Source organism: Gobio gobio (genome assembly GCF_949357685.1).
Source record: "Gobio gobio genome assembly, chromosome: 17".
Taxonomy (NCBI): domain Eukaryota; kingdom Metazoa; phylum Chordata; class Actinopteri; order Cypriniformes; family Gobionidae; genus Gobio; species Gobio gobio.
The window spans coordinates 39,662,538-39,784,433 of record NC_137110.1 but is presented as its reverse complement, the minus strand read 5'-3'; the positions used below and the strand labels follow the sequence as shown (position 1 = coordinate 39,784,433).

General features: G+C 37.4%; 7 protein-coding genes across 9 annotated transcripts in view; 2 read left to right on the top strand and 5 right to left on the bottom strand.

Annotated features, from left to right (window-relative positions):
• Positions 1-652: 652 nt before the first annotated feature.
• ercc3 (excision repair cross-complementation group 3) lies at positions 653-21,841 on the bottom strand. The gene is made up of 15 exons (XM_079841046.1): positions 21,662-21,841; positions 20,838-21,037; positions 20,503-20,739; positions 20,347-20,396; positions 19,222-19,357; positions 18,083-18,250; positions 17,677-17,881; positions 12,852-13,166; positions 12,093-12,277; positions 10,728-10,930; positions 7,442-7,538; positions 5,669-5,786; positions 3,828-3,946; positions 3,543-3,692; positions 653-1,406 (listed from the first exon to the last, which is right to left on the bottom strand). The coding sequence occupies exons 1-15, from the start codon at positions 21,687-21,689 to the stop codon at positions 1,269-1,271; spliced, it is 2,349 nt and encodes a 782-aa protein (XP_079697172.1). The 5' UTR covers positions 21,690-21,841; the 3' UTR covers positions 653-1,268.
• A 104-nt stretch (positions 21,842-21,945) lies between these two features.
• On the bottom strand, positions 21,946-29,817 carry wdr12 (WD repeat domain 12). Its single transcript, XM_079840620.1, has 13 exons — positions 29,669-29,817; positions 29,411-29,505; positions 29,098-29,192; positions 27,807-27,913; positions 27,600-27,715; positions 27,296-27,450; positions 26,105-26,150; positions 25,872-25,954; positions 25,650-25,790; positions 25,181-25,286; positions 24,973-25,105; positions 24,815-24,887; positions 21,946-22,727 (listed from the first exon to the last, which is right to left on the bottom strand). Exons 1-13 carry the CDS (start codon positions 29,707-29,709, stop codon positions 22,650-22,652), a joined length of 1,269 nt encoding a protein of 422 aa, XP_079696746.1. The 5' UTR covers positions 29,710-29,817; the 3' UTR covers positions 21,946-22,649.
• A 2,209-nt stretch (positions 29,818-32,026) lies between these two features.
• Positions 32,027-35,358, top strand: tcf23 (transcription factor 23; the record flags this gene model as incomplete). The annotated part of the gene is made up of 4 exons (XM_079840036.1): positions 32,027-32,052; positions 32,342-32,684; positions 33,486-33,770; positions 33,926-35,358. The coding sequence occupies 4 exons, from the start codon at positions 32,027-32,029 to the stop codon at positions 34,031-34,033; spliced, it is 762 nt and encodes a 253-aa protein (XP_079696162.1). The 3' UTR covers positions 34,034-35,358.
• Positions 35,359-39,926: 4,568 nt separating this feature from the next.
• On the bottom strand, positions 39,927-50,528 carry nop58 (NOP58 ribonucleoprotein homolog (yeast)). The gene is made up of 15 exons (XM_079839993.1): positions 50,382-50,528; positions 49,717-49,793; positions 48,766-48,818; positions 48,382-48,506; positions 47,572-47,708; positions 47,294-47,358; positions 47,037-47,171; positions 45,351-45,496; positions 45,062-45,188; positions 42,967-43,265; positions 42,662-42,723; positions 41,683-41,834; positions 41,514-41,593; positions 41,237-41,323; positions 39,927-41,159 (listed from the first exon to the last, which is right to left on the bottom strand). Exons 1-15 carry the CDS (start codon positions 50,424-50,426, stop codon positions 41,106-41,108), a joined length of 1,644 nt encoding a protein of 547 aa, XP_079696119.1. The 5' UTR covers positions 50,427-50,528; the 3' UTR covers positions 39,927-41,105.
• A 452-nt stretch (positions 50,529-50,980) lies between these two features.
• On the top strand, positions 50,981-60,017 carry sumo1 (small ubiquitin like modifier 1). Its single transcript, XM_079841050.1, has 5 exons — positions 50,981-51,125; positions 52,465-52,536; positions 52,716-52,793; positions 57,393-57,464; positions 58,669-60,017. Exons 1-5 carry the CDS (start codon positions 51,114-51,116, stop codon positions 58,735-58,737), a joined length of 303 nt encoding a protein of 100 aa, XP_079697176.1. The 5' UTR covers positions 50,981-51,113; the 3' UTR covers positions 58,738-60,017.
• Positions 60,018-70,906: 10,889 nt separating this feature from the next.
• On the bottom strand, positions 70,907-74,693 carry fzd7b (frizzled class receptor 7b). The gene is made up of 2 exons (XM_079841251.1): positions 74,362-74,693; positions 70,907-73,384 (listed from the first exon to the last, which is right to left on the bottom strand). The coding sequence occupies exon 2, from the start codon at positions 73,373-73,375 to the stop codon at positions 71,705-71,707; it is 1,671 nt and encodes a 556-aa protein (XP_079697377.1). The 5' UTR covers positions 73,376-73,384; positions 74,362-74,693; the 3' UTR covers positions 70,907-71,704.
• A 16,800-nt stretch (positions 74,694-91,493) lies between these two features.
• The window catches only part of cdk15 (cyclin-dependent kinase 15), a 47,916-nt gene continuing 17,513 nt past the window's right edge, over positions 91,494-121,896 (bottom strand). The window contains exons 1-13 of one of the 3 annotated variants that reach the window (XM_079840279.1): positions 108,408-108,660; positions 103,832-103,969; positions 102,638-102,732; positions 101,645-101,724; positions 99,792-99,886; positions 99,647-99,709; positions 99,441-99,564; positions 99,239-99,359; positions 99,037-99,130; positions 98,863-98,926; positions 93,386-93,434; positions 93,067-93,209; positions 91,494-92,857 (exon numbers count right to left, since the gene is read on the bottom strand). In XM_079840279.1, coding sequence (XP_079696405.1) covers positions 92,745-92,857; positions 93,067-93,209; positions 93,386-93,434; positions 98,863-98,926; positions 99,037-99,130; positions 99,239-99,359; positions 99,441-99,564; positions 99,647-99,709; positions 99,792-99,886; positions 101,645-101,724; positions 102,638-102,732; positions 103,832-103,969; positions 108,408-108,611 — 1,383 coding nt within the window. In that variant the 5' untranslated portion in view covers positions 108,612-108,660 and the 3' untranslated portion in view covers positions 91,494-92,744. Of the gene's footprint in view, positions 92,858-93,066; positions 93,210-93,385; positions 93,435-98,862; positions 98,927-99,036; positions 99,131-99,238; positions 99,360-99,440; positions 99,565-99,646; positions 99,710-99,791; positions 99,887-101,644; positions 101,725-102,637; positions 102,733-103,831; positions 103,970-108,407; positions 108,661-109,795; positions 109,828-121,896 lie in introns of those variants that run through there. The other 2 variants (XM_079840281.1, XM_079840280.1) reach the window with 2 other exon arrangements.

Here is a 121,896-nt window from a genome sequence, read left to right as displayed (position 1 = left end):
TTGAGTCTTAGTGAAATTAATTTAGTTAAAGTAAAAAAAAAAAATCAATTTAATTGTATTTAAGTGTTGAAAAGTAAAAAGTAAACACAAGGCTTCGTGAGACCTTGAAAACAGTACATGACTTGTATGGTATGGCAAGCCGTTTTAACTTAAAATGTTCCTAGCATAACTCATCATGATTGCATTTTTAATTGCTATCTAATTGAATTACTAATAAAAAAAATTAAATAAAAGATATCATTTTTATATAAAAGATATGTATAAATGCAGAGCTGTGCAATTCTGCAAATTGAATTAGAGCTCTAATTGGAATTATTAAAATGCAATTACGACAAGTAACACTGGGAACATTTTAAGCTAAAACGACTTGCCATATGTATGATGCTTTCATACTGATATGCTATGATTTTTGTAGCTTGAAAGCCCGTTCCTCATCCACTTTCATGATGTTCAGGAAAAGCATGAACATTCTGCAGGACTTCTCCTTTTGTGATCTACTAAACCAAGTCATAAATGTTTGTAATTACAGAAAAAATTTACATTTTACTGCCTCAGTATTTTTCATTGGCTGTTTAAATTAAAGGAAAGTTAAATATATAAAGATAGATGACACTTATAAATATACTATTTTTAAATAATTGAGGAAATTGTTGAGGACATGTTTACTTAAGTCTTTATGATATTGTAATGGGAAAAAAAACACATTCTTTTTTTATTGATGCATAAGAAACATTTTCATATGGACAAAAACCTGCAAAATATTTGGAATAATTGACTCCGGACCATTGATTTAAAGAAATATGCACAACACCATCAATGATTCCTGTCTCATTGTATACATTAAAGTTAATTAATGCATTGTGAACAATAAAAAAATTATATAGATTAATACATGCTGTAAATATCGTTCATTGAAGTTACCTAATGCAATAATGTAACTGCATAAAATCTTATTAGTGCTATCAAAGTGTTTTATTGATAAAAGTACATTTCAACAACAGGTTGTCTTTTGGCTTTTACATACTGTACAAAATTAAATTTCTCAAAACAAATTCAAACAAATCATTGTAGAAACATTCTGTTTGTAATACTATAGACATCAGATTCTTGAATCTTTCTGAAACTACAGCAGTTTTTTTTTCTCTCTCTCTCAGTCTTTAAATGGCTCTGCCTGAGACAAACAGCCATAACGTGTCTTTTATGAATATGTTGACGATCCTGCCACTGGAAGTCCTGTGGTCAACTCTTCAGTCAGTCCGTGAATATGTTCACTTGCGGAAGCGTTTAAACAGAGGATGGACATTCTTGCAGGCCAAACCCTTGCTACCGCGGGACGTCTGGTATTCCATGTAGACTGTATCGTCTGCACCAGACATGGAGCTCATAGTTCCCATACGGCGAGAATACTACAAAAAACAGGTCAACAATTAAAATAATCTTCACTGGTATATGTTAAGCATCTTAACGCATTTACAGATTAACACAATCCTTATGATGCTTGAATGTACGTCAATGTTATAAACCTTTAATTTACTCAAAGGAACACTCCACTTTTTTCTATTACACTCGACTATTTTCAGGCGCTGCGCAATATTATTGCGCCTGCTGGACCCATGGGTACGGCAGCAAAGTTCCTTGATTATTCCGCAGGAATGAGAGTTCCTGGAGCCGGAGATCAGCTGAATGGATTCGAAAACGGTAAAACTCAACTGTTTAACTCTTGGAAAGAGTTGGAAAATGAGCCTATTTTCAAAAAAAAGTGGAGTGTTCCTTTAAGTAATTTTGAAGCTTGTAACTTTATCTCTTCGGTAGGAAAAAAAGGCGAAATGTCAAAGAAAATTGTTTTCTATGCAAAATATATAGAGCTGCACGATTAATCATTAAAAGAGAGTGATCTTTTCAAACACCCACCCAAACTCATTCTTAAATGGCAATTATTCGGCTGTCTATTAAACCTTTGACAAAACCACACCGGAACATTCAAAATCTGCGCTGGCGCTGCTGCTGAGCCAGAGAGAGCCGTTGTCATGTATAGGTTTGAAACAGCTTCACAAACGTTTTGTTACCAAATATTCATATTAAAATCACAGAACAACTGGGATAAAAGTTTATAGTTATAACTGATGTCAACGGACGCGATCAAAATAGAGAAAATCACCTTTTGAAAGCAACATGGCGCTTCAAATAATGATTGTATCAATTACATCATTATGTCACTAGGTAGCTGCAAGTGACTGTTAAAAATGTATTTGTCATTGAATCATTAATTCAAGAGGTTCGTTCAAAAAGCGCAGATTCATCCAGTAATGAAACAATTGAAGTGTTTATGAGTGAGTCATTGAATCATTCATCCAAACGGATTTTTAAAAATAATTAATTCAGATTCATTAACCATTTTAAATAAACTGCAACAATTAACATTTGTCAGAACCTCTAGTAATTTTTTTTGGTTTTGTTTCATTGTCTGTTCAGAATCGTGAGACAATCGTGATCTCTGTTTGAAACCAAAAAAAAAAACGCCATGATTTTCAATTTATCCAGAATCGTGCAGCTATAAAAATATACAAAAGTGAAAAATTAAATTAAAAAAAGCACCATAAAAGAAATCCATACAACTCTTAGACTTCTGAAGCCATACGATAGTTTTGTGTAAGGAACAGCATGAAATTGAAATGGCCAGGCATTGAAAAATGTTGCCCTCTATTGTAGTTCTCAATTCACATTTGAGCTTAATATAGTATACTTGATACTATGATCTTTAATACTTTATACTATGATCTTTAATAGTATACTCAAACTTGCGAGACACTGCAATTAAAACTAAATAGTTTAACTATTGAAATTTCTATTGAAACAGTTAAAAATAAATCATAAAAACAAAAAAGAATAAAAATATTAAATAAAAAACGTGAATATTACAAATCTTCTCTTGAAATGTGTATTAAAGTTGTTAAAATGACTAATAAAATCAGTCTCAATAAAATAAAAATTAAAAGCACAAAATAGAGTGATGCAGGAATTACATCAAAACCTAGAAGACTAAATCGCCACTGGTTCCCTCAAGATTTTCCCTGTGGTTTTATAACAAGGTTTTTCAATTTATGAGTAAAATAAGGTCTGTGGTAAACATAACTTAACAATACTTGAATGTTTTGTTCTACAATGTAAACTGCACAAACTAGCTGCAAGATTTTCAGTTAACAGTGAATAACTGGTCTGATTTGGTCTGTTCCTCATGTATGGCTTCAGAAAACAGAATATAGAGCACAAGAAGACTGTCCAGTTCAATATAGATTTTTATGGGGGGGCTGTGTCATTCTTGGAGTTTGACAGTCTCAACCACCATTCACTTTCATTGCATTGAAAAAGCAACAGGAATACGTTTAATTTATGTTTCACAGAAGCAAGACTGAAGACCAGTGTTTGCCGTTTCTGTGGTTAATGATCAAGATCAGCAGAGCCAAGAATACAAGCTTTTCCTGGATCAAAACAGCGACACACACCGAGCAAACAAATGAGGGAGCAGAAAGGGGGAAAAATACCTGCAGCTTCCCTCCCACTTCTCCAATCACCACTTCCTCTTCTGCGTCAAGATCTGATGCTGCCAGAACCTTCTGCAAGAGCTGCTGCTGTTCATCACGAGAGGAAAACATCAAGTCTTCCTCCTCCATCCCAGCCAACTTTGTGATCACCTAAAAAGAGATGAAAAGAATGATGTGTGAGCGACCAAAACCCAATTTGCACCCAATTTAACATCCAGTTTGGCTAGCATTTCCAATCAGAATAATCAAATTGAGGTCTTTGCAGTTCACGTATAGCCTTGAAACCTTGAAACTGTATCCCTGGTCCACCAGGAAGCGCTGTCTCTTGGTGGAATAAGCCATTTCCTGTGTGTCCTGAGAGACGAGTGAGTAGAAGTAAGCGTTGTATTCCTCTGCAACCATACCTGGTAAAAAAAAAAAAGTTAGTAGTATTTATTTACAGTTTTTGTTTGAAATTGTGTGGTATGATTAGTTAAATGGTTAAAGGAATAATTCATCCAGAAATATTTCTCTGCAAATTGTAAAAGATCTTTGAACATCTAACAATTTAAAATTCGACAGTCTAAATCAGTGTTTCCCGACCTTATTTGCCATTGCACCATTATATAAAAATATAACAAAATTGCACAAACATGCATTGCTTCATATGGCATAGTAAAACTAGATATTATATTAAAAGTAGTACTCACATTTAATGTTAAACTCGAGCTTAAGTCAGGTAGGAACACAATAAGGTTATATATGTAGATATATGATGATGTTGATGATAAAACAAAATGTACATATCGTCACTGTCAGGTGGAAACCTCGTTTTTAATTAAACTGTCTTCGAAGTTGGCATTGTGGCATTATATAGCTATGCACCCTTGCACGTGTCATTATAATATTAGCATTTTATGAAAATCAAGATCAAATGGAGTTATAAAGGTTTTTGACAAGCGAATGACAGGTATATTTAGTCTGTCACTGGAACAGCCGCATCTGAGGCAATGCGTTCAGCATTATGTTTTCATCAAATTGCGGGATATAAAGTTTATTGTCGCTTTATGGGCGCTCAGTTTTCTTTTTGTTGAAATGTCACAATCAAAATCTCATGATACAAAAGATGAAGCGCTATGGACATGATATTTAAAGCTACACTGTGTAACTTTTTTAGTTTATTCTTAGCTAAAAACTCTTAATTCTTTCAAAAATATGTGCTCATTAATGTATATTTACTTCTTTCAAGTAATAAAGTATTCTCGTAAGTTTATAATATGCCATTGAAAATACATACGGGTGAGGGGTTCGAATGCGGGTCGCCATGTTGCCCCTCCATCTTGAAAGTACATTAGCCAAAGAGAGACATACCCGTAAATTCACGCTTCGCCTTTCGCGTTTTAACACTCGATGGCACCGTGTCGAATGTGGACGAGGTCGAACTGGAAGCCATGTTAATCTTGGACTAAATCGGCCACCGTAGGAGTTAAAACGAAATCGGAATTGAGAGGAACAAAAACTAATATTCATTGGATGGTCATTTATCTTTTCACCGCTAGATGGGGGAAAATATCACACAGTGTAGCTTTAAAACAGTAGCTATATTTGCTTCAACTAGATGGCAAAGACTAAGAATAATTTCCCTGTTCTTCAAACCCTTTATGGACATAGTGTTTCTTGAGTTAAAAAAAAAACACTTTACTTACTCAAACATTAGCTCCTTATTTACCCTTGCATTGGAAACAAGCAGAGATCTCCAAACTGTGTGCGGCACATTCTAAATGGAGGCGGGCTGAAGTTATGAGGTTTGACTGACAGTTTGAGGAGCCAATGGAGTTACGAGGTTTAGTCACAACCTCTTTTAAATGCTTTTTATTGGTAAAATATGTGTACAACCCACATACAGACATAAAGGATGACCAATAGCATTCATTTTATAAAACTAAAATATACAGATACAAGGTTTCGGCCAACATTGCGACGATGTATTCTTTTTTGTAGCATTTATTTTTACTTATTTCTTGGAATTTGATCATTTTTCCTGGCACACCTGACAACACTAGTGGTTGAGAAACACTGGTCTAAAAGGTCTATCTAGATATTCCATAATGATGCTCGAAGTGTAGATGCTTCCCATGGCACGCTACCTTTCTTGGCTCGCAGCACTCTGCCCAGTCTCTGAGCTTCCTGACGACGAGAACCGCCATGAGAGGAGATCTGGATGAGCACGTTGGCCTCCGGCAGGTCAAATGAAGTATCTCCTACCTGACAGAAGAAAAAAACAAGAGAAGACAGAATAAGGGTCCATTCACACAGAACGTGATTTTCCATTCCATTGCACTACTTTTGCATAGTTTTTCAAGGTAAACACACTAGAACGACATGTTTGACAGTTGCACCTCACATTTCTCGCATATGACATGATGTTCTAAAAACACAAAGTGGTCCAACTTTTAAAAAAAACTCTCTAAACCTAGACTCCAGACATTTTTTCCCGTTCCACTGACCTGCATCTCAGGTTTAACCGCAAAATCGTGTTCTGTGTGAATGGCCACTGAGAATTAAAAGACATTTTGATGCTCCCAGTAATCAACAATCAAACCTGCTAAAAAGATATGTAAAAGTCAAAATAGCTAAATCTTGAACATGAAACCAGATAAAGGGAACAAATATGAGAAAACATACTTGATCTAGCTACACAAGTTTGCATTTCCAAATGTAAAATAATTTTCAAAGACTTTCAGTTATTTTTAATAAATACACTAGTAAAATCTTTATTTCCTGGAGCTAAAACTAAAAAGCAATTTTTAATCACTGAATGTAGTTTAAATGATGTATTAATAAATGTTATTTTGTGATATGAACAAATCAACACACAGTTTCTTGATCATTTTGTTGGTGTTGTCTACACGATGGAATGCTTTATCATAATTAAACAAAGCATAAGTCAAAGCATAAACATAAGTCAAAGGCATCTAATGGGGATTAAAAGATGCATAGAACTACAATAGGGTCTATTATACCATCTTTTTACACCCTGCCTACAGCCCTTTCCTATGCAGACACTCTTATCTTATTTGAATAGCCTGACTTATGAGGGCAATCATATCAGCACAATGGCATCCCTTTTACAACTAAATCATTTCCAATCATTTGCATTAAGGTAGAGAAATAAAAGATAATAAGGTCAGAACACCATCCCAGCATTCCCAAAATCAGTGTCTCAAATAACCCACATGCATGTTTCTGACAATGCTTTTATTAATGCCCATAATTTTGTTGGATGTTTGGTCTCTTTGTATTTGCTCAAAATGAGTAATGCATTTTCCATATAAATTAAATCTGAAGTGTGTAATTTCAGATAGATTAGCATCCCCAAAAATAATGACAGGTTATTTATTGCTTGATTAACTTTACCATGACTTGTGGGCACAAGGGTTTAATCTTGACAACATTTGGCAATGGAATAAAAGTTTAAAAGACATTTAGATGTATGATGTTTTAGACGTAAGTGGAGAGAGTTTGTTTAGTTGGCTGATTTTGTAAATGAAGCAGATTATGATAAAGAGCTTGTGCAGGTACTGAGAGACACAAGAATGTTATTAGCGTTTCTAAAGCACCTAAACTGTAGAAATGTGTTTTTCTTGTACAATGGGTGGAATGTCAAGTTTCGAGAGGAATTAAAGGGTCACATCAGTGTACCGGTCACCTCTGCTGAACTCTGCATTTACAGCAACTGTGTAAAAGGGCTGTTGATATTTCAATAGATGCTATTCAAATTTAATAGAAATATTGATTTTCATTGGTTGCAGACTTTTTTTTGCTTATGTAAAAGTGGCTTAAGAACAACACCCCAAAAATTAAACGAAAAATACCAATCCACAGTTTCACAGGAAAGTGGACAGAGAAAAGCAGTTTACCTTGGAGATAAAGATGGTATTGATTTTGGGATTGTGTTTAAAGTTTTGAAGGATCTGCATACGTTCTCCTTGAGATGTGGGTCCATAAATATATGGTCTGAAAAGAGAGAGTGTAAGAGAATGAAAAAAAAAAAATTATACATACATACCATCTTTTTGTGCATTGAAGGACACTTTGGCCCTTCATACACTCTTAAAAAATAAAGGTTCTTTGTTGACATCGATGGTTCCATGAAGAACCTTTAAAATTCAGGGATCCTTTCCATAGCGGCATTAGTGCAATATAGTTTTTTGGATTTTAAAAATGTTCTTCACACTAAGAATTTTCTTTTCTTTTAAGAACTGTTCACTGAAAGGTTCTTTGGGGAACCAAAAATGGTTCTTCTATGGCATCGCTTTGAAAACCCCCTTTTGGAATCTTTGTTGTTAAGAGTGTACAAAGGAGTTAATATGCTTACAAATTTGCTCAAATTTGATTAGTGACCTATGCAATGCAAATTTAAAGCATTTTTATAGCAGAATCACATTGTATATGTATTTATATACTATATAAACTATAAAATTATAAAACAAAAGTTAGCAAGTTTCATCTCACAAACGCTCAGGCTCCGGCAGAGTGCCCAAACAACCTCTCGATAGAGTAAGAGATTTAGAGTGTAGCCTTTCAATTTCTTTGAAAGATCACTTTGCACAATTCGCAAGGAAAAGCCCATTCATTTGGCAAAGTTAAAGGTGATTAACAGGAAAGTAAAGCTGATTAAAGGTTGCGCCAGGAACAGTCCAATGTAAATTATGTTGCTTTCTAGAGCACAGACACAAACACAAAGGTTTGGTCTTAATCTTTTTTTCAGGTTTGCATCATGACCAACATACATTTGAATTCATTTCGAAATCTGGTTAAGACATTTTTTGGATCATTTGATTTGGAGCTCTTTTGTAAAAGCTGTCCCTTACAAGGCTTTTAGTACATTTTTAGTAAGTTAATGACTTTGTTTATATTATTCAATTAATATTCGACCAAAGGAAAGAAAATTAATAGATACAATTCATTCAGCAGTACTGCTTAAACTTTTCAAGATGGAAATAGCATGACCTCTAAGGTTGTTAGGTGATGGTTAGTCTCAGCCTCAGATGCCACGCCCACAGACATTTGTCTGAACGTCTGATGCATATGGCACACTTATCTGGAAGCACTTCAGGAGTTTCAAAGTCGTCATCTCATTGGTTGAATTCGACAGGATGTCCGCGAGACGTGTGTGTTGCGTTTATTAACGGCCCGCTGTTAGCTGCATTAACAGTTGATATTCAGCAGATTTTTAATCTGGCAATTTTATGGAAATGTACTAAGCGCTATGTGTGAAAACCAATAATGAGTAGTTATTTTGTGCATAAATGAATTGAAGTGCATGTAGTTAATATTTTTGTCTTGATTTTCAAATACATTTTTGCATTGAATCTAGCCCTGGGTGATATGGACAAAAAAACTCTGTATTTTTGGTTGAATGGCAATATACGGTATATATCTTGGTTTTGTCTACTTTTTTCTGTTAATAAAAAATGTAAAAATTGTTGCTATTTCACATCCTGCCCAATGTTGTCCTACAAACAATATTTTCATATTGAAGGCTATGAATGTAACCATTATAGGTTTTACTATATATTATATGTACAAAATGGTTTGTTTCTAAGGCAGGTTTATAAAAGCTACTTAATTGTCCTAATTAAAATAAGGCCCAATCCTGGCTTAATCTAAACCCTGTATATGAAACCAGGCCTTAATGTCCAACAACAGTTTTAGCAAAATGTTTAGTCAGAATTATTGCGCTTCTATTCTATTGCGCTCCATCCATTTGGAGCGCATGTGCACGACAGTGCTCGTTTACTGAAATCTGTGAGGTTTAGCGGAGACTCACTCACAAAAGGCTCGTCCACATATACAGATGGAGAATATACCTGTGAGAAGTAAGTTATGCACTGATGAAAACACCACATCTCAATCACATTAAATAGAACATGTATCTTTAAGAGCATCTGGCGGCGCAAGCCGCTTTAAACTATATCTCATGAGATATTTTGAAGCCCTTAATATAAAGCATGTCTCATGTTTAAGACAAATTGGATTATGCACTTTCCCCACATAAGCTCACTCTGTGTCCTCCGCTTTTGTTTTTTTAAGATGTGCTCTTAATATCAAAACAGTACTGCCTCATCCTATATGATTTATAAAAGATATATCAATAAATTAATCCCTAAATAAATCAAAGTTTGAAATGTTATGATTCATGGAGCAGGTTGGTTAAGCTCATGGCTTAGAACGAGGGATGCATGATATTTCACCCACCATATCGATATCGGCCGATATATGTTCATTTTTAATGTTATCGCTATCTGCCCTTTAATATTAAAGCCAATAAGTAATAGATTATTTCCTTCAGCTGAGACAGATGCACACTGTTTGCCATGATGGATTTGAATTGCTTGAAACTATGATTGGAATCACTTCAAAAAAGGAAAGTACACTTAAAGGGATAGTTCGCCCAAAAACGAAAATTCTGTCATTATTTACTCACCCTCAAGTTGTTCCAAACCTGTAAGAGTTTCTTTGTTCTGCTGAACACAAAAGAAGATATTTTGAAGAATGTTTGTAACAAAGCAGATAGAGCAACCATTGACTACCATAGTATTTTTGTTCTCTACTATGGTAGTCAATGGTTGCTCTATCTGCTTGGTTCTTCAAAATATCTTATTTTGTGTTCAGCAGAACAAAGAAACTCGTACAGTTTTGGAACAACTTGAGGGTGAGTAAATGATGACAGAATTTTCATTTTTGGGTGAACTATCCCTTTAAGTGCAACATGTCCAGCTTAAGTCTGTCATATAGGCTACATAGAATTATAGTGAGAACATTATAATTGTGTGCTTGGCACATAGCTTTTAATTGTGAGACCTTTGATTTTGTAATCAGGCAATCAAAAATTATATAAAAATTTGGATTTAGATTTATCGGCTGATATATCGTTATCATCTTTCAAATATGAAAATTATCGGTTACCGGTATTGGCCAAAATTTTCTATGATCTGTGCATCCCAACTTAGAACTCAAAATATTTCATGCCTATAAAGCAGATTAATGGGGAAAATATGTTAGAAATATAAAAGGCCACTGAAAAAGTAGAGCTCTACAACAAACTTTGTAAAAAATATTAATTGGCAAGCACAATGTAAATGCAAAAGCACTGGTGTATGCATGAGTGTGTGACCGTGTATAAATAAAATGAGCCATTACTTGTTCAGACGGATGGCGTATTCTTTCAGAGCGAATACATTGTCGGCAAAGACGATGATCTTGTCGTTTCTCCGCTCGTGGAAGCGGATAAGGAACTGACATGCACGGAACTTGTTGGGATTCATGGTGTAGAAAAGAATTCTCTTCTTCGTCTTTATGGCCACATATTCACGATAAAACTCAGGAGACATGGGACACCATACCTAGAGACACAGGGACTGTGAACACTCAAGGGAAATGTAGGTTTAAAGCACACACACCCACTCAAAAACTTGAGGATAATAAACACAGCTTTTTACATTTCCTATACAACACCCAAAAAGTTCATAAAGACATCACACAAGTAATCAAGTGTCTTCAGAAAGGACACAAATGGCACATATATAGAGCACATGTAAAAAATAATGGAAGCTCAAATTATGGATAAGAACAAACCTCATTGGTTGGTTCATGCAAATTTGAGCTGCTGTTTACTCTATTTAATGTGCTCTATGTATGTGAATAAAAAATGAAATTAAACCTGAAAAAAAGTTACGGACAGCAGCTATAATTAAACATTTTAAAACTATATACATAGAATTGTATTTACTATATTATACATTAAACACAATCAATATATCTTTTATTATACAAAAAGGAAAAAAAAGTAATATTAGAATCAAGTTTCTCAACACTCTTTCTGCTGTTAAGATCTATAAGAGGGTAGGGATTATTCATACTCTTATTCACATAGCATGAAACTGCATAGTGATACTTCACTAGAACAAAAAAGCATAACTAGAAACATTTACAAGGGCCTTTTTATAATGAAAAGGCTATACATTTTTTAACAAAAACCTATTTTAAATGAATAAATTGATAAAAAATTTCCATGAAAATACCTTTATAAAATTCTATGAAATTGTTAGGTTTTCCAAGTCTGTAAGAACTGTATATTTTTAGGCTATATATCTAACAAACAAAACATGCTAAAAGGTTTACCAAAAATGCGAAAAATTGCTTGTTTTGCATTGGAAGTTTTAATATTTATAGAACCTCTTTGTGAAGTCTGTGTTCAGCGGACAGAGAACAGCGCATGGGTCAGTACATGGTGTTTTCTGCTCATGTGACTAAAGTGTGTGCTGGGCTTTGTTTAGTAAGATCAAAAATTAGAGGCAATATTTAATAACAGTACTGTGTTTTCTTTGTGCACCGGGCTCCAAAGCCTCTAAACACTGTGTTTCACAAGCCCATACATCCTGTTGACCCCCTGACACGGTTCAATCTTACAATTCACATTATGAAAAATGCACATGAAAAGATAATTTGTTGTATTTTTTGTATTATAGTGGTTTCATTAAGAAATTTATATTTTCAGAAGCTTACCTCAGCACACTGGACTTTAGCAATATAACCATTGTTCTGTAGTTCCATCCAGTTTGCCTCAAAGAGCTTCGGCCCAATCAGGAAGTTAAGATCAACAATCTTATCATCCTCTCTCACTAATGTGGCAGTGAGACCCAGTTTACAATGTGCCTGGACTATCGTCAGAACACGTCGGAACATCTTTGCTGTAAGAAACACAAAAGAGTCAGGAATCTGTATGGATTTCATTAACATTCCATTTGTGTTTCAAATATTTCCCCGTCCTTATTAAAAGTGAAATGCTGAGCGAAGTGACAAAATTTCAGCCAATCAGAAGATATTCCTCAAATATTCTGCGCTGTCTACACTGGATACAGTGAGTATACAGATGCCCGTTCAGTTTCTGACATATTTCACGTCGACAGGACAAATGAAAGTCCAGTTTAAACAGCTCATTAGCATCTCTGTACAGACTTCAATAATGGACAAAAATTATTATAAGATTAAAAATATCTTTTAAAAAAAAATATGCAAAGATAAACAAAAGCTTTATGGGTTTGGGTGATTTTTGGGTGAACTAACCATTTAAGACAGCAAATTGAAAATTTCCTATTGACTTAAAGTGTCAAAATATCCGCCATTCAAAATCTAATGCCTGAATTATGGATTGTCTGTCTTGAAATTTCACTGTGGGTGGAGCTTACCATCGTAAAGTGAAGAAAACAAAATCAAAGCGACCAAAAAAATTAGCATGGAAGATGTGATTCACAAACAACCCACCTGGGATTGTGTGCACCTCATCCAGTATAATAAGCCCCCACTCCTGACTTTTCATCCACTCCATGACCCTCTCAGCTTCCCATGAGCGTTTGGTGGTGTGGCCCAGCATAGAGTAGGTGCTGATGGCCACAGAGCAGCCGATGGGTTTGTCCTTTGCATCAGAAGTGAAACGGCAGATCTGGGAGTCATCAATGGTGGACCACATCTTAAACTGAGCCTTCCACTGTTCCACTGACACAGAGGAGTTTCCCAACACCAGGCAGCGCTTACGAACCGTGCAGGCAGCAGTGACGCCTACCAGTGACTTACCAGCACCTGTGGGAAAGAAGAGTAAAATAACAAAAGACTTCAATGTAGATTCAATTAATTTTAACTCAATAAAACAATTCAATAGCTTCTAACCCAAAATTGCTCTGGTATCTTAAATTCCTTGATCATGTACATGGATTTGAATGCCTTGCTAAACAACACTCATTGTAAACACAATGTAAATAAGAGATTCATTGTACAATTTAAGACATAGAAATTCAGAAAAAGCAGAATTCAGCGAGTTTGCGTTTCAGAGATTGACAGCCTTAGTGATGATAAAGCTCTTCTCTTGCGTTCTGTTTTTTACCCATTCACAACATCCTGAAAACAAATTTAGTTTCCTCAAGCCATCCTAGGTGTATATCACTTTGTTCTTTCAGCCAAACACAATCAGAGTTGTATTAAAACATATCCTAGCTCTTCCAAGCTTTATAAAGCACATCCATCCATTATAAAAGTAATCCATACTGCTCCAGGGGTTAATAATGCCTTCTCAAGCAAAGCGATGCATTTTTGTAAGAAAAATATCCATATTTATAACTTTGTTATAAAGTCGAGTTGTGGTGGAAGAGTGAACTCGGACCTGATGTATTGAAGTACGCGGAAGCGCAGAGGATAGAGCAAAACAAAACACCAGTCACGAATTAGAAATTTAAAATGATAATCAGTCCTTCCAGAGAAATGCGGCTTTTTTTGTGATTGTTGTGGGCAAAAATCCTTGATTATGCGGCACGTTTTCTTAAAAAATGCGATGAAAAATGCGGGATTTTTATGCGATAAAATTGCGGGAACTTGCAAAAACTGCGGTTTGATGAGAAAGAGAAAAAAAGCACTACATCACAGAAAGTGCTGGAATATTTAAGTTCTCATCTTGTTTTATTGAAGACCTTAATAATGGCTCAAATTTACAAAACATTTAGTCAATCAAGTTCTGTAGCTTTACAAAAGGAATATGCTACAACTTCTGAAAAAATTAATAAATAACTTCCTGTTTTACAGATGTCGCTATACAAAACAGACATTTGAGTGCTTCCAATGCACAAAGTGCAATCTCTTAAAGGGTTAGTTCACCTAAAAATGAAAATTCTGTCATTAATGACTTCCCTTTATGTTGTTGGACACAAATTAAGATATTTTAGTTGAATTCCGATGGCTCAGAAAGGCCTCCATTGGCACAATGTACACTCTCAAGACCCATAAAAGGTAGCCTACTAAAGACGTCGTTACAAAGTCCATCTCACTACAGTGGTTCTACAATAACTTTATGAAGCGACGATAATAGTTATTGTGTGCAAAAAAAACTAAATAACGACTTATATAGTGATGACTGATTTCAAAACACAGCATCATGAAGCTATGAATCATCGAGTCGATTCATGATTCGGATCGCGTGTCAAACTGCTGAAATACGTGACTTTGGCGATCCAACCCGCTGAATCGACTCATTGATTCATAACGCTTCAAACCGCTGAATCAACTCATTGATTCATAACGCTTCAAACCGCTGAATCGACTCATTGATTCATAACGCTTCAAAGCTTCATGATGCTGTGTTTTGAAATCAGTCAGCACACAGGGAAACTGCTTTGCTCTTTTGCTGTTATTTTTGTTGGCCAATGGGAGTTTGTGCTTCATCATGGTTTCACCGGTATCTATGGTTTCTCCACGGGGTTTGAAGCTTTTCGATGAAGTTCGCGTCGGGTAATCACGTCACTTCAAAACGTTCCCATGGCAATAGGCGGAAATGGCGGCTCTTGTGTGAAGTAAACGAAAAATTTTCAACTTTCTGCTAATATATATGACTTTTTTTGCAACGAAAATGCGGGGATTATGAAATCATGATAGCCCCGCATATTTTGCACGCGGAAATAGGCAATTTATGCGGCGAAAGTGCGGCGTATTTGAAAAAATGCGGCCCCCGCATGAATATGCGGACTTTGGCTGATTATGCGTTAAATCACGCGATCGCATAATCGCGTTTTTCTGGAGGGACTGGATAATTTTTAAAGAGAAATGTCAACGGAGCTTGAGTGTGTTGCCCAGCACTATTTGTTTGAACCGCGAGAGGTGACTACTCCTACATCACATGTCATACATTGGTCACTTCCGCCAGAACTCGACTCATGTGCAACCATAACCGGAAGTCAGTGATTATAGTTTATAAAGTTATAAACATGGATATCGCTTCACTTCAGAAGGCCTTTATTTATACCATGCAGTCGTAAGGATTACTTTTATGAAGGATGGATGCGCTTTTTTGGGTTTCAAAATCTAGGGTACCATTCACTCCCATTTGGGGATGCACAATATATCGAAATATCGCAAATGTATAATCGCAAGGGTACGTAATATCTGAATGATTTTAAAAGGCTACTTCAACATTGTGAAAAGTGTACATTTTAGGTTGACGCATATAACAGAATAGACTGGGTACACGACTGTTACTTTTGTGACCTGCTTGATGTTAAAAAGAGTTATTAAACGCAATAACTTGTGAAAAAACAACTCCTTGCAGTCTCGCGCTGTCTGACACACACACCGAAACGTGCGCACAAGCCGTTCTTTTTTCTGTGTCTTGTTACACACTCAAAGTGTCAAATACACACACAGTTATGTCAAAATGGCTATCTTGATGAGTATTCATGTAAACACAGTCGGTTATGCTTTAAGTGAACAATATCAGTTGGGGAAAGAAATAGATTTTACACACTTAAAGCAATATCGTATCGCATATCGAATATCGCATTATTTAACAAGGATATCGCATTTTTCTTCAATATCGCACCGCAATATATATGACTCTTTCAGCCAAACACAATCAGATTTATATAAAAAAATATCCTGGCTCTTGTAAGCTTTATAATGGGAGTAGTTTAGTATGGGAGTAGATAGTTGGGTGAACTATCCCTTAAGTACACTGTAACGTTTCTGGATTGACAACCGTATTTAAATGCGTGATTGAATTAGAAACTGTGATGATTGACAGTGATAACCAACAGACGAAACAAAATAGGACAAACATTTTTGAAGTACTTAAAGCAGCACTAGGTAGGTTTTGCTCTCGGTGTCCCTCTACAGTTGGGAAACAGTATTGTCCTCTACTACTGTCGTAAACTCTTCCCATCTTACATCAGTGGATGCATCGCACGTGCATTTGTTGACATGACAACCATGATAGCCCTGAACACTGCAGGAGTTCACATGCAGGTGTTCTGCTTGCGTCGCGTGTGAAATGTCTTCATCCCAGGTACAGTGGCATATGTTTCAGCATGTCATATGAATATAATTTCATGGGTTTTATTTTTTTCAAACGCCAAATGATCGCGATGCTCACGTTTACAAGCCAGCGTCATTATAGTAGCCTAGTCTATTGGTTACCGTTTTACGGAATCTGTATGATACTTCAATTCAATGTTTGAGTGGTAGGTAATAACCATATATCGTCAATATTATAATATCAAGCTACCATAGATGAATCTGCAAATTTGAAAAATCGATTTGCATTATAGCTTGAGGCAAGACAAATAAACAAATATCACAGACATGTTAGGTATCCTAAAATATGATTTTATACGTCTTATGTATTTACTTGCAAGAATGTAGCCCCTCCTCCTTCAGCTCACGCCAACGGGCAAACGCTGGCCCAATGTTGATCCTCGTCCTGCCTTTAATCCGATCACTTTCTCGTTTCCTCTTTTTGCTTTCCTCCGACAAAACCTTTGCTTTCTTATTTTTCTGTGCTGCTTCGGCCATGACTATAACATCCAGCGATAGTTGGGCTCGCAAGTCCGAATTTAAGGAAGTGGGGGTGGTGGTGGAAGTGACGTATATGCCGTAAAGCAGTCGAATATTGTAGTTCTTTTTGTTCTCGGGTTACTACCCGAAACCCGAAGTTTAAAAGTATGATTAAAAACGATACAGACCCCGTCAGGCTATGGCAGACGTGTCATTCAACCTATTGTAAGTCGATGCATCATCACAAGAGTCTTGAAAATATATTATGAAGGTTGAAAAGATACCTAGTGCTGCTTTAATATAACAGTTTTTGCTCTAGTACCGTAATTGGTAGAGAACCGTTAAATGTTACTGTTATTGGAACAGACTATAAATATATTATATATTATATAAATGTATAATGTGTATACGTAATTTTTTTAATGTATATAGACTTTTATATACATTTTTACTGATGACAAATAAATACTTTATTGAAATAAAATTGACCTGGAAAATTTAGATTCCATTTTTAATTATCCTAAATATCGTCCAGACTGAGGCAGAACTCCTGAATTTCCATTAAGTCAATAAAATAATTCCTGAAAAGACGAAATTGATAGCAAATAGTCTGAAATCGCTAACTTCATATTTATTTTGGCCAAATAATATCACTGAATTTTATTCCAAAGCATAGTCTGTTTAGTTAGCTGTGGATGCAGAGCCAAGCTCTGCAATAGTACAGGACTAGGCATCAACTGGTTCAGGGAAGAAATTATTCAAACACTGTGCAGATGTTTACCACAAGGCAGGACGATGACTCCAGATCGAGCTCTACCGTTCCCAAACATCTTCCTCAGACTCTTTTCCTGATATGGTCTCAGCACAGCGGTGGGCTTCAGGTCCATGTTAATGTCAGGGTTCACCGTGTCGTTACGGAAGTCGTATTCTGCTAGGAGGGGATACTCCAACTGAATGCAGCGCTTCTGAATCTCCTCAATCATTTCCTACCAAGGTCCAGCAGAAACAGGAAGGAGGAATTAGATGATCGTAAAATCTTAATGGAAGGCTCTAATCTAAAAATTGGACCGCTAACATCAGTCTTTTAAACTCAGTGGTGAAGACAGCACTTATTTTGTCATATTGCGCAGTGCACTCTCTCATAAATTCACAGTGAAGTAACATCTCATTCAAGCCCAAACACACACCTGACGGATCTCAAATGACACTGTTTGCGTCTCTTCCTCCTCCTCCTCCTCTTTATCCATCTGTTCGTAGTAACTGAAGATGTCCTCTGGCACCTGAGTTCCTGAGCGCTGCCCGTCTGCAGGCTGGGAGGTGGATGGACCACCATTGTCCTGCTGAGACTTTGAAATCTGGACAGGACAACACAACAAATTTTTGGTACCAGAAATAAGCCTTCTGCGTCTTTATGTCAACATGTTCTTGTACTCAGGGACGGGGCCAGAAGGGGGGCCTGGGGTGGCACGGGCCACCCCCAAAATGTAATTGCCCCAAACCCACAATAATGTATTACAGGCACCCACTAATTATTCTAGTAATAAGTTAATTCAACAAAGGTAACCTCTTTTGTTACATATTTTTGATGGTTCGAATGCATACTCTACATGTTTTATCATTTATGAACTATCATTTATGTGCCCTATACCATCACCATTCATATCTATGCAACCAATAAATAAATTACTACTAAAGTTTGACTAAATTGTTTACAAAAAACACATTTCTTCATGGATCTAGTCACTGAATTTTGCTCTCAAAATGCACCAGATTTATGCATTTAAATTTAAAATGAACAAAATGTTCTTTTGGGGAGCACCCCCTAGCCTAGAGGGACCAATGTCTACCCAGCACAGTCTCACAAAATCCTGTGGAAAACACAAATAATATATTTATAATGTAATATAAATATGAATAAACACTGCTACAGCTTCTTGTTGAGCTCAAAAGCCTTTCTACTGTTGTCAATTATGTTGGTCCATCTTGTTTAAAACTATATACAACTGTGATGGAAAAAATCTTGCTTGCATTGCATTTACCACAGCCCATGTGCCTCTACTACTTTTAAGTTATTTGTTATTTCATATCACATTTGAAGTTACTCATTTTGAATTCCTTTTCACTCATTATAATATATTTTGTTATCAATAATATACAGTATTATTACTTCCAGTGTAGGGCTATTTATACTGGTTCACTGTTTACATGTATTTAAATGTGCCTCCCCTCTCTGTGCCCCAGCCTGGCCCCCCCACGAAAAATTGCCTAGACCCGCCCCTGCTTGTACTGTATGCAAAATTGAGATTGTATATGCATTCAAACTCACTGCTGATTTGCTAGAGATGATCTCAGTGATGAGCTCAGTCTCCTCACCCTCGGCAGACCGAAGACGACAGTCCCGAATCACAGGGTCCTGTAACAGCCTCTGAATGACATCAGGGAACGCACTCTCCACAAAGTACCTGTGCTCAACACACACACACACACACACAAACATTGGTTCTCATACACTAACTGTGCATACGCACAAATGTGTGCGTGAAATCTGTATACAAACAAAAGTTTTAGAACAAATGTTATTGATGAATAACACCCAATGTTTTAACTTACTCATCTACACTATCAATGCCCTGTGCTTGTTGTCTAGTTTATAAGGACTCACAGGTGGCAACTAATTACATACACTACCATTCAAAAGGTTTTTTAATACTAGAAATTAATAATTTTATTCCGCTAAGATGCATTAAATTGATCAAAAGTGACAGTAATGACATTCACAAAGTTTTCAAAGATTTCTATTTTAAGTAAATGCTGTTTTTAAACTTTCCATTCATCAAGGAATCCTGAAAAAGGTTTCCACAAAACCGTTAGACAGAGAAACCGTTTTCAACATTGATGATAATAATAGGTGTTATAACAGCACAAAATCAGCATATTAAAATGATTTCAGAAGATCATGAGACATTGAAGACTAACATTCAGCCTTAAATTGCATTTTAAGATATATTAAAATAGAAAATAGTAAAAAAAAAATCACAAAATTACTGTTTTTAATTAAACAAATGCAACTTTGGTGAGTATTAGAGACTTCTTTAAAATATGATATAAAAAATCTTACCAACTCAAACCTTTTGAACAATAGTTCAAAATAAAGTCTTTCACCATTAAAGTCACAAATAAGGTTCAGAATAAAGTACATCCAATCTCAAGATTCAAAACAAAAAAAATAAATCCCAAGAGCATTTTAATGATCAAAAAATGGTTTACAACTTCCGACAGACTTCTCCTTATCTAAATACTACCTGCTGCTCAAAAAGCCACCCATTATCCAACAATGAAATGACAGCTAAATCATTCAAAAGACTATATATTTAATTAACTGAGTCTTCAACAACATAACTAACATTAGTGAGAGTTAAATAATGAACAATGTGTAAAAAAACAAACTGACCTGTTGTGTTTCAGGACCATTTTGACTTTACCGTAGCTCACTGTGCACAGCTGCAGAAGAACACAGAGAGAGAGAGAGAAATTTAGAAGCTTTGATATATAGAAATTGTTGAAATTGTAAAATTCAGACAGACTTCACACCAGCTCACACACACACCTTAATAAACTGCACTATGCCATCAGGCACGGAGGTCTTGCTGAGTTTCTGCAGGTACTCAATGATGTCAGAGGTCTGCAGGCCGACGCTCACAGCGGCGTATAGAGAATAGGCCGTCAGCTTGTACTCGTGTGCGTGAATGGGTCTGCACACTGGCTCTGATATGGCCACCAGGAAATCCTGAGCGTATTTATACACGGGAGAGAAAGCCTCTAGGAAGATGTGACCATCGGGAGCCTACAAGATTCAGACACACAGATAATGGGATAGGGACACTCTTAATGGCGGTGACTTCTGTTGTAAATGGCTAATCGATCAAGAATCTTAAGTCTTACCACCCATAGGGGCCTTGAAGAATGGTCATTCTTGAGAAGCATCTGTAGTCTGTAGTCTTTGGCTCCATATTCATCCTGTTTAGTGCTGGATTCCTCCACCTGCTTCCCAGCAGCTGCTGGAATGGCCTCCTGAGACTCACTGCCTACCAACTCTTCATCCTCCTCATCATCATCATAATAACGTTTCTTGGACTTCTTATCTAAAGTGGACAAACAACGACTTCAGCAATGTAAACCAGTGATAATCAATCCTGCTATTTAAGATTCTGCAATTTCCAAAAGAACCTGAAAACCTTGAGGAGTAATAGTTTGAGTTAATAGTATTTAGAAACAATATCTACACTGTAACCTCTGTGGAAAAAGTGTAAAAAAGGCATTTATTACGTGAATAATTTGCTTTAAAAGAATTAACTTAATTGTATGTTATCTATGATTAAATTAAAATGTATTATAGTTTATATTAAACGCAATTAGTGTTTTTAACTCACTTAAGTAACTGTACATCTTTATATATATATATATAATTTCATGATTACCTTAAATTGAAATACGATTCAAGAATACTGCATTTTTGGTGAAATAAAATACACTTTAATGTCATTTCTATTGAAAATGTGAATGTCATGCATTTCAATATTTGTTTATATATTACTTATGAATAAAAATGAGCTCATAGTTATCGTTTAACGATAATGCCATCGTAATGTTCTCTGCTACATTAGTTAAACATGGTAGTTATCAAATAACAGCACATCTTGCATTGGTTCATCAAACTGTTGTTGATTAAATTCATGCGTTTATGTCTAAAGAATATCGTCTCTTACCTCGATCACCCTTGTCTTTCTTTCCCATTGTGTCAGCCGTAGAAAACACTCCACTATTGTGAATTCAGTTTCGATTTAAAACATTTTAATAAAACGGCAAGATAATTCATTGAGACGTCACTGCTGTAGCGGCCATGTCCAGCATGCTCTTTCTCTACGGAAAAAACGATCGCGAAATGTAAACCAAACCCGAACCCATACCGCCACCTGTCGGCTGGACGTGTAAATGTGCAAACTGTCATATAACGACGATATTCCAACTGCAGTGAAATGAAACACCGTCGGCGTTTTAACTGTAATTTAGAATTTATTTCACTATAATACAGCCCAAAGAACAACAAGTGTCTGGAAGAGAATAATATTTAATGACAGGACGTTATGTGTGGAACAACTCACATTCAAAACATATAACTTCTCATTTAAAGTTATTAAAACTACAGAACACTTCACAATTTACCAATCTGGCAAATCTGCATACCTACACAACTAACCAAAAATCATTTGATATATATGAGAAGGCAACAGTAAAAACAGACACATGACTGGTTTCAGACACTGTATTGAACATCATAGGATTAAACACTGAATATCAAAGCAAACAAAAATATAAGACTATGCCTTACACATAAAAGCAGAACTTATGTGTACATCATTGGTAAACCCATTCTTATGTAAACTGTTGCATTGAATTTGAAAATGTGCTCAAACTGAATGAGACAATGGGCCTTACTAATGAAACAGAAGATCAAATGTGCCAAAAAATCTTAAACCTATTCACACATAAATCGTCCCATTGAATCAGATGCGACACCATGCATAAGAATGGTTTTACACACAATTTACTCAGATGTGTTTGTCTCTTGTAAGGCTGTAAGGTCTTCTTGTCTGTTTGTAGCTGATTTCCAAAATAAAAATTTTGTAAGTTATAAAGCAAAGGAGACGCTGCTTATGTTCCCATGGCGATCCTGAAGTAAAGTTGAAGATAGTTCTATGCCCCTGCATCCGAGACGCAGGCGGAGTATCTGTATGTGTAGAGTTTGTTATCTGCCCCTCCACTCAAAATCAACTAGAGAGAAAAGCAGACAGAGAAAAGCAAGATTTTGATACATCCACAGAAATATCCTCCAAGTTTAATTACTCTTTCCCCGCCAGTGTTTAAAAAAAAAAAGTTACCAATCACCAACAGCATTATAATTTTCACAAATTTCATGGCCCCAGAATATTTTGTGGCTGTAGGAATATCAGAACATGCAATACATCAAGAGAAAGAACAGAGCTTCTGCTTTTAAACAAAAAAACATTTTATTCTAGCTTCATGCTATCAGCACTTGAATGTGGGTAAGTTACTTAGAAAAAGCAACATTTTGAACAAAAAGCTGAGAAAATTAAAAAACAAATTCAAAGACTACAACTTTACAACTATAATCCAATCGTAACAGGACTAGTAGCACAATCGGAACAAAAAAAAGTCCATGTAACCACGTCAATCTGAATGAATTGGCCACATCTGATTAAAATTTTATTCGGATTGTAAGGGGTGGTTTATCCCCTTTGTAATCCGATCCAGAGTGCATGTAAACACTTGATTGGATTGAAAACTGAACTGTTAAGTACTACGCATGTGCAAATGATGTAAAAATTGCATAATGACGTATGACGCGCAGAACAAGCTGTTCTTCTTGTTGAATAAGGTGTCATAAATGATTGTCCTGTCATTCTAAAATTCTCTTTCCACTCATCGTATGTGAAGTGGAGCAGGACAACGTCGCACTAGTCCTTGTTTTGGGCGCGGGAATGTGCGTTTTTACTGTTTGATAAATATAAGCAGCACTGCATAACGGTTCATGTGCACGTCGTCTATTTAGGACCCAAAAGAAAAAAATATTAAGACAGCTTTTTAAAACAAAGAAAATGAGGATGGTTATTATGCAAAAACAGCGGGACACTCTGTATATTTGTGCAGTGTGCCCATGTCAAAAGATTACATCCGATCAGAATCTTGTGACATAAAAAGGCACACATCAACCCGATCACTTAATTTAGTGTTCATGTAAACACTACGTTCTGATTCATCAATTGGAATGGATTCATTCAGATTGAAGCAAAAAGTGTCCATGTAAACTGCTTTTTTGCCTGTTTTGTTCCAGCGATCCTCTCCTTTTAGAAGATATATAGCGCCCCCTACTGTATAACAGTTAAATCATGGAAAGCCAGAAATTTCCATCAATGGTGGGGAAGCTTGTCTTATAAATTATGGAAAATTCCATCAATGGCAGAGTTAAAGACCCCATAAAATGGTTCAACATGCAGTTTTCTTTCCCATGTTGATGTGTTTCTTATTGGAGCAGGAATAGTGTTTTTAACCTCTGCCGCCTCACTATATGAGGACATGAATGCATGAACTCCAGAGCTGCTTTGCTGAGAGTCACTTCATCAGCATTTGACTGTTTCATTCGAGAAAAAAAACTATCGTCAGATCATAAACGCACAGACCATAGAGACTCAAAGGTGATGGTCTTCACAGCAACCCGTTCAACTTGACAGAAATATATTACTGTTGTACAGTAGAATTGAGAGGCGCCTCAATGTAATAATACTACTAACACTAATAATAATAATAATTATTATAATAATTATAATAAATTATTATCAAAACTTTAAGGAATAATACAAAAAATTCTTCCATGTTTTAATTTTAACGGTAAAGCTCATTGTATAGCACGTTGTTTGACAAAAAAGTTTAATTTAATATGATAAAAGATTAATTTAATTAATGCGTATGTATGTGTGTGTGTGTGTGTGTGTATGCATGCATGCTTATATGTATGTTTGTATGTATATATATGATTTAAAATAAAGTTAAAAATTAATTAGACATGATTTTTGATTATTCAAATTTAATTAAACGATTAAAATGGAATCCAGAAAACTTGAAACAGAAAACACAGAATTTGGCAAAAAATAAAACGGATTTCATAGGGCCCTACCAATGGTTCTCAACTTTTTATTTCAACGCCTTTGTCCAAAGGTCCTCCTATCTAAGCTGATAGGTACCTCTGGTACTTTTGTTGTAACAAAAACAAATCAACTTTTTTGAAAAAAAAATGTGATCTTTATTTTTAGAGTTTCAAATATTTCAATGGTTTGACGTACCCCATTCTCTGTCCAGTCAGCACACAGTACTTTGTCTTCATGGGCAGCAAGATCATACAGTGGAGCTTTACAGCTGTAAAGAAGAAACCAAGACTGTTAGGGACAGACACGCAGGAACAAGACGCTGTCCTGGTATAAAGTATCTGTGAGTCACACACCTCCTGCTATCCCACAGTTTAACCACATTATCAAGAGATCCTGACACCAGCTGATGCTCATGAGATGGAGACCACCTGACCGCCGTCACCCAACCATTATGGGACGTCAGGGACACGAGAACTAGAGAGCCATCTGGAAATAAAAGTGAGATGAGCAATGGAAATAACTGTTAGTTTGAGCTGTTAGTTTGTAATCTCTGATAGTCACCTTTAGACCTTGGGTCCCATAGACGCACGTGTCTGTCGGTGCTGCCCGAGGCCAGACGGCGACACAGTGGAGAGTATGAGATACAGTTGAAAACCTTACTGCCCATCTGCAATGCAAGAACATCAGTCTGTAAATCCAGCAGCCCTTAAAGATGGTGTGTTTACTTTTCATTTCTTATAATACTTTCTCCTGACCCAAGTTGGAGACTAGTAGTAGTAAACAGAAAACACTGTGGTGCCATCATAATATCACTGTTTGTTTAAGCATCCTGTTCTGCCCAAAAGATCCAACAGTGGCTCAACCAATGCTATACATTTAAGATGGGACTTTTCATTTGTTCAACCAATGGCAGAACAGGGAGTGTTTTGTCAGAAAACTTATTTTATGCTTGATGACACTTGTGGTGCAAAATTCTTGACTCCCAACTTTATCTATTGCTACTCTTTGATGAAGAACTGGTGTTACTCACTAGCGTACTCTTCTGTCCGCCAGTCTCTGCATCCCATAGACGGATGGTGTGATCCCATGATGCACTGCACAGTTCCTCTGCATCCATCCAGAGCACTGAAGACACTGCCTCATTATGTCCAGAAAGAGTCATGAGGGGAGTCTAGCGCACAACAAGAATTTATGAAACAGCAAACCATCAACTGAGAACAAGAGTCTTTAAGGCAAGAACATGTATAGATACCCGTGTGAGCCCCATCTGCTCCGTTTTCTGTTTTTTGCGTGGCCTGTTGGGCTCCTCTATTTCATCCTCTTCCTCTGTTGGCACTGAGGACAACAACAATACAAGCCAGGTTTTATAAATGTATTACTAGACATCCTTTTATTGTTTTCCTTTTTTGATTGTGGACGTTTTTCCATGTCCTTTTTAATTACTCATTTCACGGAAAGAAGACTTCTAAAAAAGTAAAAACATACCTGCTGACCATATCTTAAGCATTTTGTCCCATGAGCCACTGCAAAACTGAAGAGGAAAACATGAGAAAACTAGTCACGTGTCTTTTATCTCACGAAAGCAATTTTTTGATTAAAAAATACAGATACAGTAAAAACAGTAATACTGTGAAATAATACAATTTAATAAATGATGCCGAAATAACGGTTTTCTATTTTAATATTGTTATACATTTTAAAATGGATTTATTCATGTGATCAAAGCTGAATTTTCAGCAACATTACTCCAGTCTTTAGTGTCACATGATCCTTCAGAAATCATTCTAATATGATTTGCTGCTCAAGAAACATTTCTTATTATTAATCTATGTTGTGCTGCATAATATTTTTGTAGAAACCGATTTACTTGAAATTGATATCTTTTGTAACATTATAAAAAGTCTTTGTCACTTTTGATTAATTTAATGTTACCTTGGTGAATAAAAGTGTTTTATACATACAAGTATGCCCTCATGCTCTTAAAGTATATGAAAAAATATTTAAAATCTAAAAATAAAACCTTCCAGTACATCATAGACAAACAGACAGAAAGACTAATGCCTGCTACAGACTGTGCGATTTCGGCAATCCTTTAAGATCATTACAAATCACACTGTACGATATGGTTCTAATAAACATGGGTATGACATGTATGTAGACATAACGATGATGACAGCTATTGAATTTTAGGCTGTGATGCAATAGAAGAATAAAACTTCATCAGCAAGAGCTAGTGGTAAACAAATAGAGCAAGATGAATCGCACTTTGGCAATTGTGGTTTTTATGTACACTGAAAAAAGAGGAGGAAGCGAAAGAGAATAGATAGGTTAGAGATTATGGACGCGGTCATGGCTAAGGAAAAGAGGCCAACTTGCCATGCCAATTTTGCAAATGGAGCTTGAGGTATATAGTTTTATGTTTTAGTGCCATGTCGCATTGATCAATGCCATTTAATGTTGCATTTTTATTGGCTAGTCTGCAGACGTAGGACGTAGCAGCAAACACACTGGGAGATGATCATGCTAAATTTCTGACACTGAGAGAAAATTATCGCAGGCTATCTTTGACCTTCTCACTGTACGACCACTGAAATCACCACGATTGGCATCTTTCGCCTGGGACAGCCCAAAATTGTACAGTGTGTACCGGGCATAACAAACACAACACACACAAACCTTTGTCCTAGTGGGGTCAACGGCAACTGTGTCTACACTTCCTGCGTGTCCACGGCAACAGTGTCGAGCCTTCACTTTGTTCCGTTCGGAATTCCACTCCCACAACATGATTGTTTGATCAAGAGATGCCGTCAGGAGCAAAGAGCTCAGACCATCTAAAAGCCACAGAACCATCAAATGGACAAATTCAGAGACCTCGTGCATCATTAGTTCTCAAACTTTTCATACATAAATACATTCAGATTCACACATAAATACATATTAGGCATCTCATACTGGTAATCTATATTTGCACATTTCTAACCTCTCTTCACCCAGGCTACATCCTTCACAACATCATTGTGTCCAGCCACAGTCATCACAGCCTTCCCTTCCATAGACCAAATCCGTGCAGTCTTATCATATGAGCCTGTGAGGATCCTGGGCACAAAGCAGAGAAAGACTTTAATAGATCAGCCACAAAACTGTCGGGGCAAATCGATTTTTGACCTCTGTTTTGCATGAAGCGCACCATTCAGAATCGGCTTCCACCGAGCTGATCCAGTCATCATGCATGATACACTCCTCTGGCTGTGGGGCTGTGAACCTCTCTACATATTCTATTTCCACCACTTCTTCCTGTAAACACACACACACACACACACACACATAAAACACAGACGAGCATGTAATCATATAACAAGTATGTTTTGGCATGTTGAACAGATTAGCGGTTTCATTGTTAAACACAGCTTGAAAAGGCTAAACATCACACCAATTCATATGGATTACTTTTACAATGTATTTTTGGTTTCATAGATAAAAATTAAGAGAGAATATAAAAAAAAGAAAATCTTCATTTGAGATCCTTAGACAAACAGAAGTCGTATAGGTTTGAACGGCATGAGGGCAAATAAACACTGACAGAATTTTCATTTTTAGGTGAACCACTAAGCTTAGTCTCACATAGGCTGAATCCAAAATCATACACCCTCTGAATAGGTACTTCCTTTGGATAAGTAATTACTTCATGACCATTAAAAAAAAGTATGTTCTATACAATACGAATGTGTGTAGTATAAAGGTACTCCAGACATATTTGTCATGTTGTCATTGGCCTACGATTGATCACTGCCATTCGCAAATCCTATCCCATGGCCTCATGGCATTTAAATGAATAAAGGATTTAAGGAAATAAAGAAAAAGAAATAAGAATGGTAAAAGTTCTAGTTCTATTGTATTTATGAAGTAAACTATTTGTAAAAAAAAAAAAAAAAAGTATCTGCCTAATATGTAAAAATGCAAACGTTTCACGTCAAATTCAGTTATGATTTACATCAACAATGTCATTTTTCAATTCAAAACGGTGAAATTTCGTAAAAAATGTCAACTAGTTGGCATCACTTGATATTACTGTTGGTCGCTGAACGTTTTTATCGTAAAGTTGAACAGTTGTCAAATATTAAATTTGGCCATTTCTAATTATTCGGGGGGACTTGTCCCCCTCGATGTCTATGGTGGTTCCGGCCCTGCCTCATGGGATAGTATCCATTTTATGTCCACTTCAGAATATAGCTGGAAGTAGTATGTCATTCGGGTGCTTTTGTCTACTGTTTGTTGAATTTGGACTGTTTTCACATACTGATTTTCGCCTACTATAGGAAAGTGTATGATTTTAGATGCAGCCACTGTCTGACTGAAATGGAATGCTACTTTCAAGTATTCTGATTGGAGCTTGTAAGTTTCGTGTGCAATACGTATCAAAGGGTCAGTGTAGGCGGCCTATATGTGTTGGTGAGACTACAATAAATGCATTGGCATACCGTTGAGATGTTCTCTGTCTCCATGTGATTGGCCAGTGAAGTGCGGAGAAACTGTCCCCGTACCAGGAAATCAAACTCAACTTGTTTGTGTCCAGCTGTAAAAAGAAACATAAATTATGCAAATTAAAAATAAATTATAACCAAGCACTGTAGCTTCAAAAGACTCTAATCATTAAATTAACAGAGATAAAAGTATTATTAGATTCCAGACCATTTTTGGAAAGTGATTTTAAGATGTCTTATAGTGGGCAAGTATGCTGCACCATAACAAGGTAAAAACACATCAAAATCAATGACTGGTAAACAAACTCACCATGCTTAGCTTCCAGCAGCTTGTTGATGACACCACTGAGATCCGCCACCTCAGAGGAGGCAGGGATGGAGAACGGGACATCATCTATCAGATACCTATAGAGAAGAGCATATTATATCTGATACAAACACAGCCTACATCTACCATTTTCATCATATGAACACTATACATACTACTAAGCAAAAGTCAGCTGAATATCTCTTATCTAGCTACAGCTAAACGTTTCAGTTTTGTGTTATGCACACCAGATATACTCACTTTTTGTTTTCGGTGAAGAACCGGGCCTGTACCTGCGACATTTTATCTTATTAGAAGACAATAATATAGAAAACACATCTGATTACAGTCGAACTTCCCTCTGTGTGGAGACACTTTGCCACCATGTGGTTCCTCTGATGCGTGCGAGTGGAAGACATGACAGTCGTTCGCAGAGCAGTCGATGATCGACCAATGTGCTCGCAACTGTTTATGTCTGAGTTGAGCTCCAAGTTTCTTTGGATTTCCAATGGGGAAAAGATGGTAGAAGTTTTTTCAAAGTATGTGTGTTAAAATGCAAACCCATTTAAACAACATTTTCAGTAGATATTGTTTATATCTCAGTTGATTCACCTACACAGCAATGAGACGCAGCACAATCAGACATTGTCCTGCTCTCTCTTGCTTCTCAGACCTTTTTCCTAAAAAACAAACCCACCAATAATCCCACATGTCTTGAGTTACAGAAGAGATATCATCTCAACAATGCCTCACATCACACTCTGATTTACCAAGATACCAGTTTGCAATCAAAAATCTGAATTTAAATTTGATTTCTCATCAAATTCTTCCTAAAGCATATTATATGGGCGATACACTTTCACCTTCAATAATTTTTTACTCATTATTATCAAGAGTTAAGTACAACCCTGTCCTGAATATAAACATTGGATTTAATTATATATGCTATAATGGTCTATATAATGGTCCTAAACTATTTAATATACTTTTGTGTAAGCAGAATATAATTTCTTTTGATTTGATTTTAATATTGATTTATTTATTGTTGAAATATGACCTGGACATGCTCCTTGCCAAGTTTTGTGATTTCCCTCATGCTCTTAATGTAGACACTTTTTCTTATTTCATTCTATTGTTATTTCCCCTAAAGAAGAAAACAATATCACAATGTAAACATGTATAAATATGTGTTTATATCTTGAATTTCCTTTTGGAAAATACTATTTCGAACATTAACATGCACCATATTGCAAAAAGTATTGGGATACCCCCAAATCATTGAATTCAGGTGTTTCAATCACTTCCATGGCCACAGATGTATAAAATCAAGCACCTAGGCATGCAGACGCTTCTACAAACATTTGTGAAAGAATGGGTCGCTCTCAGGAGCTCAGTGAATTCAAGCGTGGTACCGTGATCGGTTACCACCTGTGCAATAAGTCCATTTGTGAAATTTCCTCACTACTAAATATTTTACGCTCAACTGTTAGTGGTATTATAACAAAGTGGGAACAACAGCAACTCAGCCACGAAGTGGTAGGCCACGTAAAATCACAAAGCTGGGTCAACGCATGTTGAGGCGAACAGTGCGCAGAAGTCACCAACTTTCTGCAGAGTCAACAGCTACAGACCTCCAAACTTCATATGGCCTTCAGATTAGCTCAAGAACAGTGCGTAGAGCTTCATGGAATGGGTTTCCATGGTGAGCAGCTGCATCCAAGCCTTACATCACCAAGTGCAATGCAAAGCGTTGAATGCAATGATGTAACACACCGCCATTGGACTCTAGAGCAGTGGAGACGTGTTCTCTGGAGTGATGCTTCTCTGTCTGGCAATCTGATGGACAAGTCTGGGTTTGGCGGTTGCCAGGAGAAACGGTACTTGCCTGACTGCAAGGTGCCAAGTGTAAAGTTTGGCGGAGGGGGGATTATGGTGTGGGGTTGTTTTTCAGGGGTTGGGCCCTTTGTTTCAGTGAAAGAAACTCTTAATGCTTCAGCATACCAAGACATTTTGGACAATTTCATCCTCCCAACTTTGTGGGAACAGTTTGGGGATGGCCCCTTCTTGTTCCAACATGACCAACATGGTCCATAAAGACATGGATGAGCGAGTTTGGTGTGGAGGAAGTTGCCTGGCCTGCACAGAGTCCTGACCTCAACCCGATAGAACACCTTCGGGATGAATTAGAGCAGAGACTGTGAGCCAGGCCTTCTCGTCCACCATCAGTGCCTGACCTCACAAATGCGCTTCTAGAAGAATGGTCAAAAATTCCCATAAACACACTCCTAAACCTTGTGGAAAGACTTCCCAGAAGAGTTGAAGCTGTTATAGCTGCAAAGGGTGGGCCAACTCCATTTTAAACTTTGAATATTAAACATTAAGAATGGGATGTCATTAAAGTTCATGTGCATGTAAAGGCAGACGTCCCAAAACTTTTGGCAATATAGTGTATGGAACTAGTCTTTTTTTACTTCTGTAACTAGAAACTCTAAATCTAGCTCAAGAAAGAGTGCAAGTAGAAAGGAACTTTGTTCCATTTGCCTGCATTCTTTTCAAATATGTGATGTCTTGTCAGCCAGTAGCAGTTAGACAGCAGACGTGATTTGTATTTTAAGAGCCATGTCCTTCTACATCACTGGTCTGGAGTAACAGCAATATTTCATGTTTTAATGTAGGCTAACATCACATCTCTTTATCCAGATATCCTTGACAAACTTGTCCCATGCACTCTGATCAACACTCATCACGTTGACAGCCGACACAGTAACTTTTCATTGTTTTAGGTCACGTCGCCCCAGCAGGCTGAAGGGTCAAGGTTGCGTCTGCTGTGGGTCCGCAGCTGCAAAAGGGCTCTCTGTTTTTCCCAAGACCCTCCGCTGCTGCCGACCTGCCTGGGGACACCATGCAACTCTCCTGAGTCTGCTCCCTTGGCAGTGAGCACCCGTGGGAGGCAGGGCGAGAGATAACGTACCGCTTGAAGATCCCCACATTACCTCACCAGATAAGGCAGAGGGAGGGGATGGAGCAGAGCAGAGTGGACATTGGGCCTTTGGGTGGAAGAGAGGGCCGAGCCCCTTCACACAGCTCGAAGGAGACGCTAAAGTGCTGTCATTTAGAGACTGGTTTGGTGGCCTCGCCGGTAATTCCCATGGCAGAGCGAGCGGTACAAGAGGATGTGGCACAGGAGCGGGGAGAGATGGGAGGAAAGAGTGTGCGGACGCAGAGATGGACACAACCATGCGTAACACAGGCAACACATCGAGAGCCAAAGAAGTGGGTGAGTGAAAGAAGCAGCAGATGGTTTGCGCTCAAAAGGATTTAAAATCGTTTGGTTATAAAGAGTAATGAGAAATCATCACTATGGTTTTTATTGTGTATTAATGCACATCAAAAGTGAATATCATAACTTCTCACGTAGTGTGACTGTTTTCTAAATTAGTCCCAAAATTGTTTAATGCAGAGTATTGGATTTTTGAAATAGAAATAAATACAAATGAATATAAACAACAATAATAATATTATAAATTATAAATAAAATGAAGAAATAAATATGAATTCTAAAACTATTAAAATACTAAGAAAATGCATATTATATTTTTTCAAGTTATAAAATAAGTTAATCTGTAATGACAAGGTTGAAATAGAATTTTTTTTTATTTCAGATTTCAGACCCACTTTATATGATCTTCAACTACTATGTACTAACGTTTAAATTAATAATAAGATACAATGCACTTATTGTGTACATGCATGTATTTACATTGTACTTATATTTACAAATACATTCATGTAATTAAAGCTTTAATTTATTTTTCATAATTACAATGTTGACCCTTCCCTTACCACTTAACCCACCCTTAAACCTAATCACAAAACCAGTTCCTGACCTCACCCGTATCCCACCTCAGAAGCATTTTGCAATAAAACATGAACACGGTAAATACACTGTACCTAACAACTGATATTTTTTTAATGTAAATACATAGAAGTTAAAGACACCTAATATAAAGTGGGACCCACCTCTAAAGATTAACAAAACATGACAAAAAGTTGTCCCTCATTCCTTTTATTGTTTTAGGCAAAGCCTGGACCGACAACTCCATCCAGGGCATATAAGAGCCAAAACTCTCCTGAGAATGCAGCGAGAGAGAGGAGTCGTGTTCGCAACCTCAGACAAGCCTTCCACAGCCTGCAGGCGGCTTTACCCTCCGTCCCTCCCGACACAAAACTCTCCAAGCTGGATGTGCTGGTCCTGGCCACCAACTACATCGCCCACTTAACCGAAACCCTGGAACTGGACCAGGGTGGGATGTTGGGGGACCATCCCATCCTGCAGAGAGCAGAGTACCTACATCCTGTGAAGGTGAAGGACTCTTCACTACATTCACTTCTTGCTATCTGTCAATCTATGTTACAGTATTACATTGTAACATCTTTTTAAGGATGTATTTTGATTAACTAAGCCAATCTATACATGCTGAAGGTATCAAAGTGATAGACTTGAATCCTCTTCAACAGAAATGGCCCATGCGTTCTCTTCTCTACTGTGGGAACATAGGAGAGCGACTGACAGGGGCACAGGTCAATCAGGAGGCATCTTGCCCACCTAAGGTGAAAGCAGACTAATGGACTGAGAAAATATCGGAGAATTGTTGGACAACACTGAAGCTGTTGTGAATGGAAAATAGATATGAGCACTATTTTTTAAGGAGGATCTCTTTTATCAGTTGTTTTGACCACACATATACTAGAATTTTCCTTTTTTTGTACCTTTAATTTTGATGAATCTCTTGTGTGTGTGTGTGTGTGTGTGTGTGTGTATATATTGTTTATATATTACCCCACATATATATTGTACTTGACCCAGTCTTCCATAGTTAGTGCATAACTGTCAACTAATTTTAAATAATTTGTACAGACTGAATTAGTAATAGACGTATATGGCTCATAAACCCTGAACATCCCTATATATATATATATCAATAATCAGTCAAACCAAATATTATTTAGTAGTGGGTGCAGGACACTATAGTTAATTTATGCAAGTGAGGATAGCAAAATAAAATAAACTGTGACATTTTATACCTAAAAAGTCTTCATACAGTGGACTATCAGTTAAATTTATTAAAATGTGGAACCAAAATTATTCAGACACTCTGACCTGACCATGTTTTGCTCAAGTGTTTTTTCTTTAATTGCTAATGCAACCTTTTACACCACAGACTGAACAAAATTAAGCATTGCTTGGGAATTGTTTGACCTAAATTGGTATATTATCTAATTGTGTACTTAAATTTAACAGCTGATTGGTTGATTGTAATCCATTACATACATTTCTATTTCTATAATTTATTTCTAAGTTATCTGGCATTATCAAGATGAATTTGTTCTGACACCGTTTAACTCTGAGTTCTTGTCATGTTTTATTACCATTTTCTAAACTATAGTGAATAAACAGTGATAATGTGAGATTGTTGAAGGTGTCTGAATACATTTTGGTTATATATAACGTTTTACTGTTTTCATTTTTAATTTCAGGAATTCTTCAATTAGGGTCTTTAATTATGTAAAATATTGTTTCACTTTTTGTCAATTTTTTTTTTTTTTTTTAAACAAATGTAAAAAGAAAAATAACTATTAATAATAGGAATACAAAAAGAAATAACATGATTAACAAATTCCACAAGAACACAAAGAATCTTTAAGAATTTTTAAGTTAAAATTATTTAAACTTTTAGAAGATAAAGTAAATAATTTCGATCATGGGATAACATCCCATAATTTTTTGATTCTAAGGAAGAAAAGTTTAACTCGGAATGAATTTGCTCTTACCCATTCAAAGCATAACTAAAAGTAAACAGGTCATTTTATCTCTTCTGCCTGTCCGTATCCTGAGTGTTTGGGTTTAATATGCATGTTCTGCACTTGATAGTAATAAAATGAATGTCTTGATTAGTGGGAAGGGAGGATTGTTATAGGGAACATTTGGTAACCACCAACCCCCATGTCCTCTTAATCATGGATAGCTCAGCACATCGTTTAAAGTTATTGTAGGCAGTAAAACCCTATTCTAGAATATGTTCCCCCTCCAAATGTAAAAATGTTCTCACGTTATTTGCTTAAAAATAAAAACATTTACTAAGCACTTAATGGAATGAGGATGCACTGCCATATTTGGTATTGTGCAACTACAGCATTCTATAAATCGTGCATGTCTTCCAAGATAATATTCATCCAGGTTTGGACCTATACGTCCTGCAGGTATAGCTACTCATCATGTCATCCTGTCTTGTGTACCCTCAGGTGGGCCGCTGATCTGTTTGACAGCTATTGTGAACAGATTGGGGTTGATTAGACTCTATGATTGTTAACTTTGACTTAGTTGAACCTTAAGTTCACCGATTTACCCTCTTTTCTTGATGAACAAGAAAATGAGTGACATGGTCTAAATTCTTTATGAGGGAAATGAACACTTCTAGTGAAATGTGTGTACAACACTTGACTGAATTTATGTTTCTCGTTATCTTTAAAAAAATGTGGTCTTAGCTAATGTTTAAATGCTTGAAATTAATTTGGGATCTTCTTCAATACTGTTTAACCCATGCATGGATAAATAAGAGTACAATTATTCAAATTTTTTTCAACTTTTATCAAAATAACGTGTTTCGAGGAGTTCGTTGCAATTGAAGATAGTAGAAAATGGTTATTTCCCCATTATGTTATGAATAAAAGCATGGTGACATAAAGAAGACAAACATGCAGAGTTATGGGTAAGGGTCAAAGGTAATCTTCTATGGTAAAAATGGCTTCCCACTACAGTAAGCAACATGCATCAGTACAGCGTATTACAAGTTACATAATCAGATTACTTTTCAAGTAAGTAGTAAAGTAATGCATTACTTTTTCAAATAAGTAACACACGTTACTTTGTTTTCGCATTTATTGACTGACTTTACATTTCTTTCAGCCTGAGGCTTATTCATTTCCAAAAACGTTTTTTTGTTATTAAAAAATAAACAAGCAAGCCCAGCCCCGGTGAGAAAGTAACATAACGTTACTTTCTATAAAAAGTAACTAAGTAATGGAATTAGTTACTTTTTTTAGGGAGTAACACAATATTGCAATGCATTACTTTTAAAAGGAAATGTCCCCAACACTGTGCATCAGAGGGTTAAAAGCATCCCATGATGCACCTCATGAAGCTGGTTGAGAAAATATCCAAAGAATGCTGGAATCTAGACCAAGGCTGTTGACTTTGAGGGAAATTAAAGGATACATAACACAAACAGTCAATCTCAAGATTAACATGCCAGTTTCATGTTAATCGTAGAGTAGTATTGAATCCTTCATATCTCTGAAGAGTCTTTAGTTTTACCATATTTATAAAAGACAGATACGCTGTGTCGATTCTTTCCGAAAACAGTCGAACTCATGGAGGTATGCAGTGGGCGGAGCTAAAGAGTCACCAGCACATACACACACACACACGAAATACATCATGGCATTATCCCTGGATAACTTTGGATTTACTATATGTTCGTGATGTTTACATTATTTACACTTACACGTCGATTGCCAACAAAACAGACATTTGATGCAGTTTCGACTCGTGACCAGGAACAAACAAACACACTTGCCGATTGCAGAACTCAATCTCAATGTTGCCGCTCCTGAAAAACAAACTGCATCCACTGTTTCCTTAATGCTGGGTTATTTTGGGAAGCTGAACAAGGTTATCTTTCCCTCAAAACCAAAAACACACTCCTTTAATGACATTGTTGATTTTGTGGTCTAAAAACAAAATGACAGCGCTGTTGACAGCTACCGTAACCCGAATGAAGCTTGTTTATGGGTGTGCTCTTGCTCTCGCTCTGGTTGATGTGCGGACGTGCTCATCCGGGAGAAGTGCCCATATAAGGAATTCCACCCTTCACGATGTCATACAGGGCCATACTCAAAAAAACTTTCCGAAACTACTCGAATCCCAAAGGAGTGTATTTGGCACAGAAATACTCCATCATGCGTCCACTTGTTTTTTGAAATTTTGCCCATGTTTAGCATGAGAATCCAACTCTTTAACAGTGTAAATAAGTCAGAATGCATGAAATAGCATTTCTTACATGTACTTATTAAAGAGTTATGGTTAGGGGTTGGCTACTTGTAATGATGCATAATTTGCTGTTATTACTATAGTAAGTACATATAGTAACGTGTAACTACGTCACCTTAAATTAAAGTGTTACCAATGGCCCTTTCTGGGAAGTCAGTGGTTAAAACATGTCAACCACCATAAATGTGGCTAAAGATGTGTTGTATTTTTGTGGTGTGGAACAATTATTCATATCCAGAGCTCCAGATCTTTGCAAGACATGGGCTCCCATCCATAAGAAATGGTCAAGGCTAACTCTATAAATCTGTCTAAGTTCCTGATAAAACCTTTTTCTCATGTTAATAGCCAAAATGGACCAGAGAGAACTGCGCTACTAAGGCAGGGGTTACGGAGCCAAAGAACGAGGGCAAACGTTTGCTGCATTAGAATCTCTGCCGCCACTTCTTGTTTCCACCATTTAAGGAGCGATCTCATCAAAACATTGAGCTGAAGATGAATGGATCTGGTTTTAATGATAATACTGAATGATGTAATTATTAAGGAAATACTGGGATCTTTGGGGAAATCTTGTCGACATTTTAAAGCTCCAATTAGAGCCAAAAGAGTTTTACAACCTGATACAACTCCTTTTTAAAGTTCCATAAAAAAAAAAAAAAATATGTACTCGGATGTTCAAGAAAATCACCTATGAGCTCATTCTCCCAAAACCCATGATGATTATAATAAAACATCAAGAACATCTTAAATATCCAATATGAACTCAGCAGAAAAACAAATGTGCCCTTTTCAAGATACTGCATTTTAAGGATAATTTTGAAAAATCCAAATAAGCTTTACAGATCTTTATTGGAAAGGGTTTATACAATGTTTTTCATGCTTGTTCAGTCCTTAAGACACTACTGCCTGGGGCCTGTACCATGATGGTAGTTTAACAAACTCAGGGTTACAGGATAGGTTTCGAGCTGACAAAACCAAACCAATCTATTCAGGCTTTGTTGGTCCCATGATGCTGATCATCAACTTTCTCTGTCAACTCAGGCTTTGACCCTGAGTTTAGGAGTTTAGCTGTGACATCAGCAGTGAACAGCCAATCACAGGCTGTGGATCCTTAAAACTGAGAATCACTTCTCACGAGAGAAGCAGTGTGATTCACTTCACTCTTCTGCAGAATATACATGATTGAAAAATATTAAGAATTTAAACAAATTTACACGGAAGAAAAGTGCTGTCGAGGACAACTTTAAGAAAAATCTTATACGTCAATGCAAGTAAAAGTTATGAAGTTAGTTTAGTTGATATATAGAGAGAATTGAACATTTATGCTCACATGTAATTTTTTATAGATTTAGTTATTGAATTTAAAGCTTATTTGTATGACCTTTATATAGGCTATTTATTTTAATATTAACAAAATGCATATTAATAATTGATTTACTAAAATTATACATGTGTAATTGATTAAGGGTATAATAATTACATAAATTATTTTTAAATAATTCAAAATTATTATTATTATAAATAAGCATTGTTAAAAGCCAGAGGCTTAAGTCTTTAATAGCCATTAGCTATGTAGTGACCTTTAATTTGGAGTAGAAAAAGGGGGAGTGACTTTATTGCATCAGATATGTTTCACTTTGCTCACAGCTGATTGGTCCAATTTCAGTTTGAGATCTCTTATCCAGAACATAACCTGCCCTGGAGCAGGTTAGCCGTGGAGCGCAAGTTACTATGGAGATGAACACGGCTAAAAGCCAAACCACTTTAATGGTACCTTAAACCCAGGATTGGCACAAACTAAGCTTAAACATATCTGGCTAGCCAGCTAAACCGCCTTCATGGTATAGGCCCCTGGTTTCACACACAGGGCTTAGATTAAGCCAGGATAATTAGGACATTTAAGTAGCTTTTATAAACATGCCTTAGAAGAATTACTGGTGGGCATCTTGAGACAAAACAGTGGCATTGAAATATTTGAAGACATGTCAGAGCAAGTTGCTTTCAGTTAAAACAGCTCAAACATGCATTTTAGTCTGAGACTAGCTTAAGCCTCGTCTGTGAAACCGGGGCTAACAGTTTACAACAAGCGTTAGACAATAAAAGTTTGCAGTTCCAATAACTTAGAACATTAAAGATACCTTCCAACTGCCTCACCTTAAATGGTGGGGAAAATGACTGACCCAAAACAATGTGGTTGAAGAAAAACTCACCACTTGTGTTGATATTTAGAAGCCCTTGCCTGACCCGCTGATGGGTCTAATCTAGGTCAGAAAATAGATGCTCAGGGTCCCTGATCACCTGTGCACTGTAACACTTAAAGCAGCTACTGCCACACAAGATATTGATTGCTACTTTTAATATAGACCCCCTTCTGTTTATGGACTTTTTTTTACGAATAAAGCATTTGGAAGTGGGAGTATATTTCTTTATTTTTTGCTGAGTTCAGATCAGTGGTTCTTAATCAGAAGCTCTAAAGCATTTTATAGGGTATACATATCTTTATCCAGTAAATCATGAACTACTAGAAAAGTCATGGAGACTTTAGACAATATGGGGCCTATAAAAGTTTGAAAACTGAATGGGGTGTAAGTTCTATATTTCACACTTGAGAATAAAGCTCTTTAGCTTTTTGCCTACGAATATCACAAATTAGCTGCTTTCTCCTTTAGAGCTGTGATTTACTGTATCTTGGCTCAGAAACACAGCTATATCCAGATTCTGTCACTTCCTCTCATGTTAGAAAGATAATCAAAATAGCTGCTCCATCTCCTGCTCATTAGACCTAGAGCATGCTGATGGCTGGATAAATTTATGCTGTATTTTGGCCAAGTTTCTTGACTTGGCCTGATCTTACTGGAACAAGGGAAAAGGAGGAACCACAGTGGAATGTAAAACACACTCCTAATATTTGGCTAAATGTACTCATTGTGCAGAGCTTCATCTCCACTAAATTTGTAAGCAACATCTGATTACCTCTTTGGGAAGCAGATCATCCGGAATGAAATGCATTGGATTTGAATCTAAACATGAATTAAAATAGGTAAAGTGCAGTATTACAGTTTTGGATGAGCAGCCCTTTGGCTAAAGTTCAATGGCCAATATCTTTCTAAACTACAAATCAATGTTGCACTTTATATAATATGCTTTCAATGAAAGCACAAAGCATTGTACCATTTAAATTTCACAAAAATGAGTCTACGTGCTAGAAACACAGCATTTAATCTCGAGACACAAATGACTCAGTTTTACAATCACAAAACTGACTCCTCACAGATTGTTTTTTTTTTAATGTGACCCCATTCTCACTTTAAACTAAAAACATTCACTTATAAAAGACAAACTGAACTGTATGATCCAGTACTATTCAACACAAAGGAGCATTACACCATAGAAATCTTATGGACTCTTCTCAATAAAGCAATATGGAGAGAAAATGTCCCAATTAAAAAAAAAAAATCTATTGCTTTAAAATAAAAGAAAACAAGTTGAATGTGAGCTGGGCCAGGCACATGTGACCATCATATGATGGCCAAAACACTATAAAAGTAATTTTATATACAAAGTTCATGGGGGAAAAAAAGTTCCATTCATCTATTCATCCTCTTCTTTAACCTTTTTCTTCTTTTTCTTCTTCTTTTCTGTTGTCTGTAAAGGGAAAAATTGTGTTTTAGGACTTCCAAAACAAAATATAACCCAATTGTATTTGGCATCACGGCACTTACCTCTTCTACTGGACTGACTGCTGCTTCTTCCATCTCTTCCTTCGGCTCCTCAGCTGCTCGTTTCTTTTCCTTTTTCTTTTTTGGCGTCTATAAAGAAAAGGCAGCAACATGAAGACACTGCAATATCTACTTAGCACGCATCTACAAGTAAAATTCGGTCCGTAGATAAGCTGAACTTGAATATAAAAAAAAAAAGTTCCAATGTGAGAATATTAATGACTCAGAGAATTAAATGTGCCGTCAACCAGAGATTAATTTATTATTCCACCCCTCTCACCTCCTCTGCTGGGCCAGGCACGGTCTCCTCCTCCGCTTTCTTCTTTTTCTTCTTCTTTGGTGTCTCTGTTTCTGCTTCTCCTGTGATTAATATTAATTTAATGTTCATCTGCATTTAACAAGTGTCTGCAACTCCAGTCAACTCAGTGTTCTGCTGTATGGATGTTTACCTTCTGCGGGGGCTTCCCGCTTTACTTTCTTGGCTTTAGCCACTACAGGCTTCTCCTCCTCCTCATCACCCTCCTCTACCTCTTCAATCTTCCTCTTCTTCGAGGTGGAGGGGAGTGTTGACTCACCAGATGGGTCGTATACCTTTACATCACTGGCAGGAAGTAAAAAGAAGAGACGTAAATCTAGGGCTGTCACAATTCAAGTTTGGCTGGTCATTAAATGTCATGCAAAAAAAAAATTTGCAATTATTTTTCCTTTGAGTATCAGTTACAGATGGTGCAAAAGGAGTGTATATATTATATATATATAAAATAAAAAACACATATCATGGTGAAAGTTTGGACCCAAAACTTTTGAACGGTAGTACAATGTTACAAAAGCTTTCCATTTCAGATAAACTGTTCTTTTGAACTTTTTATTCATCTAAGAATCCAAAAAAATTTTTTTTTTACTTTCAACATTGATAATCATAAATGTTTCTTGGGCAGCAAATCATCATATTAGAATGATTTCTGAAGGATCCTGTGACACTGAAGACTGGAGTAATGATGCTCAAAATTCAGCTTTGCATCACAGGAATAAATTGCATTTTAAAATATATTCAAATAGAAAACAGTTATTTTACATTTTAATAATATTTCAGCTTTTTTTGCATTTTTAATAACAAATGCAGCCTTGGTGAGCAGAAGAGACTGTTCTTCCAAAAACAATCAAAATAGTACAGTTTCCAAACGTTTTATTTATTTATTTTTTAAATAAGTTTAAAAACTACAACACATGAGATATCAAATAAGTACTCATTAAATCTTTATAACAGCCAAAATGTTCAGAGAGTGAATAATGCACAAACCTGTGCCAGTGACTTGAAAGCAAACTATTTAGATGTGACTAGAATTTAAAATTAAATGTAATCATGACAATCCTATACAAATCCCTTGCAGAAATGTACAAAAACAATGTGGATGAAGAAAAACTCACCTCTTGTGTTGGTATTTATCAGCCCTTGCCAAAGCCTTGCCTGACCCACTGATGCGTCTGATCTAGGTCAGAAAATAGACAACTATTTATCAAGGATTTATCATTCTGACTGCTAATGCAAACACTCACACTGAAAGCGTTGCTTCGCTTTAGCAGAGTGCTGTATGAAGGGCAAACAAAACCAAGCTCAGAAGAGATAGTGACTTAATGACCCACATGGGATTTTCAGGACTGTGACATGAAGCCATCTTCATCACTGCTTGTGACACATTATCAAATATAAAATGTATCCCATATCAACTAACCCCTTTCTCCTCCAGGTAGCGTAATCTGACTTCCAGCTTGGCTCTGTTTTCCACTCCCATCTCTGAATTGGTGTCTTCCCCCAGGGCATCGTAGCGGATGGCAAGGGACGTTTTAGCGGCCAGCATTCTGGAGATTTTACCCTTATTCTTGGCTGTGGTCTGCCCCACCAGAGAGGCGTGGTAGATGAGACCGTATTTGGGAGTATCCCGACGGGTTTTCAGAGCACGGAACAGAGCTTTCTCTGCCCCTAGAATCTGTACGGTGGACGCAGGGTGCTTGGCCAAGTTCAGCAAGGATCCTGATGAGTCGCAAACAAATCAAGTTAAAAACAACATGCAATATGAGGTTTAAATCACAAGTAACTTAACCTGTTAACTGTCACCCCCCCCTTTTTAGCATAGATCTGAACTTAAATGGTTGTAATTCATGAATGCTTTGGAATTAAAAGCTACGGTTGGTCTCAGTAGATTATTGCAGAAGTGCACTTAAAGCGCATCTAAAAGCAAATGTATTAAACTAAACTTTATTTTGTGCAAAATATACATTTTACACAATAATTTGGACTCTATTGGCAAATTTGAAGTTTATATCACAAAAGTGTAGCCCGGTAAAAGGTTTTAAAGTACCATTTCAAAATGTCTTTAAAAGTAACACGCGACTTTAGCTTATTCACTGTATTAGAGTTAGATAACTTTTTTTTGTTATCCCCAGAGTTAGATAAGTCCATACATACCACTCTCATCTCCATGTGCACCCACCGCTAGCCTAGCTTAGCACAAAGACTGGAGGTAAACAGCTCCAGCTATTTTACTGCTCAATAAGTGACAAAATAACACCAACATTTTCATGGGTGCAGCAGGCGCAATGATATTACGCAGCGCCTGAAAACAGTGCCCAGCACACTCCCTGTGCAAGCAGGTTGTCACATTGGTTAGGTTGATGGAAGTTATTGCACCTATTTTCAGGTGCTGCATAATATCTTTGCGCCTGATGCACCCATGGTACGGCACAAAGTTCCTTGATCATTACGCAGGAATGAGAGTATAGTTCCTAGCCATATCAGTCTAAAAAATCTCAACTTTTTATTTTCCGTAGGTCTTAGTACACAACGTAACTATACACATCACAACATGTAAATAGGAAAATGCTGCCGTTATTTTGTCACTTGAGCAGTAGGCTAGATGGAGCCGTTTACCTCCAGTCTTTGTGCTAAGCTAGGCTAGCGGTGGGTGCGCAAGAGTTATGGCACGCACGGAGATGAGAATGGTAGGTATGGACTTATCTAACTCTGGGGGATACGGTGAATAAGCTACAGTGCCAAAAAGTCGGTGTGTTCCTTTAAGCTTTCCAATGATACCTAATTTATGATTACTAAAATAAGTGATAAAGAAAAAGGCAATAATAAAAGCACACCAAGTGTCATGCTAACAAATCCACTGACAGTTAACTGGCCAACAGTTACCAATCACAATCCTGTTGTTTCCAAACCATATTTTATAATAAAAGTGCACCTGCTGAAACACTAGGGCTGCAACAACTAATCAATAAAACAAATGAAAATAAAATCGATACATATACATTACATTTTGCTTGTTAGAAAATAAATGTAGGTTTAAAATTGTATTTGAGTAGCAACAGAAAAGGGACTATTGTTAGAGTAGTATAATATCATTTGTCCTCATACAAATTAACACTTGTGCTGATTGAATCATTTTAACTTTAAAATGGTAAGCAATAAGTTGTTTTTTTGGTTTAGAATGTGCAAAATGGGTTAAAATATGAACATTGCAATGTATAGCATAGATGCATTCACTATATTTGTTTTCATAGCCTTTATATTGCACATTGTTTGGAGGACAGCATTGGGCAGGATGAGAAATAACTTTAATAATTAATTAATTTAATAAACTTACAATATTTGTAAAAAATCCATCCGATTCAAAGAAATAATCGACAAATGAATTGATTATAAAAATAATTGTTAGTTGCAGCTCTATGAAAATAAATAGCACTACCAAACTAACAGTCAAATTTTCTTTAGTATTTTATTTTGTGTGACCGGTTGCATCATGTTACAGACCAATTAGTGCTCACCTGCATGGGATATGAGACGGGCTCCCACTAATTCTCCCACCATGATAGTCAGGTTGGGTGCAATTGCCATCATACGATTCTTCAGATAATCATACAGTTGTGTGCGATACTCTGATATTTCTATCACCTGGAAGTTGAGGGGGGAAATGCATAAATACACAAGAGGTGACGAGTTCCCTTAAAGCATGATAATTCCTTTCCAGTTTACAACAAAACTAATCCTAAACCAAATAAAAGCAACAATGTGATGAACTATTTAAAATAAACATGGTTTTTGTGTTCAACAAACCTGGTCACAGAGGTGCATGATGTTGGCAATGTCCTCCTCGGACACCTCCGTTCCCATGGAGATCTCTGCAGCTAGTTTAACCTCTGCCTCGATCTCCTCTGGAATAGTCCCAGACAAGTCTGTTGTTGCCACATTTGTGCGATCACCTACACAGTGAAAATACGAAAAACACAGTTAAAGTCACCACAAAATCAAAAGAGACACTTCTTGTTTATGGAATAATGCAGTATTTATTATGAAGGATTTATCCGAGTACATTTTTTAAAAATTCACAAGTGCTCAATCTTTATTCAAAATAACTTCTCCCTCCTGCAGCGACATCTCTTCTGTGATGTGTTTACAGTAGGGGTGTAACGATTCATCTACTACATCGATGTATCAATTTATATTCCTATGATCTAACTACATCGATCTGTGCTCGGCAACTTGGGACATATATCGATCTAACATCGTTTTAAAAGGTAATCAATCAATTGTATCGATAATAGGAAATAAAGCATTGGATTTAAGCACGTCAGACTTTACATGGATGTTTTTTCTTAGCACTTTTAATGATAAAGGCGTTAAACGTTACTCGATTCAGTCTGCCTATCTGTGACACCATCGCCTCGCACCAGCAGCAGCGCTAAGAAAACAAAACATAGCGGATGGTAGAGGAGAAGCCAACGAGCGAGAAATGATCAAGCCACCAGGAGAAAGAGCTACCTGTACTTTCAACCCTTGCTAAATGTTACCTGTGCATTCCTGGCACCAGTGTTCCAGCAGAGCGAGTTTTTGTAATGCTGGCGACATAGTGAACGCACAGAGAAGTGTTCTGCAGCCAGATCATGTTGATCAGTTGATATTTTTGGAAAAAAAATCTGTAGAGTCATTGGGTTAAATTTTATCTTTTGTTAAATATTGTTTGTTTATTAAACTGAGAGTAGTAGCAGGTTCAGCCAGTTTATTCAACCTGAAGAAATGTTGGTTGCACTTTATTTTTGATATTAATATTGTATTTATATTATTTTAATGTTGAAACAACAGCAAAAGTAGCAGGTAAACCTACTATTAATTAAACCTGAAGAGAAGTTAGTTGCACTTTATTTTTGATATTAATATTGTAATATTTTTATGTTGGAAAACAAAAGCAGAAGTAGCAGGTTAACCTACTGTTGAAATGTTGGTTGCACTTACTGTGCTTTTATTGAAAATGTATTGAATATTGAAAATGAGAGCAGAAAAGGTTAACTTCCTGTTAATTCAACCTAAACTGTTGGTTGCACTTTATTCAAATAAAATTTGAATGCATTTTCCATTAATTGTTGTTTACTTGTTTGTTTATATCCATAATTAATTTATACCTGATTCCCTTACAAGAAACAACAGGAATCTAGGAAACTTCACCTGCACTGACCAGTATCCAGATATTTATTTTAGTCACACAAGTTTTGGCTAAAAAGTTACTGAATCGATTTCAAGTCACTGAATCGTTTCGGATCAGATCGTTCTAAATTAACCAATATCGTGCTTGAATCATATCGACAACCTCAAATAGTGATACGAATCGAAACACCCCTAGTTTACAGGCTTTACTTAACCTGTCACTCACATGAGATTAACCAATAGCAAAACAACCATCCAACATTTGGATTTTTAAGATCTAATCTAGACATCCTCAAAAAGGGCTTACGAGAGTGTACTAACCAATCGTGCGGACAGTCTTGCAGTATGCCAGGTTATCTGTGATGATCTTGCCAATCTCTGGGAAGTGCCAGCCGTACCATTCCCTGCAGCGCATGATGTAGTTATTGAGCTCCTTATCCAGATCATCCAGCAGAGCTGCGGACAAGTGACAGAATATGGCAGGGTAAGAGTGAACCAGGAGTACAGCCGTTTAAGCCAATTCCCATCTATATATGAGCTCAAGTATGTACAAATATGTAAATTAAAGTATTCCTTACAAATGGCTTGAACAATCATGGTGTCCACCTTGTCTGGGCTGAACTTCAGCTTGTAACGTGAAAGACTGCGAGGAAAGATCAAATGAAAAATCAAATTAATTGCAGAGCAAAAGCATGCATGTTGAGACTGATGTGAATCTGCTCAGAAAGTCTCAGTGGTAGTGACGAATGCTGATAATTATCCTCACAGAAGTTGGTCAGCAAGAAATAATCATTGACGTGAACAAAGAATAGCTTCAATCTTGAGATTTATGGTTGATTTTTAACTGTAAACTAACCTGTGGGCCAAACCAAGAGACATGGCACTGATTTCTTTGGCAGGAAGACCTGTGATAAGACCCTCCATCTGGTTTCTGATGCCCCTCATGAGCTCAGCCACGGCAGGGCTGTGCACACAGCTCAGGTTCAGCTTCTCCTGCAGGGGGCAACAGTGTGTCAGCTATTTTGTTCTAATAAATCGTAGAGTGTACTCACATAGTATGGTTACCTTGTACCTTTCCCTGGCACGATTGTGAGGTGAGAACCAGACCCGTTATAAAGTTAAGTATACTAAATTTAATCAAATTAATTGAAAAGTGTAATATCCAAGAAGTAATAGAAGATGTTTGCTGTAGTAATGATAATGATGTTCTATGCTCCAGCATGGTTAGCGATCACACTACATGCGTACCGCAAACAACTGAACCGTGCTCTGGCCACCTCTTCCAAGCAGGCCAGGGACGGTTAATCGAACCATGCCCAGGCACAGTACGGAGCGATCACACTAGTCAAACGAACCAGACTTTAGGGGTCACCACAACATTGACCTACCTGGAACCAAACCTACAATATTTGCATTAACCATAAATCTAGCACTACCAAATGATTTTTCCATGTTTAAACAAGCTCAGATGAGGTAGTGACAAAAAGCCTCATGATTTTTCAGCAACATGACACAATGGTCATCATCATCATAGCTTGTGGTGTTTCAGTGCAAATATCAGTAACAATTTCATTTGGAATGCAAATAGCAGAGCTTAGTGGTTTTAAAACTGCCGTGGAATGTAACCCCCTCCCCCCACACAAACTTTGGAAAACCTTCCATTTACCTTAATGACTCCTCCTAGTTTAGCATCAGTAATTGCCAGCTGCTCGTGAGCCTCTTTGGCCACAACTTTCTTGAGAACTTTTTTCAGACTTTTGCCCAATTTCCCCTCCACCATCGCTGTGGCCGCTGATGTTGACATGAAAAAAGAAGAATTTAGAATGAGAGTTTTTCCTATATTTATGTTGCCTTTAATTTTCAATCTTATATTTTAGATAAATAAAAGGATATTTGTGGTCTCAGTGGTAGTGACGAAAACTGTTTGGTTGACCTCATTCTTGAGTCAGATATACAGATACATCATAGACACACAGCTGATGGACATCTAAACAGCTTTGCATATATAAATAAAGCTTATTATGTCATTGATTCAGTTCAGCATAGTTACCTGCAAGAGCTTCTGTTGTATCCTGGAACTTCTCAAAGTGCTTCAGTTTTACACTGGAAAAAACAAAGGTTGTTATTAAATGCACAATCAAGACAAATATGAGAAATATTCAAAGACTGAGATACAGTGACCGATTTCAGAGATTAGAAAAAAAAAATTCTCACACCTTTCAACCAAGTGAATACAGTGAGATTCCCAATTGGTGGTTAAGGATTTAATACATTTAAAATAAACAATCTGTTCAATACAATTTCTTAATTAAAAATCTACATATTCCCCACAAAAATGTATGTGACTGATATTTTTATTAAAGAGATAGTTAATCCCAAAAATTTAAATTATCCCATGATTTACTCACCCTCAAGTCATCCTAGGTGCATATGACATTCTTCTTTCAGACGAATACAATCAAAGTCCTGGCTAATCCAAGCATTATAAATGGCAGCCCAAAATTAACCACCCCCCCTCCAAAAAAAATATGCATCCGTCTATTATAAAAGTAACCCACATGGCACCAGAGGGTTAATAAAGGCCTTCTGAAGTGAATCGATGGGTTTTTGTAAGAAAAATATCCTTATTTAAAATTATTTTTGGATTCCTTTTATAATGGATGGACGCACTTTGTTGGGCTTCAAATTTTGGACTCCCATTATAATGCATGGATAAAACAGGACATTTATTTTTGTAAAACTCCAATAGTATTAGTCTGAAAGAAGAATGTCATATACACCTAGGATGACTTGATGGCAAGTAAATGATGGGATAGTTCACTCAAAAATAAAATTTATCCCATTAATGCCAGTCCTTTTTACCATTTTAATGTACCCTGGTATTTCCAGGTTTCCCATTAAAGTGGGAATGGTTAAGATATGTAGCTCTCCCATAAATAAATACTTCATTATCACTGGCATTTCTGAGACAAAAAGAAATTACATTCACAAAAGTACTCACATTTTGTTAGCTTTTTCTGGTGTCTCGAACTCTTTCCACAGGCTGTCCACCTGTTGAAGTTTCTGTTCATCCAGGACCTGCACAACAGCAGAGAGTGTTATTTTCTCACAACTGATGATTAAAATGTACTAACACAATCTATCTGTCACGATTGTGATGCCTAAAATCACTCAAACCCTAAAGTTCTCGACCATGTGGACACTTGCCCCAGTAGTGGCATGCCGCATCTAAAGTCTAAATAGCTTCTTAAAAGTAGTTTATCTGTGTACAACAGCATTCTTCGGCGAATTGTGTTGTGCAGCAACGTTTTGCACTTCTGGTTGATTTGAAAATCGTCTTAACGCGACGAACAGCGAGTGAAGAGCTCTCTCGTTAGCAGTCCTGAAGACACAACGTGGCTGTTCTGCAGTGCAGGCCACATGACACACACTGCACCGTAACTTACTGACCTCGCTTTAAAATTGTTATGTATAGAGATACAAAGAACTATATCACATGCATTCACGAAAATAGTTAGAATATTTCACTTTAGACTCTCCTAAACTCTTTGGTCTGATGGCAGTGCTAACTAAGCCGGCTAGCTAATAGAAACCTCAAGACCTATGACTACTAACGCAAAAAAAGTCACGATATCCATTTTTTCTCCACATAATAAATATGCTTACCTTGAAAATGGCAAAGCCAGCGGCAGTTTCAAATAACACTAACATTGTGAAATAATTTCTCTTGCTCTAAATTAAGTTTAAGGCTGCGCTCCCCACATTGAGAGCCTTCCGCTACAGTAGAGTCGCTCTTCACCACGAGGTGCACATGGGGACTGTGTGGGCATGCGCAGCACTAACCATCCAAATGTGCGCATGTGCATTACCGTCTAAACTGGAGGAATCTCTCATGTTCTTTTCATTGTAATCTACAGGACCACGTGTGTACATATTATGCACTTAAAATGAACTACGATTTAGATCAGATTTAGATTTTCAGCTCCGTGTGCTTATATTGTGTATTCATTATTTTTGGTTAATGTTGAATATTCACAGTCTAACATAAAAACTTTAAAAAGTAACATTGTTTATGAATTGTTTTAATCTTTCGTAAATCTTTTGAATATTTTTGTACAAATGTAAAAATGGATAAGATCTCTCTGCTTTGGCACAGTGCATGCCTCCCCACGCTTCACCCTAGTATCAATTGGACCCAATCAGAAAGAGCGTGATGAGAAAAACAACACTGGTTGGGTCAACGGCCAATAGGAAGTCCCGCCCCTTTCCAATGACGTCAACGGCGCTGTGTGTGTTGTGAGTCTACTGTTAGCAAAACCTCACATTACTGCACATTTTACTTCATTATTTAAACCAAGCAGTGTTGATACAAAGAAGGGCGGCACATTGCGGAATATCATGTCAGATACGGTGAGTTAAAATCTGTGTTATACAATCGAACTTGTTTGGGAGAGCAGAAGAGAAAGACGGACTTATAGAAAAATGAAAATAAGAGGGCCCATCTTTTAGCCTGTGTTTCCATAGCTAGCTAACTCACTGTGTGGATGGGAAAGTCTTGCTGAATAAACAGCTATAGTGTTTTAACCCGTGTATCGTCGTTGGCTCCGGGATTGCGTACATTAGTCCAGTTTACTCTTGTTTGTAAACTTCATAAAGAGGCGAATTTCCTTCTTAAATCTTTCACTTAGCCTGGGTGCTAGTTAGCTGCCCTGGGACCTGAAAGCAAAGTTCATACAGGCTTGAGCTGATGGACCATGCTGAACATTTGAGCTACTGTTTATTAATTAATTTTATGATATATTAATTAGGGAAAGTTGTGTAACATTTGCACATGTTGCTTTTTGTTTTGTGGGCGCATTATCAGCCCGTGGTGCTTTACTGTAGTAGGGCTGGTTGTATGTTTACTGTTAAAGCAGCTCTTTACAGTTTCTTTGCTGCAGATATCAATGAAATACTGAGCAAACAAACCGCATCAGGCTGACACTGTTCTTCTGCACTAATATAACCAATTAGGACTATATCAGTTAAAAATATAATATATACAAGGAATGTTGGTAACACTTTACAATAAGGTTGTATTAGTTAGTATTAACTAAAGCATTAGTTAACATGAACAACACCTCTGTTCAGCATTAGTTAATCTTTGTTAACGTTAGTTAATAAAAATACAGCTGTTCATGTTAGTTCACGGTGCATTAACTAATGTTAACAAGATTTTAATAAAGCATTAGTAAATATTGAAATTAACATTAACAACGATAAATTAATGCTTTATAAGTGCAGTTCATTATTAGTTCATGTTAACTAATGTAGTTAAAGCTGCTGCCCGTAACTTTTTTTTGTTCAAGATTTACAAAAATTATATAATGAGAATGTACAACATGAATCCATTTTACAGACCGTGTTTTTGTCTTAATGGTACACTTATAATAAGTGTTTATATTGGGACTATTTCAGACTCGTCTGGTAAGAACCGCTGCGGAGGAGCACAGTCCCTGCGTGACTCGCCATAGACATAAACAGAGAGAAGTAGCTCCGGCTGCAATGTTCTTCCGCAAGACGCATGCAGTTCTGTTTATTAACCGTTAGAGCGCAAAAAGTTACGGACTGCAGCTTTAACTAATTTTAACTAATGAACCTTATTGTAAAGTGTTACTGGAATGTTTTACTGAACCCACTCCCTGAATAATTCTTAGATTCATATGATACAAAACATGTCATGCAAAATCGAATTATTCTTTTGTCATAGGAGACCAAGCCCTCAAGTGATGGAGGCGAGAAGAAGGATGGAGAATATATTAAACTGAAAGTGATCGGTCAGGTAAGTAGTGGCGCTTTCTAGTTCACCTGGCAATTATCATATAATTTGGCAATATTAAGTCAAGTCATCTCAACCCAGTATTGACATGGGCTGCCAATACAGTTCTCCTATGATTTCATTGTATTATCACTCTTCTTAAAAGAACTAAGCAAATGTTATTATTTCATTTCATTTTGCAGGACAACAGTGAAATTCACTTCAAAGTGAAGATGACGACACATTTAAAGAAGCTGAAGGAATCCTACAGTCAGAGACAGGTGAGTGATCACTAGCACACTTTTGCTCAAATTATTTTCCACATCAGCGATTTATAAAATCTATCTCCACTACGGTTCAAAAGTTTGGTGGTTTAAAAAGAAGTCTCTTTATTTAACCAAGGCTACATTAATTTGATCAAAAATACTGAGAAATATTATTACATTTTAAAATAACTCTTTTCTATTAGAATATATATTTTAAAAAGTTATTTCTAGGATGGCAAAGCTGAACTTTTCTTCAATGTCACCATCTAATACACCTAGGGCCCTATCTTGCACCCAGCGCAATTGACTTTGTACACCGACGCATGTGTCATTCCTATTTTGCACCCGCGCAAAGCGCGCTTTTCCCTCCACAGAAGCACGTCGCTAAACTAGTGATTGAACTTGCGCTACCTGGGCGGTTCAGCGCAAAAAAGGAGGCGTGTTCCGGCGCAAACAATCCCTGGTGCTATTTTGCTGTTCCATTAAACAATTGCGCCACTGACCAGAAAAAACCTAGTCTAAAGTCAGTGGCGCGTTGCGCGTTGTTCATTATGCTATTTTAAGGGCGCATGCTTGACCATAATGTATAGCGTGCACAACGCATACACTTTGCTCATGTAATCTACACAGATGCAACAGTTATTTTTGCAAATCATAAATTGTTACACTAAAAAATATTAACACATGAGATGACGGAAATCATTGTGGTGTGCCACGAAGATGTGAAAAAATAGGCATAAATCTAGCTTACAAATTATTCAGGCTAATTGTAGTCTAATAATTAAGGAGACCTGTTTGCCCAATAGTGGCAACTTCTGGCAAGACATATATGTATATAAGGACATCTAACAAATTGGTTTGTCCGTCAAGAACCAGGAAAAAAAATCGGTGAGGGTGGACGCAGCGATGTCCTCTGCTGGCGTCAGGTCCTGAGTAGAGGCAGATCCACCTCCCGTTACACGGCGTGCCCGATTGATGCTGGCAAGCTTGGACTTTCCCCGTCTTCTGATGTCATTGTAGCGCTTGCGGCACTGGTGCGACGTCCTGGGGATGCCAGCTGATGAAACAATTGTGGCTATTTCCTCCCACGCCTGTTTAACCGACGCTATTTTGGGTGGGTTTCTCCCATCCCCATACAACACAACTTCTCTGTCTTTCACTGCTCTTAAGGCCCATTTATACTTCTGCGTCGAGTGTACGCCGTAGTATACGCCGTAGGCTACGCGCGTAGCCGACGCCGTCGTGAGCATTTATACTTCTGCGCTGTTGTCTGCGTCAATGTGCAATTCCACATGCAGACACTAGAAGGCAGTGTCCTCGGGCATGTTGGTGTAATCAAGACAACAGCCGAAGAAGAAGCAGCTTGATGTGTAGAATCTGTACATTCATGTCGGAATATCAGCAGCAGTGAGAGAGCGGCTTTTCTTGCAGCTTGAGTTGTTGTATCTAATACAAATTAAGCATCTCTAGTTGATTAGTAAAGTTAAATAAGGCGATCTGGCGCTGGAATGCATTTGTGAAACCATGCGGAGCTCGTGGCCGCTGTTTTCAGCAGCGGTGGCTCAGCAAGCGATTGTTGTTGCGGAGACTTCATTCACGAAATATACCCGAATGTGTCCCTGTTCTTGATATACAATTACTGATTAACATCTTTGGTTTTAATGAGAAAATAAATAAACTATACTCAGCGGATCTATGTATTTATTTACTACCATAAAGAATCGCTGGACTGCAAAATAGTGTGTTATAGCAGACGTAAGGAACTATCATCCAATTTCTGGACACACACACACACACACTCCTATCGCAGATTTTTTATTTATTTATTGACCTGAGGGAAGGGTTCTGGCAGCCCAATCACAGCGCTTGCGTTCCGCGTAGAATTGACGCGTTGTTACATTTTTGGAGAGGTGCGCGTCAGGCTACGGCGTAGGGTACGGCGTATCCAACGCGTCTATGCGTAGGGTACGCCGTACCCTCTGCGTGCACTCGACGCAGAAGTATAAATTGGCCTTTACAAGAACATCAGTCTCCTCGGCTGTGAACCGCTCCTGGCGTGCGCCTGGTAAATACGCCATAATAATAGCAATCCATAATGGAACTTGCGCACCTGCTTTTACAGGGAATGTTGGATGACGCTCTGATTGGTTTATTCACGTTACGCCCAAACCACACCTATGAATAATGAAGCTACTTCAGACCAACCCATTTTAGATTTGCGCCGGGCGCAAGAGCCATTTATCCCGCCGGGAAAATAGCAACAGCGCCGAGACCCGCCCACAAAGTTACTTGCGCTTCGCGCTTTGACACTTGCGTTTCAGATCGTTAAAATAGGGCCCCTAATATGGTGCTCAAAAACATTTATTATTATTATCAATGTTGAAAACAGTTGTGCTGCTTAATATTTTTGTTAAAGGGTTAGTTCACCCAAAAATGAAAATAATGTCATTTTATTACTCACCCTCATGCCGTTCCACACCCGTAAGACCTCCGTTAATTTTCGGAACACAAATAAAAAAACTTTTTTTAATCCGATGGCTCAGTGAGGCCTGCATAGCCAGCAATGACATTTCCTTTCTCAAGATCCATTAATGTACTAACACATATTTAAATCAGTTCATGTGAGTACAGTGGTTCAATTTTAATATTATAAAGCGACGAGAATATTTGTGGTGCGCCAAAAAACTAAATAACGACTTATATAGTGATGGCCGATTTCAAAACACTGCTTCATGAAGCTTCGGAGCGTTATGAATCAGCGTTATGAATCAGCAGTTCGGAGCGCCAAAGTCACGTGATTTCAGCAGTTTGGTGGTTTGACACGCGATACGAATCATGATTCAATACGCTGATTCATAACACTCCGAAGCTTCGTGAAGCAGAGTTTTAAAATCGGCCATCACTTTATAAGTCAAGTGGCAAATCCTGTGTCAACTGTGGAGCTCGATTTTAGTGCACATGCGATGCGCTGATGTGAAGCCATTTGAGCATTTTGTGAACTTGCGTCCCACAGAACGTTTTCAAATGACTGCGTAAGTTATTTAATATAGAAATATGAATTGTACCTCACCTTCAGCATTATAACTATTTTACCCGCGCCGGAAAGAGAATGAGACGGTGTCGCTGCATATCATGCCCTAGCTCTCACGGCAGGTGCGGGTTTTATGTGTCGTCAGCATGCGATCGGTTCATGAGATCGGCCTTTTTGGAGTCCGCCGATCAATCATCCCAAAGCAATTATCGACCGATCGAGATCGGTTGCCGATCGATCGGAGCACCCCTACCGCTTTCCATTGCTTGCGCAGATTGCACGCAGGTATTTATCTGCCCCAAGCAGTGTTGCCAAGTCCGCGGGATGTTTTTCCATGTCCGCGGGTTGAAGCCACCCCAAATTATGTGATATTTAGACCCAGGAATGCGAATTTTAGCAGGCAACCCTGCCAAAAAAAACACATATTTTAACCCCAAATGCCATTTTTTCCCGGAGAACAATGACAGACAGTGAGAGACTATTTCAGTGCAGCATCTCATGTTCTTAATGAGAACTATTCTGTGATTTTGTGTGCAGTTATTCAGATAATTGTGGATCTTTTTTTGCACAACTGTTAAAAAACGATTTTATTTGATGGAACAGAAAATTTGAAGAATAATATTATTTGGTATTATTATTTATATTTATTGTTAAAAATATTTTAGGTTTTGTTATGTAACTTAATAAAAGTTTGATTATTCTATTGGTTCGTGATTTTTTTCATTTCAGATCCATTAAATTCAAGCAATTTATATATATATACATTTTCGGCTTCAGTTTCGGTTATCGGCCAAGTGCATCCTAAAGTTTCGGTTTCAGCCCAGAATTTTCATTTCGGTGCATCACTAGTATTTTCATTTTGGGGTGAACTAACCCTTTAAGGACTATTTGATGAATAGAGAGTTAAAAAGAACAGCAATTTTTTTAAATCGAAATCTTTTGTAACATTGGAAAAGTCTTTACTGTTAATTTTGATCAATTTAATGCATCCTTGCTGAATAAAAGTGTCAATTTCTTTCAAAGCTGCACTGCAGTAGACACGAAAATGCAACATTAAAAGCATGCACCAAAAGTGAATGGAAATCAGAATGGGATCAGTGCTTGTACAACAATTTACATGAAATAAATCTTGATATTGGGGAAAAAAACATACATTTTATTTTAATAATCGCTGGGATAGTCATTTACACATGATGCCTGATATGACACTTAAAACTCACATACATTTTTACTATTAGGAGAAAAATCACCAAAGTGTTTATCTTGTCAGAGTTCAGTTGTGTTTTTAAACATATTCTGTAATACTTCTAGTCCATTGAGAAACATATTTTATTCTGTTGATACTTTTGAAAAGGTTTTTACCCAAGTAAATCCAAATGTACTCTTGTAGTTTTTTTTTTTTTTTAAATGAATCTTAAACATCTTATTTAGTTTATTTTTGAATAAATAAATCTGGCTCATAGCCATAGAACATGGAATGGCGTTAAAAAGGAAAGAGAGAGAAAATGTATTCATTTCATGTGTTCAGCCTCTTGCAGTTGTCATTTCCTGTTTTGACATGGTTTGTTGTGCAATTTTTGCAGGGTGTACCCATGAACTCTCTAAGGTTTCTTTTTGAGGGACAGAGAATTGCAGACAACCAGACCCCCAAAGAGGTACAATATACAGTTCTATGAGTAAAACTGCAACAAGTTCAAGAGAAGAGAACAAATCCCTTGTGTTTTTGATGTCAAAGTCCATGCATCCAATCAAACTCTGTGGTATTTTGGCATAAATCATCCATCACTTAGTAGAAGCTAGCCAAATTATGCAGATGCCAACATGGACAGGGTTCATGATATATAACGGTTCAATAAACAAGGGTTTATTTGACATGAGGATAAACGTTGTGTCATAAAATTGTGGGATAAAATGTGTCAACACATTGTCTCGAAAATATATATTTTTCCTCATGTTTACATAAAGCCTTTTCTGATTGAGCTAATTCTTAAGTGACTTGATTTAAAGTGCCCCTATTATGCTATGTTAAAGGTTCCTAATTTTGTTTTGCAGGTCTCCTAGGTTTACATGCATTCAAGGTCAAAAAACCCATAAATTTTCTCATATACATTGCAGCATCACCTTTTCTCACAGTGTCTGAAACGCTTTAATCTAGGATTCAGTCTCTCTAACCCCTCCTTTCTGAGAGCTTACTCTGCTCTGATTGGTCCGATGGCCAAGTCTGTTGTGATTGGTCTACCGCTTACAGCACGTGCCGGAAACAAAAAGCCCATTACCAAATCTGAATTTCAGCTACGCATGCTTCCTCAGCACTTGATATCCAGTGATACGAACAGTAGCGATGGTGCCGGTTTTACCGTATCAATTTGAGATCAAGTCCTCATCCTTTGGAACTCTTCCAGTCTCAACTCCAGTATTTGAGGGCAGGTTGAAGTAGACGTTGTTCGCAGGCAGCCAATGAAATCCCTAGGCTGGCATTATGTACATTTTTTGTAGGAAGTAAGACTAGAATTACTGACGACTCGTTTCAGGCCGTTCAGATGTGGTTCTTTCTTTTGGGAGACAATAACTTTATTTCTTGTGCACCTTGATCTTTAAAACTTTACGGACCTTTTACGTTCACAAACCGCTATATTACACACTTGATGAAAGGTAATATCAGAAAAAGCATAATAGGGGACTACTAAAAGTAGCTCATTTCTGTTTTGTGACTGAATGAAAACACAATTTTTTGTCATGATCCATTATAGTCAGCTGGCCATAACCACAACTGCTGAAAATGACGTACAGTTACACAAGAGCATTAAGAGTCGACTCAGTCTTGCTCCTGCTCACCATGTTTGTCTGTCTGTTTTACAGCTGGGAATGGAAGATGAGGATGTGATCGAGGTGTATCAGGAACAGACCGGTGGCTGTCGGAATGACTAGACCTTTATTTTTCATGCTCTTTATTTTTATCATAATTTTGTATGTATGACGTATTTCATCTGTTTCCTTTTGCTGTCACCACAAAGGGAAGCAGAAAAAAACCATCTGGATCAAACAGATAATCTGTTAGGACTGCTGTGTTTGCGCTGCCTTCACGCGCCTCTTTTAAAGGGTTCTGGTCACGTTCTGCATTGACTCGTATAACATGTTGTGTTATGCCCTGATCTGATTGAAAACAGTCTTGCTTATCCATACGGCAATGCTAAAAACCTTTAGATTATGCTGTTAAATCCAATCAACAAATCAAGACATTTCTGATGGCAGCTTTGGTGTTCCTGTTGGTCACTTCTGTTCATGTTTTTGGCCATTGGTAAGAGTTCTGTCAGGATCATTAGCTTTCATGAAGTACTTCCAAATCCAAAACTGACTCGTTTTATGCTAGTGAACACACCTGCCATAATGCCATAAGAAAAACTTCAGAGATTGTTTATTTGTGCAATTGTTGTCTGATGTTAGAAAAGTGTAAAATGTTTCTTCCCTTTTCTTGTATGTGTCTTGGAACAACTGTGTACAGTTGTACGGTATATTGCAAGAGGGAGGTCACTGTATTGTTGTAAATGACAAGTAGGGTTTTGTTTTGCATGGTTTTGTCTAATGTATAAAAAATTGTGCTGCCCCTGTTTGAATCCGTGTTGTCACCTACTATTCTGCCTGGTCTTGGATATTTGGCTCCCTTTTAGCCTCAATAATGGATTTCAAAGCCTGGAAATAATGGTTAACCATGTTGTTTTATTAGTACTCAGGGGCATCATTCACATACACACCAGAAATACAGCCACAGTGTCACTGTGCTCTTGTTTCATTTCCTACACTTTTATAGTTTTAATTCTATGCGAGAGGGGAGGGAGTTTGGTCCAGATGGTTTTGTGGCTATAGAAGAATTATGACTTTGCTTTTGTCTTGTTTTTTTTAATAAATAAAATGTGTCATAAAACAGTTTGTGTTCACATGTGGATTTACACATTTCAAATCTTATAGGAAATAAAGTTGGGAATGTTTCATTTGTTAACACTAGATGGCAGCAACATCTTTCATGTATTAAGTGGGCTACTTATTTTAAATGAATATATATCAGTTGGAAAATACAGCATATAACAATATACAGATTCCTTTCTGTCATAGAAATGTAAACGCACTTACAGTACTTGGTATTTATATATCAAAACAGTCAGGATGGAGTTATTACAGAGCTACTGTATAATAAAAAATATATTTATTTTAAATAAATCATATTATTCGATATTACTTCAATGATTTCGGAAGGATCATGTGACATTGAAGCCTGGAGTAATTCAGCTTTGAATCACAATTAAATTACATTTTAAAATATATTCAAATAGAAAACAGTTATTTTAAAATGTAATACTATTTCATAATATTCAGCCTTGGTGCGCAGAAGAAACGTCTTTTTAAAAACTTTTTTTTAATTATTACAAACATTTGATCAATGTAAATGTTGACAATGCATCTACTACCCAACATAAAATATAGCATAAAAACACCTCCTCTTATTGGAAAAGTGACATATTATTCTATTTTGAATGTTCTTTGGTACTTTTGTTAGTACAAAAAAAGGAAAACTTACAAGGCCTTACATTGTAAAACTATAAGCTTTCCATCTCCTTACTTATCTTTGCACACAACTTTAAAATAATAAAATATTGTTTGAGAACCTCCTCCTTTAACACAATGTCATGATCTAAAGCAATACTTTGAGGATCTCAGTGTTATTATGGGATTGATCCACTCTTGACATCGTCACATATCATATCTTGACCTGGACACAGATGAAGAACTGGAACTGCTGACAGTTTTTTATTAAATTGCTTACACGCTTTCTGAAACTATCTCTCCATTTCTCTAAACTCTACACACACAAAACACACACACAACATGCAAAACATCACACATCTGTTGCAAAAGCAAACTCTTCATTCAAAACTATTTTTAACTCTCTTAACCATTAAATGATTGTCCACATATACGGCAAAAGATTTGAAAAATGTAAAACTACTATATTATATCTTTTGCTTGTTCAGTGTGCAGTGGAGTGTACAGGAGTTTGTCATAGCACTCTCACGTACATGCACACAAATACACTGTATATGTATGCACAATTGATAAACTTTACAGTTATTGAACTGAACTGAATCAACATTGAGCTGAATAATAGCACTATTTTCTTGTTAGTGCTGCTTTACAGCAAAATTTTAATTTGTTACTATTGTAAAGCTGCTTTAAAAGACCTATTGCACAAAGCGCTATAGAAATAAAGGTGACTACTTGCATATTCAGTATATATTTACAAAATAAACAGAAATGCAAGAGTGAACATTTTATTTTTCCCAAAAAATTGAGTTTTGATTTCAAAGTGATCAAATTAGGTATATTTACACTATAAACATATAATGCATAGGGGTACAAAATAAATAATTTATTTACAGAAACTTTCTATCTTAGGTCTTAACTTAAGATAGGATAAGTTAATTTAGGATTTTTCACAATTTCGCAATTTCACCCCAAATTGCCAAACCTGCTTTTAATATGAAACAAAGTGTAAGCTTCTAAAAATGTTAAAGTTTTAATACGAAATTCAAACAATAAATTTGGCGCACTTAATGTGTTGTAACAGTTTTACTTAGCCGTTGAAAAACAAGAGTTGCGACCACTGATCTATATAAATGATTATATAGATCAGTGGTTGTTGGAACATGCTTTACATCTTTCAAGCTTTCATCATGTCTCCCGGCGGAGCGCGCGGTTACGTGTTTCATGGAGCTCTCGATAGTTCTAAACAAACCAGCGCTGTCAATACATTTGAATAGACAACAGCTTCACTATACAGGTATTTACAGCAATTTTTGGTAAACAGTACAGCATAGTGTGCATTGATTATTACGTCAACCACATTTACAGTATCATTATATCATGGAGAGTGATGGAGATGCAACGTTGTTAACATTAATGTTAATGTTTTTCTTGTATTTAGCCCTCAGGTATTCCTTACTAATTGGTCACACTGATACTCACACTCATAGGTGATCAAATGTGACCATACACCTTAAAGGGTTAGTTCACCCAAAAATTAAAATTCTGTCATTAATTACTCACCCTCATGTCGTTCGACACCCGTAAGACCTCCGTTCATCTTCGGAACACAAATGAAGATATTTTTGTTGAAAGCTGATGGCTGAGAAAGGCTTCAGATAGGCCTCCATTGGCATTCAGTACATTAATACTCCCAAGACCCATAAAAGGCACTTAAAACGGCGTTACAAAGTCCATCTCACCACAGTGGCTCTACAATAATTTTACGAAGCGACGACAATAGTTTTTGTGCGCAAAAAAAAATCAAAATAACGACTTTATTCAACCTCTTCTTGTCTTCCGTGTGTGCCTCCACGACGCATGCGCGAGAATATGACGTAGCGCCGGCGTTCGGGAAGCCTTTCTCAGCCATCAGCTTTCAACTAAAATATCTTCATTTGTGTTCCGAAGATGAACGGAGGTCTTACGGGTGTCGAACGACATGAGGGTGAGTAATTAATGACAGAATTTTCATTTTTGGGTGAATTAACCCTTTAACTATTTTTCAGTTAAATAAATGTTCTATATTTTAGTTCAAAAATATTTATTGAATATTTTGAGGAGATCTTTTGGTACTAAATACTATGTGTGCAATAATTATGGTCCATTAATGACCACTTAAAATATTTTTCTTCTAATATTTGTATTATTTATATTACAATTAGTGTAGTAAATATGGTTAAAATAGAGAATTCCAATGCAAAGAGGCAACTTCGAGTCATTTTGTGGCTGGAAAAATATAATTCTCATTTGTAATGCCATTACCGTGCCTGTATGGCTCTTAAATAAATATTCATATATCTAGTTTAGTTGCACAGAAAAGTATTGCAGATCATAACTGCTTGCTTGTTTTTAGGTTTTGCATTTGAATAAATATTTAGACATGATCAAACACTAGATTTCTTTAAATGTAAAATGTCAAAACGTTAATAACTTACATCCTAATATTTGTAATGATACCTATATAATAATAATAATATAATAATGAATATATAAGCACACACAAGTGAATATTAATGAATGCGAGCACATATAATTTAACCCAAGAAAAGTTTAAAATAGTGCTAAAAAGGCTAACTTATTTTTCCTTATATGTACATTAGGATATACATATGAATTGATACTGAATCAAGATCGAAATCGATATGTGCCAATTAAATTTTGATAAGTTCCGTTGGAAAGTTAAAGCCTGTTTTATAAATCGCCTTAACGTAACGTAAAGCGTTAGTCACTTGAAGAATGACCGCCGGTAGTGCACCGTGACGGCTCGTTGGGTTTGAATGAGCAACCTGTAGCGGCGAAAAACTACATACTGTGGCTTTAAATTAACAAATTAGGTAGCCTATAAAAGTTTTCACAAATCACTGGGTGTAGGTAATCGGGAAATGATTGTGCCATTAATTGATTTCCAAATGAAACACAAGGGCTGTTAGTTTTGAGTTTTGCAAAACGTTTCTTTCACAATTGAATGTAAAGCAGACAATGTGCTTGCAGTTTTGCAAACTTACATGAGCGAATGGTTTCACGCCTAAAGAACCACTTTTAATATGAAAGCAATAAAATAAAATAAAAACGGTTATATTGTGTGATCATTCTAATGTTAATTCTACATAATGTTTGAAATGTTCCTTAGACTGCAGCTCTAAAAATATTTAAATATTAAAAGTTACAATATTTCCTATGATTCAGTGAGGATCCTGCTCTGCTGAATGTCAGTGTGGAGGGAGAGAGGGCCAAACTGTGCTGTACAGAGAGATTGTTTATTTTAAGTGTCTGATTCCAGGAAGGGCCAGATATTAAGGCAGTGTGTGCGTGTGTGTGTGTGGGAGTGAAACATGGTGTTGGAAAAACAGTAAAGGGTGGATAAAGTGATGAGACTGAGAGAGAGATGAGATACAAAAGAGAGAGAGATGGAATGATGTTCTTGGAAAGAAAGGGAACACTCAGAAATAGTGTCCATTTGATGCTACATGAGCCATACAAATGCCTTAGGGGTCCTTTTAAAACAAGGTTGTGTTTTACCCTTTGAGATTAAGGGTTTTTTCAAAGTTTCACCTTCAGATCAAAGACCTTCAGATTCATTCATCATTGTTACCTCGAGGACTTGAGGAGGTGCGCTGTGTTTGTGGTTTATGTGTCGGTGTATAAAAGCATCACACCAAGGCATTGCGTCCCACTACAGTGTTCAAACATAATGTGTATAATTAACATGAATAATGTGTATGCTGGTTGTTAGGCACAAAGTGTTGCTGTGGGGGCCTCTGCTATAGCCGAACCCCAACGGGATGATCCAATTTCTTTGCCTGGGATACAGCACCTCCGAAAGCCTAAACACTACCAGATGAAACCTCGCAAAAAAATGGAGGAGAGCTGGTGTGTGTGTGTTTATTCAGGGGGGAAGGGTGCAGATCACCTATGAGCACACATTTTCATTAAGGTTTAGCATGCATTAGAACTAAGCATATGTACATTTTGTTGAAAGGATCACATCAGGAGGAATCAGCATTTTCTTTATCTATTTAAGTAAAAGAGCTGTACTATGAATACATACTGTAGAAGCCTAACTTTTAGAGCTCCGCCCAAGTCCATGAACATCATATTGGCCAGGCCACATTTCAGCTAAACCGCAAAAAACGGCTCGTTTTGTATCTCTGCAAAATCTGACTTCAGACAGTCACAGATGAGTAGCTTTTGTGCACGTCTACATAATAATGCCTACTTTGGAGTTCAGAAACGTGGTCCAACCAGTCATGGTAAAAATGAACAATATTAAGAGAAACTAATAACTTCAGTTTATTCTAACCTGATCATTTCAGTCTGATTTGATCAGTTTGTGTGGTGCATTTCATTGTGTATTGTAAACCTGTCACAAGATAATGCTCACTTTATCGTTGTCGCGAAAATGAGCGACCAAAGCGTTTTCAGTTTTTAGTTAAAAATGGTGCCGTGAAAACGGCCCCTAAAAAGGAAGTTGTGATTTTCTTCCCTATTGTGACGCATGTCCGAGTGAAACGAACAAGAAAAATGAAGGCGGGATTTGATTTTGTCCAATGAGCATTGATTGGATCGTTGTGATTTGCTATTGCTGTGATCTCATGTGAGTGACAGATCCCACCCTCATGACTTTAAACATGCAAGAGGAAGTTATTTTGATTAAAATATATATTACAAATATTATAAAAATATTATGAGATCTATTATGATTATTGAAATCAGCGTGATAAAAAACTGACAGAAACCATCTTTGGGAAAAATATTTGAAGTGTAATTTGATTGTTTAGTTTGTCTCGCGTCCATTAGAATACACGGAGGGGTGGGGGTTATGGCCTATACTGGGACCAGCCACCTGGGGGCGATCGAGATGTTTTGGCTTCGGTTTTCAACACGAGTGCGGCAGGCTTGGTTCACGCATACACACTATTATTGCAATACTCCACCTGACCTGCAGAGAGCAGCACTGAGTTGTTGCATTGTATGCGAGACATAGAGGTTGAAGAAATAATCTGACTGGCAAATGCTCTGACTGTTTGACTAATGCTAATAATCGTAATTAACGTAAATACTAGTTTCCTAGTTTACAAAAATTGGACCTGAACGCTTGTCTGGCTATCACCATACCAAGCTCAATCTTTTAAGATTGAACATTGGTCTGGGGGGTCTGCTCTGTATTATCTACTGCACAAGAGGCGTGATCAACGGGCATAGTTCAAATGACTCTGTACGCAATTGGATAGTCCTTCAACCAATCAGACCACAAGAGGCGTGATCAACGGGCATAGTTCAAATGACTCTGTATGCAATTGGATAGTCCTTCAACCAATCAGACCAAATATCCATCGCTTCTCTATTCGTCATTGTGTTAAATCCGCCAATAGCGCGCCAGGTGGATAAGCCAGTTTGTGATTGGTCCCCGCAAATTTGTAACAGAAGCAGGATAGAAAAATATGTACAGGTTTCCAGCCTGAGCTGCAGGGCGAAATCAAATTGCCGGCAAATCAGGCTGGGTTTACCCAGTCAACCTGAACGCCCTCTCAAGTAAAAGCTTGAATGCCATGAGCTCGTAATCACGACTTCAGAAGTGGAAAGTATGAAATTTCCGATAGCACGTGAAGGCAGCATAACTCTGATATTGACCTCAAGGAAGAAAATAAAATGATAAAAACACAAGTCTTTAAGGGTGCAGATAATAGAACTGATACACCGAAAGAAAAAGAGTAGGAGAAAGTGTAGCAACTCAATCCAGTATTTTTGGCACAAATACTCCCTGATCTGTTCTGCGGGAATCTGAACTGGAGGGAAATATAATGTATCAAGAAGGAATGTTTCCCTGGGCAACCCCACCATCAACTTCCTTTTCATAATTCTATCAAGGAGAGGGCACAGAATAGACATCAGATACCTCAACAATCAGGGTGATCTGCTGAGACAGCTCTTTACACGGGTAAACATTGTTAACACCTTGAAAAACATAGGTTAAAGCTTTGTTTGTGAGCTGAGTATCGATACAAATTCAGGTAATTGTATCTCAAGAGACTGAAAGACTTTTCCTATAATGGGTGTGCAGTTACCTGGGAAAACGTGTTTCTTTCAGGAGGTTGAGGGCACCTGGGACACACAGTAGGTAACAGATTTCCACAAAAATGTGCTCAAAATGTTCATCACAGATCAATGTATCAGTTAACCAAATAGGCTTGACTGTGGGTGACCATAAATCTTCAAGGTGTGGCCATATTCAGCGAACCTGTGGGTTCTTTTGTTCAAGTTGCCATGTTATCAAAATGGACAATGAAAACAAGATTTTTTCGATTACTTCTCTGAGGCGTATGTGGAGTTTCTGCTCAAGGGCGCCCTCTGGCTATCAGTTTGAATTAAACTTTTGGGTAGAAAATAAGAAAAATAATACTTCTAAAATATATGTTTTTCTTCAATGTACAGGAGTTTTAATCCCCACAGTGGATACATAAGAAGCTCATATTTCATATTAAAGACACTTTAAAAAAATGTATATCACAGATTAAAATCACATATTTTTTATAATTATTATTATTTTTTTTTTACAATAATTTCTTAGACCTTTCTAATGATTTTTAGTCATAGGCTGTCTGCATACTAACAGGTAACCCATACATTTTTTTTGTAAAATAAGTTTTCTGTAAAATTGAATAATAATAATACTAATTATTATTATTATACTGTTATATTCATTCTTAAATGCTATTTTAACAATGAAAATGTTATTGTAATAGTAATATTTCTTGTTTCTATTTAGCAATAATAATCATAATTATTATTAGCCATATTAATATATAAACACAAAATGTTATATACACACTTTTCATTTGTAAAAAAAAAAAAAAAAAAAAAAAAAAATTATAATAATAATAATCGCATTTTAAATCGCAATTGCAATTTTAACCAGAATAATCGCAATTAGATATTTTCCCCAAATCGTGCAGCCCTAGTGGAAACCTATCTCAGACTATGTACAAAACGCTCACGCACCCTCCAGTCTACCAGAGTATGTCAATTTACCCTTATTAGCTGATGGTTGATGATTCTGATTATGTTCAAAATGGACACATTTCTACTGTAGCTCTCCTTTCTGAGAAAACCTCAGACTGAAATCTACATTGATCTATTGATGTTTTCAGACTGTGGAAAAACTTATGATCAGGTGTTTTCAATCTCATCTGAAAGGAGCAGTGTTGGGAGTAACGCATTAAAAAGCAACATGCATAATTTCATCAGATTACTTTTTGATGTAACAAGTAATGCATTACTTAATCATTACTTATTTGATGTTACTGCAAATTACATTCTAATAACACAAATATCCCTTTCCAGACAAAAATCCCTTTCCAGAACATTTTCATTCAACGTTCCCAGCTGGTGGAACGATCTTCCCACCGCCATCCGAAACGCTGATTCGTTGACAACATTCAAAAGTCAACTAAAAACTCATCTCTTCCATGAGCACTTAACCTCTTTATAAAAAAAAAAAAAAAAAACTTTCCTTTCCTCTTTCTCCTCCTCTTTCCCTCCCTACTCTAGCCTGTGCTACACTGAGAAATGTACACGGACTAAGTATTTCAGGCACTTGTTGCGCTCACTCGACTCTTCACGACCAATCGCTTATTGTACCCCCAAGTTGTAAGTCGCTTTGGATAAAAGCGTCTGCTAAATGCATAAATGTAAATGTAAATACATTTATTTAGAAAAGGTTTCTGCAGATAAAGTATTTGCAAGAACAGTCACAGTAATAGTATGGATTTTAAATTAATATAGCTAGTGATGCATGATGCCCAATTAGTGGAAAGATGTTTAATCAGAATTTGCTCCCAATCTAAATTCAGTACTTGGAAAATTTAACAATGATATGACCCCTTAGAAGTAACTTGATGCTCATTGTTTTTATCTGCAATAGTCTCCTATAGGATAGAAGGAATGGATTGATATTTTGAAGCAACTTGGCATTTCTGACTGGCCGTCGGCCATATAATGGCTTGACACTTGCGGCAATGTATAGGATGATGCACTAATGTCCATTATAGAGGTTGATGTGCAACTATGCCATCAAAACCCATGGATATGCTAGCAATAGCAAACAATGATCCAATCAATTCCCACTGGACAAAATCGAGTCCCGCCCTACATTTATTCTTGTTTGAGAAGCCATTTCACGCTGATATGTCACAATATCCCGACTTTAACCAGTGTGTAAAGCTTAGTTTAGCATCTGGTTATTTCTGTACAATATATGTTCTCCTGTACAATAAACAACTCTGGAAAAAATGAAGAGACCACTTAACATTGATTTCTCAATGTTAAGTGGTCTCTTAATTTTTTTCCAGAGCTGTACATTCTCAAGAAATTCCTAAAACAGACATGCTTCTTGTGTTGTATTGCAAAACTTTCATTCACAGGCAACCTGTTGTAAGGACAAATACATTTGAATTTTGTCCTAAGAAGGACTTTTGCACTAATATATGGATAATTCTGAGGAGACCGTGGCATTTGTGGCTTTGCTGTTACTGTTAAAATTTCAAGAAATGATTTTTTCCCAATGGGGGCCCAAAGTATAACTGCCCTAACAAGGCAGGAATGTTGAAGGAGTTTAAGATCAGTGCAAAAAAAACGTCTAATAGTCTAAGCTATCAAAAATTGTCAAGCACATTATTTACAGTAAGTTTTCTTGAGCCAAGAACTCTATTGTTTAACTATTGAGCTTGACAAGGCAATGTGTACACATAATGAAATATTGATAAAAATGATATGTATGAGGAATTTCCCTCTGTTTGAACTACAGTACGTGGTCATTTTTTTATGCAACTTCCCTAAATGATGTCACAAAGATCAGTATTCTTAAAGGAGGATGTCACAGCAAAACATGGGTGAACAAAGAACAAAAAAATGCCAGAACAAGGACAAATTTAGTATTTAAAAATATTAAATATTGTGACTTGTGCTGCCTTAAATGTGCGGAAATCGGATATTTCCTACTTCAGTTCTGAAGTCATGATTACGAGCTTGTCGGAAAGAACGGGAATTGTGGAGGACACCAGGTTTATTCTTGCCTATTATTTTTGGGGAAATCTTATTAAAGCCAAAATTATATTTAGCGTCCCATTCACTGACAACAATATAAACATTCACTGCGCTTTCTAGATAGTCAGCTTGCTGATGATTCTGGAATTTCGGTCAAATACAGGCTATTTTTGCTGTACAATACGCTTCAAATGATTATTCATATCGTCTATGTAAATATGCATTACTTTAATTACAAGACAAGGTGATGTAGCTGTTGTGGAAAAAACTAATAAAGAATACCGGTCCCAGCAGCCATGTTTAAAGTTTATGGCACGCCCAACTTGGGAACTTTGGTATCAAAATGATCCCCAAGCTTCCCAGCGGTAAATATGACTTGAGAACGAGTTCATGTTCAATTTTTAACTAGGAAACTGATAGCATGTGAAGGCAGCATAAATCAGTATCAGTTAATTTTATCAGTATAGGAACACATAAAACACACAAATGGCAGTGTTTCCTAAAAATGCCCTAAATATCACCTTATAAACATGTACGAGTGTGTGTGTTGGCAGCAAATTAGACGTTGACAGCTAACGCTGTTGTAAAAAATTCCATTAACCCAACCGTCAATCCAAGTGATGGACATTCCTTGGCTGCACACACTGTGAATTTTACACACTTCACATCCCCAGATGTGACACTGGGGGGGGGGGGGTATGTACCCACACAAATAATCATATTATACTGGAAAAACAACTGCATGATCTAATGTCGGTGTAAAGTTTTGTTAAAAATATTGTTTTACTGAGGAAGGTTTGTTGAATTATGTCTCTTTGCAATGTACCTGCAATCATAATCTGTGGTATTCCAGATACCAAGAATTCTGGATCCTTCCTCCTCAAAGTCCTACTGTATTCTCAGAGATACTGTAACCCACCCACCCCCATCACCTTCCAAATGCCCTTACTGAGAAACATCCCCCAACCCCCTGGAAAACAAACAAAACAGGAGAAGTGGATGTGGGATGGGGCGTTTCCCTCACCCTGAAGAATGAAGCGGTATCCAGTTTCATCTGGAGAAGAAGGGAAGAGATCTTGTGTTTTGGTGCATCTCAGGGCTTCCTGTTGTCCCAGAGGCAAGGTGGCAAACTTCACACCATCCGCTATTAGATCCTGTTTTTGTAGGGCACTTTTGTTTTTTTCTTTCTTAAGAGAAATGTTTACTCTTTCACCATCATAGACCCCCTTGATTCTTTTGTTCACCATTTTCTGTCGTTTTCCTTGCTCTTCCATCTTAGAGTCGAACTACACGCTGAAACCATTAATGGACTCGAGACACATGGAGGGCTACTCACTCGAGGCCTGTTATTGTAGTAAATTATGCTTCTTTCAGTTTCAACTACTTGCTAACAACTGTTTTGGGATAAATATCAAAGTGTCGCCAGGGCAAAGACACAAGTCACCATTTGTGCCAACAAAATCAAGCAAATGAAAGCGGCTTTTAAAAATCTAATCACTTTATTAAGTGAAATTGGAAAAGGCCTTAAAACAATTCATCTGCTTAAATACATCATACATCTTTTGACAGAAATGTGATATTTACAAATAATGAAATATGGTAACATTTCCTCCTGTACATACCTCTTAGCTAAACATTTGTAATCCTGTCAGTCACTTTCACAATCGCTAAGGCCTTTAAAATGCTGGAATATTAAATTACTTCATGAGACCTGACTTGATATGGCAACATGGATGAATAAGCAACTCATGACATTAAATTGAACTAGTTCTAAAATCTAAATAAATGGCCATGTGCAACCAGATACTAAAATATGTACTCTATGAGAAAATGACCAAAAATGTGGTAAAAACAAAACAAGAGAGACATTCATTCAACAACAGGAATTGATCCGTACTGCAAGGCACAAGACTAAATTGCAGACATTTCTAGCCGCCGCCGGGTGAAGAAATCACGGCGTAAACTCCTGATAACATCAGTATGGAAGATAAGAATTGTGCCATCTTTTCCATCAAAATCATTAGTAGGGTTTCCAAGGCTTACGTTTTTAGTCCATTAGAGAAATGCATGTTCTTTGGAGTTGTGCTTTCAAAAGTGTTGGCAAAGTCTGGGCACTTTGTACGTCGCTCTAAATGAGAAAAGAATCATGCTGGGCTCACACAGCAGTGTCTTTTACCGTCAGCATGGTTCAACGTAGTATGTGTGACCTGATCGCAGTTGGCGTTTCCTTTCAATATTGACCTGTAATTCTCACATGCAGTCCACAAAGTTCAGTTCACACTGTTGTCTCCCCTTGGTTGTTGCCCAGCCTTTTGTAAAACCTTCGCCACGACTGTACGGTCTTTCCAGACCAGATCCAGAATCCGGATGTGATTCCTACGATCATAGTCATGAGGTACTTGATCATAAACACCGTGAAATCGGGTGACATGGGCGCAAAGTTGTTGGCTGGGCACGGCACGGCAAAGTGTTTGCACGTCTGCATGTGCCAGGTTTTTTCCCACTGTTCACGGAACGCCTGTTCGTAGAAGTAACATGCAATGACGATGGTCGCCGGAACGGTGTAGAGGACGCTGAAAACGCCAATCCGTACCATCAGCTTCTCCAGTTTTTCTGTCTTGGTGCCGTCGTGCTTCATGATGGTACGGATGCGGAACAACGAGACAAATCCAGCTAGAAGGAAAGACGTGCCGATGAAGAGGTAAACAAAGAGGGGGGCGAGGACGAATCCACGCAGGGAGTCAACGTTGTAGATGCCCACGTAACATACGCCGGTCAGCACGTCACCATCCACTTGTCCCAAGGCCAGGATGGTGATGGTCTTCACAGCGGGGACGGCCCATGCTGCCAGGTGGAAATATTGAGAGTTGGCTTCGATAGCTTCATGGCCCCATTTCATTCCGGCAGAAAGGAACCAGGTGAGAGACAGGATCACCCACCAGATGGAGCTGGCCATGCCAAAGAAATACAGGATCATGAAGAGAATGGTGCAGCCCTCCTTTTTAGTTCCTTGTGCCACAGTCCTATAAGCATCATCCCTGAACTTATCAATGCAGACCACCTTATCCTCCAGCAAAAACCCGGCTGCATAAGCCACCGCCACCATGAAGTAACACCCGGAGAGGAAGATGATGGGGCGTTCCGGGTAACGGAACCGGCGCATATCCACAAGGTAAGTGAGGACCGTGAACAGGGTACTCACACAGCACAGGATAGCCCAGATTCCCACCCAGAGCCGACCAAATCGGACCTCTTCCTCCTTAAAGTACATCAGCCCATGTGACATTTTGTGCTCGCAAGGGGCGCCACAGTTTTTCGCCCCCAAAAACAGGTAATTGAGGTAGGAAGGGACTGTGAGTTGAAGAGGGCAAGTGAAAGCCTGATTTTGGCGTGGCAGATGCATGCGTGGAGTGAAGGGGTCTGGTATATGTGGCGTGGGGTCAGTGGTCGGGATGTCGGGGTCTGATTTGTTCTGTCCCACGCAGATCTCTCCAGCTCCATGCACGGGAAAGTTCTCACAGCGGAGTCGTTCGGGCCACTGGAAGCCGAACTTGTTCATAAGGGCCTCGCACCCTTGTCTTGCGCGCTCACACAGAGAACGACAAGGTGGAATTGCCTGTTCTAGAACTGTACACACTGGCGCATACATGGAACAGAGGAAAAACTTCAAATCTTGAGAACATTGAACTTTGACCAGGGGGTAGAACTGGTGCACCTCCAGTCCAGCGTCCTCCTGGTTGGTGTGTCCCAGGAGGTTTGGCATGATAGTTTGGTTATACTGTATGTCTGTGCACAGGGGGATAGATATGGGCTGGCAGAACCCGTGGTCTGGGATGAATATACCCTTCTCTCCGTGATACTCGGCTGAACACAGTTCAAGCACAAGCGTTGTGATGAACATGTAGCATGCTTTGCGAATACACGGACCGTCTTCCCATACCGCCATAATTGTCGCCTGGAAAACACAGAAATATGGAAAACAGTTTTAACATTTATTCCTCACAACTAACTAGTACCTATTTTTATGTTTCTAGTTCCTATTTTGACTACTATTAAGAAATCCATCCAATTTCACTACAAATCATTGAATACGCATACTTTTCTAAATGATCTATTCAGTTAGTCATTATCCAAATAGCAGAAACATTGTTACTTGCAGCAAATCTTGGATGCAATTCCTAGGGGGTTTACATAGCAACTATTAACTTCTGACTACAATGCATTATACTTGTTGCTGGTACCCATTTTAATTTTAGTAGTACTTAATCCTTAACTATTCAAATGTACTAGTATCTAGTCTCAGTTGTTTTCTTAATACCAGCGTTTCTAGGAACATACCCATCATCTTACTAGTAAAATGTTTTATTGTAACTATAAAAGTAGCCATTCTTACTAGGTATTACATATGAAACAACTAACTTCTGAGCTAGTGCACTGTAACTAGTGAGATAAAAAAAAGTTACTAGTTATAGTAAAGACCATCCCCTAGAATTCAGTAGCAAAATCTGCAATTTGTTTACAGTAACAATGGTAAAGTTACAATGGCAGTATGGGCTTCGTCACTGGTAGCAAATTAAGAACTAACTTACTAGTATGCCTTGATTAAGTACTAGTGAAAAATTAGATAAACACTCGTCACTACTGGAATAAGTGTCTCTAATTAACAATTACTATTAACACTTTTAAAAGTCACAATTGGATTACTTAGTAGCAATACAATTACATACAACAAAACATAAAATGTATAGTAGCAATACAAGTTTAAGTAAAACGTGAAAACGAGTTTTGGGAAAACTTTCAAACAAAGGAGTGTTTCACTGACTAAGAATAAGTGGTAAGATTAAATATATCTAACGTTACACAGATAAAGCTTTAAAATGAGACTTAATCTATTGTCGCATGGAAACCGAACACAAACAAATGTAAACTTACTGGAATTGAATCGTTCCGCGAAACTTCAGCTTGTGCTATAATGTGTTATTCCTCAACTCCGATCTGTAGCTCCAGACGTGACCAATCACTCGTACAAGGCGAGTCTCAAACAAACTATCCTCCGGTTCAGAGTCTTGCGTTCAGGTATTCATAACCACTTTTTCGAGACTCCTCCACATATTTCATCATCAGAATTCCCAAACATCTGCCTCCTTTTACACTCGGCCCTCCTCTCCCTTAAAACAATGTAAGAAACTTTCTCCGCCACTCCTGTTGAATCTGCAGCTCTATCTCTGTAAAGTTGATACGCTGACTCCACATTGCCCCACAGTAATGATAAAACGGTTTCAAGCAGCCCTTCATTCACTGTCCTCTCCACGGGGCGCCTTGAAACCCCATACCTTCCGACCAATGGGAAGTGTGTTTTTCTTAACGAAACGTTCCTTATTGGATCGGAAAGGATATTTCAGGAAAAAAAGGTGGGATACTGGGATTGCGGTGTCTTCCTCACCTACATTATGTCTTTATTGGAAAATTGGAGACAAAGTGAAATGAGTGTAATAAGGCTTCGGTTCAAAGTGAAAACTTTTTCGCTAAGATAAATATCTTTTAAAATGTCTTGAAAATTTGGTCGCATTTGAATGGGACACATTTTAGTTTTTTTAGCGATTCTGATGCAAGAACTTTAGAAATAGATGTTTGTGTTGTAAAACTAATAGATTTATAGCAGTGACTCCTCAACTGAATGTGATTTCTGCCACATACATCATAAAGCCATTTGGTGATGAAGTGGGAGCCGGACTGAATTATTAATCTCAAACAAATATAAGAGGACATTCTTAACTTGTGAAAAGTTAAGTTTGGTGATTTGTAACCTGGAAATGGGCAGAAAGCCTGTGCATGTGTATTTATGATAAATGAGGAATCTGTTATGAGAAAACGCTGGCCAAGGAAGGGTAGAAAGCCATAGGCCAAAGCAATGACATTCTCCTGCTGTAATGTCCATATTTATTGTGATGTTTATAGCTCAGGGTTGTTGATACATCTCAGTGGTATGTGAGTTTTGGAGATTTATACAGCCAGAAAAACACATATGATGACGAAACCAGGAAAAAAAAGCATATGGTGACCCACTACAATATTCTTTTTTTTTTTTTAACCCTATAACTGTCTTAGCCAGAAGCAAGGCATATAACTGATGCTTTTGAGACAGTATTACTCAAAGCAATTTTCAGACATGCTTCAAATAGTTTTTCAATTTTTTTGGTGCACCTATAATTGAATAGCATGGATGTGTGCCTGACGAAGTGTAAATAATCCTGATCAATGACTCTAAAGTTTATCATTATGTCTGTTTTTTTTTTTTTTGCTTATCCACATTTCTGGCAGAAAGATGTTTGGAGTTAATGTCTATTACACAAACATTTGTCTTCCTTTCACATTCACCTGAATATTTTATCCATCTGTCAGCATTCTTTATCTCTTTGCTTTGTCATGAATTAATGACACAAATACACAGTAGGCCTATTCAATATCACTTTAAACTGATTCATGGATCTTTGTGAACGGATTCACATCTGAAATAAAGTCCCTCAAAGAAAACTGATTATGTGATAGCAGCAGAGCAGAGCAGTATGGATCTCTTTAAATCGAGGGGAGCAAAGGCTTTTCTGCGGATCTTTTACCAAAATATGGCATTTGTAGCCATTAAGAATACATTAAAGTGAAGCTAGTAAGAGTTTTTGATCTTATGCCAGGCCATAAGAAGCACTATATCAATATTCCACTCCGATTATGTAGCTAAACCTGACACTTAATTTCTGCAATGTTTATCTCCTTTCTTTCTCCATTCTTTCCTCTCACATGCACACACTCTGACAACAATTTGTCGTTCCTAACACTGTATTGTGGCTTTCATGGTGCCAAAGAAGCATTTGGTTTTCTTTTGCTGTGTGAGAGAGGTGAGACACTTCACGCAATTCACATCTGTTATGCCTAAAATAACTAATTCAATTTAAAGATTGGTAAAATAAAAATTATCTTTAACAAAAGGCAAATCTAACTTGAAAAAAAAAAAAAAACACATCGGTGCTGCTCATGTATTTAGTGTGAAACGGGCCTAGCATTACCCTAGCCTGGCTCCAGATCATGTTAGCTTGAGTGTTCACTGTATTTCCACCGTGGGCTAAAATTGGTAAAATTGTAAAAAGTAGCTAAACTAAACATTTCATACTTGACAGCTGCTTCTTTAAGTCAGAAATGTTAAACAAATGACAAAAATATTCAGGCAAATTAATAAACTTTTGTCTAATTTCGCCATTTTGAATTGAAATCGGCCTATGTAATGTCATTTATAATACAATTAACAAACAATAAATATTAAAGGTATAGTTCACCCAAAAATGAAAATTCTGTCATCATTTACTCACCCCCAGGTTGCTCCAAACCTGTATGACTTTCTTTGTTCTGCTGAACACAAAAGAAGATATTTAGAAGAATGTTTGTAACCAAGCAGAACAGATAAAGCAACCATTGACTACTATAGTAGGGGGGAAATACTATGGTAGTCAATAGTTGCTCTCTCTGCTTGGTTACAAACATTCCACTAAATATCTTCTTTTGTGTTCAGCAGAACAAAGAAAGTCATACAGGTTTGGAACAACCTGAGGGCGAGTAAATGATGACAGAATTTTCATTTTTGGGTGAACTATCCCTTTAATAAAGCCGTTTTCTTCAGATTAGGCATAAGATTAATAGCAATGAATGTGTGCATATTGTAAATGAATATAATTGCATTTGTAGCTCTCAGTGAATAAAAAAGCTCAGCTTTTTCAGCCTGTATTGGGCATATGATTAGTAATGAATGTGTGCATATTGTGAATTAATTTAATACATTTAGTTACCTAGCGTTCCTGTTAGCCGTCAGTGAATTAACATGTCTACAAAAATTATTCATAAAACATATCAGTTAAACATATGTTTTACTGTCTTCACTGACTAAAATGGAAAAAACTTAATCAGTTATGGAAATCAAAATTTTCTCGGGGAGCAAGCCCCCGAACCCCCCTAACTACCTCACATTTGGGATCTCAGTGATTATAAACATGCCTACATTGTATGATTATATGTAATAATAAACAGCCAATATCCTAATATGCTTACTAATAAGCTACTAGTTAATAGTGAGAATTGGACCCTAAACTAAAGTGTTACCATTTTTTTCCCCATACCCGCACTCGAGGCCCCCCTAAAATGAAAATCTGGTCTGGTCGCTATAGATATGGGGCCTTGTATCTTTTCGTCCTTGTAATTCTGAAAATTCTGTAGTAAGTTTCTGTAGAAAATGTTTGTAATTTTTACAGAAGCTAAAACTCAATAAAAAACTCTCAATTAGTTTACTAGTTTACCACAGATAGTGAAAATTGTATCTGGTTTTACATCACATTATATATAATTTTACTGTCCCATTTCGTTTTTTTTTGCAATAAAAACTATAAATGAATTACCAAATAACTTATGGTAAACCCCCATAAGTGCAACATTTCCTATTATGTTGTTAAAGGTAGGGTAGGATTTGTTCCAGAAAACATTTTTGCTATGCTGATTGAAAGTCTCTTTACATCCTGATAGCAATAACTATGTTAAGTGGTCTAAATGTATTTATATGTGTATATATATTGTCTTTGGGACGATATATTTGTTTGTCCAATCATACAATGTCCTACCTGTCTGTCAACGTACAGTATGTATTTTCATCCCTCCGCTGCTTTCACAGATATCACACGTCATCAGCGTGTTTCATACTATGCAGAGACAGACGTCAGCATGAGCCCTGCAACCGAAACAGAAGCCACCTTTTACAATTCCTCATGAACCAAAACAACAAGCTTATACTGCGTTCACGCCAACACTTCTGTAATTTGGAAGAGATGGAAACCTGTGAAGTTATACTCTGAGCTGTTCGTGACTCGACTTTATGTATTTCAATGACAACACCATCAACGCTGAAATTAATCTGCAGCAGTCATGTGGCACTGGTCAGTGCTCTTTAAGTTGTTTATGTTCATTATTATTGTACTTTGTGACATTATTATTTTGCTTTGAGACATGAGGTAATTTAACCCCGCCTCTTGTGACGCTTTAGTTTGCTTCCTGCTGTGTGCATTCATGTGTTTTGAAGGAGGCGTGGCTTTGGAGATGCTCACAAGGGAGGGTGGGATCGTATGCTTTCAAAGCTAGCTCGCTATTGCAAGCCTCTCCAAAAATAGCCTACCCTACCTTTAAAGGGGCTATATGTAGAATTCAGAAACCCTTGTTATTAGCGACGCCTGTGGCCATTAAGTGAACTGCAGTCAGCAACTTATTACTTGTGCTCGCACTCGTACACACACTCCATAGTGACGCGAATTTCCCAGCAAAAAGAGTCCCGAGTCCTTCACATAAAAATCAGTCTACAGGCTTTCATAGGCAACCGAGGAAGTCAGGAAAGGTCTAATTTTTAAGTTTTGTTACAAGCTGTTCACACATTGGGAAAGCAATTAATGCATGGAAATTCTTCTATAGCCCCTTTAATTTTCCATTATTTTAGTGTCATGTGATGGTGTTTTGTCTTTGTTTGTATGACCCTGGACATCCACTAGGCCTATCTATGCGTTTTGGCCATGTTTTACACTGAACTCTGATTCATCAATTTTCTATTTTACCACCTATATTATTATTATGGTGGTTATCGGTACATTTTAAAGAATTGGTAGTTCAAGATTGAAATAGTAACATTACATAATTTAATGAAATGTAATGTTATATAAGTTGTAATTTATACAGCCATCCTGAGCACATATAACACTGTCATGGTATTTTAAGGTGGATTTCATGGTGGATTTAATTGAATATTATTAAGTGTGTAGCATTTTTTGGTCTGTTTTTTAGAAAAGAGGTCATGGAAAAGTCACAAAGTCGCTTAAAGATCAAATTATCACATGATTGCCATAGTAAGAATATTATCTGAATTAAGCTGCTCATTAACTTAACTCACCTGATCCTCAATAATCCCGCTTTCATTGCTGTACAGCAATATTTTTTAAACCTGTGACTAAACTAATATGGGGGAAAATGTTCATCAGAATAATACTTCAGTGTGTGCCTGTCTATCCATGTGACTGTCTCTCTCTCTCTCTCAGATACTCACTTACTTAACAAAAGAATGTTAATAGGTGTTTTATAATGTGCAGCTGTTTCTGGGGTGCTTTTCAGTCATTGTTAAGTCCTTTCATTAATTTCCTTGCTCGCGGTGCACGAGTCCGAGTGAGAACAGACCAGGAAAGTCAAACACAAAATACCCAGGCAGCTCCGTTTAGGAAAAACACCACATGCAAGTTAACATTGTGTCTGTGTACAGCACCGCTAATGGCTTGGTATACATTTGACTTGGTCTGGTCTCAAATGGGAATCTTCTGTCAAATGGAGGAAAAGTACATTTACACACTCCTGCTGCTGATACACCTCATCAACGGCTCTCTGCTGACCGAACGCAGGGAAGGTTCATTCTAAATGGGTGGTTGTGTTAAAAATCTGGATCAGGAGGGGTGAGTGCAAGAAGGAATGCAGGAAAGTAGCGCTCCAGTTGGCCTGAAACTGACCACAGATTACTTAGTGCTTAGACACAATCTAATGGATTCAGAGCAGTGTCAGATTTAAAAAAAAAAAATTAATATTAATATTTATAAATCTTAAATTATTAAGATTAATATTTTCACCCTAGAGTTGATTTTCAGGGGCTTTTTTTACCTTATGCATGTCGACATAAGCAAAGGAGCATATATAACATACTATGTATAATTCTTTTATTTCAAATGGCTCGATTAGTTTTGAAAATAAATTGTCTATAAAATTCTGAAAATCTAAAAAATTATATAAATAAATATTTATATTTCGCTTGGAGTTGATTTTCAATGCCAAATTAATAATATATGTGACCCTACAAAACCATTTCTCCCGTTCCACCACATCCCAAAGATGCTCTATTGGGTTGAGATCTGGTGACTGTGGGGGCCATTTTAGTACAGTGAACTCATTGTCATGTTCAAGAAACCAATTTGAAATGATTCGAGCTTTGTGACATGGTGCATTATCCTGCTGGAAGTAGCCATCAGAGGATGGGTACGTGGTGGTCATAAAGGGATGGACATGGTCAGAAACAATGCTCAGGTAGGCCGTGGCATTTAAACGATGCCCAATTGGCACTAAGGGACCTAAAGTGTGCCAAGAAAACATCCCCCGCACCATTACACCACCACCAGCAGCCTGTACAGTGGTAACAAGGCATAATGGATCCATGTTCTCAATCTGTTTACGCCAAATTCTGACTCTACCATCTGAATGTCTCAACAGAAATCGGGACTCATCAGACCAGGCAACATTTTTCCAGTCTTCAACTGTCTAATTTTGGTGAGCTTGTGCAAATTGTAGCCTCTTTTTCCTATTTGTAGTGGAGATGAGTGGTACCCGGTGGGGTCTTCTGCTGTTGTAGCCCATCCGCCTCAAGGTTGTGCATGTTGTGGCTTCACAAATGCTTTGCTGCATACCTCGGTTGTAACGAGTGGTTATTTCAGTCAAAGTTGCTCTTCTATCAGCTTGAATCAGTCGGCCCATTCTCCTCTGACCTCTAGCATCAACAAGGCATTTTCGCCCACAGGACTGCCGCATACTGGATGTTTTTCCCTTTTCCACACCATTACCACACCTAACTGAGCAGATTGTGAAATACTCAGACCGGCCCGTCTGGCACCAACAACCATGCCACGCTCAAAATTGCTTAAATCACCTTTCTTTCCTATTCTGACATTCAGTTTGGAGTTCAGGAGATTGTCTTGACCAGGACCAGACCCCTAAATGCATTGAAGCAACTGCCATGTGATTGGTTGATTAGATAATTGCATTAATGAGAAATTGAACAGGTGTTCCTAATAATCCTTTAGGTGAGTGTTTATAAAATGATTCATAACAGAACAGTCATTTGCCCCTTTTGAATTCTTATTTATGTCACTTTCAGTGGCATTTTTGCTCTGAGCCTCATTCAGAGTCTGGAATCGTTTTTTACTTGGTGGAATTTTGTGCAGTTTCTTGAAAGATTTGTTTGATCAGTTATGTTTTTTGTACTGCTTGTAATATTTATTTATGGGTTATACCATATTAAATTGCATGCCAAACATGTGTTACATTTATCCATTTAGCGGATGCTTCTTCCAGTCTTTCCCATCCAGTTTGCCAACTGTTACAAGTTTTCAACAATTAGACATAGAACATCTCATCATTTATCAGCTTTCTTTCTTTCTTTCTTTCTTTCTTTCTTTCTTTCTTTCTTTCTTTCTTTCTTTCTTTCTTTCTTTCTTTCTTTCTTTCTTTCTTTCTTTCTTTCTTTCTTTCTTTCTTTCTTTCTTTCTTTCTCTATATTCTCTAAAATACATATTTTGTACATTCCTTCTCGGGGCAAAGTGTAACTTACAAAAACCATGCAAGCATTTTCCTTCTCACTCATATTTTCACATTCTCTCATTTTGTTCAGGTAATGTTTGCATGATGTTTGGTCCTCTCTTGTGTCATTCCTCTGAGCCCTGTGTCTGTGTTCTTAATATAGTAGGAAAATCCTGCCTAATACCTCCAGTGCATTTGATGTACCTTGTGGCGGCCGTGGCTGGCCTGGTCCCTCATGTACTGCCCTACTTCCATGTAATGTAAACTCTACTATATCAAACTACACAGCCGAATGCTTGATGGGTCAGAGTAAAGGAGAACTGGAGGATGGGCCGTGGTTGCTTTGCTTAGCAAAGCTGATGTAACACATGGAAAGACAGAAGACATCAGATGCTGATTGGTGTAACAAAGTGTTGGGCTGCTATACAGTTCATATAGGGCTTAACCTTTTTTAATGCTCACACTTCAACAAATAATGAATTGGGTTGAATATTACATTACATTAATCTATAGTGTGATAAAACTGCTTTCTGACCTTGTGCTTGCAAAGTTACGCTATCATTCAAAAGTTTGGGGTCTGTAAGATTTTTTTTTTTATTGTTTTTTAACAGAAGTCTTTTACCAAGGCCATTTATTTAATTAAAATACAGCAGCAAACAGTCATATTTTGAAAGGTTGTCAATTTAAAATATATGTTTTCTACTTTATATTTTAAAATTAAATCAGAATGCATTACTGCATTCTAATATGCTGATTTGGTTCTCAAGAAACATTTCTTATTATTGAAAAAACGTACTATGGCAAACTGTTGAAAATACATGTGATGCTTAATATTTTTGTTGAAACGTCATTTTTTTTTGGATTCTCTGATGAATAGAAATTTAAAAAGAACAGCATTTATTTAAAATATTTTAATTTTAAAAAAAGTATTTACTGTCACTCTTGGTCAATTTAATGCATTGTTGCTGAATGAAGTATTAATTTACTTAAAAAAATAAAGCTCATAAACGTGAACTGAATAAGTGCATTTAAATTAAATAAAGTGTTTGGTTTCAGTAAAGGTTCAGATTAAGGTTCATTTAAGTTTCAGACTGAGGCAATAATGTGTCTTTTTTGTTATGTAAAAACTGTTGATGTCATGGTGTCTGATGATGAATAACTAAGGTATTTCTCCTGGAACAATCTTTACAGCTTAAATAAAACAGTTTTTGTATGAAATAATCAATGTGAGCTGTTAATTTCCGCTTTAATGCCTTGATCAATAGATACAGCTTAACTTGTTTTGAACCTGGAACATTCCTTTAAGCTTTCTTCCGAGTTCTGACTGTTAAAACATGTCGGTGTGCTCAACTAAACTGTTGTCAGAGGTGGTTTTGTAGTGTGAGCAATTGTAGAAAGTAACATGTGCTCAAAGCATTTTGTAGACAAAAGTTGACAGTATAACAGGTATACCTTATCAACAATACCAAAAAAATTAAAGGGTTTCAATGAGCTGCCAAAAGACAATAGCCCCCTTCCCCCTGTTGAAATCCCATTATGTTAAAGGAAACCCACACTCCTCCAGCAGACCCCCCACTGGGCCTCACTCTTTCTCTCTCTTTCTCCAAATAACTAGATAATTTGCATGCTAAGTATGGGTGGCTATTTTGTTGATAATGGTCAATGGAAGAGTGATATGCAGATTAAATGAGCAGGCAGAGGGATTTATTGTTTGAAGACTCAATCTCACATGGAGCAGGGAGGAGAGGAAGACAGGAAAGAAAGAGCAGAGCGGGATGGGGAGGAGGGTAAGAGGAAAATATTCTCAATAGGAAAAAAGCCAGTGTTTCAAGAGATTCCAGATAGTTGCACAAGGTAATAAAGCAGTGATAGTGTCTCTTAAATTTCCTCCCTCCCACTGAAAAAATGGACTTTTGCATTGATTCAAGGCCATTTTAATGAAAGAAGGAAAAATTCGAGACTGTTTTGATGGAAGATTCCAAACATAGCTGTGCTTGTTTAATTCACTCCATGCTCCAAAAACACAAATACATCTATCTATCACCTTCCACACCGCAATTATCAGCGAAAAGTTCTGTTGTGACAGCTCCCACAAATCCCCACACTCCACCCCAGATATAGTGATACCTATCTGGATGGTGTGTGTAAATCCAGCCCCAGGCTTGTGTGAGGCCTGCATGGAGGTTGGGCGTAACAGCTGTCTCTTGCATGTGTTTGAGAAGCCATGAATAAACAGAGAGAGCTACAAAAGCTGAGAGTGCCCGAGACCACACACGCACAAAACCCAAAACACTCTCTCACACTTCACAGTCGCCTTCCTCAGCTACACATGCTGCCAAACAAATGCTACTGCAACCTTGAAACGTTACCCAACAGGCCACATGCCTTTCTCATGTTTATCCTCTGTGAAAGGCTAATGCGAATTCCTGACACATCGCATCCATGATTTAGCGCCTGTCTCATTTCATATAGCCTGTTGTATGCATTTGTTTTTCCTCTCTTTATGTACTATCACCACAGTAACATACATTTGATTATAGTGAATTACAGTAGACAGCAGAATTTTTTTTCAAAGCAATTTGCATTCAAGCTAACTTTTTTCAGTCCATGCATTCCCTTGGAATTGAACCCTTGACAATGCACTTGCTAGCATCATGTTCTACTGTTTGACCTATAAGAACGCTAACAATAGTTTAGTTTAGTTTAGTTTAGTTTAGTTTAGAGAAAAGCTAATTTTCTTAGTTTCATGTAGCTCTGCTATGGTTCTATGGTTGCAATAGTGTTCTGAGAGGGTTGCTAGGATGATAGTGCTTTGAGTGGTTAAAAGACAAGAGTATGGGTGGTTAGTAGAGTAGAGTCAGTACATTTAAAAAAAAAAAAAATTCATGATTTGCCATCACAACTTTTTTTCTTCTTTTAATTTCTAGTGTTGGGGAAAGTTCCTTTGAAAAGTAATGCAACAATATTGCGTTTGTCCATTTAAAAAGTAACTAATTGCGTCACTTAGTTGCTTTTTATGAAAAGGTAATGTATTCCATTATACTTTTGCCTTACTTTTTCTCATCTGGTCTGGGCTTGTTTTTGTTTTTTGTTTTTAATAACACCCAATTGAAAGGCCCTTTCACACCAAATTTGAAATAATATGGCTGAAGGAAATGCAACATCACACCTGTACAGTACACTGTAAAAAAAGTTACATGATCAATAAGTTATGTATACATATGTTTTTACTTTGCTTTAATTCATTAAAAGTTGAGCAATTTTCAACTTTCGTACAAGATTCAGCTCTTTTGTTTAAGTCAGTTTAATGTTATTTAAGTTGAAATTACTTAAAGGGTAACTTCAGTGATTGAGCATTAAGCTTTGTATCAGTAGAAAGTCGGCAAGAGAATCATGCATTTCATTTCTGGAAAAAATCCTCTGATGACGCAAATATCGTCATTTTGCATCATCGGAGGATTTTTGGCACTACAGGAGCTAGTTCCACATGTTTTCAACCCGCCCACAGGGGTGGGATCTCACTCACAGAATGTAAATGCGCACGAGTGTTTAAACTTTTCAATGAATTCCTATGAAAGTTTAGCTTCCATAGGCATGATCTGAAAACGCGCCAGACTGGACACGCGCTGCGAATGACTGCCGCGCTTACCTCAGCTCTGCTCAGCTCTTCGCTCTCGTGATGAATGAAATCTGACTCCTGCTGCGTCTGTGACGTGACTTTTGTTCGGCTCACTCACACTTTATTGAAAAGACACATTCAGTTTTTAATTGCAGTGTCTGTTCTCTAACTGAACAAAATTATTTTATCACTATGAATATCAAAACGACGTTGGGGGCGGTGCCGTGGTGGGCAAGTGATAACCAGTGGCCGCGGCTTTGGGAGTGGCCTCGTAGGGCAGCGAAGCAAGTGCATTCTGGGAGTTGTTGTCTTTCATCCACATGAGATAAAAATACATTTTCTGACTTTTCTCTGTCTAGAAGGCACCAAATTAAAAAATAATTTCACATTTCTACAACATAAATGACCCAGTTTAGATACACATTCATCTTCCCAGCGCTGTAGTGCCCCTTTAAACATTCAAGTTGATTGTACTTAAAAATTTAAGGCAGCAACTTTTTTTTTTTTTTTTTTACAGTGTAGAGGGCACAGCTCAAACAAACCTTTCAGCTGTGGTGCCATTCTTGATTGCAGAAGAATAGGATGCAGGAGAATACAATTTAACACGAATAGCCTACTTACCCAATAAAAGCAAAAAGTCATTTTTGCTTATGGTTTAACTGAATCATCGAAGGTAGCAGCAAGTACATTAGCCAAATTGAGATTAAATGCATTCAAATATTTGTTTTATTTAACACATTTATTGGAGGTTTGTGAAGTATTCTGATTTAGCATTTTACTGATTTTATTCCTTTTGAGGAATACTGTAAGCCCTATCATACACCCGGTGCAATGCAAGTGTTTTTTGCTAGTTTCAACCTGACGCAGTTATCATTTTCACATCCAGTGCCACGTTGTTTAAATAGCAAATGCACTCACGCCCATCTGTTTGCCCATGAGTGTGCTATAGTCTAAAGACAAGGTGTGTTCAGGCACATTGATGGCACGTTGCTATTTTGAGGCAACTGAAATCGACTGCGCCATTGACCAACAAAAACCTGGTCTAAAGTCAATAGTACAATATTTTTTGTGTTATTTAAAGGCATTAGTAATATGTGCCTATAGGCGAGTGCACAACGCATGTACACTCTGCTTATTACACACACAGGGACGCACAGCAGCACTTAAACATGCCAAACATAAAAAATAAAAGGATTCCTCTCTGGAGAAGCGTTCAGTCTTTCCGCTCGCAAATTCCGGCATGTAAATAGCGAAACCGCCACAGTGCAAGCGCAACTGGCTTTTAAAGGGAATGGGAGATGAGACTTTGATTGTTTTAATGCACGTTATGCCCAGACTCATTAAGAGAATAGGGACAACCCTTTTAGACCATGCGCCGGACGTAACAACCATTTTTCCTGTTGTTAAACAAAAAAGGATCCGGACACGCCCTAAGTGCACCTGCGCCATGCGCTTCAGACCATGCGCTCAGAACGTTAAAGTATGTGAAGTATTTACGAGGATCTATTAACAGAAATGCAAAATAATATACATAACTATGTTTTCAGTGGTGTATAAAAACCTTAATAATGAACCGTTATGTTTTTATTACCTTAGAATGAGCCATTTACATACCGTGGGTCCCCTTACAGTGAAATCATCATTTTGCGCCGTCATGTTTCTACAGTAGCCCTAAACGGACAAACTGCTCTACAGAGCGCTAGCTACTCTCTGCGCTCTCCGACGACAAAATTTTTGTCCTGTGTAGGCCATCGTAGCTTCTCTACGTACTTCGAAAGGGAGGGGTGAGTGGTGGGCTTTTGCAATTCGCAACCTCACCACTAGATGCCACTAAAATGTACAACCCCAAATCAGAAAAAGTTGGGACAGTATGGAAAACGCAAATAAAAAAAAAGAAGTGATTTCTAAATTTACTTTGACTTGTATTTCATTGCCGACAATATGAACACAAAATATTTCATGTTTTGTCTGGTCAACTTCATGTCATTTGTAAATATGCATCCTTTCCTGTCATTCAGACCTGCAAAAAACAGGAGCAATTTAGGGCTAGTAATGAGGTGAAATGGTTAAATAATGATGTGATTTGAAACAGGTGATGTCAACAGGTGATTGTAATTATGATTTGGTACAAAAGCAGCATCCAAGAAAGGTCTAATCCTTTAGGAGCAAAGATGGGCAGAGGATCGCCAGTTTGCCAACAAATACGTGAGAAAATTATTGAAATGTTTAAAAACAATGTTCCTCAAAAAAAGATAGGAAAATATTTGGATATTTCACATTCAACAGTGCATAACATAATTAAAAGATTCAAGGAATCTGGAGGAATTTCAGTGCGTAAAGGACAAGGGCGCAAGCCTAAGCTGAACAACCGTGATCTCCGATCCCTCTGGCGGCACTGCATCAAGAATCGTCATTCATCTATAAGCGATATCACCACATGGGCTCAGGACTACTTTGGCAAACCTTTGTCAAGTACCACAATACGTAGTTACATCCACAAATGCCAGTTAAAACTGTACTGTGCCAAAAGGGAGCCCTATGTTAACAGTGTCCAGAAGCGCCGTCGACTTCTCTGGGCTTGGAGGCATCTGGGATGGACCATCACACAGTGGAAACGTGTACTGTGGTCAGATGAATCAGTATTTCAGGTATTTTTTAGGAGGAATGGACGCCGTGTGCTCCGGACCAAAGAAGAAAAGGATCATCCAGACTGTTACCAGCAACAAGTCCAAAAGCCAGGGTCTGTCATGGGATGGGGTTGTGTCAGTGCCCTTGGCAAAGGTAACTTGCACTTCTGTGAAGGCACCATTAATGCTGAAAAGTACATAGAGATTTTGGAGCATAATATGCTGCCTTCAAGAAGACATCTTTTCCAGGGACGTCCATGCATATTTCAACAAGACAATGCAAAACCACATTCTGCACACATTACAAAGTCCTGGCTGCGGAGGAAGAGGGTACGGGTACTTGACTGGCCTGCCTGCAGTCCCGACCTGTCTCCAATAGAGAATGTGTGCCGCATTTTGAAGCGCAAAATGCGACAACGAAAACCCCGTACTGTTGCCCACCTTAAGACTTGTTTGCAGGAAGAATGGGACAAAATTACACCTGAAACACTTCATCACTTGGTGTCTTCAGTCCCTAAACGTCTTTTAAGTGTTGTGAAAAGGAATGGCAACATTACAAAGTGGTAAATGCTTTACTGTCCCAACTTTTTTTTAAATGTGTTGCAGGTCTGAATGACAGGAAAGGATGCATATTTACAAATGACATGAAGTTGACCAGACAAAACATGAACAATTTTGTGTTCATATTGTCTGCAATGAAATACAAGTCAAAGTAAATTTAGAAATCACTTCTTTTTTTTATTATTTGCGTTTTCCATACTGTCCAAACTTTTTCTGATTTGGGGTTGTATTTAAATAGGGCTCTGAGTCTTTTTTTGTGCAAGTGAGATTAGTAAATGATTGCTCACATTTTGTCTAGAATTACAGTAATCATCATGTTTACAACCGACGCCTCTGCACTTATGATTTCTCTCAACATGGGGACAATAGTGCTGTCAGTCAATAAATAGGAAAACAAAGTAACTTGCATTACTTAAATGAAAAAGTAAAGTATTTTGTTGTAAATTTAAAAGTAATGCATTACTTTACTACTTACTTTATTAGTAAAAATGTATCTGATTACATAACTGGAGTTGCTTGTAATGCGTTACCCCCAACACTGCTTCAAACAAATTATTTTTAAGTGGAGAGAGTGTTTTAAGGAGAGCTCAGGGTGTTAGACTGGAGATAACTGTAGTTATTCAGTATCCTTCAGTGGGTGGAGTGGGTGATGACAGATGAATGGTTTAAATGGAATGTCCTCATACATTCTCGAATCATCAGGATATCGGGTGAGATGCCTGAACACTGGAGACAGACGGCAGATTCATTTTTGTTCTTTGTACTCAGGGATCCTGTGTTTAGGAATAAACTGGAACTGACTCACCTCAAATTGCACACTTAAACACACACTTACATGTGAAAAGAAACTATATGTGCACCATCGCAGATCACTTTAATTTAGCTGTGAGTAATGGATCTCCACAACTGTATTGTGCACACTTTATGAGTGAGTGTTTCTTAGAGTACTTTTGTGTGACGTTTTTGGCTTGTACATGTGTTTATACAGGCCTATACAGTTTTATATTTGTCAGAGCTTTACCGACATCAGTAAGCACTTAATAGTTTCTACTTTACCTAACGGCGGTCTTATGACCTTGAGCTTTGACATTAATTAATATCATAAACCCATATAAAACCTTGCTGGCGCTGCAGTAACGTTAACAAGACCACATCAGAGTGAGTTAAGCCTTGGAAAATACATACTAAGAGAGACCATCTGAGCTCTCAGCTTTTCATTTCATGGCCTTGAATCACTCCGTCAAAACTCTCTCCACCCACTGACTCCCGTGACGGAAACCAACACATACATTTCACAGACTTGCTGAAATCAGATTTAGGGAGAAGGTGTAGGACACTAAAATGTCCGTGGAGAAGTCCAAGGCTGCCATTTTAACTCAAGTGAATATTTCTCATGGTGGGTTTATTTCCCCGAAAGTCTCAGCAAAAAAAGTGATTCAACATTTCTCTATTGCCTAAACTGTTAACTTAAAATATTGACCTTTTGTGAAAACATGCCATGTTTAATGGCAGCTTCCATTGTGACAATGTAAAGGTTCTATATCGTGGTTCTTTCGATTATTAAAATGTTCTTCACACTAAGAAAAAAATTGCCATTTTAAGGACTTTTCACTGAATAGTTCTTTAGGAAATCAAAAATGTTTCTTCTAGAACCTTTTATTTAGAACCTTTAAAGAAGGTTATGGAAGTTAAGATCTTCATGGAACCACTGATGCCACTAAAGAAGCTTTTTTTAAAAGAGTGTAGGCAAAATTTGAATAAAAAATGATGAACAATACAAAACAACATATATTTATCCAATGTGGTGTTGATTTGAGTTGTATTCAATATAATATTGTTATTTTAAGAGAATATTTGATGATTGCACATACATCAACATACAAAATAAGCGCTAGAGAAATGACATGTTTGTGTACCTGAGTCATTGTGACAACTAGCCCCGGCGTAGATAGTCGTGCTAATGTTGGGTGAATTAGTGCGAAATAGTGCGCCATCTCGTGGCTCATTCAGGAATTGCATAAGTGCTGCATTTCAACAGAGCCAGATGGGAAATGAAACGCAAGAAGGCTGGAGGAAAAGAAGAAAGACAAAGAGGTTTGATCTTCCTGTGTGTATATAAAGCCCTTCAGGTTTAAATGAAATTCGATATCTTGAGAGCTTGTTGGAACATTGTGTTGCCCATTCTCTGGTTTCATAACCAGACAGGAAGTTTCTCTTAGTAGGCCTACCATCTTCAAACAAAAATCCAGAAGTTACACAACACACCTGAAACGGCATAATGAAAAGACACTCCTCGTTTATACCGTTTTAATGTTGTTGTATTATCTTGTCACGTGTTTTCCATCCCTTTGTAGTCTCTCCATATGGAGTGGTGTTTAATAGATGGTTAGCATAGTGACTGAAGAACTGGAACATTCATTATTTGTTGTAGGCCTATCATCGATTTCAGATTCAGCCATAAAACAAAACATACTGTGGTCGGTCATTGTACATGTTAGTCAGGTAGTACTTACTAATAACTAAACGTGGACCATGCTAATAGTCAAATGAAGGAAAGTGTTCAATATCAGACCCATTTATGCTATAAACTAGCTGTCAAATCGATTAATCGCGATAAATCGCATCCCAACTAAAAGCTTGTGTTTACACAGTATGTGTGTGTACTATGTATAATTATTATGCATACATACACACTCATTCATGTATATATTGAAGAAATATTTGCATGTACTGTATATATATATTTATATTATATGTAAATATAAACATACATTTTTTCTTAAATACATACATGCATGTTTGTGTATTTATAAACACATAATAATTATACACACAGTACACACACATATATTATGTAAACACCAACTTTTATTTTGGATGCGATTAATCGATTTGACAGCACAAAAAATTACTAAAATTCTATAATTTTTAAAAAAGTATATTTTTTCTATCCACCATTTGAGCAATTATACATTTTTTATTTTAAATTATTTTTTACAGTTTAAAACTACCTCTTTCCCTCACGGCCCTGGAGGAACATGGATAAAGTGTCTGTTCATGGCCGATAGGTGAATCAAACCACTACTTGGTTCATGCACTTTCTGGATTTTGAACATTTGGGATATCAGTGCACTACCCCAAACTAAACAGACACGCATTTACTGATGTTTTTACTGTATTTATTCAGTAGTCAAGACACAGTGGTATTGTATTCAATTTTTTGAACACGTACACAATTTTCACAGTATTGCAGATTATTCTGAAGTGTGTGGATATCCATGTATGACATCAGTATTGAGTGATGGCTTCTATTATTTGAAGCTGTTATTTGTTGGTGACCAATATTGCTGTACATCTCTCACATAGAACATTGACTTAGAAGCAGTACATGTTTGAATCTCTGAATCTTATGCATACATAGCTAATATGTAAATATATTGAATTTATTCATTATTAATGCAAACTTATCTAAAAACAGTATGTTTTGACACGGTGGACAGAAATATGAGTATGTGCTGTACAAAAACAGGTAATTTCAGGTGAGACTCTCCAGGTGTTTTATGAACGCATACAAGTAATTTTTTTCACCCGCACACTATACAATAGAGCTTTGAAATATTAGTAGGTACATTCCACACATTTCCATATCATATTCCCAATTCATCTCTCTCACACTCTCGCTCTTTTCTGTGCAATATATACAAAAAATAATTACATATCAAAATTGATAAGTGCATAACTTATTCACAATGAAAGTGTGCTGTAAACAGACTCTGGACATCACTTTGCTGAGAGGCAGGAAAGCAGACATATTTGATCCTCTCTCAATGAATATGATCTCAAAATACAGTGGATCCTGGTGATAAATCAGCTTTAACTTGGATCATCATGATTTACCATAAAACTTTATCTTAGGTATTACTGGTCTAAAATGTAAAAACACAAATTTTTATGAAATTGAATCTGATATTCCTTTAGAAATCTATTTGATAAAGCTGATTTAGATTTGAATAATCAACATACAAACTGCCCGTCATGCTTTACTCATGCTGGTGTGTTTTTGGTTTTCACAAGCACACCAACTATTTACAAAGGCGAGTCTTTCACCAGCACTTGGCCAGCGGAGCAAGAGGCAATTTCATTCGTCTGCTGGGGCTGAAGATATCCCTCGCTTCCGTCTCTAACCTCACGCCCGGCACCTTAAAGATGGACACGGCTGACGGAGAAAGAGAGAAGGTTAGGAAAAGAAAAGACCTAAGATTGCATAATCTCTTTTCATCTTGAGTCAGTGTTGAAAAAGGTTGCCAGTTTTGACAGAAACTAAGAGGGATTTAACTTTGATCTTGTCTGAAACGGGACCGGATTAGCCTTTGAAGCTGGAATTGCGTGCATTCCGCTCATATAGTGAAATTCTCCAGCACTTACTGTCCCTTAGATGCATTAACGGAGGTGGAAGAGTGTTGAAATATGGGTGCAGCAATGCATCCTGGGCTGAAATCCTGTCTTTTGGAATCATCATCAGCATCTGCTGGGCCAGATCCTCCGTCTTATAAGGTAACTGAGCGAGTCTGAGCCAATGTACACACACACACACACACATACAGAGAGCTATGGGTCAGACATCCATTAGAGGGGGTTGGTGGAAGGGAGATGAAGACCGCTATACAAAAACCCTTCTGTTCCCACTCTGAGCCAATACACACACACATACGCGCACGAGCATGAATGCATGAACTGGTCTTACCTTTTCCAGACATCTCGGAATTGCTGGGGCTTGCAGGGCAGGAACCACTCTACAGGAACACAAAGAGTCCTCTTTTAGCTTAATAGACCACCAAAACATCCAACTCTGATCAGGTATCTTCACTCAGAGCCTGTTAAGACAATGAGCCACGAGACCATCTTTGAAAGCCTTCATCATTTACTATTCCTTGTGTTCTTCCAAACCTATATGACTTCCTTTCTTCTGTGGAGTTCAAAAAGAGACATTTGGCAGAATGTTCACGCTGCACTTTTCCATGCAATGGCAGTGAGTGGTGACTTGGGCTTCCAAGCTACAATTGAAGTCGGAATGAGATGAAAATTTATGCTATAGATCTTAAAGGGTTAGTTCACCCAAAAACGACTTCTGTCATTAATTACTCACCCTTGTGTCGTTCCACACCCGTAAGGCTTTCGTTCATCTTTTGAACACAAATGAAGATATTTTTGATGGAATCCGAGAGCTTTCTGTCCCTCCATTGGGAGCAACGCAACTTACACATCCAAGGTCCAGAACGATAGGAAATACATCATTAAAGTAATCTTGACTTTAGTGGTTAACCTCAATTTTATGAAGCGACACGAGTGCTTTGTTTGCACAAAAAAAAAACATAATTTACCTCTATATTTACAAAATAATATTCTCCAAAGCGCGAGCACAGAACAACTTCCGGACTTGAGTCAACACAACACGCGTGCGTTGTGGTGCTCCCCCTACTGAATTGCAGGTCAATATTTTTGTAAATAAAGTGGTACATTTTGTTTTTTGCGGAAGCAAAGCACTCATGTCACTTAAAATTGGGGTTAAACCACTGGAGTCACATGTATTACTTTAGCGATGTCTTTCTTGACCTTGAATGTGTAAGTTGCTTTGCTCCTAATGGAGGGATAGAAAGCTCTTGGATTCCATCAAAAATATCTTCATTTGTGTTCTGAAGAAGAACGAAGGTCTTATGGGTTTGGAATGACATGAGGGTGAGTAATTGATGTCAGAATTGTCCCTGAACTAACCCTTTAAGGTAAACAATTTATCCATTTACTTAATTTTTTTTGGAGCTTGTAATGTTATATCAGAATGTCATAACTTGACCTTCCGGTGAAATGACAGACTTCTCTCTGGTGACAAATGTCAGACTTCTCCAATCATTTACAGTGGTTCTCTTAAACCCCACCCCTTTACAATTGACTGCAAGCTTGCATTAATTCTTGAATGAAACGCCCACCACATCTCAAAATCCAATGATGGATTGAATCAAGTTCCTGCTCTACATTTGTTTCTTTTACAATAATTCATTACACTCTGATGAACATCACAATATGGAAGAAAAGATCTGTCGCTACTTCCATTACTTTAAAGAAGCATAAAATACAGCATAACTCAAGTCTTATTTGTGCTTCTCTATATTCAACTGTTTATGAGCCGCATCAGAACCAATGGCAACTAGTATCACTACTGTCAGATAACATGTGCACAAAATGTCTCGATTTAATCAAGGCAAATGCAAAAAGATGTCTTTGTTTTTTTAAACAGTTTTTAATAACACCTGAGCTCATGAAATTACATTATGAAAACATTATTGCAATATAATATATTGCAATTTAGTTATTCATTGTCTGTGTTTTAATGTGTCGTTTTAGAAAGACCTTATTTGCAATGTGACACACATTTTGACTAGCACGTAACTTAGTTTAAGTTCACTCCTGATTAATCTCATGTGTTTGGGTGAGTTAATTAACCCGCAGACAAAACGTTTCAGTTTACAGATGTTCATTCACAGCACCAGTAAACTAGACGTAAATAGCACAAGAGCTGTGACGGACACTTTTATGGTGCTTTTTGGCATTTTGTTTGGAGATGAAAAGAGCAGCATGAACATTCTGCTGAATTTCTCCTTTTGTGCAATTTTGTCATTATTTACTAAAACTATTCAAAATAGTATACATTCATTAATTGAATTAAAGCTAGAGTAATATAAAATACAAATATTAAATGAAATACTTGAGCTTAAAAATGTTAAACAAAAATGAGAAATGTTGTCTTGGCAACTAATTGAACTAAAATAAGTTTAAGTTGAAGTACTAAAGTTACTAAAACTGAAATAAAAATGAATTAAAGCTAAACAGATATATAAAAAAACCAACCTAATAAAATGCACATATCAAATTTGCTAAAACTTAAATTAAAATAAAAACTGAACATTTAAAAATAAAAGCTAATTCAAAATATTAAATAGTATAATACTAGAGCTGGGCAGTATGATGATAAAGAAACATGTAAGAATAAGAAAATAAAGCGCAGGAAGTGTTTGAAGATTCATAAAGCAAAAAAAAAAAAAAAAGAATTCAATGGAGTACTGATGCTCACTTACAAACCTGAAGTACTAATTTGTATCTTTGTTCCGTTTATTAATAACAAAGATAAAATAAAATAAGAAAAATAACTATATTGTAATACATATCTAGTTAGTGAGGGTGCAGGCTATCACATCATTAACGCATGGCACAATCTGATTGGCCTCTGCTGATCCTGCAGCCAATGAGATTGCTTGCTCAACCTTTAAAAAGTCTGGTTCTCTGTTTGCTGTAATATAGTCCTGCTGCATGCTATCAGAGTTCCTATGAACCCCCCCCCCCCCCCCCCCCCCCCTACATCTGCTACAGGATTTATGCATGTCTAATTATGCAGCATCAGCATATCTTACATGTTCACATACTTGCAGACCGTACTTGTTTTGCAGCAGCAATAATCAGCAGCAGCAGCGTAGCAGATCTAGTCCGCCAAGACCAAATACAGTAACATTGCCATATTCGATAACATGCTAAAACTATTCAGAGAGTTGTCAAAATATCGACTGAAATATCGTTATCGTGAAATAAAATTCCTTGTATCGTGAAATAAGATTTTGATCATAACGCTGACCCCTATATAAGAGTGTATAAATAATCCTAAAAATAACACTGCTTTTTTAACTTCCATTTGGGTAAACTATTAATTTAAGAACTTTTATTAGCATTCAAGGAAACATTCAAACCACTCAGTAATGTTTTTTGCTATAAAGAGCTTTTGAAGAACCTTTATTATGAGTGTCCCTCTGTCAGTGGCTGTGGTCACGGGCCACCCGGTCATTCTTGGCTGAAACCTGAAGCCACACTTACGCTTCAGCACACCTGGATATACCTGAGAGACCACAGCGGGTTCCTTTAGCTTCTCTCCAACACATGGTACACACACACAGAACAGCCTGGGGCTTGGGTAAACCCAGATTCATGGAGAAACACAGCAGGGAAGGCCTGCCAGCAGTTTACCTACCACACACATCATCTCCATCAGTACCCACACACTCTAAATGAGGCATATTTCCCAAAGCCACCTCACATTGCTCATTTGTGCACCTGTGTAATGAGTTTGCACTTTATTTCCAGGACTGCAGTGGAAAGACATCAACCCCTTTCCTGCATGAGTGTGTGAAGGTGTGTGTTTGTGTCTGACTCGAAGGTGTCAAGTCAACTCATGGCCAACAAAACCACTAACAGAACACCTATACACATAAAATGATTTATATTGGAAACACAGCTTCAGCACAACTTTGTGAATTTGCTCTAGCAAATTTCTGTTTGTATGACTGCATGTTATTAAAACGACAGACCCTTGGCAACAAGGTTTCTAGCCACACATAGGCACAGGCACACACACACACACACACACACACACACACACACACACACACACACACACACACACACACACACACACACACACACACACACACACACACACACACACACACACACACACACACACACACACACACACACACACACACACACACACACACACACACACACACACACACACACGCACGCGCACACACACACACACACACACACACACACACACACCCCATGTCCTCATAAACCATACTGTATATACAAGGGCACACACACACTGCATATAGATAACGGTGTATATTTGTAGCTCTAACTCTAAATTAATGGGTACATTTGTATTTACTGAATGTTTACAAATCAAAGAAATTAAATCTGTAAAAAGTGTGCATGTGCAGGTAAAGTTCACTAAAAAATAAGAATTCTGTCATCATTTACATATCACTTTCTACCATGCAACACAAAAGTAGAAAAAAAAAAAAATCTGTGGTGTACAAATTTCAAATTTGCATATCAACCATATTTTTTTTTAAATGCACAAGTAAGTCATTTTATTGTGAATGTGCCAGACTTCAGATTTATTAGCTGCTGTATGGCAAATAACAAGAAAAATTGCAGCAACCAATAAAACTATTTTGCCCTACAACCAATGTGTTTATTATTACAACAATAAATTAAAATTGTATGATAATAAATACCAGTTTGCAATGTCAAGCAGCATAAACAGACATTTATTGTACAGCTAAAATAACTGGAACCTCTTGACACGGAAGACTTGTACATTCAAGTTACTAATGGCCGCACCCACTTTTATGTTAAAAATAATGGATAGCATATTATTATATTGTCTATGTTTCAGCTGATAACATACAAATAGCCAACATTAAGATTCTACACAATTCCATTCAAATATATTACAATAAAACCCTTAGTTAGTAAAACAAACACAATGATTTATCTCTCATCCACCCGCGACTGATTGGAATGTTATTTTTTTATTACTTGGCCCGCCCGATCGGTGAATATAACTGCGAACCGTACACACACACACACACACACACACACACACACACACACACACACACACACACCGCACATTAAGAAAGGAATGTTATTTCACTATTTAAGATAGCCCGTCGGCAGGCCGTTTTAAAAACATTTTAAGTAAAAGAAAAAATAACAACAACAAAATCATTATCCAGTAAATCACAATCAACTGGAAAAGTAATGTGACCGTTAAATATTGTTGTGGACAATGATGGGCCTTGGAATCAAAATGGTTGAGAACCACTGATGTAAAAGGAACCATCAAAGTTGCCCGTATGATTTTTAAATTCCAAAATTAAGAGGCCAATAAATCATGACTGTCCATGCAAGAATCAATGGCTTTGACGTCAATTATATTTGAGAGCTATGATTTAGGGGGAAGAGTATCAATGAATAACAACTTAATTCGAATCAAATCATTCTTTTGTGTTCCATAGAAGAAAGAAGTTTTGAAATTGCATGAGGGCAAGTAAATGATGACAGAAGTTTCATTTTGGGATGAACTTTCCCTTTAAGGACCTAATTCTTCCTGATCTAAGTCCTAAAATTACTTTCATTGCTATAACATAATATAATCAAGCTTATATTAAAACATTTTTTTTACCACATGAAGTACATACTAACACATACCCTGGCGCAAGCATTTAATGAATGAGAAATCTGTTGAGGCAGGAAATCACCTCTCATAGCAGACACATCTGTGAGATTACAGTACAGAGACAGATGAAAGAAGGATTTTGCACACACCTGGTTTGTAGTTTGGCAGATCACTGACACCTGGCCAGCTCTCCTCGGTCGGGACCCCGAGGACCTCAGAAGGAAAGAAGAGGAGAGATGAATATCGGTGAGGAGAGGAGGATAAATAAAAGGATGGAAGAGAAATTTCACACGATAATAGTACATTCCCAAAAACAGACTCACTGTCCAAATCTTCAGCAGCTGCTCAAAGACATCAGCAACTCCAGGAAACGCTGGTGACCCCTGTAGCATCTCAATAAAAATGCAGCCGGCTCCCCTAAAGAGACAAATGTACACATCATATACTGTATACTTATGAGTCAGACATTACTGTTGCTCTCACTATTATGAACCTTTCTTAGAAGAATGAGGTGCAGGGACTCACCAGATGTCCAGGGCTGTGGAGTAATCAGTGGAGCCCATGAGAACATCTGGCGGGCGGTACCATAATGTCACGACCTCGGCTGAGTACGTTTGGCACGGTATGGACTTAGATCGGGCCAGACCTGAAGCAACAAGAGGCCCACCGTAGTTTAGAACACATGATTAGTTAGCGTGTGTATGTGTGTAGTTTAAATGAAACCTACCAAAATCGGCTAATTTGAGTTCTCCCAGATAGCTGATGAGCAAATTCTGAGGTTTGAGGTCTCGATGCAGAATTCTTCTGCTGTGAATGTAAGACAATCCTCGCAGCAACTGAAACATGAAGAGCTGAAGAAACAGAGAGAGTGTGAGGATTCCAGCTCATTATTTCTGACGTTGTGTGTTTTTGTGCAATTATGGGTTTGTTTACCCTGATGTTGTACGAGTGAAGTCCGCCAGGATGCTGAATCATATATTGAGCCAAATCTGTTTGCTGCAAGAAAGATGTAAAATATGCCAGACAGACGAAAAACGAAACAACAAAATAATCTTGTAAGGCGACGTCTTAGACTCACCACGTACTCAAAGACAAAGGTGAGAGACTCTCGCGTGTGGATGATGTCGTGGAGCAAGACTATGTTGGCATGTTTAAGGCCTTTTAACAAGGAGGCTGGGAATAATCACAAATAAAATAGGCATATGGCATCAACAAGTGCAGTACGATCACATATTTAGAGGGGAGTGGGGTGAGATGATCTACTTTTCACTTTTTCACTGAAAAATGAATGAAATTAGTCCATTATATACACCAGCGTTCAAAACTTTGGGGTTGGTAAGATTTATTAATGCTTTTGAAAGATGTTTCTTATGCTCACCAAGGATGCATTTATTTGGTCAAAAAAGAGAAATCAAAAAATATATTTGTTTCTATATACTTGTATATATATTGTTTGTATATATACTATATACACTCACCTAAAGGATTATTAGGAACACCTGTTCAATTTCTCATTAATGCAATTATCTAATCAACCAATCACATGGCAGTTGCTTCAATGCATTTAGGAGTGTGGTCCTGGTCAAGACAATATCCTGAACTCCAAACTGAATGTCAGAATGGGAAAGATAGGTGATTTAAGCAATTTTGAGCGTGGCATGGTTGTTGGTGCCAGACGGGCCGGTCTGAGTATTTCACAATCTGCTCAGTTACTGGGATTTTCACGCACAACCATTTCTAGGGTTTACAAAGAATGGTGTGAAAAGGGAAAAACATCCAGTATGCGGCAGTCCTGTGGGCGAAAATGCCTTGTTGATGCTAGAGGTCAGAGGAGAATGGGCCGACTGATTCAAGCTGATAGAAGAGCAACTTTGACTGAAATAACCACTCGTTACAACCGAGGTATGCAGCAAAGCATTTGTGAAGCCACAACACGCACAACCTTGAGGCGGATGGGCTACAACAGCAGAAGACCCCACCGGGTACCACTCATCTCCACTACAAATAGGAAAAAGAGGCTACAATTTGCACAAGCTCACCAAAATTGGACAGTTGAAGACTGGAAAAATGTTGCCTGGTCTGATGAGTCTCGATTTCTGTTGAGACATTCAGATGGTAGAGTCAGAATTTGGCGTAAACAGAATGAGAACATGGATCCATCATGCCTTGTTACCACTGTGCAGGGTGGTGGTGGTGGTGTAATGGAGTGGGGGATGTTTTCTTGGCACACTTTAGGCCCCTTAGTGCCAATTGGGCATCGTTTAAATGCCACGGCCTACCTGAGCATTGTTTCTGACCATGTCCTTCCCTTTATGACAACCATGTACCCATCCTCTGATGGCTACTTCCAGCAGGATAATGCACCATGTCACAAAGCTCGAATCATTTTTAAATTGGTTTCTTGAACATGACAATGAGGTCACTGTACTAAAATGGCCCCCACAGTCACCAGATCTCAACCCAATAGAGCATCTTTGGGATGTGGTGGAACGGGAGCTTCGTGCCCTGGATGTGCATCCCACAAATCTCCATCAACTGCAAGATGCTATCCTATCAATATGGGCCAACATTTCTAAAGAATGCTTTCAGCACCTTGTTGAATCAATGCCACGTAGAATTAAGGCAGTTCTGAAGGCGAAAGGGGGTCAAACACAGTATTAGTATGGTGTTCCTAATAATCCTTTAGGTGAGTGTACTTGTTTCTATAAATTTTTTTAATAATAATCACAAAATTTAACCATTAATCATATTTCAGTCACAGACATCTATATATTATGCTTCCTGAATATATATTTAATTGACAACAAATTGTATTCTTGATTGCATGGACAACATAATTTATACACATACAGGCGCATTTTACCCCACTGTCCTGTGTGTGTATAAGCACTTTTGTTTCTTGGGTGTGTGTGTGTTATGCTCTTGCAGTACCTTCTCTAATAGCTGTGAATGGAATTCCTTCTTCGGTTTTCATGTGAATCACCTTTAAAGCCACAAGATGACCATTTATCCTGTCAGAAACACAGAAAAACCTCAGCATAATCCATAAACATACATCTACTTGTAAACGTTTACCTGAGAAAGTAGAATAAACACCAAAATTGTCCATTAGCTCTGCTGTGAGGATATTTATAAGCTAGAGTACTCTTAAAAGTGACACATTTAAGTTGTAGAAAATACACATTTAAAATGTCAGCAAAAAAAGTCTTTATCTTCTATTTTTTGTCTGATTAAATGTGAAGAGAATGTGCCCTTGGTCTAATAACGACATGACAATAGTATGCAGCAAATCATAGTTCATGACTGTGAGGTAAATTAAAGCCTATTGGCTGTCAATAAAAAGCCTAATGACTTTCAATGGAGGGAAAGAAATCTCTCAGATTTCAATAAAATGATCTTCATTTGTGTTTCGAACAAAGTCTTAAGGGTTTGGAATGACATGAGAGTAACTGATGAAGGAAGTCCATCAAACAATTCATGAAAGAAACATTTTACCTGCTGTGGGATTTAATCATCCGTAACTGAGGTAACATTGTTCCACATAAACAAGCAAAACATTTGCTAAATGTAGCTTTCTATTCTAAAATGGGAGCTGTTTCTCATTAAAAAACAACATCAAACTGCCTATCAGTTGAAGCCTCAGGCGGGTATCCATATGTTGTAAGATGACCTTATAAAATGAATCCATGTAAAACAAGCTGCTACAGAAGAACTCAAGGAATGCCTACAGGGAGGCAGTGAAAAGAATCATTTGCTGTCTATTATACAGAAGAACAAAGCCACAGGGTGGTGTATCCGAATAATGTGCTTGCCAACTGCATAAATGTTGTCCTACAGGCAACATCTAACTGAGGTCTAATAATTATACTATTAATTTGCAGTTTGAGTGTGTGTCTGTGTGAGTGTTTACATATGACTACTAACCTGCTAATTCCTTTGTAAACTGTGGCATATGTGCCCTCTCCAAGTTTTTCTAAATTAAGATAAGACGTTGCATTCCCAAACTGCAGACCAGTTTTCTGTGAATAAAACATACACACTGTTATTTCGCCAAACAACAGCCCTTGAAATGAATGAGCATGTTAACTGATTTTTCCAGGTAGCTATTATAGACCGTCTTTAGTATACATTTTCAACTAAAAGTCACTAAACAATAAATGTGTAACATTTTCATGTTAGAGCCTATATGTCATTTTATGCAAACTAACAAATAGCACTTCTGAAGTAAAAAAAAAAAAGTCTATATAAAATATATAATAATATAAAATAATAGTGAGAATTTTTTTTTAATGGAACAGTTTGTTGTACTTTTATGGCCCATTTAGTTACTTTTTGAGAGAATATGGAGCTCATATGCAAGGAGAAAAAACACATCAAAACAAACCCAAACGGAGCAAAATAATGCAATTAGCTACAGATGTTATTCATATAGCCAAAAAAGGAAGAAATTATGATCATATTATGAGACTACTTAGATAAAATGCATATAAATATCAGTTGTCACTCTATATCTTCCAATAATATGTCTTAGTAATATTATATTTAAATGCTTAGTGTTATGATCAAAGCTCTGTAGTTTTTATACTGGGGGGAAAAACATATAATGCACTGCAGTACAACGATGATTAAGAGATGAACAAATAAAAGTTCCTCAAAAGACTGATGCATCATATTTGATACAGTTGCTTCAGCCCAGTAAATGTTCATCTTGAAATTTTAGTAACAATATAAAAGTTATTGTTAAGTTTACTTAATAAAATCATGAAAGATTTCAGAGCAAAAAGATGTGTAATAAGTCCTGAAGGGGGACGTTTTACAATTATACTAAAAGGCCTTTTATTTGTTAAAAAACTATAAACCATCGATCAGATGGCAGAAGGCATGTAGTAGATTGTGCACAACAGGTTTTTCCATAAAGTTTTGATCATTCAGAGTCCTTATAAATGAATGCATCTAATATTATACAACAGCCTTTATAGGGTTAACATTACATTCAATGTGACATAATTACAGTTTGTAATAAGTAACGTAAAATCACTGTGTAGCTGTGGTGTGGACATGCTTAAATCACATGTTGTGTATTGCTGTATGTCTGAGTTGTATTAGTGTGTCCCTCACCCACTGGAACTCTTGCTGGAAGCTCTTTCCTCCCATAGGATCGCTGTTACTGCGGCCCCTCTGAACTCTGAGCCGTCGCACCTGCAGCGTGTGAAACCAGTGCGGCTGTGGTTTCTCCACCCCGTCCAGCTCACCCAGCTGAAATAGGAGACAAAGATAGAGAGAAAGAGATAAACGGGGACAGTTTGATCCATATTAGATACAGTGTGAGATGTTATAACACCTTGTTTCGCTGATACAGCCATCTTACTGTATCCATCACATCTGTCTGTGTGTGTACGTGTGTAAACTGTGTCCTCATATTCAGGTGGCTTTAGGATTTTCATTTATACCAGCTCAGAACTGTACATGTGCTGTACATGCAGATTAGATGATTACAGACCTCACAGTTCTTCAGCAGGGAAATGCATACTCTTATAGGCGGTCAAAAGTTTTCTTCATGTTATAATAAGTCTCTTGTGCTCACCAAGGCTGGTTTTATTTGATTACAAGTACATGATCCTTCAGAATTCATTCTATTCTAAAACTCAATTATTATTGGTGCTCAATTATTAACAATGGTTCTCATTATTATCAATGCTGAAAACAGTTTATGCTGCATAATAATTTTTTTTCAGAATGATGTGATTAATAGAGTTCAAAAGAACAGCATTTATTTGAAAAAGAAATCTTTTGTAATATTATAAATGACTTTACTGTCACTTGAATCAATTTAATGTGTCCTTGTTGAGTATTAAGTATTAATATACATACACTCACCTAAAGGATTATTAGGAACACCTGTTCAATTTCTCATTAATGCAATTATCTAATCAACCAATCACATGGCAGTTGCTTCAATGCATTTAGGAGTGTGGTCCTGGTCAAGACAATCTCCTGAACTCCAAACTGAATGTCAGAATAGGAAAGAAAGGTGATTTAAGCAATTTTGAGCGTGGCATGGTTGTTGGTGCCAGACGGGCCAGTTTGAGTATTTCACAATCTGCTCAGTTACTGGGATTTTCACACACAACCATTTCTAGGGTTTACAAAGAATGGTGTGAAAAGGGAAAAACATCCAGTATGCAGCAGTCCTGTGGGCGAAAATGCCTTGTTGATGCTAGAGGTCAGAGGAGAATGGGCCGACTGATTCAAGCTGATAGAAGAGCAACTTTGACTGAAATAACCACTCGTTACAACCGAGGTATGCTGCAAAGCATTTGTGAAGCCACAACACGCACAACCTTGAGGCGGATGGGCTACAACAGCAGAAGACCTCACCGGGTACCACTCATCTCCACTACAAAAAGGAAAAAGAGGCTACAATTTGCAAGAGCTCACCAAAATTGGACAGTTGAAGACTGGAAAAATGTTGCCTGGTCTTATGAGTCTCGATTTCTGTTGAGACATTCAGATGGTAGAGTCAGTATTTGGCGTAAACAGCATGAGAACATGGATCCATCATGCCTTGTTACCACTGTGCAGGGTGGTGGTGGTGGTGTAATGGTATGGGGGATGTTTTCTTGGCACACTTTAGGCCCCTTAGTGCCAATTGGGCATCGTTTAAATGCCACGGCCTACCTGAGCATTGTTTCTGGCCATGTCCATCCCTTTATGACCACCATGTACCCATCCTCTGATGGCTACTTCCAGCAGGATAATGCACCATGTCACAAAGCTCAAATCATTTCAAATTGGTTTCTTGAACATGACAATGAGTTCACTGTACTAAAATTGCCCCCACAGTCACCAGATCTCAACCCAATAGAGCATCTTTGGGATGTGGTGGAACGGGAGCTCCGTGCCCTGGATGTGCATCCCACAAATCTCCATCAACTGCAAGATGCTATCCTATCAATATGTGCCAACATTTCTAAAGAATGCTTTTAGCACCTTGTTGAATCAATGCCACGTAGAATTAAGGCAGTTCTGAAGGCGAAAGGGGGTCAAACACAGTATTAGTATGGTGTTCCTAATAATCCTTTAGGTGAGTGTATATAATGTATATATTTTTTTATTTACTTACCCCAAAATTTTATATGGCAATGTATCATGGTTTCCACAAAAAACTTAAGGAGCACACCTGTTTCCAACATTATAATAATTTGAAATGCTTCTTGAGCACCAAGATTTTGTATTTTTTATTTTAAGGATCATGTGACACTGAAGACTGGAGTAATGATGCTGAAAATTCAGCTTTGCATCACAGGAATAAATTACATTTTAAAATATATTTAAATAGAAAAAAGTTATATTAAATTGTAATAATATTTCAAAATATTACTGTTTTTACTGGGAAGGGAATCTGGAGGAGGATGAGGAGCAGGCAGAGGGAGACCCCAGGAGATGACCAGGGAGAAGAAGGTGGGTGGAGCCAGAGTAGAGACGGGGGGACCAGAGGATGACCCAGAGCCATGACAGGATGAAGGCCCATGGCGGAACTCTTGGAGCTTGGCAGAGCCAAGAATGGCGACAAAGGACACTTGGTGCTGGACGACGAAGACTTGATGCTGGACAACAAAGACTTGCCGCAATGTAGACGACTTGGAACTGGGCTTAAAGGGATAGTTTACCCAAAACATTTAATTCTGTCATTAATTACTCACCGTCATTTCGTTGCAAACCCGTAAGACCTTTGTTCATCTTCGGAACACCAATTAAGATATTTTTTATGAAAAAATACAACGTAAACTGCGTAGGAGAACGGCACAGCTGGAATGATATTGTTAAATAAAGTCGTTATTTTTGTTTGTTTTTGCGCACAAAAAGTACTCTCATCGATTCATAAAATTAAGGCTGAACCACAGGAATCACATAGCCTGACTTCGTTATACTCAATTCTAGTCAGAATATGAGTCTGATACTGCTTCATTGAGCTGTGATTATGGGGCGTGTTTCAACCGAACCAGGAAAGAAAATGCCTCTGCACTCAATTGGATAGACCTACAACCAATCAGAGCAACGGAGCGACGCATAGTTGTCAATAGAACTCAACTGCACGCACGCTGGAAGAAGTAGAAGAAGAAGATGACAGTAAACGATCTTAGCCGGTGTTGTAAAAAATTATTTAAGGATACAAAGAGTACTTACCAACACAATCATCATTTTTGAGAGAAATAGTAAAGGTGAATGCATATACGAACAAGTTCTCCGTTAAGGATTATAACGAATTCAACCCAAGCGCTCTTTGGTGACGTGGATGGTTACGTTACTGTTGATCATCTGTCCATCATCGTATAAAGCCCGTCCTGACGATTTCATTGGTCCGAACAGCTCGGGTTCGAGCATAGTTGCTCCACAACGGATCAAGTCCAGACCGAACTTCCCGACCTCGATGTTGTGGGCAGGGCTTAGTTCGGCTGGCGCCTAGGCTACGAGTCACATGGACTATTTTAACAATGTTTTCATACCTTTATGGGCCTTGAAAGTGTTCATTAAATTGCTGTCTATTGAGAGTTTTGTAACAACATGAGGGTGAGTAATTAATGACAGAATTTTCATTTTTGAGTAATCTATCCCTTTAACCAATGATGACTGAGACGACTTGGAAGTGGGCTTAACAAGCATCAATAAAGACGACTTGGAACTGGGCTTAACCAGAGATAATGAAGATGACTTGGAACTGGACGGAACCAGCACTGACTGTAGAATAGTACTGACTGTAATAAATATTTCCTCATCCAGCTCATCCAACACCTATTATGTCGAGCTCCAGCTTTGTTTAAGCACCTTTTTTGCAGTGGTGCTGTAATTTCAGCAATTTCAGGCTATTGGAACACTACGCAGCCATGGTGTATTTTTGTAACAACAGCAGACGAAGCACTAAGTTGTAGAGCAGATGATGTCAGAATGTCCTGACATAGAAGTCCCTTTTAGCACTCGTGTTCCCTATTTCTGTCTCTTTGCCTAAATCTGAGTGATTTCATTACAAGGGGACAACTGACACTCTCAGAACGGACTTCAGGTTTAGCTGTACAGAATGTGCTGTAACCAGACAATAATATCTTCAGTGAATTTGGAACTAAATGGCTGTACATTGTATCTTAAGACTCCTCTTCGATCATACTTTTGACTCTCAATATTTGCTTTGGCAACGACACAAGGACACATTTAAAAAAAAAATCATAAACATTATTTAACCCTTTGACATTACATTAAATTAGAGACACGTATGATACAGTATTCAAAATAATCTGAAATATTTCTCAATGGCATTACAAAGTTAATGACATGTTTATGAGACATTCTTCTATGATGTTAGAAATGTCAATGTTATTGTAATTCAAAGGACAAGACATCATCATTTATCCGTTTGATATCACACACACTCTGTGAGTCTGTCTCTCTCTCACACACACACACACACACACACACACACACACACACACACACACACACACACACACACACACACACACACACACACACACACACACACACACACACACACACACACACACACACACACACACACACACACACACACACACACACACACACACACACACACACACACACACACACACACACACACACACACACACACACACACACACACACACACACACACACACACACACACACACACTCATCTGACCTCAGCAACTGGGAGGGAGGACACACTCCAAGTTTTTGATGGTTTTTCTTCCGTTTTCTTTGCTTCTTTTATCTCTTCTACTCTCATCTCAAACATTTCCTCTTTCGCTTCCCTTCTGACTTCATTTGTTTTATCTCCACAACACCAACATCTTCTCAAGCACACGGACGCCCAGACCCGCATTCTCCACAGGAAATCGTCCATCTCCAAATCTTCTCCTCTCTCACTTACTCTCTTTATCTGTGATTAAGCCCTATAACTCATATGACTTGCATGGGAAAGTGTGTGCGTGTGTGTGTGCGTGTCTGCAGGCCTGGTCTTATGACTCCATCTCCCATCCATGAGAGCCAAACACAAACAGCCATGTTATATTTGTAAGGGGAACAAATGCATCCATTCAACCGCAAGAGAGAAAAGCATGATGGGACGGACAGTGAGAAATGGTGATTGTTAGAGAGGAATAAGAGAATAAAAGAAGTTTGAGAGAGAAGACACATCTACATCTATACAGTGGTTTTCAGACTTTATAAAGACATTTCTTAATTGCAATGTTGGTGCACGTGGTGGGAGCGGCGGGACTGAATATGTGTAAGTCTCCAAATATGTTTTGTGGCCATTGTATCTGTGTTTAAGTATGTTTTTCTATTCTCATGCTCTGGTGAGTCTGGTCATTACTTGAAGGCAACTGGGGTTGCTGAAGTGTAATCATAGAAAGAGAGAGAGAGAGAGAGAGAGAGAGAGAGAGAGAGAGAGAGAGAGAGAGAGAGAGAGCACATGACAGATGTTTTCTGTTCTTTATTGACTTTGGTTATCTGGACTCTGTGTCCAGATGGGACATACTCGATTGGGCCAGGAATGAGACTCCAGTTACTGACAGGAGAAAGTGTATGTTGTGCACAGCTTCGTACTGAATTATGTGCGGTATATACTGTATACTGAATTCTGTAAAAAACAGCATGTAAAACATATTTTTGGAATAATAAAACATGCATTGTTGTCACATGTTCATCAAAATAAAATGGTTATTGTGCACCAGTTGGAACAGGGGCTTTTTTGCTCTACTTGTATACTGAATATTTTAGCAAAGACAGTAGATAGTATGCATACAGAAAATATGCATACTCTGTGTACTAGAACTAAAAGTAGAATGGTAGTCATTCCACATAGCCTCTCTATCTTTCCGCCAGTAGAGTGCAGTGCTGCATTTCTTTTCCTCAACTGTCTTGTTCTTTTGCCTTTCCTCATCTCTCTCCTTTTCTCCCCCTGTAGGGGTTAGTGCTGTATTTCTTCCTTCCACCTCCGGCTGTCTTCTGACCTGCCTCTCTGGGTGGAGGGATGTTTGTTTGTGCTCATAACATGTTGTGTAATGTCATGTCAAGAGTTCTTACCTCCTCATAGCCCAGATGTCTTTGCTTTAACCCTGTAAAACATAAAAGGGCAGTTTAGATGGACCACAACACTTTAAATCGTCCAGATGCATTGTTTTCGCTGTGGTACGCTTCATGTGTGATAAATGGCTTGAATGTTTGAAATGGCTTTATGATGATATTTAAATAACTTTTCATAGGAACAGTAAAAATGAAATCCTACTACTAGTTACTACTATATCAGATGAGTGTGTGTGTGTGTGTGTGTGTGTGTGTGTCTGTGTGCTTATCAAGTGCATGTAAGAGAGTATATAAATTATATTTAATTTACATATTTATATTATATTTAATTATATTTTAGATATTTAATAACTATATATATAATAATATTTAATATATATACAATATTATATGTACATTTAAAAACATGTATAAATGAAAGTAATATAAATGCAATAAATATGATTATATAAAATATCATATATATATATATATATATATATATATGTATATACATACATACATACATACACACACACACACACACACACACACACACACACACACACACACACACACACACACACACACACACACACACACACACACACACACACACACACACACACACACACACACACACACACACACACACACACACACACACACACACACACACATTATTATTAAATATAATATGGTCCCCACACGTAATCATAGATGTAATCACATGCATGTTTTAAAAAAATATTAGTAAGTAATAATTCAAATATATGTAAATACAAGTACACTTTGCATTGTATCATATGATTAATTTAAATGTTAGTACACAGTAGTTAAAGACACTTATAAACTGGGACATATAATGTAAATATATAAATTAAATACAAATGAAGTATAAATATAATAATATTATATTATGTAATTAACACATTTAAAAAAGCTTTCATTTTAAGGACCATGGAGGAAGAACACATAATTCTCCAGAATTCTCAGTATATAACTGTGTGATATGCGCACACACGTGTCTGTGTGTGTGTGTGTGTGTGTGTGTGTGTGTGTGTGTGTGTTTCCAAAGTCCCCACAAAGATGGCAATATCCAAAATCCTTGTGGGGACATTTTTTGGCCCCCATGAGGAAAACAGCTTATAAAAAATATGTTTTTTGAAAACTTTAAAATCCATCTGTGATGGGTAGGTTTTGGGGTAGGGTGAGGGGGTAGCATATACAGTTTGTACAGTATAAAAATCTTTATGTCCATGGAAAGTCCCCATAAAACATGGAAACAACGTGTGTGTGTGTGTCTGGTATGATAACGCAGGTAGAAGGTGAGTCACGCTCAGTGTTTAAGCTCCTGACGGGAGAGGCGAACAGGAGCAGGTGGTTGTGAACAGGGGGTCTGAGATTTACCCTTCACCTTCATTTAAATTTTAACAGCAAATACAACACTAAATGGGATCAGCGAACAAAGAGAGAGAAATGGACAAAGAGAGAAAGAGAAAGACCCCATGATCGTAGTTCAGTGGATGGGTGCTCTGTAGAACAGCCCACAGCTATTAAAACGTCCATTTCGGTGATGTATTTGAAAGGTGTCTCTAAAAGGGTGGAGTGCATCTGCTATGTAATGTGTGATCAGATATGTTCTGACAGCCAGTCACAAGGAAATGAACTCTGTTTAGGCAAAAGCTACAGGGAATATAAAAATAAGCCTTTCTTTGTAAGTTTTAAGGATCGATGTGACTGCAGGAAGACAGTTCTACCCTAAAACTGTCCAGCAACTTTAACCATGTCAAATAGCATCTCTGTTGAGAAGAATGTTTTTAAAGATAACGTTTCTTTAACGCTAGAATGATTTAAAGCCCACTGCAGAGACGGCTGCAATTTATTTCTGAGAGACTAATACCAAAAATAGTTATTATTATTTTTATATATAGGAAGGATTTTATTAAGAGATTTGATTGCATTAATGTTGATATAACTACATCACATTAGATGATTGAATTATAAAGCCCTGCATGTTGACCCAGAAGACTGTATGTCTCTGTTGGATCGTTCCAGATCTAATTTACTAAAAACTCTTTTTGGCACTGCTGTAGGTGTCACCCTGAGGAGCTCTGCTGCCATCAGATTAGCATCGTCCTTGACATAAAAGAAAGGTCATCATCATAAAGGGTCTTCCAACGGTGACCAGTCTCCGTTAACCATAACCTGCCATGAAACTGATTCAAGGAGGTTGTAGGGAGTCCATTTCACATCAAGCATCTCATCAAAAATGTGTTTATGAAAAATGCATGCCCAGGGAAGCGTTATTTCTAACCTTAATACTTGACAATGCTAATATGGATTAATATGCTTAGGCACAAATGTTATTGAGAAGTTTGCAATTATGATTTTAATCCTGCAGGATGATAAACGGGCAAACTGGAGCCATATCTAGTGACCAGAATTTCATAAAAACATGAGAGTAGGGATGCACTGATAACATTAAGCCAATAATTATTTTCAGGCTAGTGGTGATAACTGACCAAAATAAAACAATAAATTGTCTAAAATAAAACCATTTTTTAAATTTTAAATGCTACAAGTGAATTTAGACAAAACAACATTATAATGTACAAAATGAAAAATGGATAATAATTTTGAGATTTGCTAAAGATTACATTTAAATTGCATTTGCAATTTAATTATTAAACGATTAATGTTTTTAAAGATTAACTTTAAGTTACCATAGAAGATTCCAAAGTAATCTAAATGTAAAAACAGAAGATATTAGCATGCACAGTTAAAATATAAAATATCAGCCAATAACGATATATATAAAAATATATATATTATGTTTTTTTTATTATCAGCCAATAACCAATATCATACTGATATATTGTGTATCTCTATTTCCAGTAAGAAACCACCTAGCAACCACCCAGGACATCCAAGCAACTACCTAGCAACCGCCTAGCAACACCCTAATAACTATTCCTGGTTATTTCGCCACTTTATTTTAACGTAAGAGCGGGTACGACCATTTGTGACATGGACGTGCAAGGCTTTCGGTGTCATCCGCAGCCAGTTATTTTAGCTGTACAAAAACAGTTTGTTATGCTGCTTGATATTGCCAACTGGTATTTGTTATCATATTATTTTCATTAGGGGCCAAGCACCGAAGGTGCGAAGGCACCTATTGAAACCGTTCCCGTTCCTATTCTTCTTCTTCTTCTTCTTCCGTCACGAAGGCTATGGCAGCCCATATAACAGTATGGTAAAAAGTTGTGAAATTTGGCACACTCATAGAGAACAGTCTGGTCTGTCTCCATAGCATATTTGGAGTCTCTAAATCAATCTCTCTAGCGCCACCATCAGTCCAAAGTTTGACTCATGTTTATGCTAATAACTTTTGAACCATAAGGGCTAGAAACAAAATAATTGTTTCCTCTGATTCCTTGACTCAAGACGATTGAATATTGAATGAATATTTTCCCGCCATTTTCAATTAACGGAAAAACCTACTCTTGCGAACTCGTCCTAGACGGTTTATCCGATTTGCACAAAAATTTAACCAGATCATCTTCAGACCATGCTGGAAAAAAAACGTAGAAATCATGTTGATTTGTCAAATCGTTTTTAATAAACGCGTGGACAAATTTTACGTAACGTTTGCGAAAACACACTTAAGGCAATATCTCTGCAACGCTTTATCGTATTCAAACCAAACTTGGTACATGTCATCACAAGCATGACCTGAGGCAACATGCAGCGTTTCGGCGCAGCGCCACCTACTGGTCCGGAGATCCGAAAATGGCTATTTTTGCTTATAACTTCTGAACTGTTTGTCCAAAAATCATAAACATGGTCTCGTTAGTTTCAGGACGTCATGTCGAGTCGACGGATATCCAATTTTACCATATCGGCCATTTTTTGACTGTCGGCCATTTTGAATTAAGTGCTAAAATGCTGTATTTTATCAACGCATGAACGGATTGTTACAAAACTCGGTATGGGTTATCAGCACGACGCCCTGAAGGAGCCTGAGAAGTTTCAAACAGCGCCACCTAGTGAAGAATTTTTTTTTTTTAAATGCTTATAACTTTTGGTGAGATTCACTTATTTTCATGGGAGTCACTTTTTTTGTCTCCTGAATCCTTGCCGAGTCCAACAATACCAGATTTGCCAGGTTTTGGTCTATGGTTTGTGCAGCGTTGCAATTTAGCGCTTAAAAAACGTTAGCTGATATCTTCAAAACCGCTAGTCCGATCGAGACGAAACCAGCGTCAGAAGTTTGGAAACATAGGTCGATAGCTGATAGTTCACACCCAAATGTCAAAATATTGATAGTAAGGGGGAGTAAAATCCAATCAAAGTCAAGTGTCAGTCATTTTTCATGTGTTTTTTCCTATAAATGTCTATAACTCCAAAACGAAATGAGATATTTTCACCAAAATCGACACACACATGTATGGGCTCACTCTGAGGACACAAACATTTTTTTTAGGATTGTGCCTCTTGGTGGCGCTATAATAGAACAAAACATGAAATTTCCATTGACTACAATGCAGAATTATGATATAAAATGCTATTCTTTACAAATGAATTGGTGTATCATTACGAAACTTGGTTTGTGCCATTAACACCATGCCTTTAAGCTACTTAAAAGGTTTCAAAACAGCACCGCCATGTGGTCCATAATTATAATGAAAAGGCCTCTTGAGGCTATATCTCTGCAATGACATATTGACACTTTATTGACACCCTGCTTTGATATATTGACACCAAACTTTGCATGTGTCATTGTTCCCTTATTCTGACCACACCACATCAATTTTGTAACTGTGCCACCTATTGGTTGAAAGTGATAAATCATTAAATCATTATTATTGACTGTATTTATCATTTTACAGCTATTTTGCCTAAAATCACCTTAATAGGTCTTTAATTGCTCATTGCTGCAGTTGATCTGACACTGCCAGCCATTTTGGCATGTCTTGTCTTCTTCTTTGCGCTTGTCCCCGGTATTGCTGCTTGCAGCTATATTTAGGGGCCAAGCACCGAAGGTGCGAAGGCACCTATTGAAACCGTTCCCGTTCTTATTATTATTATTCATCTTCTTCTTCTTCTTCTTCTTCTTCTTCTTCTTCTTCTTCCGCCACAAAGTCTATGGCAGCCCATAGAACCGTATGGTAAAAAGTTGTGAAATTTGGCCCACTAATAGAGGACAGTCTGAAATGTCACCGTAGCAAATTTGGAGTCTCAAACTCAATCCCTCTAGCGCCACCATCAGTCCAAAATTTGACTCATGTTTATGCTAATAACTTTTGAACCATAAGGGCTAGAAACAAAATTCTTTTTTCCTCTGATTCCTTGGCTCAAGACGATTCGATTGCACCCTATGACGTCATTTTCCGTCATAAAAATTTTCCCGCCATTTTTAATTGTCCGAAAAACCTACTTTTACAATCTCGTCCTAGACGGTTCATCCGATTTGCACGAAAATTGAACCAGATGATCTTCAGACCATGCTGACAAAAAATCTTGCAAATCAAGTTGATTCGTCAAATCATTTGCGATAAACGCGCAAACAAATTTTACGTAGCGGTTGCAAAAACACTCTTAAGGCAATATCTCCGCAACGCTTTATCGTATTCAAACCAAACTGGGTACATGTCATCACAAGCATGACTTGAGGCAACATACAGCGTTTCGGCGCAGCGCCACCTACTGGTCCGGAGATACGAAAAATTGCTATTTTTGCTTATAACTTCTGAACTGTTTGTCCAAAAATCATAAAAGTGGTCTCGTTACATTCAGGACGGCATGCCGAGTCGTCTGATATTCAATTTTACCATATCGGCCATTTTGGCTGTCGGCCATTTTGAATTTTGTCAAAAAATGCTATATTTTACAAATGCATTAGTATATTGTTACTAAACTCGGTATGTGACTTCCTTGCTATGCCCTGAAGGTACTCAAAAAGTTTTAGGGCAGTGCCACCTTGTGGTCAAAAGATATAACAAACTTGACAAAAATGCTAATAACTTTTGATTAAATTAGCCTAGTATATTGAAACTGGTCATAATAGAGTCATTGGCTCATGTCGATTCAATTGCATCCTATGATGTCATTTTCGGTCATGATAATTTCCCCGCCATTTTTAATTTTCCAAAAAACCTACTTTTACGAACTCGTCCTAGACGGTTTGTCCGATTTGCACGAAAATTGAACCAGATCATCTTCAGACCATGCTGACAAAAAATCTTGCAAATCAAGTTGATTTGTCAAATCGTTTTCGATAAACGCGCACACAAATTTTGCGTAGCGGTTGCAAAAACACTCATAAGCCTATATCTCCACAACGCTTTATCGTATTCAAACCAATCTTGGTATATGTCATCACAAGCATGACCTGAAGCAACATGCAGCGTTTCGGCGCAGCGCCACCTACTGGTCTGAAGATACAAAAAATTGCTATTTTTGCTTATAACTTTTGAACTGTTTGTCCAAAAATCATGTCTTCCGCACCATGCTTTGAAGGTACTCAAAACGTTTTGGGGCAGTGCCACCTTGTGGTCAGAGGTTATAACAAAATTTACAAACATGCTAATAACTTTTGATTAAATTAGCCTAGTTTAATGAAACTGGTCATAATACAGTATAATAATGCTCATGCCGAGAACAGAGATACTAATTTTTCCATATTTGGTCAAACATCCTGTCCTCAATGTTCTTATTTGATCAAAACCTACTTTTTCAAACTGATCCTAGACCGTTTGTCCAATTTCCACCAAAATCGAATCGTATCATCTTCAGACTGTGTCAACAAAAAGTTAGGGATTTTGCATCAATACATGAAACCGTTTTTGTAAACCGCAGCGACGAAGTTGAGCCATTATGCCAAAATTACTCTTGAGGCTGTATCTCTGCAATGCTTTGACATATTGGCATCAAACTTTGCATGTGTCATTGTTCCCTTATTCTGACCACACCACATCAATTTCGTATCTGTGCCACCTATTGGTCAAAAGTGATAAACCATTAACTTACATTATCAGTGACTCAATATATGATATTTCAGCCATTTTGCCTAATCTTCTTAAACTGTATAATTGTTAATTGTTGCAGTTGGTCTGACACTCTCAGACTACAATGCATTTTCAGCCTTTTGCTTAAAATCATCTTAAAACGTGATTAATTGCTCATTGCTCCAGTTGATCTGACACTGCCAGCCATTTTGGCATGTCTTGTCTTCTTTTTTGCGCTTGGCCCCGGTATTGCTGCTTGCAGCTATATTTATTCATCTTCTTCTTCTTCTTCTTCCGCCACGAAGTCTATGGCAGCCCATAGAACCGTATGGTAAAAAGTTATGAAATTTGGCAAACTAATAGAGGACAGTCTGAAATGTCACCATAGCAAATTTTGAGTCTCTAACTCAATCCCTCTAGCGCCACCATCAGTCCAAAATTAGACTCATGTTTATGCTAATAACTTTTGAACCATAAGGGCTAGAAACGAAATTCTTTTTTCCTCTGATTCCTTGGCTCAAGACATTTCGATTGCACCCTATGACGTCATTTTCCGTCATAATAATTTTCCCACCACCTACTGGTCCGGAGATCCGAAAATGGCTATTTTTGCTTATAACTTCTGAACTGTTTGTCCAAAAATCATAAACATGGTCTCGTTAGTTTCAGGACGTCATGTCGAGTCGACGGATATCCAATTTTACCATATCGGCCATTTTTTGACTGTCGGCCATTTTGAATTAAGTGCTAAAATGCTGTATTTTATCAACGCATGAACGGATTGTTACAAAACTCGGTATGGGTTATCAGCACGACGCCCTGAAGGAGCCTGAGAAGTTTCAAACAGCGCCACCTAGTGAAGAATTTTTTTTTTTTAAATGCTTATAACTTTTGGTGAGATTCACTTATTTTCATGGGAGTCACTTTTTTTGTCTCCTGAATCCTTGCCGAGTCCAACAATACCAGATTTGCCAGGTTTTGGTCTATGGTTTGTGCAGCGTTGCAATTTAGCGCTTAAAAAACGTTAGCTGATATCTTCAAAACCGCTAGTCCGATCGAGACGAAACCAGCGTCAGAAGTTTGGAAACATAGGTCGATAGCTGATAGTTCACACCCAAATGTCAAAATATTGATAGTAAGGGGGAGTAAAATCCAATCAAAGTCAAGTGTCAGTCATTTTTCATGTGTTTTTTCCTATAAATGTCTATAACTCCAAAACGAAATGAGATATTTTCACCAAAATCGACACACACATGTATGGGCTCACTCTGAGGACACAAACATTTTTTTTAGGATTGTGCCTCTTGGTGGCGCTATAATAGAACAAAACATGAAATTTCCATTGACTACAATGCAGAATTATGATATAAAATGCTATTCTTTACAAATGAATTGGTGTATCATTACGAAACTTGGTTTGTGCCATTAACACCATGCCTTTAAGCTACTTAAAAGGTTTCAAAACAGCACCGCCATGTGGTCCATAATTATAATGAAAAGGCCTCTTGAGGCTATATCTCTGCAATGACATATTGACACTTTATTGACACCCTGCTTTGATATATTGACACCAAACTTTGCATGTGTCATTGTTCCCTTATTCTGACCACACCACATCAATTTTGTAACTGTGCCACCTATTGGTTGAAAGTGATAAATCATTAAATCATTATTATTGACTGTATTTATCATTTTACAGCTATTTTGCCTAAAATCACCTTAATAGGTCTTTAATTGCTCATTGCTGCAGTTGATCTGACACTGCCAGCCATTTTGGCATGTCTTGTCTTCTTCTTTGCGCTTGTCCCCGGTATTGCTGCTTGCAGCTATATTTAGGGGCCAAGCACCGAAGGTGCGAAGGCACCTATTGAAACCGTTCCCGTTCTTATTATTATTATTCATCTTCTTCTTCTTCTTCTTCTTCTTCTTCTTCTTCTTCTTCCGCCACAAAGTCTATGGCAGCCCATAGAACCGTATGGTAAAAAGTTGTGAAATTTGGCCCACTAATAGAGGACAGTCTGAAATGTCACCGTAGCAAATTTGGAGTCTCAAACTCAATCCCTCTAGCGCCACCATCAGTCCAAAATTTGACTCATGTTTATGCTAATAACTTTTGAACCATAAGGGCTAGAAACAAAATTCTTTTTTCCTCTGATTCCTTGGCTCAAGACGATTCGATTGCACCCTATGACGTCATTTTCCGTCATAAAAATTTTCCCGCCATTTTTAATTGTCCGAAAAACCTACTTTTACAATCTCGTCCTAGACGGTTCATCCGATTTGCACGAAAATTGAACCAGATGATCTTCAGACCATGCTGACAAAAAATCTTGCAAATCAAGTTGATTCGTCAAATCATTTGCGATAAACGCGCAAACAAATTTTACGTAGCGGTTGCAAAAACACTCTTAAGGCAATATCTCCGCAACGCTTTATCGTATTCAAACCAAACTGGGTACATGTCATCACAAGCATGACTTGAGGCAACATACAGCGTTTCGGCGCAGCGCCACCTACTGGTCCGGAGATACGAAAAATTGCTATTTTTGCTTATAACTTCTGAACTGTTTGTCCAAAAATCATAAAAGTGGTCTCGTTACATTCAGGACGGCATGCCGAGTCGTCTGATATTCAATTTTACCATATCGGCCATTTTGGCTGTCGGCCATTTTGAATTTTGTCAAAAAATGCTATATTTTACAAATGCATTAGTATATTGTTACTAAACTCGGTATGTGACTTCCTTGCTATGCCCTGAAGGTACTCAAAAAGTTTTAGGGCAGTGCCACCTTGTGGTCAAAAGATATAACAAACTTGACAAAAATGCTAATAACTTTTGATTAAATTAGCCTAGTATATTGAAACTGGTCATAATAGAGTCATTGGCTCATGTCGATTCAATTGCATCCTATGATGTCATTTTCGGTCATGATAATTTCCCCGCCATTTTTAATTTTCCAAAAAACCTACTTTTACGAACTCGTCCTAGACGGTTTGTCCGATTTGCACGAAAATTGAACCAGATCATCTTCAGACCATGCTGACAAAAAATCTTGCAAATCAAGTTGATTTGTCAAATCGTTTTCGATAAACGCGCACACAAATTTTGCGTAGCGGTTGCAAAAACACTCATAAGCCTATATCTCCACAACGCTTTATCGTATTCAAACCAATCTTGGTATATGTCATCACAAGCATGACCTGAAGCAACATGCAGCGTTTCGGCGCAGCGCCACCTACTGGTCTGAAGATACAAAAAATTGCTATTTTTGCTTATAACTTTTGAACTGTTTGTCCAAAAATCATGTCTTCCGCACCATGCTTTGAAGGTACTCAAAACGTTTTGGGGCAGTGCCACCTTGTGGTCAGAGGTTATAACAAAATTTACAAACATGCTAATAACTTTTGATTAAATTAGCCTAGTTTAATGAAACTGGTCATAATACAGTATAATAATGCTCATGCCGAGAACAGAGATACTAATTTTTCCATATTTGGTCAAACATCCTGTCCTCAATGTTCTTATTTGATCAAAACCTACTTTTTCAAACTGATCCTAGACCGTTTGTCCAATTTCCACCAAAATCGAATCGTATCATCTTCAGACTGTGTCAACAAAAAGTTAGGGATTTTGCATCAATACATGAAACCGTTTTTGTAAACCGCAGCGACGAAGTTGAGCCATTATGCCAAAATTACTCTTGAGGCTGTATCTCTGCAATGCTTTGACATATTGGCATCAAACTTTGCATGTGTCATTGTTCCCTTATTCTGACCACACCACATCAATTTCGTATCTGTGCCACCTATTGGTCAAAAGTGATAAACCATTAACTTACATTATCAGTGACTCAATATATGATATTTCAGCCATTTTGCCTAATCTTCTTAAACTGTATAATTGTTAATTGTTGCAGTTGGTCTGACACTCTCAGACTACAATGCATTTTCAGCCTTTTGCTTAAAATCATCTTAAAACGTGATTAATTGCTCATTGCTCCAGTTGATCTGACACTGCCAGCCATTTTGGCATGTCTTGTCTTCTTTTTTGCGCTTGGCCCCGGTATTGCTGCTTGCAGCTATATTTATTCATCTTCTTCTTCTTCTTCTTCCGCCACGAAGTCTATGGCAGCCCATAGAACCGTATGGTAAAAAGTTATGAAATTTGGCAAACTAATAGAGGACAGTCTGAAATGTCACCATAGCAAATTTTGAGTCTCTAACTCAATCCCTCTAGCGCCACCATCAGTCCAAAATTAGACTCATGTTTATGCTAATAACTTTTGAACCATAAGGGCTAGAAACGAAATTCTTTTTTCCTCTGATTCCTTGGCTCAAGACATTTCGATTGCACCCTATGACGTCATTTTCCGTCATAATAATTTTCCCGCCATTTTTAATTAACCGAAAAACCTACTTTTGCGAACTCGTCCTAGACGGTTCATCCGATTTGCACGAAAATTGAACCAGATCATCTTCAGACCATGCTGACAAAAAATCTTGCAAATCAAGTTGATTCGTCAAATCATTTGCGATAAACGCGCAAACAAATTTTATGTAGCGGTTGCAAAAGCACTCTTAAGGCAATATCTCCGCAACGCTTTATCGTATTCAAACCAAACTTGGTACATGTCATCACAAGCATGACTTGAGGCAACATGCAGTGTTTCGGCGCAGCGCCACCTACTGGTCCGGAGATACAAAAAATGGCTGTTTTTGCTTATAACTTTTGAACCGTTTGTCCAAAAATCATAAAAGTGGTCTCGTTAGATTCAGGACGGCATGCCGAGTCGTCTGATATTCAATTTTACCATATCGCCCATTTTGGCTGTCGGCCATTTTGAATTATGTGCTAAAATGCTATATTTTACAAATGCATTAGTGTATTGTTACTAAACTCGGTATGTGACTTCCACTCCATGCCCTGAAGGTACTCAAAAAGTTTTGGGGCAGTGCCACCTTGTGGTCAAAAGTTATAACAAACTTGACAAAAATGCTAATAACTTTTGATTTAATTAGCTTAGTATAATGAAACTGGTCATAATACATTCATTGGCTCATGCCGATTCAATTGCATCCTATGACGTCATTTTCCGTCATAAAAATTTTCCC

Excerpts from the sequence above, each read along its gene's own strand:
- ercc3 (XM_079841046.1), bottom strand. The coding sequence starts at position 21,689 with ATGGGAAAGAAAGACAAGGGTGATCGAG. Across the intron at positions 19,358-20,346 it reads ATGGTCCTGAAACACAACAG|GTACTTTGTGGAGAGTGCGT; the intron begins GTCAGTTTGTTT and ends TGTTGAGCACAG. Across the intron at positions 10,931-12,092 it reads CTAAAGTCCAGTGTGCTGAG|GTATGGTGTCCCATGTCTCC; the intron begins GTAAGCTTCTGA and ends CTGTGTCTCTAG.
- wdr12 (XM_079840620.1), bottom strand. The coding sequence starts at position 29,709 with ATGTCGCAGGTACAGGCCCGGTTCTTCACCGAAAACAAAAA. Across the intron at positions 27,451-27,599 it reads TGTAGCCTGGGTGAAGAGAG|ATGGTCTGAGCTCTTTGCTC; the intron begins GTTAGAAATGTG and ends TGTGGCTTTTAG. Across the intron at positions 25,287-25,649 it reads GCGGACAGAAGAGTACGCTA|ATGGGCAGTAAGGTTTTCAA; the intron begins GTGAGTAACACC and ends CTTGCATTGCAG.
- nop58 (XM_079839993.1), bottom strand. The coding sequence starts at position 50,426 with ATGTTAGTGTTATTTGAAACTGCCGCTGGCTTTGCCATTTTCAAG. Across the intron at positions 48,819-49,716 it reads CCAGAAAAAGCTAACAAAAT|TGTAAAACTGAAGCACTTTG; the intron begins GTGAGTACTTTT and ends TGTTTTTTCCAG. Across the intron at positions 41,324-41,513 it reads TGCCTGGCCCAGCAGAGGAG|ACGCCAAAAAAGAAAAAGGA; the intron begins GTGAGAGGGGTG and ends TTTTCTTTATAG.
- sumo1 (XM_079841050.1), top strand. Across the intron at positions 52,537-52,715 it reads AACTGAAAGTGATCGGTCAG|GACAACAGTGAAATTCACTT; the intron begins GTAAGTAGTGGC and ends TTCATTTTGCAG. Across the intron at positions 52,794-57,392 it reads AATCCTACAGTCAGAGACAG|GGTGTACCCATGAACTCTCT; the intron begins GTGAGTGATCAC and ends CAATTTTTGCAG.
- fzd7b (XM_079841251.1), bottom strand. The coding sequence starts at position 73,375 with ATGGCGGTATGGGAAGACGGTCCGTGTATTCGCAAAGCATGCTACATG.